At 32.4% G+C, this 144179-nt stretch overlaps 1 protein-coding gene across 1 annotated transcript; it reads left to right on the top strand.

Annotated features, from left to right (window-relative positions):
* Positions 1-47183: 47183 nt before the first annotated feature.
* On the top strand, positions 47184-108295 carry LOC129227058 (uncharacterized). The gene is made up of 3 exons (XM_054861701.1): positions 47184-48786; positions 96884-97057; positions 106243-108295. The coding sequence occupies exons 1-3, from the start codon at positions 48471-48473 to the stop codon at positions 106542-106544; spliced, it is 792 nt and encodes a 263-aa protein (XP_054717676.1). The 5' UTR covers positions 47184-48470; the 3' UTR covers positions 106545-108295.
* Positions 108296-144179: the final 35884 nt, after the last annotated feature.

Below are 144179 nucleotides of genomic sequence, written 5' to 3'. Positions count from 1 at the left end.
CGACTCGCAACTAAATACTTTAAAAAATCATTTTCGATTCAAGAGACTCCAATTGAAATTATAGATAACAAAACAAACTCGCTTGTCGCTTTTGATGATACGCGATTCGTAACTAAATGTTTAAAAAAATCATTTTCGATTCAAAAGACTCGAATTAAAATTATAGATAACAAAACAAACTCGCACGCTCACTTTTGATGAAACGCGACTCGCAACTAAATGCTTAAAAAAATCATTTTTGATTCAAAAGACTCGAATTAAAATAATAGATAACAAAACAAACTCGCACGCTCACTTTTAATGATACGCCATTCGCAACTAAATGCCGAAGAAATAGTTATAGTAATAGTTATAGCTGTTATAGTAAAATGAGAACGAAGACTAAAAAAATAATTTTGTTTTCAAATTTCAACTGTGCGGGGTATAATGGGGGGGGGGGGGAAGAGAAATCAATCAATAAGCCATCAACGTTTGAAAGACTCGAATTGAAATTATAGATGACAAAACAAACTTTCAGCGCTCGCTTTTGATGAAACGCGACTCGCAACTAAATGCTGAAGCCAAGTTTTAGCTTTCGTATAGCGTAAAATTGGCGTTGGACGACTGCCGAGTATTGCTTTCCAAAAAAGAATGTTCCTTTGATAAATTGTTTCAAATAGTTTTGATGCTGGAATATACGTTCTGAATAGTCATTTTTCTCCAGAATTGTGCTTTTGTCAGTTCGTTTTGAATGCTTTTTACGCTTTGTTTTTCCCAGTAACGATTACTAAGCAGAAAAATTAAAGCACAACTGCTCCGTAAATAATGATGTAAGTTATTTATGTGAAAGGCATCATAACAAAAGTAAAATCTTTGTCGGTCAAAATGTCTGATGATTTCATGGTTCGTATTAAGAGAGATTAATTTATCAACATTTTGAGCAATACCGAGAAAAAATGCATTTTCTATCAAACATTTTTTGCTGAACAACCTTTGATCATAACCCGTAAAAAATGGTGTTTCAGGAGAAAATTTATACGTTAAGTAAACATAAAGAGAGAGAGAGAGAGTGGTGAGATCGTATATATATATACGATCTCACCACTCTAGTCTCGATCGTATAAATATATAATATTGCGAAAATATTATTATATATATATATATATATATATATATATATATATAATATTTTCGCAATGAACTATTTTCTCGATCTTTATTGAGTAGAAAAAAAAAGAAACATTGAGTTGGAATTTCCATTTTACAGCATAGTTAAAAGTTTGCCCTCACAGTAAGCTAGTTAACTCTTCCAAACTAGTCGTTTCCTTACAGTTGTTGCTTATGAACGGTTTTCACTTTGCAAATGTTATTGAAAAAGAAAAGGGTGTCAGAAGCAAAAACAAGCAGTAAGTCTAATCTTCATTTATCTAAACTTCAATTTCTCTTCCTCTGTTTCAGTTATTTACCAGTTAATGCAAATGAGGAGCCCTATTAATGTTTGAAAAAATGAAATCCTGTAGTTAAGTTAAAGCATATACGTTCGAAAAGTCTATCGATAAATAAAAAATACAAAAAGACATTTATATTTCTTACTAGTGACTGTCAAGTGACGCGTGTTCAAAAATCACTCTTGAACAAAATAAATCTTTAAAATTCCCCTACAAAACATGGATAAATAAACAAAAAAGGAAAAATTTTGAATCCCCCCGATTTCCGGAAAAGCCTCAAAACAAAAGCCAGAATTTTATTTGTTCATATTCGAGAAAAAAATGGCAACAGATCTTTATTCTCAATGTTTTTCTTCACGTTACAAGTTCTAATAAAAGCACTAGCTTTGTCGTACTGCTTTGCACGGTCTACCTGGAAAATAAAAGTTATCTCAAGTGACGCGTGTTCAACAATCAGGCACAGCCATCTTAACACAAGGCCTGCGCGCTCATTCAACATGGCCGCCCGTGAAGGCGGTTTGTTTACATCTCATAATAGCTCTACCGTGAATAAAAATTTAGATTTTTTTATAATCCATTAAAAAAAAAACAGTTAATTTTTACATGAAATACTCCGATATATCTCTAAATTAAAAATTTATATCGTTCGAGTTTTAATATCGACACAAATAGTTCTTAAATAGTAAACTAAATTAAAATTCATGCATGACACAATTAAATATCATATTCGCAATAAATATATAGATAATGAATAAAAATGAAAATTTTAATGTGAAAAAAGAAAATGCACTTCAACTTCAAACAAGGGCGGATCCAGAAAATGTTCAAGGAGGGGGCGATTTTTTTTTTACTGTTCACTTTTTGGAACTTTAATCTCTTTAAACTTTCGAAGGAGTGTACTGAACCCCATCGCTTACCCTTACGTAAATAAAGGCGTCCTATAGTTGTGTTTCTTTCAAAACATATCCAGGGTGAGCCTTTGAACCTATCCCTAATTACCATCTAAGATCGTCTAAAATTGAGATTTTAGAATTTCAATTTCAAAAAAAATCCTATTGAAAGTTCTAGTCCCTATCCCCAGAGTAATAAGAGATGGGCTACGATTGCGTTTTCAAAACTTCGATTCCGGGGAATAGCTCCGTTTCTTCTAACACCATCGAAGATTATGTGAAATTGCGTTTTTAAAACTTTAATGTCGAAAATATAGTTTCTCGGCTCAAGGAGGGGGCGATCGCCCCCATCGCCCCTCCCTTGTATCCGCCCTTGACTTCAAATCATAATGCAAAAGAAAGTATGAAATAAATTTTGCTTACTGTAAATTATAAAATGATTAAGACAGACGGGGAAGATAAACAGGAAGTGCATATTTCTTATTCATAAACTAATAAATATTTTGCATTTTTCACACGAATGATTTACAGTAGTATTGATTTCCTTTGATAAAAATACAGACAAATAAAAAAAAAAATAAGATGGAATAAAATAAACCAATATTTAGCCATATTTCTAACTGTTACAAACAAAAGAAACAACATACATTTTTGACAAAAAAATCACTCCAATACCCAATAATAATTACAAAATATCTGAACAATTGAAACAAACTAAACAATTGGTATGAAAGGACAATACTGATGCATATATTTCAGAGTAAAAAATATAATTAGATTTATCATGAGTTATCTGTGAGTTTTTTTTTTTTTTTTTGGAGAAGTTATTCAACAGTATGTTATAAATCGTTTGCATAATATTTCTCAAAATCAAGAAAATGATGTGAGAGCTAAGCTTGTAATGGTCATGTACCACATTTCTAATGCATTGCTCGCTAATAGTTGTTAAAAGCTTTAATTCATTTTCATTTGCTATGAATTCCTCAAAAAAAAAAATAAATAAATAAAAAAATCCACAATATTTAAAAAATACATTTATACAAATAGAAGCTGGATTTAAAAGAAAAAGTTGGTGTTTTTCAAAAGTCACGTTTTCATGTATCTATTAAACTGCACTCTTCAGAGAATTCATATTAAAAAGCTCCTTGGAATTTTAGTTACAAAAAATAATCATTTAACAAAGTGAGGGCAAAAAGCTTCGTCATTAAAATCGAAAGTAATAAATGTGTATTACATGAAAAAAACATAAACAAAAATGTGTACCTTTCAATAATAGAGTACAGTACCTTACAGAAATAGAAACTGCTTTAAAAGTTAAAACAGTTGCTCTTTTTAATGAACCGCGATCTAATGTATATATTAAACAGCACTCTTCAGCCAATTCATGTTAAAAAGCTCCTTGAAACAATAGTTACAAAAAATAATCATAACACAAATTGAGGGCAAAAAAGCTTCGTCATTAAAATCCAAAGTGATAAAAATATGTAGCATGAAAAAACATACATAAAAATTCGTCCCTTACAAGTAAAAAATCCTTAAAATAATATTTAACAAGTACAGTAAAACTCCTCTAATACGGACACTAACAAGACAAAATTTTTTGTTCGCAATAGAGGGGTGTCCGCATGACAGAGGTTTAATACCTTTTAATTTTACCTTATAATCGAGGAATTAAATACTGTGCACATAGGAGGGGTATCCGTTAGGAGGAATTTTACTGTATTTATTTTTATTATCAATTCTGCTTAAAAACAACCATTGGTAACCACACTTACCTTCTTAACATTTTTTAATCCAACAATAGTAGCTTCAAACATATTTGGAGATGTTAAACATTTGATACGTTAAATTTTCACCACCAAAGTATCTCAACGGCTTATAATGTAAACTTGACGAAACGTAACGATTTAGCACAGTCAAATACAAAGAACAAAAGAGAAAACATCATTTCAAGTCTCCATAAAGACAGTTGATAACGTATTCACACATTTGGAATAAATATTACTTTGCTATTTGATACTAAAGTTGTGAGATGAAATACAATATTGCATCCGCAACGAGCAGCTACTACGGTCCACAACACTGTTTGAACTAAAGGGATTTTCCCGCTCAACGCCTGCTTGAGGTCACGTGACATCGATTGCACAATACAGCGCGTAGGCCTGATATATAGAAGGCTGTGAATCAGGCTTGAACAAAATCAGTTAAATTTTGCGACATATTGCGGAAAAATAACCAAAAAGGAAGCATTTAATTCCCCCGATTGCAGGAAAAGGTTTGAAACAAAAGCCAAAATTTTATTAATTCATGTTCGAGAAAAAAAATGGCAACAGATTTTTCTTCTGAATGATTTTCTTCACACTAAAAATTTTAATTAAAGCATTGTTATGGAAAGTTGAGATGAAGCATTGAATAATAATTTGAATAGAGGAAAACCTTCGAAAAATAGGGATTTTATGTCGAAATCTAAGTATCATATTTAATAGTTTTTAATTGATATTATCGCTAACTATTATCGGAGGATTATATTAAATAGCCACACCTAAAGGCCGGAAAATGACGAATCCAACGATACCTGGTTCGATGGTCAGTTAACTGGCGTTCGGGAGAAGTAACTTGGACATAGGTACATATACTACATAAGTACATACATAGTTACATACATACATACGCTTAGTTTTTAATTATATAAGATTATTCAACAACGACCGTGATCAACAATGAATTTCTAATTGAAGGCTTACCTACATATTGGCATGAAATTAGTTAACATTAGTTATAATTCACATTCTAATTGCCTTAGAACAATGGAACAAATTTTATTTGATGCAGAAAAGTCAAAGATATAGTCACTATGAGTATTTGTTCTAATTTTTGTAAGCCTTTTTTTGCCCTCATATTAGAAAAGTACCATTTTCGGGTCCTAAAAATAAAATTCGAACAGTTAGGTTCTTATTTGGCGTTCGAAAACACCCCTACGTTCCTTCTTGGGTGCCCAAGTATCTCTCTGCCAAATTTGGTCGAGTTCCGACGTAAACTGTGGATTTGTATAGGGAACGTACACACATGCATGCATACAGAGTAGAGCCGATTCCGCGTTTTACCGAGGCATGGTGCTACGGGTTTCTACTGAACCGCTATGCTTTACAGAACCTAAATAGTAAGGAAAAAGTAGTGTACCCTGCCCCGGATTCACGTACCCTCAGACCCCTGTTACGGGGGTGGGGGTACGCCTCAAAAGGGCTCACGTCTCAAGAAGAAAAAATTACAAAGTAAATTTTAAGAAAATGTATGCACTCAAGTTTTGACAGTTGGAAAACTTGACGTAACAAACTTAAAATACATTTTATTATGCCGACAAGCGAAACGTGGGGGTGAGAGGAGGGGGAGCGGTTAGGAGGAGGGAATGTAAAACAATGGGAGATTTGTTTTCTTGCAAACATAACTTATAAATAAAATGAGTTCCAAGCATCAAGATTGAAAAAACCCACACAACTATCCAAAAATGTTAAAACAAATAAGTCAAGATCTTTAAAAAAATAAAAATAACAAAAAAATAAAATATTTAAACAAATGAATTCAAAATTTGAGTAGAAATAATGAAGCAGTTAAAAACAAACAACAATCACTCGTTACAAAAATTCGTTTTTTCTTTTTTTTTGGGGGGGGGGAGGGGGGGCAGCAATCCACTGCGTGGTTAAGAGTCCTGCTGATTTTTTGCAGGAAGCCCAAAATTATAGATCCGGGCCTGATGTGTAGCGAATATATATAAATGCCGGAAGCAAGGAAAGGTACCAATATTTAAACAATGTATTCTATCTACAGCTTTATCTTCTTCAAGCACTCTCTAAAAGTTTATTAAAAGTCAAACACTTTAAGAATAAATTGAGTGTTTTCTCTACAAAGACTTCCCGTGCCAAATTTCTTGTTAAGAAACTTCGTAAATGACTCGAACATGTTTCGAATGACTAAGTTCGGTCCAATCAAGTGAAGAGTTTAGTTCGGAATGGCATCGTTCCGAATAATCGCAGCTGTTGCTGTCGAGAGCTAACGTCGGGGGATGCGGGGGAGGAGGGGGGCGAGGTGCGCAGAAATTAGTTGATTACTTCTCATGCAGGACAGCTGTCGGAAAATTGCCTCTGCAGGCTCATTAAAGAGCTCATATACCATCAGCGCAATCTTATCACAAAAATGTTTCAGCAATCACTTAGATGTGTTTCGCTAACAACACCAATCGCGATGTTATTAGCAGCTGGGGGGGGGGGGGGAGGGGTTCGATTTTTCGATTCGCTATACGTTTTGGCTATTAGCTTCACATTAGCAATTTTTTCGCATCAAATATAGACAATTCTTCCGTCGGCGTGATTTAATGTTCCTCAGCTCAAGTGTGACGTTTTTGCGCAACAATTTTATTCGAATCTTATTACTGTGTCCAAGGAAAAAGTCCCGGCTAGAGCTAAGCAAGCCACTTCTGTAAATAAATATCAAATTTAGCTTTATTTCCTCTCCCAGTCGGTTTAGACTAAAACTTTTTTTAAAGGGACATTTTCAACGCTCAAAATCACTTAAAACCTGTTTTCTATATTTTACTCTTATTTTAGTGCATTCAGTTTCTCATTCCCACACATGAACCTCATCTGTTTTAGAAAATTACATGTCAATATTTGCATTAGCTTTAAGGTATTCGGAGATACTTACGTTTTTTTTTATAGTTTCAATAGAATCATGTGGAAGTAAGAGAAAGTACGATGAATGATCGTGTTGTTAGTGACGACCTTTCAGAGAAAAAATGCATATCAATATTAGCACTAATATTTAGTTATTCGAAATGCAGTCGGACCCTGATTTAAGTAATTCATCGAGACCGAAACTTTTATGCGGCTATTCGTAACATCGGAGTGAGAAAAAAATGCACTTACCTTACCTAAAAGCCCAAATAAGCACCTGCATAAAAGTATCCATGATTAGGAAGTGTACACCTTTTAATTAGTATTCCGCGACTTATGACACGCTAGTTAATTTGAAATTTTAAAGTACTTAGTAGTAGATGTTTGACAATTTCCTTGATACTTGACTCCAAATAGTTCTCTTTCGGCTTTACTGCGTCGTTTACAGCCCGCTGCATGATACATGTTTTTACAGTTTACAGGCATTTGAAAAAGTAACAGTTTTAATGGAAACTTCATTATCGCCTTCTGTGTCAGAATCGGTATTCATTGGTTGCCCACTTTTCCGTTAAAAATGGCTGTTTCCAAGAAAAGCCTTTTCTCTGCTTCTGACAAGATGGATGTATCTTTTGGAAACCAAATCAATATTTCTTAACTCAAATTAAAAAAAAAAAGGCTGTTAAAATAATGTGTTAATTCGGGGTTAATTATTCGATAAATAGAGGGTTTTGCCTTCATTTTAGTTGGAGAAGAAGAAAAGTTCACCAAATCGCGAAATTCGTTTAAAAGAGCTTCGTTAAACCGGGGTCTGTCTGTAATTAAGTTCATTGAAGTTGCAAGCGCGTCCTGTGGAGGTTATATGCACAAATAGGTGAACAGTGAAATGTGACTTTCTGAAAGAAAATAGTATATCAATATTTGCATGATTCTCAAGTTATTTGATATAACTAAGTTCATTTAAGTTGCTACAAACCCGTTTTAGAATATTCGATATACTTACTCTTTTTTTAGAAATTTTAGTACAGTACTGCGGAAATAAGAGGAAGTACGGTGAATGATTGTGCTGTTAGTGAAACGTGACGACCTTCAAAGAAAAAATGCATCAATGCTATTACTAACAATTGGTTATTCGAGATAGTTAACATCATTTTAAGTTTTAAAAGAGTCCTGTGGAAGTTAGATGTATGAATATATTAATAGTAAAGCGTGACATCTAACAGAAAAAAGAAATATCAATATTTGTACCAACGTAAAATTATTCAAAATAATTAAGTTTATATAAGTTGCAGTATATTCCCGTGGAAGTAAGAGGAAGTATGATGTGCAAATGTGTTAACAGTGAAAAGTTATTTTCTGCACGAAAATGGCATATCAATATTTGCATTAACTTTAAACTATTCGAAATGATAAAGGTTAAGTTTCCAAAGAGTGGTGCGGAAGTTAGAGGAATTACGATGCACAATGTTTTCGTGAAAAGTGCCTACCTGCAGAAAAATTTTGTACCAATATTTGCATCAACTTTAAGTTATTCGAACTGATTAAGTTTATTTAAGTTGCAATAGATTCCCGTCAAAGATGAATAATGATGAGTAAATTTGCTACTAATGAAATGTTACTTCTTAAAACAAAATAGTATATCAATACTTGCAAGAACTTTAAGTCATCTATGATAAAGATTAAGTGTTGTGAAAGAGTACGATGTACAATGTGTTTTCCGTGAAACGCGATGTTTTGCAAGAAAAGGCCTATTCATATTTGCATCTTTAATTTAATCGATTTCATGAAGTTTGTTTAATCTGTAACAGAGTAGAAATTAGAGAAAGTACAATGCACAAATGTGCTGTTAGTGAAACGTAACTACATGCAGAAAAATGGTTTATCAATATTCGCATCAACGTTAAGTTATTCGAAATAATTAAGCTTATTTAAGTTGAAACATATTTCTGTGGAAGTATGATAAAGTATGATGTACAAATGTGTGAACATTGAAACGCAACTTTCTGCAAGAAAATGGCATTCCAATTTTCGCATTAACTTTTAGTTATTCGGGATGATAAAGTTTAGGCTTCCAAAGAGTCTCGTGAAATTTAGAGGAAGTACGGTGAATAATATGTTGTGCGTGAAACGTGATCTTTTGCATGGGAAAGCCTATCAATATTTTATTTATTCGAGATAATTAAGTTTATTTAATTTGTATTAGAGTGGAAGTAAGAGGAAGTGCGATGTACGAATGTGTTAATAGTGAAGCTTGACTCCCAGCAGAAAAATTTTACATCAATATTTGCATCAACTTTCAAAATAATTAAGTTTATTTAAGTTGCAATAGATTCCCGTGGAAGTAAGAGGAAGTACAATGTACAAATGTTACTTTCTGAAAGAAAATGACATATCAACATTTGCATCAACTTTAAGTTATTTGAGACGCTAAAGTTTCAGTTTCCAAAGAGTCTTTTGGAAGTTAGAGGAAGTACGATGCAAATAGTGTTGTTCGTTAAGCGTGACCTGTTGCAAGAAAAAGTCTATCAATAATTGCACTATTAAATTATCCGAGACAATTAAGTATAATTACTTTGTGATAGAGTAGGAGTTATAGGTACGATGTGCAAAAGCGTTATTCTTTGAAACTTGACCTCTTGGAGGAAAAAACCTATCAATATTTGCCTTATTAATCTATTCGATATAATTAAGTTTATTTAATTTGTGGAAGTTAGAGGAAGTACGATGTACAAATGTGTTGTTAGAGAAACGTGACTTCCTGCAAAACTTCTTTATCTCATAGTTGGGATATCATCAAGCCAGAAAGAGAGACGAGAGGTCCATTACCGAACTTTTCTCGTCTATCAAGGGCTGAATGATCTTTATTGCGCCGAATTCGTTTGCTTCCGAACTTTTTCAGAAAAATATGTTTCCTTCCCGTAATGAGGAGACGGTGGGACATAGAGTCGTTAGGATGCCTCCGAAGACATTGCTGAGCCTGATGTGTGTAACAGACCGAAAAAGAATGTCAGAGATGAAAGCATCCTTTCATCTAACAAAGCAAAAAATATATTTATTATGCTTGATAATTTGTTTTCAGAGTCACAAACTTTTAGAATTTCTCTTCTTGTTAGAATGAAATTGTTCGTTTCGTTTAAGGTCAAAAACAATTTTTTGAAAGTTTATTTTATGCGTTTAATATGAATTTATTCAACCACATAGGCTCGACTTTTCTCAAAAGAAAAAAAAAATGCAGTTAGAGTTTCGAACTAATTTGCTAAAATTAATTCATTTGTTACCTTCATTTTCTTGTCATTTTTGTCTTTTTACAATAAATATAGGGTTTGAAAACAACACAACTATTCGTAATGTACAGCAAAGAGGTGCAAAAAAGAAAGAAAAACTGGTACTGATGTGTATCAGAAAGCCACTAAATTTAAATAAATTGAAATCGTGAATTGCGAAAGTTCGGTTCAGGAATGACTATTGCAAACTGCTTAAGAGTGCACTGCTTGGGTGAATGCATTTCCACGTCTCCAGCGTTTTCATTGGACTAACTTGCAATATTTTAATAATAGCTTCTCTCTTTGGATAGCCAACGTAGATCAGCTGTTTTTGAGCTGTAGTGTGCGATAACTGTATAGGCACGAGCACCAGCAAGTTAAAACATATATTCGAGTACTATAATAGGGGAGACCGGGGCTAGTATGCGAAGGGGTAAGTGTGCGAATGTTAAAATATTTTCTCGCTTTTATTTTGATAGCTCTGAGTGAGCTGTCACGTAACCTCGTAGCTTTCTCACTACTGTCACTGTATTTTCAGTGAAATCTGCCAAACGGAACGTGTTGCACGAGAGAAAGTTGTTTTTTCGCAGTGTTAAGTAATTTTTTTCATCCTTTGTTATTTTATTATAAAACATGTAATAGTAGAGTAATTTACCAAAAACTTATTATTATTGAATAACCCATACTTATACGCAATAAATGACGTCCCATTCAAATTATTTTATGAAACCATTTTAAAACCAGTGTAACTTGATTGCAATACGGCGAGTTGGGGCTAAAAGGCGAACCTTTTTCGGGGTAAGTAATTCGCATACTTGTCCCAAGTTAAGTTTTTAGCGGTAAAACATTATATAAATGAAATTTAAATTATGTAAAGTGTCAATTAATGAAATAATAACATTAATTACATTATTCTTGAGCTTATCTTTCTTATATGCATACTTATACAATTGTCAACATACGTGCTCTTTTTTCCACAAATGAGAAAATACAATAGAAATTAAAAACTGCATGTATCGTCTATCCCTTAGTGAGTAGATGACTGCTGAAATGTTTCCAGATTTCTTAAAGGATTTTGCTAAAAACACTAGTTCAAAGAAAAACCTCTGGTTCTTATTAGGCATTTACGACTCCCACGTCAATAGAAGGGCTTGATTTTTCGTAAGGAAACTACTATAATACTTAAAGTATTAATAACACTGCTTTCCTTCTCACCACATTATATCCATAAGTGACTGAATCTTGATAAGAGTCTACATGTTCCATTAAAAAAGTATGTTTATTCCTCCTGTGATTCTTGGATGGTGATTAATCCAAGAAAGCCCATGACGATTTACGACGTACCAACGGTGGTAACAGTTGCTTTTCCACAAGAAGCAAGCCCCATAAACATGATGAATGGTTTTAAGGAAACTGGTGTGTTTCCCAGCCATTCAAACATTTTATAGGACTGTGACTTCATGCCAAGTCATCACTGATCGGCCATACTCCCTATCTCCTGGATCTATGAGTGAATCTGTTTGCCCCAGCAGGGCAATCACGTTGGAAGAAAGTAGTAAAACTGGATGCACCTGTCCTAGAGCAGATTCAGTTGCTACTTCATTCAATAATTCAGATTTAGAGTTTCTTACTGAAGATAGCGTTATGTGTCAGGTAAAACAACATACTTCAATGAGCATTACTCCAGATCATATACGACCTCATCCTAAAGCTGGAGAGGGTCAGATTAAAAAAGGAAGGAACGAAATGAGGTCTACAGCAATACTCTGTAATACTCCAGTCAAAAAGGCTCTTCAGGAAGAAAGAATCGCAGCAGAAAAACGCAAATCATCACAAAAAGTCCTCAAAACATGCAAGAAATTTCTGAATCCTAGAAAAAAGGAATGTAAACCCAAAAGAAACATAAAAAAGAAGAGCGGAGGCAAATTAAATAGTTCAGTTTAAATAACGTTTGCATTTTTCAGCATTTACTTCTAAAATCAAAGTTAAACATTTTATATGGTGTAACATACCTAATTTTAAAGCACTTACAATACTAATTTTGTTTTTTTTAATTTATTGGAAAGTTTTATTTGCTTATTTAAAGCATCATTGAGTCTTTGTGTGAAATTTTCTGTGTCTATTATTAGTTTTTCTCAATTCGCCAACTTACCCCATGACGAAGCAAGTGTACGAACTCTGCGAAGGTTCACAAAAAGTTATGTAAAAAATAGGCAGAGCATAATACTGTCAACACAAAAATAGACTATATTGCTGATACCATACAGATTATCAAAGCAATAACAGAAAAAAAACTACTTTATTTACAGCCCTTAAAAAAATAAAGTTTAAAAAGTTCGCCAACTATCCCCGGTCTCCTCCATTATTTAAACAAAGCTGTCGGAATACATTATTTAAATAAGTTACCGCCCTATAGCCAGGGCAAAGACCGAAATACATGAAATACACCGCTTGCTTAGTCATTCCAGCCGATGACTGCAGTTTCGTGCTTATTAGCACTCATCAGCCCGGCATAGGAAGTGACTGAGATGGAGGTGGAAAACCTCTTAAGGAAGCCAAGAGTGCCAAACAAACTGGTAGCTAAGACAGAATTAGCACTGACCAGACGAGTGACCGAAATAATGGTTGGTTCAACTCGAAGATTGAAAGCAAGGCATGGTATTTTCAGTTCGTTACCGCCCACCCGAGCAAGTTACCCGAGGACTGCATTCCTGGGCTGGAATGACTGAGCTGGTGGTGTATATCATCTATTTCTGCCGTAGCCCTGGCTGTAGTGCGGTAACTTATTGAAAATACCATGCATTGCCTTCAATCTTCGAGTTGAACCGAAGCATTGCTTCGGTCACCTGTCTGGTCAGTGCTAATTCTGCCTTAACTACCAGTTCGTTTGGCACTCTTGGCGTCCGTAAGAGGTTTTCCACATCTATCCCAGTCACTTCCTATGCCGGGCTGATGAGTGCTAATAAGCACGAAACTGCAGTCCTCGGCTGAAATGACTGAGCTGGCGGTGTATTTCATGTACATTATTTAACTTTGAAGAAAAAATGAATAATCTTAGTGTAGATTTTTTGTCCATCTTATTCTACAGTTTTAGCGTTATGTGTTTTCTAAAATAAGAACGATTTTTTGAAGGTTTAATAGTTCACTCTGTTATATTCCATGTCTTACGGATATCATCCATGGTTAACTGACCCATGTCCAGTATGAACATTGTCCATGTAACACTCCATGTCCAGCATGTGCCATAGTGCATAGTCTAGCATGCACACCATGTCTAGCACTACGTTTTACTTATTCATAAAACTAAATAGAGAATCAATAAAAATGTATGATTAGTTGGTAGTAATTATGAAAATCGATAAAAAAAATCCAAAGTGTCGGACACATTTTCTATTATTTTTAGGAGAATAACTTATAATCCAGTATGTTTTTGGATTTCATATGTTAGCAAAACATTACATTTAAATTTAACGTGTAACTGAATACAGGGAAACAAAAACAGATAAAAAGTGAAACGAAACTGTCCATGTAATCAATGCTACGAATAAATCTGAAAGAGATAATACTCGAGTGGAGTTCTTTAAATATTTATTTTGTGCGCTAATGTTTTAATTATTCAAAAGCAAATTTTTGAGAGAAAGACGGTCAGTAATGATAGTGGTTTAAAGAAAACTCTTTAACAGTAAGCTTAAGTTCAAGTTGTCTTCTCAAGGCTCATATGTTCAACTGTTTTAACACACTTTCCCTTTATTTAACAAAGATACGCAAATATCACGTTACTTGATTTAACTCGAAAGTATCACAATTAGTTCCTTGAATGATGAATCCAGAAAGTAAAGAGCAATTTTTAATTACGGAGGAAAATATTAATTACATAAAAGATTAAAACAAATATTTCGGTTCGAAGGCCATTTAAATAAATACATACAATAAGTTTAAATCATTAGCGAAAAGCTTAACTTAATGATGTTACGAATCCAATTAATTTTCATGATAAATAGTTATAAAATGAAACTATTTTCATCTGTGATACCATTTGTTTTTCGTGTTAATAAGAAATCAAGTCATATTACCTGAAAATTTCTATATTTAGTTTTGTTGTTCGTTTTAAATGATTATTTTACCAATTAGTCTGTATAGTTAGATATAAGAAGAACATTTACCTAAGTAGAAAACTAAAAAAAATGGGTGGGTGAGGTATAGGGCTTCTTATCAGTACGTTATTGCGTGGTTTCTTTACAACGCCATGCATGAAAGTGAAAGTGCTCTTTTTGGATTTGCAGCAGTGGTGCCTTACTTTTTACTTCCTTTTACAAAAAAGGAAGTATTGTATTGGCGAAAAAAAATTTCATTCAAAAATCGACCTTGATTTCCGTTTTGCTCACCCCCGAATGAATGTTGAGTTTTTCTTTCTACTCGACCACACGTGGATAAGTGCCTAAGAACGTATAGACACGCGAAATACTCATTTTTGACGATTCCCGAGTTAGTTACAACAAGTTTTCTCTTGACGTCTGTATGTACGTATGTATGTGCGTATGTGCGGATGTGCGTATGTACTTATGTATGTCACATAACTCAAGAACGGTATGTCCTAGAAAGTTGAAATTTGGTACGTAGATTCCTAGTGGGGTCTTATTGTGCACCTCCCCTTTTGTTTGCATTCGGGTGTTTTTAAGGGGGTCTTTTGCCCCTTTTGGGGGAAATCATTGTTAATTTTGATGTAAACTCAAGTGGTGTTACGATTCGGCGGACACTTGGCGATATATCGCCAGTCTTTTGGTCGCCAAGTTTTGTCGCCAACTTGGCGACACATTTGGCGATTTTTTTTACAATCACGTTTTAATTTGGCCACTGTTGGTGATATTTAGAGAGTAAACTATTGAATCACATTAAAATTACCAATAATGGGGAAATGACATTAAATTGGAGTAAAAGGAAGTCATGTTAGGCACACATCAGTTCGTTTCTTTCTGCGGACCACACTTCATATTAAAATCATCTTATCAATTCATTCAAAACACATAAAACTTCAAAAAAATTAATTATTTTATAATTAACATGGTAAAATAGGGAAAAGGAAAGAAAATTGTAAACTTACAATTGTTGTTAACAGTTACTTGCCGTGTATTTTATTTGATGTATGTGCTTTTCAGAAACCAACCTAAATATTTTGCTCCAAATTTGTGACATTGTCACTAATCGGGTTTTTCGATCTGTAACATCGAGCTAAATAACTAGCTACACGGATCAGCTTGGCGGGATGTAGGTTGGGCATCCCTGTTTTACAACAGTTTTAATATTGGACTGAATTCAACTAAATTATCATGAAAGGTTCTCAGGAAAATATGATATCATATCAATTGAAATTTTCCTGGAAGGTCAAAAAAAGTAGTTGATATATACGACATGAATTGTGATGTTAGACTCAGTTTTATACCACTTTGTCTTGTCAGTGATGAAATAGGGCATTTCGACTTTGGCTGAAAAGGTTGTTAAATATGTTAAAAAGCTGATCAATGAGGTATTTTAACAGTTACTTGGAAGTCGAACAACTCAACGTTGAAAAATGTGAATAATAATTAACAGGACAAAAAATTGTGTACCGCATTACAAATAAATTTCTGATAAAACTATGAACGAAAATTAGTAGGGTTGGAATAAAAGAAAACATGTAGTGAATAGAAATAAACTCCATCGCCGCACTTGTGCTGATTTTCGAGTTTAAACTGTTAGTGATTGAAAACTAGGTAACACATCGAAGAATTTCTGAGAGTTCTGCGGGTTTACGAGTAATCGTGTAGGTATCTTTATGTTTTTAAAGATGACAATGCGTCAAAAATTGTTTTTTAAAGTTAAGTAATCTTGCATTTTTCTCTCCAGCAGATCTACAAAAGCTAACCGGTTTTAACTAGTTTTATTTGTGACGTGAAAAAGTTACTAAAAACATTTAGCTATGAACTTCACCTTCGCAGCTATTTTTATCTGTAATTTTAGTGCTTCCATTTACCCCTTGAGTCCTGTACGCTGCGCTGAAGGGAAACAACTATGTGCTTCCTTCTTTCTATTTTGTGGGAGATTAAATTTTTATATAAATGAAGCTTTTGTATGTATTTTACATAAATTCAGTACATAATTTAAATTTTAAATATTTTCTCTCTTGAAATGATTACCGATTACATTTGGAGGATTCAGAGGATACCATACGATCTGCCGACCACCAACTGAGTATTGCTGGTGTAAAACTTCTTCAGTTTCTAAGGTGAATGAGTATTGCAATTATCTACCTGCGTCAACCTCATAGGGAAAAAAAATGTGTATTTCCACCTGCCCCTCAGTCTCTGGGACAAAAGGAAATATAGTGGGGCAAATGCAAACACGATTTCTGTCTTTAATAAACAGTCATAAAGTCAATTTTTCAGACCCAGTTACTTTCATAGAGTGTCATGGGCACAATGCCCAAAATTGAATCTCTCAACTCATCCAAAAGAAAGAGACGGATCTAAACTTAAAACATTGAAATTCTGTGACTCTTCACCCCAACTGACTTAATTTTTTTTAAGACTTAGAAAATGCACGATGATTATTCTGAATATTTGTACTGCATGCAATAACTAATAAAATGCCGCTAATAGTAAAAAACCCATCTTTTTCTTCCATTATACACTGATTTTAACTGGTGTTACCTTACGTTCAGCAAACTGCGAATATACGTCGATAATTGAGCGACTGACGCAGGAAAGACAGTAAGTCACAAAAACTAAATTTTGCAGGGGAGGAAAAAACGCCAGGTTAAGTATCGTAGACTACTTGTAATTGCCATTTTCCGTCGCTCGTAGAAACTTAACCATTTAGTCAATTGGTTTACTATGCATTCTATGCTACTGGCTTGTGAGTGCATTGTTTTTTCCGTGAAAAAACCCCGAAAAACTCGAAATTTGTGTGTTGTACCGTTTCCCAATGTCCACCCCTCAATTTCTGTCTGGTACACTAGTTTTTGTTCCAATTTTTTGTTTATATATGTGACGAAATTAATGAATGTTGTTAAATTTTGCGATATCACATCTGAAAGAGAAATAATGACTTACTAAGATCCCAAACATTTTTTTTCTAAACTTGATCTTTAAATAACAATTACAAACGAGAAAGTCATCCGCTAAGGTATGACGAGTGAAAAATTGCTTCTACATTCGAACGAAGCAGTTGCCTGTTTGGTGATATTTTGGTAGTTGAAATTTTAACTCGAACTCCAGTATTAACCGTAACGTGAAGTAGATAGCGTTCAATGTTGACGTCGTTTCCGTTTCTTTATTCTCCTAAAATTACAGTTTTGCCATTAAAACAGTTAAGTTACCAGATCCAGTTAAGCCTTGTGAAAATAAAGCATTTCCCTGCATGTCAAGCATTGCCAGAAAATATTATTAAACTAGCTTGCCGTGGCGCCAGTTTCATTGTTGATGATGTCAGCAGCGTTACTCGATCAGTGAATTTGCTATTATATATATGAGTGTAAGAATACTTCATGTTTATCGTGAAAAAAAAACTGGTGTACTATTGCAAAAATGATTATACTGGAGTAATGAGAATCTTTTATGTCTTACACTGAATTCTGCAGGGGAACCCCAAAAGGCGAACCTCAAAAACATGCATTATCATTTTATTTGTGCGCCTGAAAGCAATAAACTTGTCAATTCATACATTCAGCGCAACGGTTATAATTTAAATTTTTATTTAAAAAATGATTTCAAATTAAAGCAAAAGTAGATTAATCAAAAGCAATGATTCCATTTCAAAAAATCATTCCGTTTTAATGAAGTTTGGAAGAAAGTTATGCAAACTCAAGCATATTTAAATTATTTCAAGCTCAAGCGAAAAATTGCAGACATTTGAAATATGATTATAAAATATAAGAAATGTTTTGATGAATGTTTATCCTCCAGAGGGCTCTACCAATTCATTTTAATTCTTATTTTTTGATATTCATCACTGGATTTTTTTTTTTTTTGGAGTCGTCCAAAAGCTCCATCTTAGATCTTTTCACCCCTTGCTATGTTGGTTAACAGTAAGAAATCGGAGAAAAACTTCACTGAAATTACTTATATAAACAAAAATATCAAAACCTTTGTCAGAAAAATCCCCGATTTTAAATTGCCTCTTTACATATTTAATTAGTTTTATTTTAGATTGTTAAAATAAATTGGAAGAAACATTCGGAAAGTACTGTGTAGTTAACCAAAATTAAGAAGTAAAAATTGGAAAACTCATTGAAAATGAATTATTAGCCTTGTGTATAGCCATTCAGGATGATTTTGAGAAGCGTCTGAAGTAGGACAAAAACTAATTCATTTAGTTTATTTAGTGGAATTTCAAAAGAGAAAAATAAAATTTCTAATTATTTACAAAGTTCCCACTTTTACTACACCACACCGAAACTTCTATCATTTATGCTATTGGTTTGGATATTAAAAGGTAGGAAGAACGATTTCAACCACATCAAAAGTAATTTTCAATTAATAACTTCAGAGTTATCGAATGATGTAATTACCTGTGTAAAATACAGGATGTCCAAAAAGTCCTTGATACAATTTAAAAGTTCGTGGAAAAGCAACAAATTGTCGCATGAATATGCGGTTTGTGCCACAAAACTTTACAGGTTCAAGAACATTTCATGACATCGTAAAAAAAAGAAAAGAAAAAGTGTAGTTATAAGCAATCGCTGTATTGTCACATAGTGAGAAAAACAAACGTTATGTGAGGTGTATAATCCTTTTATTAAACAAGAATTCAATGAATTTTATTACCAGAGTTCAATGTGTGTACCGTTTGTGGACAAAAGATGAACTTTTGAACCGTTTAGATGTGCGATGCACACATTGAACTCCATTAATGAAAGGTGTTGCTTTCTGTTTAATAAAATTATCACCTCACATGACGTTTTTTTTTTCTTACTGTGACGATGCAGAGATTACTTATATAACTACACCTTTTTCTTTTATTACTTCCTTTTACAAAAAAGGAAGTATTGTATTCGCGAAAAAATTTTCACTCAAAAATCGACTTTAATTTCCATTTTACTCACCCCCGAATGAATGTTGAGTTTTTTTTTTTCGACTCGACCACACGTGGACAAGTGCCTAAGAACGTATAGACACGAGAAATATCCATTTTGACGATTCCCGAGTTAATAACAACGAGTTTTCTCGTGACGTCTGTATGTACGTATGTATGTATATCGTATGTATGTCGCATAACTCAAGAACGGTATGTCCTAGAAAGTTGAAATTTGTTACATAGACTCTTAGTGGAGTCTAGTTGTGCACCTCCTTTTTTGGTTGCATTTGGGTGTTTTTAAAGGGGTCTTTTGCCCCTTCTTGGGATGAAATCATAGTTAATTTCGATGTAAACTCAAGTGGTGTTACAATTTGGCGGACACTGTGCGATATATCGGCAGTCTTTTGGTAGCCAAGTTTTTTCACCAACAAGGCGATAAATTTGGCGATTTTTTTTTTAAATCTGACTTCAATTTGGCCATTGTTGGTTATATTTAGAGAGTAAACTATTGAATCACATTGAAATTGCCAGTAATGGGGAAATGACATTAAAGTGGAGTAAGACATACAAAATTCTTGAACCTGTGAAGCATAAGGGTTCTAACCGCCAAATTATTCATGCGTCAATTTGTCGTTTTCTATGAATTTTTGAAATTTTTCGGACACTCTGCATTTTTATTTTGTATTAAATAAAGAGTAGAAAAACTATTTCATACTTTTTCAAGTAGAATGCATCCCGGACCCTCCCAGTGCTTTGTTTCTTAACCTTAAATATACTAAAATCAAATGCACTAAAAATTTTAAGTGATATAAAGTTTACCCACATGGCTTACTCTAATTGATTTCGCTGCAAAACTCACAATGTTTTGCATTAAAAAATAGGTCGAAACCCAGTGTTTTATTATTTTTAAACTCAAATCTACTAAAATCCAATGCACTAAACACTATAAGTGACGTAAAGTTAGACCACATTGCTTACCTTAATTGATTTCACTGCAAAACTCACGATGTTTTGCATTGAAAATAGGTCAATTCTAGTAGCCTCAAAGAAAACAATCTATTTTCAAATTTTTAAGCGTTACCACGTTGCTTTCTCGCATTTATGTGCCAAGTGGCTCGAAACTACTCGTTGTGAGTGAATAACTACAACCACACTATTTATCTCCCAATTTTTAGAAGCATGAAATAATTCAAATGATAAATCAGCACTACGTTCACGCGATCAGCTCCGTTAGAGTGGGAAAAAATCGGTTTTAGGTGAGAATGGAATAAAGATTGATCGAAGTTGTAAGCGAAAATAATACCGATCATTTCTCATCCTCCGAGTGCAGCGAATTTCGAATGCATAAAGGTTTTCGTGTTCCGAATCACCAACGAAATACGGAATTGCTTTTCCCTAAAATCAATGGCAAAGTATCCCGTTTGCAGGTACAGAAAGTAACTCATAATGGAAAACAATTACACGGGAGAGCTTTTGGTACGCAATACAGGTTGACTTGTTACGAGACAACTTTGCATTTCGATGGATGTGAATCGCTTTATATTGGATTTTCTTCTAAGGACGTAAGTGAGTCAAAGGGGCCATAGTTAAGCTTTGTTTGTATTTCATAATTAGCAACCATACCCAGCGTTGCCAGGGTCAGTAATAATATTGAGGAACAATTTACTTTCCTTTATTTTTAGCTGTGCCCCCCCCCCCTGGTTTCACCCTCGTTAATGAAACAACAACGTACTAAAAAACTATTTTAAATACATAACGATATGTTATATATGTAGTAAAAAATTACACACCATTATTCACATCGATGTTTTCCGTTAAAAGAGAAAATCGAAAAAAAAAGTCATTAAAAATAATTGAAAACCCTTGATTTATAAATGAGTTGATTTTTAAATGAGCAATAAATGCTGAAAATATTCCCACCCGCAGCCGGGTTTGAACCCGCGACCCTAGGCTTGCTTACCCAGCACTTTATCGACTTAGCTATTCTTACGTCAAAAGTTCGAGCTATTGATGCATCAAAAAATGCATCATGATTGTTATTTATTTAATTTCAATTTATTGCTGCTCCACTCGGTCATGGTGTGATGTTACATAGCCTATAGTTTCTCTTTATAAATGGAGTATTCAACACAAAAGAATTTTTCAATTCAAACCAATAGTTCCTGAGATTAGCGCGTTGAAACAAACAAACTCTTCAGCTTTATATTATTAACAAACATTATCTTCTGAGGACGTAAGTGGGTCAAAGGCGCCATGTAAGCTTCATTTAGATTTTATAATTTTCTTGCTCGTATTATTTGGCTTACTTTTCTTTTGCGCGGAATTTCACACGTTTCTGTTGCACATATCAAGTTCAATTTTTTTTAAGATGAAATTGAACAATTTTTTAAATGTAACTTCAAAATATTAAGGTAAACACAACGGTAGTGGCCAGTGCTCCACTAGTAGCCACTTCAAGGTTTAAAATGTATTAGTAGTAGTCACAGTGAAGTATATTTTTTAAACTGTGTGTATAACTTGTCTACAATAATTATTGCTCCTCTTGAAACTCAATGAACGTATGTATTGTAGCCAAATACTTCCTTAATCGTCCCATTTTCTAAACATGCCAGAATTTCAATTTGCTCGATTTTTTTCCATTTTTTTACAGTCCTCAATTTTGATCTAGTATTGGCCACTCCTAAATCTGAAAATTTCAGTAGTGGCCATCTGATATTCTCCCATCAGAAGAATTTACATTACTTACTTTAAATTCAAATGACTGATGAATAAAATCGAATCAATTGGTTACATTAAGTACCAATACATTAATCACAATATTATTGTTCATTTCTTTCTTCAAGGTACATAACCTTGAAGTGGCAACTACTGAAGCACTAGCCACTTCTGGTGTGGTTACTTTAACTTTCAAGCTATCTTTTGGGAATAGTATTCCAAAGGTGGTCCATGTGTAAAATGTGAGAAACATTATCGGCTTACTATTTTTACTTCTAAAAGAGCACTAATACAGTAGTGTATTAAGAGAAATTAATTATTTTCAAGAAAATGGGGTCGTTTCTCAAATTTAAAAAAAAAACAATTCTGAAAGAACATGCTTAAAAATATAGGCTCTAACCATTTTTTAAATAATTTGTTTAAGTTTAATATTTTTAAAAAATTACTTAAATAGTTGCACTTTTATTGTTTAGATTTTTTGCCGATGACATCGCAAATGATGAATTGCCATTCTATGTTGCCATTCATAGAGCAAAATATTTAATTCGCATCTTTACTCACATGTATTGTCAACGATATGGTTGATAGCAAGGGCAGAGCGCAATTTTAATTCGCTTCTTGATATCATAACGTAGAAACGCGGTACAAAATGCGCCAAAGAGCATCATTTGTGACGTCATCAAGACCACGCCTTGTTTGCAAAATCGGACGTTTAAAAAAATTTATTTAAAATAACTGTTGGGAAAATGAAAGAATTTTTTGGGTCCATGATATTTTTTTGCTTATTCTATCAATTTCAGTGACTAGAAGTACTACTGTTCAGTAAGTTACCGTCCTATAGCCAGGGCTAAGGCAGAAATACATGAAATACACCGCCAGCTGAGTCAATTCCAGCCGAGGACTGCAGTTTCGTGCTTATTAGCACTCATCAGCCCGGCATACGAGTGACTGAGCCGGAGGTCGAAAACCTCCAAGAATTAGCACTGACCAGACGAGTGACCGAAGCAATGGTTCGGTTCAACTCGAACATTGAAGGCAAGGCAGGTATGTTCATACCTGCATACATACTGTTCATACCTGAACATGCCTTGCCTTCAATATTCGAGTTGAACCGAACCATTGCTTCGGTCACTCGTCTGGTCACTCGTCTGGCTAATTCTATATTAGCTACCAGTTTGTTTGGCATTCTTGGCTTCCTTAAGAGGTTTTCCATCTCCAGCTCAGTCACTCCTATGCCGGGCTGATGAGTGCTAATAAGCACGAAACTGCAGTCCTCGGCTGGAAATGACTGAGCTGGAGGTGTATTTCATGTAGAAGTACTACTTTTGACTGAAGGAAACAACCTCATTACGAGGAAGAAATACAATAAAGATTCTGTCGAACATCAATTGCCACGACTTTACTTGTTCTGCATGTTCAAATGGTTGCAAAACATAGTGTAATGTTAAAAAGTAATTTAAAATAGTGGAGCACCGAAAATCATCCTTATGTATTTGTTTACATTTATTTTTCTCTTAAGGTGACCCCCTTGTGAGAACATGTATATTATCATCATTTCATGGCATAAAAGTTTTAATCTCTAAAACATATTATAGAGTTAAAGCGAATTAAAGTGAATTCGGCTAAAGTATTGAAATATTTTTAATAAAAAAGCGACAATATTTCATTGGCAAAATATTTCAATTATCAGTTTTCCCCTAATATTTGTAAAATGAAACGTTTCCACTTTAACTTAAAATTACACGTTTACTGTAAAAAATCTTTACCAATAATAAAGCTGAAAGTCTCTCTGTCTGGATGACTGGATCTCTGTGACGCGCATAGCGCCTAGACCGTTCGGCCTATTTTCATGAAATTTGGCAAAAAGTTAGTTTGTAGCATGAGGGTGTGCACCTTGAAGCGATTTTTTGAAAATTCGATTTTGTTCTTTTTCTATTCCAATTTTAGGAACATTTTCTCGAGCAAAATTATCATAAGATGGACGAGTAAAGTACCAAGTTATCACAACGTGAAACCGTAACATGGGCAAGCCAATTGGAGAGAAATTCACCACACATCATTTGTAAATATACAGGCGAACCAAAAGACATTTTTCTACTACGAGCAAAGCCGTGCGGGTACCGCTAGTGAAAAATAAAACTACAATACAAGTTTAAAATAAAAGTTCAAATTAACTTCGAACTGTTTTCACAATGCTAAATTTGTATTAATTTTCAAAGTAAATTTCCAATCTGTTTGTCCTTTTTGCATTTTACAATGTATCCCAATTATTTGACATTTGAATAATCTAGTTTGTAAATACTTTTTATTGCCGTAGTAAGGAGACAATTTTGTACAACTGGTCTTATTTCATTATTTATTTTTAGAAATGCAAGCATCAAGTAATAACGACGAACTTCGTCGACCGACCTTGGTTAACGGGAAGCAGTATATGTAAAACGCTTTTCACTGCAACAGGAGGTATACTGCAGAGAAATCTGACTACAATACATAGTCGAGTGAAATCGACCATTATTTTAATTTTCGCACTTGAACCGAAATTTTAAACTATAGTCTACTTTAAAATAAGATGCTCTTGTCCATTCATTTTATCTGTCTTTACTTATTTTTAAATAAAGTGTAGGGGTTGGTGGCCCAAAACGGATAGGTTTTCGAAGAACGCTCGAAAATTGCAGTTTTGGAATTTTTATCGTAACAATTTGGGTTTTATTTCCTAGCAGGGTTCTTGAACTTCAAAATAAAAAGTGATTTTTGTATTATTTCAAACCCAATATTTATTGATTATCAAATTTTACAAACGAGTGAAAAACCCGCTTTGCCCTACCAGGTTGCCCAAAGCGGGTAAGCTTAACTAATTGTGATTTGGTACATTTGCAAATCAAATGTGAAGTTATAAATGATTAAAATAATGGTCTAGCTACCTGACATAAAAAAATTGTACTTATCCAACTTAAAGTCAGCATATTTGCTTATAAAACATAAAGAAATAACTGATTTAATTAATAGACTATTTAATTGCAACCCTTAAATATAACTTTTTAAAGTTATATTTCTCATACTTAAATAAAAAAATCTAAGTCAGGACACGAGTCAAGAAATTATAAATAAATATATGATTAAATCCTATACCTACTTTGCCCAACAGACGTGCCCCGAAGGCACGTTTTTTGTTTCAATAATTATAATTTAAAATCTAAAAAAGAAACACACAAGATGACTATCGTAGTTTGTCGGTACATGGTGTCAGAGTAACGTAATATTATTGACAATAAAAAAAAAGCTGCTCTTCGGCTAATCACAAGTTACAGAACTTCATTTTTAAAAGAAATGTATCATTTTAAGGCCTACCCACTTTTGGCGACCTACCCGCTTTGGGCCGCCCTCCCCTATGCCTGCTTTCTATGTTTAGTGTAAGGTGATGTTTCTTCAGCCATCATTTATGAAAGCTCATGAGAAATGCTTTGGAAAATATGTATGAACATCGAAGTAAATCCTTTAAAAATTAAATCTATGTTTTTAATCTGATATTCTGAACTATTTTTATGTAAGTTTTCTAATATAGACTTGAAGAATTTCGTGCAACGTTTTTAATTTCAAATTGCTATAAAGTCCTTAAAAATCATCAAGTGAAGGCTCCTCAGCCATCATTAATGAAAGTTCTTGAAAAATGTTTGGGAAAATATATATGAATCTCGATGTAATTCCTTCAAAAAATAAGTCTACGTTTTAAATCTGATATTCTGAACTATTTTCATGCAAGTTTTCTAATACAGACTTGAAGAATTTGGTGCGACGTATAAAATTTTAAATCGTTGTTAAGTCCTTAAAAACTGAAAAGTGAAATGCATTGTAACTTCTAAGTAATAAGAGCGCACGTGAATTATCTAATACTGACTTTCGGTGCCTTTAACACGCACAATGCATGTAAATTTTTTGATAACACTCTGAGTTAGATTCATTTAAATTCCCCATTTAGTTGCGTTAATGAGGACAACACTTCATCTCACTTAAAATGTTTGATACCCGCTTCCACGTTTTCGGAAAATTTCCAGATAAAACGAGCTGATGTGTGCCTCCCATGACTTCCTTTTACTCCAATTTAATGTCATTTTCCCATTATTGGTAATTTTAATGTGATTCAATAGTTTACTCCCTAAATATCACTGACGGTGGCCAAATGGAAACCAGATTCAAAGAAAAAAAAAAAAAACTCCGGCAAATTTGTCGCAAAGTTGGTGACAAAACTTTTCGACCAAAAGACTGGCGATATATCGTCAAGTGTCCGCCAAATCGTAACATCACTTGAGTTTACATCAAAATTAACAATGATTTCCCCCCCAAAAACGGACCAAAGACAACCTTAGAAACACCTGTATGCAACCAAAAGAAGAGGTGCACAACTAGACTTCACTAGGAGTCTATGTACCAAATTTCAACTTTCTAGGACATACCGTTCTTGAGTTATGCGACATACATCCGCATATCCGCACATACATACATACATATATAAATACAGATGTCACGAGAGAACTCGTTGTAACTAACTCGGGAATCGTCAAAATGGATATTTTGCGTGTCTATACATTCTTAGGCACTTATCCACGTGTGGTCGAGTCGAAAAAAAAAAAAAAAAACTCAACATTCATTCGGGGGGTGAGCAAAATCGATTTTTGAGTGAAAAGGTTTTCTCAAATACAATACTTCCTGTTTTATAAATGGAAGTAAAAAAAATGAATCTCCCACTATTGCGACAGCGAATAAAAACTTGGCAAAGCATCAGAATATCAACTTCTTCTGATTGAAAACAATATACAATTCATGCTGCAAGAAGCAAAGGGATGTAAGCAGATGATTTAAAGTTTTGAGTAAAACTTATTTAAAGTTTAGATCCTACGTCGACATTTATTGAAATATTTTCCTAAATTATATTGTTTAGCAACACCTACCAGGGCTACTAGTACCATCTCTTGCCTTATTACAGAGGAATGGTTCTCATATTATCTCTACTAGTTATCTCCAAAATTTTAACTTTGACACTTACTTCCCTTTGCTTCCCGCTGCCTCAATCTTTAGATAGCTTTATACCTTTAAATTCAATGAAAAAAATTGCGAGTTTTTTCTTTGCTCACTTCCGAGTTTTTACGTATAATTTATAAAAAATAGTGCGAATGATTAAAAGTGTAAAATATAAATACATTAAATTTTACTTTATTATTTAGTTAGAGTTCTAAGTCGTATAATTACGAATGAAATAATTTGTCATTTTCCCAAATGGCGCGAATTGATAATTACTGTAGTTAAAGCAATGCTTTATTTTATCGTGACGTAATTTTTATTTTGCTTCACGGGAAATAAAAAAAAATGTGTATACGCAATCAGTGCTACAGTACGTTGTTTCATGATTATGAATTCAGGAAAGAAAAGACCGATATACTTAAACAGAGAAACAGAATGTAATTACAATTTAATGCAATCGAAAATTTGAATAATTAACTGTAACAAAATGAAAAGGTTCACGCCTGAAAACGACAGAGAAGTACGCCATTTTAAAACAATTTAAAATATAAAACTTATGAAGCAATACATTACTTTTTGTTCGTTCAAGTAGTGGGAAAAGAAACGAAAAATAAACAGAAATTAGCGGAAAAAAAAACCCAAAGCAAATGACTCGTTTAATTAGGGCTATTCATTTATTTAAATCCTCATTACTCTGATTGATTGTCTACTTGTAGGAGAGTCTGCGCAACTATCGGAACAAGGAAAATAAAATCGATGTTACTTTAAGTGTGCATTAAAACCAACTGTTTGTTTTCGATTCTAATTGTTGTACACGTATGATTGGTTGTTTCTTTGAAACACTCGCAGAAAACCAATAATGAAGCACATATAAAAAACTGAAGAAACGCTAATTGTTCGAAAACCGAACTTTCCGCTTCAATTAAAGGAAACTTGTAGGCAATTAGTGAACTTTCTTTTCCTATACAAAAATATTATCATGAGACATTTTTAGAAAAACTTCAGATCTTTTCTTTTCTGCATATACTCTAATTAAGGCATTAAAGCTAAAAAGAAAACATTGTAGTACATTCAAATGAGTATTGTTTTCGATACTAAGTTCTGATTTTGAAACATGATTGCATCTTAAAATTGTTCAGTATTCACACTAACGGTCATATTCACCAGCCGATTTGACCCCAGGTCGAACACCCGAGCTGACGATTGAAACTTTCCTATTGGTTCAGGAAGGCTTTGACCGGCGTATTGACTGTCTGATAGATTATTAAATCGTCTGTTAAATACGATCGCAAATGGCTTAAAATTTAGGAACTCAAATAATCCAAAAAAATCTATTCTATAACGCCTTTTCTTTCTGTGTTTTCTGTTTTCTTGTTTTCATCTGTTTAAAATATGTCTTTGGGAATTTTAAGAAAAGTTACAAGTGTTCATTTACGATTAACAAAAATAATTGTCCGGTTTTTCGTTGAAAATACATGTAGAAAACTCCGGAACTAAACAAAACTAAACGATATTCCTCCCAAGCAAAGAAATAATGTTTAAAAGGAAGGGTATGAAATCAACTAAAACTTTAAAGGAACATTTTCTTAGAAAATATTTTTCAAAGAAGAACTAAGCTATGCACAAAATTGTGAACGTGCGCTTATTTTAAACAAAAGCAAACGAACTGAAACATTAACATAGTCTTTTCTTTTTCTTTAATATGTTGTTGGATATCTGTCCATCTAGGATTTAAAAATCGTAATGCATTTTCGAATTTTCTACAGATATATAAAATATCATGAAAAATATCGCATCATGATCATTTTTATCGTGTACTCCTTTCATGAAATTGAATCTAAATTTTTGTATTTAGAATAAAAATGGAGTGTCAGTTTACATTAGGATGACATTAAATCCTAGTAAGAATTTCAGAACGAGAATAAGATTTACATCGAACAGTTGATCCATTTTAACAAACGTGATTTAAAAAACATCGAATGCGCTTGGGGGGAAATTGGTTTTCAAAATTTTATACATTTTTACAGAATTCAATTACAGAAAGTTTTTTTTTCTCTTTAGTCACAAGTATTCAATTTCGAAACGTATTTTTGCAGCGTTGCGTGAAATAGGTTTTACCTGAATATAAAGGCAAGTAGTATAATAAAATGAGTCTCATTTTTTGACTCTTGATTCGTGCAGTCGACTTAAAAGTGCATAAAGGAGAAAATTTTTTGAAAGTCAGTAAAACTCTGAAGGTAATAGAAAGAAAATCCTTTTATTTTTTATATGCGAAATTTTATTGCGAAAGTCTACATGAAAATTTTATTGAAAAAAATAGGACTAAATTTTAACACATGTTATTCTTTTCATGTACCATCTCTATTCTTTTCGTAAAACAGCTGCTTGTGTATCGATTTGCGAAATAATGTTCTTCATAAGCATAGTTACATACTTCGTCATAAGGCTTCGCTTTTAATTCAACTCTACACTTAAAAAAAAAAAAAAAAATTGTGAAACCATATCCCCCCCCCCATAAAATCGGCGACAGCTTAGCTGCCTCCACTACTCTGAAGTTACTTAACTGATGTACAGTGGGTCCCAAAAGTGTTCGTAAACTTACGATTTTTTTCTTACGAAATACGCCCTTATCCATTTGTTAAAATTACTATTTTGGAATAGGTATTTAATTATAAGACCTATGGTCTATTTTCAGCAAAACTACATGAAAAATTTCAATAACATAATAAAACTTGATTTTTAAGAAATCAATGATCAAAAAGTGCCAGAGAAACTTTATCTCACAAAAGTCTTCGTATACGTTTAAAAAAAATATCTGTACATTAGTAAATGATATAACTTTTTACTAGTTATTATTTAGTAAAATATCATGCAGTATCAACAACAGCTTTTAAACGTCTAAGGATAGATTTCATTGTTTTTTCTTTCTTTTTTCGTGCAGTTTCTGAGTAACTGTTCAACCGCACTTCGAGTCTACTGTTTCTAGTTCAATTTTCGTTTCAATGCTGTATTTTCGTAATCTAGTCTCCAGAATTCTATAAATATGTTACATAAATTTAAATCTGGCGATTGAAGAGATATTTGTAAGCTTAAGGACAATTTTTGCGGCCCCAGGTGCAAACGTTGAAAACCACGTGCTTCTTATCGTTATCTTGATAATAAAATGAAGTTGTTTCCGATAACCAAATTTTGGGCTAATAGTTTAAAATTGTTTTTAAAAATATTTAAATGTACAGCATGTTTCATTATTTCATTAAAAAATTACAAACTAACAAGTCCTGATGCCGACATGCACCCTCATACAGGAGCACATTCACCGTCCTGATTAATTGATCAAAATAAGTTCTTAAAATCAAATTCCTCTTTTTTTCTTCTATTGACAATTATACAGCATTTTGACCAGAAATGTTGAATTTATTTTCATGTGTAAGTAAGACGTTATTCCAAAACGCAACAGCAAATAAAAGAAACTAACAAGATCAAATTTAGTTTATTGTGAATTTCAAACCAAAGAGCTTATAGTAAAAACAAATACAAGCCTTTCCTACACAAGAGAAAATCATGTTAATATTAGAAAAATATCGTCTCTTGAATAGAAATTAAAACTAACACACAATATCTAAAAAAAATTATAATAATAATACACACAATACAAAAGAAACACACAAAATGATTTTCCTAAAAATTACACGCAAGAGACCGAATCATTTGAAGATGAAGGACTTCTAGACATTTAGGGGAGGTGTATCGCGCATTGTTAACAGTACCAACAACCTGCGTGAATTCAGAAAGACTATTTTCAACTGTTGGAAAGTGGAGCACTAAATGAGTTCCAGGCTTATAATTAGACAATTAAATGGATGCATTATGTATTTTACTATTATTGATTTTTATTATGATATTTGTTCCTTCATTTAATAGTTGTAAACAATACGTTTTAATAAACAATACAATTTATGTAAAAAATTATGAAATGCGGCAACGAAACAGTTTGTTTCAAGCATTTTTGAGAAATTGCAAATACCGGTATTAATACCGGCACTCCGGTATCATGTTTTAAAAATACCGAATACCGGTATTGAATTTTTGGTCCGGTATTGCAATCCCTACACTTCACTATAGAATGGTATAAATTAACTAATTTAGAGACATTTCAAACCAATTTACCGGTACTGTGATAAAAAAAAGTCAATTTTCGAATAGTGTTTGTTGTTTTTTTTAGAATACCAGCCATTTAAAAATAATAAGCAAAATATTAGGGAATAAATAAAAATTTTTTAACCAAATGACTTTACGGTGTCAACAGAATGCAATAACAAAAAAAAAAAAAAAAAACAACATATAATAATTTTGATCATCAATTTATTAAAAAATATTTCAGTGTACGATGACTTTTATGGCGTATTATTTTTCTATTTCTTCGCTTTTTGACGAATTTCAAAAATAAAATCAGGCAATAGTTTGAAAAAAAAAACTAGGGTAACGGCACCAGTAACAGACATTCATAAGTTTAGATTTAAAACATAAGAACTTTAGGCGGGTAAAACTGATGTTGTGGCCCATGAATACGGTGCAACCATCTCGTGTAATCAGAGTGAATTTTATGAGCCAGTTGGTATTTATAAGGCACGCGTGGAAGGTTATGGACAGATACCACGAGTTCAGCTGGTGTGTTTCATGTTCATTTGAATTAAATAAGGCTTTAGTTCTAAAAACAAAGAACTTTCGCACATTTTGAAGATAAAAAAGGAATCTCCTCCAATACTCATCCTATCTGTTACTGGGGTAACATCAGATTATTCGGTGTCTGTTACTGGAAGAAGGACCTTTTTTCGAAATTGAGCAAATAAAAATAGAATTAACTGATTCAGAGGATCTAGAAGCAGCCAAACGTTAGATGAGATGTTGTTGCATGTGAGAAAAATGTTTAAAAGTTCTAACTACATTAAAAGGTTCAGAAAATATAGTTAACTTGAGAGCGATGTCTTAAGCATGTCTGTTACTGATGCCGTTACCCTACTGGGTTTTATTTAGAATCGCATAGGAATGGTGTGAAAAAAAATCGACTTCATATTCGAGTGCAGTTTCGAGTTATTTTGGTTTTACTACAAAATTTCAAACTGTACGAAGAATTTTGGGAGCCACCATATGTGCATAAACTATGTTAATAAAATGTTGAAAGGAAACAGAAAATAAACAGTTATAACTTCGCATTTTTCAATATTTTTCTGTTTTATTGTATTTTTTGGAGTTTTTTTCAGAGTATACCTTTTTGGTGATCCAAGTTCCCAATAAGGTCAAACCGTCTTTCTTTGGTGAAACTGCTCACAAATGTAATGAACAATTCAAATTTTTACAAGGAATTACTTATTGCCTATTTTTTCATGAGTCATCTTATCTTATCCATACTATTCCGAGGTGTACGAACACTTTTGGGAGCCACTGTAACTGGTGTAAAGTTCACATTGCTAGTAGATGGTTACACCATGGCACAACTATAGCATAACGTCTCAGTAATTTCTGCGTAAGGTTACACCAGAATTTTCTTTATGCGTACAGAGAAATTGCTTGAAAGGTTAATACACATTAGCAAAAACTAAGCTTTCATTTGACTCTCTTGAATGATTTATGCAGTTCACGTTTTTTAACAACCATTGTACACCAATTATTTATTTATTTTAATGTACAAACAAGACATTTTTTATTGCGCTAGGAGAGGAACTGACCAGAGTGGTGGCCGAACCCTTAACGCGAATATCAGACAAGTCACAGAGCATGCTCTTTTACCTCTCGGTCACCAAGGACGGGTTTCGTTTCGCTAGTGAGAGTTTACCTGCGCTGCAACGATTCTGATCTTTACGCATGAGTTTTGAATTCTACTGTAACCATATTACAAGGTTCCTCCAATAATTTGAGTTTTTAAAACAACGATGCTACACGCTTCAGAATTCGTGTAACATTACACCCATTAAAACTGGTAACCTTCACAATTTGTTTGCAGTGTGTTTTGTTTACTCACTTCAGAATTCGTGTAACATTACGCCCATTAATACTGGTAAACTTACACATTTTGTTTACAGTGAATGAACAACAAAGAGCAAAGATTTGAGATAATGGATATATTTATTTTGCACCTTAAAATTATTTCTGTATTTCTTTAGTAATTTTTGTTTCTACGCAATTATTTAAAATAATTGAAAGTATTTCTTAAAGTTTGAATCTAAGAAGTTCGTTTGGAATAAATTCATTTTGTATATTTTTCCTTTTCTTGCAACTGAAGTTTTTTGTCATCCATGCTCAAAAAACTTTTATCATTACTAATGGGGTCATTTTGAAATTTCGAACGTATTTTTTTCTGAAAGAGCATGATTAAAAACATAGGATTTAACCATTTTTTAAATAATTTGACAAAGTTAAGTATTTTTCTAAAATTATTTTAAACGATGCAGTTTCATTGTTTACGCTTCTACACTTGACATCACAAATGATGAAATGTTATTTCATTGATGCCATTAGCGAAGAGCACAATATTTAATTCGCTCCTTTACTCATATGTATGAGCAACAATATTGTTGATAGCAAGTGTAGAGCGCAATATTTAATTCGCTACTGAATTATCATAACCTGGAAACGCGGTAGATAGTAAGCGTGAACATTCAGCGCGCCAGTGGAGATACGCCTACGTAGAGCCGCTATGTAGATAGGCCGACGCATCAGCTTAAGTTCAGTCATTTTGGATCCGATTTTTCATTGTTACGGAGCTAGGGTTACGAAAACAAAATTTCGTGTTTCGCGAAATTTTGCGTAAATAATATTTATTCAATAAACAATTCACGTGCAGCTAACAATCGTTCGCAGCGAACAATCACCAAAAGCGATAGCAAGACAACCACTCAAGCACGCGCTCGATCCAAAATGGCTGATCTTAAGCTGATGCGCCGACTCGTATGTACTGGGGCCATACGCTTAAATACAACATTTTTGACGTCATAAGGACCACGCCTTATTTTCAAAACCGAACATTTTAAAAGTTTAATTAAAAATTAATCTTTCGGAAAACGAATGTTTTTCTCGCTCCATTGCATTTTTTTTTTTTTGCTTATTCTATGAACTTCAGTGACTAAATATGCATAAGTAGTACTTTTGACTAAAAGTAGTACTTTTGACTGATGAAAACAACACCATTGTGAAATGACATGGTTAGAAATCGATTGTTAGAAAAATTCACCCCATTTTTTTTAATAATATCAGTTTTTAAAAAATCTTCCACAGTGCAGTTTAATTAGACCTTTACCTAATGTGTTAAAAAATCGCACACGTGGGAAGAAAAATATCGTAATTTCAATTTGCGTGATTAGCATGCATAAGCAAAACATTCCTTTCTAATAAAGTATCTAAATTTAGAAACCCGTGTAGGGGAAAATTTGTGTGCGTCGCGTTCCAGACAACTATAAGAAAGAAAACCATTTCTTTTGATGATGCATTTTAATCATTAAAACGTAATTACTGCTTCATATCACGCTTCAAAAAGTGATTTAAGGAGGAAAGGACTTGGCGATAAAATGAATTTCTAAATCAAATAAAAATATGGAATGCGATGTATGCAAATTCATTCACACACATTTCGTGCCAGTTTATTGGTTGAAATTAAGATCTAAATATGTCGTTTTTTTTTTGCATCTAATTCCCTTTTTAAAAATTATATTTGCTTATACATGCATATAATTCGATGTTGTTGGGGTTAATCGAAAATGTATGTTAATTTTGTAAGTAACTAGTCAGGGTGCCATTTCGAAAAGCTTGTTCCGAGGCATGAATAAAATGTTTTGACTGTTTTTGATAGTTTATGTTATGTACATTTCAGATCCGATTGATGTCACTTTTCCAGGGTTGAGCATTTTGAGTAATTCAAGATGGCATCCAAGATGGCGCCCAAAACATTGAAAATTTTGTTATGAAGCAACATTAACTTTTAATATATTATTATACGATCGAACCCGCGATAGTAAACCGTCTGCGTACCCAGGGTTGTCCTAAAAAATTGATTGTGACTGGGCGAATATTCTTCGCCCCCCCCCCCCGCCAAACACTTTTTTATAGAGTAAGATGAACATTTAAAGGCCTTCTTTTAAAACCTCGAAAATCGCATTAAAAAAAAGGTTTAGGGTTTGTAATCGTGTGATAGAAAGGTACCGAACGGTATCATAACTTAATTTTTAAACATAGTTGAACAAGTAATCTTAAATGTATGTGTATCTTACGAAAGCAAATCTAATGTTAGAGCATTTAAAAATTATTTTTGATAAAATAATAATAATAATAATAATATTTTAGAAACTAAATTACAATGCATCAAAAATTTAGTTTACGGCCTCTTCTCATATTTTAGTGCCCGGGGGCATCGCCCCGCTCGCCCATCTCTTCCGACGGTCGTGTGTGCACTCAGCAGTAAGTCCACTAAAACAGATGGTTTACTATAACCAAATCAGTATTTCCTTGCATAGTTTCCGACTGACTGCTGCCATCTTCAATATATTTGATAATTCTAATCTTATTCTCAATGGAAAATGTTTTGCGTTTTACAGAAGTCAAAATTTATGCATATATTGTCTGAATTCAATTCTAAGATAATGAAGAGAGTTACTGTAAAAATGGGGAAATTCATAGATTGTTCTACTTTCCGATTTTCATGGGTTGATTTGAGGGAGCAAAAGGGTTTTGACAAATTGCCTTTACACAAAGAAGAAAGTAACAGAAGAATCAGTCATGATGTTTTAGATAGGGAGAAGTTAAGGAGAAAAATCTGGAATTGTGTACACAGCCTTTGAATCCATCAGAGCGTCCTCAATGATTGGTAAACATTGTATCTTGAAAAATTGTAACAGCTAAATCAGTTAATGTGGACAAAGCTTATGAGATGGCTGAGATAGCAGTACATAATTTTCAAGAAAGTCTCCCAAGTGGATTTCATGTCAGTCAAAAAAAAAAAAAAAAAAAAAAAAGGTTGTACGCATGGATGAGGATAAAGAGAGTGGCAAAATTCCAACACGTTGCAGATGGACGCTTCTCTTTTATATTCCAAAATCATTGCCCTCCAAGAAAACAGAGATATAAAAGTGACTGATGGCTTAAAATACGAACTCTCTTCTGTGCCTCCATCTATGTTTAAAGACGATGGAAACATGAGAGAAGTTGTTGGTATGTCTACTTTAATGAACATAATGAGTGTGTCGCAATCTAACAGAAGAAGTAAGCCACTGACACTAATAATCTTTGACGGTTGTGTTTTACTGTGGGTTGTGCATTGGCCTGTATGGTCAGTATGCCCTGGTCAATGTATGATTTCCTGAAAAATTTCCTTGAAAAAATCACTGACATGTTGAAAGAGGCTCATGTCCACCTGGTATTTGACAGATACTATGACTACAGCATCAAGAGTGCAACAAGAGCCAGTCGTGGGAAGAAAATATCAAGGAAGTTTGTACTAACTGAAACGACACCACTTCCCCCACAAAATATAACGCTATCCAATTACGACTCCAAGCGCAAATTGAGATACAACTTTTATGTAACTTCATTTCTACAAATGTTTGTAATGTCCCATTTGACAACCGTTTGGTTGTTACTGGACAAAATACTAAGCCATTTCAAGTACATAGGGGCAACTTAGTCAGAGAACTGATTTAAAAACAAAACACGAAGAAGCAGACATTATAATGATCCAGCAGCCAGCATCTGAAATTAAAATGAAAGAAAATTAAACTGTTCATGCTATATGCGACGACACTGGTGTATTCGTGTTACTGTTATATTTCTATCATCGACTAGGTATGAAAAATGAAGTCTGTATGGTATCGTTAAAACCAGTAAGGGCATCAGTAGACATCAAAGAAAGTTTCAAAATACAAGGATATAATTTTAAGGTTGCCGGCTGCTCATGCCCTGTCTGGATGTGATTCTGTTGCTCAATTCTATGGGATAGGAAAGAAAATAGTTCTGAAGTGTCTTCAGGCTGGTAAACAGTTACGAAAATTGGACCATAATTAAAGAATGCACAACATTTATTGCTTCTTGTTATGGTGTTGAAGGTGCTTCTGATATGACAGAAGTAAGAATTTCTCTTTGGGCAAAAAAAAAAAAAAAAAAAAAATGGTCAAGCACAACTAAGAGCTTCTTCATTTGCTTCATTACCACCCACTAGGGACTGCTTTGCCGAAAGTGTAAAACGGGCTCACTTTCAAACCATTTTGTGGTTATCTGCTAACAGTCCATTATTTCTTCATCCAGATCCAACATCATTTGGTTGGTAAAAAGATGAAATCAACAAAGTTTTTCCCCCATTACCATTCCACAAAATACTCCAGTTGCTCGAGACTAAACTATAGCATTGACGAAGTGTTTATGCCCATCTGAACAATCCTGCATAACTATGAGATGTAGCTGTAGGGCAAATAAAATTTCATGTAATATAATGTGTCAATGCTTACGTGAAGGGGAAAGGTGCTGCAATCCAAATACCAATATAGCTCGCATTATAAATGAAAATGACTCTGAAGAAGAATTTTAGCTTGATTTGTACTTTACAACTATGTAACCTTGAGCTCAGGTAACAATATCATATATATCTTTTTTATATCAACTTCAGTACTATCTTTTAACTTTAGAAACTAATCCTTAATGTTAACATTTGAAACATAGTTTCTTGATTTCTTATTCAAAGCATTACAATATATTTTTGTCAACTTGATTCAATAAAGCTTTAATTCAACACGCTTGCATGCATTTTTCCCCAAAAATGACGTTGTATTCTGATTCATCGACCTAAAAAACATATAAAAAGATGTATCACATGATAAAATCGCTCCAAAACTAAATTTTTACCTTTTTAAGCGCCATCTTGGACGCCATCTTGAATTACTCAAATTTCTCAAATCTGGCAGAGTGGCATCAACTGGATATAAAATCTACACAACATGAGCATTCAAAAACAGTGAAAAAATTTTATTCATACCTCAAAACAAGGTTACCTTATTTTTGAGCATTTGGCGCCCAGACTAAAATGCGAAACTAAAAAAATGGCAAAAGCGAATATTAAAACATATTTGTAACTCTTATCCATTGTACTATTTTAGTCGTGTTACTGATTTAAGCTAGGAAAACATTTGTGTTTATTTTGAAAACCTGATTAACTAACTAATTGTCTATATTTCAAACAAATATGCTTATGTACGGAAGAGAGGAACGAAGAAGAAAATGGCAAAAGTTAAAAATTTATTAAACATTGAACTATTAGTCATGGTACTATTTTGAGTTTATTTTGACAGCACAATTAACAAATTTTCTATACTTTAAACAAATATGCTTTTGTGGTAAGTATTAAAATCAAAAGTCCCAAATGATTTAAATGCAATTATATGTGATGTGATAATTACGTTTTCTCTTTTACTTATACAGGGTGTTTCGTTTTAACCTGCAAGACCTTTATTTTCGCAACCGTTAGTCCTAGATGTATACTTCCAGTTGCAAAAATGTTTAAAATCAGATGCAGAGTTAAGATATTGGAAGTTTGAAGTGAAAATAAAAATAAGTCAAAAAATACAACATTTAGCTTTTTATACGGGCCCCAGGTCCCCTAACTTATATTTAGGGAAATAATCTCCTTTGAGAAACAATTCCAACACAAAAAATTAAAATAGTACGACCAATATTCACCGAGATGTGAAACGCAGAGTTTTGTGATTTACACCACTTTTTACGCCTTTGTACGTCAATAACACCTTTTGGGGGAAAACATAGCGGTGAACAAGTGTTTAAAATTATATGTGTGCATGGAGCGCAGTTTTTCAAATTGTTCGAGTATTTGTGGTGTGTTTTTGCGTATCATGGCATAACATTTGCATTTATTTTTGAATAACAAAGAAAAATATAAATACCTTGTTTTTCTTACTTTGACGACCTGTCATTTTTCTAAAGTGCCATAAGTTCCAATCTCTTCTTCCGCATGGTCCCTTAAAACTTTAAACTTGAATATCTCCTTGAGTTTTCGTCGCACAAGTGTCAAGTTTTTTGTGTCAGCAATTTTCAAAGGAGATTATTTCTCTAAATACAAGTTAGGGGACCTAGGGTCCGTATGAAAAGTTAAATTTTTATTTTTTTAATCTTTTTTATTTTTGCTTCAAACTTTCAATATCTTAGCTCTGCATCTGATTTTGAACATTTTAGCAATTGGAAGTACACATCAAGGGATAACGATGGTGGAAATAAAAGTTTTGCAGGTTAAAACGGAACACCCTGCATATGTTTTATAAGCTGGGGTTTAAAATTTTGTCTTTGGTACTTTGACTGCCTTCGATTTCAGTAAAAGCTAGATCAAAAAATGAAATTATAACTGTTCTAATATGTTCACAGAGCTACAAAAGTTTGTCATAAGCATTTTTGTTTTATATCGTGCGAAACTACACATGTTGAAATTATCATGTTTGCATATTTTCTAGAACATCTTATTGTTTAACCCCATACTGATTGGTTTCCTATTTTTATAAACACAAAATTAATCAAATATTTACCACAATCAAAACCATTGATTTAACCAAATAAATAATTTACCTATAAATTATAGTTGCGTAGGTGCAGACATGTAACGCATTCACAGATAACTCTTTTTGGATTGAATTCTACACAAATGAAACATAAATTTGCTCCATTACACTCCATATTTCTTCTTTTGGGAGCTGTTTACTGCGTTTTTTAATCATTTGATTTGTTTTATTTTCAGAACTTTATGTTAGCAATTTTATTGCAGCTGTGCCTTTTAATCCAGAAATGTCTGCAGACTTTTAATGACATTACTTCCTCTGAGGTACTCAGTACTAAGCGTCACAAACTGGTAGGGAAAATACATTGAGATAGGCAGGCACAGTAAACCTTGACTTTCATGGAATGTTGCAGCACTGAGTTTATTTTTATTTAATTAAAAAAATCATTAAATGAAATAAATAAACAAAAAAAAATATAAATAAGTAAAATAAAATATGAATAAAATAAATATCAAAAAAATATTGCGAAATAAAAAAAAGAACAGTATATCATTTTATGTCTGATTGCTTCAGTAGCAGTAGAAAACTCGTAAATCAGCCGAAAACGTTATTTTCTATATACAGTTGAGCTCTGTTAATACGACCACGGTTAATACGAAATCACGGCTAAAACGAACACTTTGTTAAATTAGTTTGGTTTACTATTTAATTACATTAAAAATGTCACGGATATTACGTAGATCAAAATGAAAGTTTCGGTTAAGACGAACAATTCTATTCTGAAAGATCCTCTGCTATTCTGAAAGAGTTAAAACTCATTACACCTGTTTACTTTTGGACTGATCAGTCTGCTGGGGGATAAAACCGTCTATCATTTCATTTGGGTAGTCGCAACACCAATAAACTATAGGGGGCGCTGCAGCCACTGTCTAATCGTGGATAAAAAAGGTAAAACAAACGCATGCCGTAATTTATAACTTGCATTGACGTTTAGTGAATGACAGTAATTTTTCATCGTATTTGTGGGAAGCTTTCTTTTCTATTCTTCTGAAATTACATTGCACCACAAACTGTCTGAAGCCTGTAATTTACCCCAATGATAACACGTGGAATGGAATGTTTTACCTTTTTCTTTAGTATTATTAATCGCCGCAAGGTGGCGTATTCGAGCTCTGGAGTTGAGAATTGCCACCCGTTTTACTTAATAAAAATTACTATCCTACTATTTCCGACCCTTATCTTCTTGAATATCGATAAAGCACGTTATTTCATGCCGTAAACTGGCTTAGCTTTTTCTAGCTCGTGCAAGAAAAAATTTCGTAGTGTCTATTTTGCCTGGCAGTCCTACGTTTTTTATAAACTGAATGCTGCTTTATTTGGTAGCCCCTTATAAGCTAAAGATGGAAGAGCGTAAACAATTCGTGAAAAGACAGACATTGTAAATGAGTTGCAAAGCAATTCTGTTTTAAATTTACGTATGCATTTTTTTAATTAACCGACTTCAAAAAGGAGGCGGTTATCAGTTCATACCGTATGTATGTTTTTTTTTTTGTTTGTCCACTCATAGCGTCTCACCTAGTGAACCGATTTTGATAATTCTTTTTTTAATGGATAGAGGATGGCTCAACTTAGGTCCCATTACTTTGTTTGACCATATTTGTTCTTTAGATAAAAAGTTATGGGCAAAAAACAGTAAATTTCCCTATTAAATGATTAGAATCATATTGTAACGAAGTTCGCTATATCATTCGTAGATAACGGTGGCTCAGTGGTAGAGTTCTCGTCTCCCACACGAGCAACCCGGGTTCAAATCCCGACTAGGACAAAGTGAATATTACTAAAATTTCGTTTCTACTGTTTCCCGTATTTTCTCGAATGTTCTATTAATTTCTGTATCTTTTCAAGTCTGGAAAGTTCCAGCACTTTTTCAAGTTGTATATAAGGAGATGTAACGTTCATTCGTGGTTCTGAATAAAGATCTCGAGTTGAGACTAACGAGTATTCGCTTCATTTGGCTTTCACATTGTCTTCGCTATCTTCATCTACGCGACAATATGAAACTCATTGTTATAAAAGTTTGGTGCCATATAACTGTAACATTAATAGTAATTGTAATGATAATTTTGAATAAAGGCTTTTCTAAAGCAATACAGTGATATAGAGCCGCACTTCTTACTAGGTAACTTCTTACTTTTACTGAAATATCTACATTTACACTAAAAAGAATGAAATAAAAAAATTTTGAAAAAAAAATAGAACCGACTTCAAAATTGCTCTAAAAAGTGAAAAATAATTTTATTCTTTAAGCACCATCGATAATACTTTTAAACATAATTTTTGAAGTTGGTGCAAAAACAAAAAGTAAAATCCATTGTAACCATGCTTCGTTCATATTTTTATCAAAAAATCATCCAAACTTAGGAACGAAACATTTATATCGTTACTCAAATATGCTGTCATCAATGCGTAATGCATGTGGTAGTGAAGAAACTGGACGTGGTTAAACTTATACTTGTAGTTGAGTTATGGCTGTGAATAATTTTATCGATCGTTTTGCGCCAACTTCAAAAATTATGTTTAAAAGTATTATCGATGGTGCTTAAAGAATAAAATTATTTTTCACTTTTTAGAGCAATTTTGAAGTCGGTTCTATTTTTTTTTTCCCCCATATTACTTATTTATGGATGTTACGAATAACGGTTAATACGAACAAATTCGTGAATTTTTGGCAGTTCGTATTAACCGAGTTCAACTGTATAATCTAAAAATCAAGGAAGTAGTTATATTCCTCACATGACATTTTATTCCACGATTAGTTACCTATAAGTTTTCTCAAACGCACATTTTAAGATGTACATTACATATGTTCTACCATGTGTACGAAAATCATGTTTTAATTACAACTTGCTGTCAGTTATACTATTTTAGCGTATAAAGAAACAGTTATTACAAACGCAAAAATTGATATTTCATAGATAATTTCACGAGTTATTTTTTCATTTATCAAAAATTTAATACAGTAAAGTAACATCCCCTTTAAAGCTGGAAATAACCGAACTTTTTTCTGAAATTTCTTTTCAAAAATACTAATACATTGCTCTTCTGATCATTCAACGAGCATTTTTTTTCAAATGGTTAAACAAGGTTATCAAATTTTCTTCAATAAAGTAACAGGAAATGTTTCTGAAATTTCATTACAAAACATAATTTTTCTGAATATTTAAAGAGAAGCATATTTTAAATGGTTAAACATACAGAAGTTATCAAACTTCCTTAAGTAAATTAACAACCCTTTCTAACCTGGAAATAATCGGGAATTTTTCTAAAAGTTCTTTACAAAACAACACAAATGCATTTCTTTTCTGAGCATTCAAAGAGCAACTTATTTCCAACGGTTAAACTTACAGAATGTTATCAAACTTTCTTCTGCAATGCATCTAAACAATCATTCTGCAATAAAACAATCTGGAAAACAGACCAAGTGTGCAATCATAAAAGATAGCTAAAACTTGAGCGTTTTCATTGGATATTCCGGTTTCTGAGAAACGATCACGATTGCACATGTCTTGCTAGTTGCGGATGCGGTTGAAAACACTTTGCCGTGATCATTCTTTGGAACACAAATGGCTGAAAATGTTACGTTATGAAATGAAGGGGATAGAGAAATCAAGATCATCGTACCATATTTCAACAATCTGTATTACTATTTTCCTGTTTCCTAAAAGAAAAGTGATTGGTATTACGGTGTCTGGAGCCGGGAACAATAAAACTAATCAATCTAAAACGAAAGCATTCCATTCGGGTTGGCTTCTTGCTTGAGTTAAGTTTCAAATATTGGATCGGAATTTGTTTTACAAATTGGTGAATTTTTTAAGCAATTTATTTCATTTCACTAGGTAAAGTACGAAATTTCTCATTTATTATATACTGTTACGCGTTCGATGCAGCTTCAAACTTTCTTTCAATGATGACATAGTTCTTGAGAAAACACAGGAGATTTATTTATAGTTATGTACAGGTAATGTAGTTACAACTGCTAAATCAATCATCAGCAATTAAGCCAATATCAATTAAAAACCGTAAACTCAACGGTCACACACGTATTTACTTCAAAATACGCAGAAACACAGCGAAAGGCTAATACACACAGAGCCAAATACATGCTCTTAGTGCAACGGCTCAGACCAGTCCGACTTTTTATCACGCGCGGAGGCTATTTATAAATCCTAGAGAAGTTTCTACAAAATTCGAAATCCTTCTCGATGTTTTCTTTTTATTTCATTCACAAATCTTAGTGTGCAGAAATGGAGGGACCATATACTTCATTCGAATGTAAGGGGGTTGTATATTCATTACAAGAAACTATTTACAGGTTAAGTTACTACAATAATTTTTAGATGTAGAATAATGGAATGAACGCCAAATTTAACCAGATTACAACAAATTAATCATAAAAAAATAATTGCTATTTACAGAATTTGTAACAATACTTTAACTGAATTGTCTAGTTATTTCATGAAATATAGTGGACGCCGGTTAGTTGAGTCAGTGGTTAATTGAATCAACCGCTTTAATGAGTCTATTCAACAAAAACAGAGCAAAATCCAGCTTTATTGAACTAGCTGCTTTATTGAATCAACCGCTTTATTGAACCAGCCGCTTTAATGAGTCAAATCATCAAAAAGAACAAAATCCAGCTTCATTGAATTAGCCGCTTTTTGGAATCAAAACTGTTTAGAACAATCGTGATTCGTATAAGCGTATTCCACTGTACCTATAGTTATTCCATGAACAATACACTGTAACGGTTATACATACTGTTAAAAATTCTGCAAATAGTAATTATTTTGTGATTAATTTGTTGTAATCTGGCTAAATTAGGCGTTTGTTCCATTATTTTGCAACTAAAATTATCTTAGTAACGTAACCTGTAAATAGCTTTTTGTAATGTACCTACAACGCCCAAACATGCATCTGAAGTATACGCTCCCCATATTTTTCATTGATAAGATTTTTCATTGATAAGATTTGTGAATGAATAAAAAGAAAATACGAGAAGCATTTCGAATTTTGTGAAAACTTCTCTTTCGAGATTTATAAATAGCTACGGCCGACGGCGAGATTCAGTCTCGAGTTAGTTTTTGCTTGTGAATCGTGTCAGTGGTGCGCTGGAGAGCATTTATTAGCTCTGTTTTGTGAAGCCTTTGAGCTGTATTTTTGCGTATGTTTTGGATGTAAATACGTGTGTAACCGCTGGGTTTACGGTGTTAATTGATATTTTCTTAATTGCTGATGATTGATTTAGCAGCTGTAACTACGCTTCCTGAACATAGCTGTAAATAAATCTCCTGTGTTTTCTCAAGAACTGTGTCGTCATTTAAAGAAAGTTTGAAGTTGTATCACGAACACTCAACAATACATTTTGTAACTTCAATTTTATTAATATTTGATTCTCGTGTGTTGTAGAAAGTTGATAAATGAATATAAATTATTTAAAAAAAATAACGATACTTTCTGCCCTGTCGTCAAAGGCAACTAGTTTAAATAAGAGAGAAAAAAATCTAACATTTTTATTCATCTATTTTCAGTATATACTAGTACGCTATTTTTGAGCTTACACATTTTTTTTAGTTCTATTATCAACAATAGCATAAAACCTCAACATTAGTTGAAACAATATCTGTTGCTGGCTAGTTTAAGAAAGAGAGAAAAAAATCCAACATATTTTATTCATCTATTTTCAATATACTCGTATGCTACTTTTGAGTATCAGCTTACACTTTTGCTTAGTTCTATTATCAACAATAGCATAAAACTTCAACAATAGTTGATACAACATCTGTTTGCTTAACTTTGAAAAACAAGTGTAAACTAAAACAGAAATATATGATAGATAAATTAATGATAAGTATAATTATAGTGAAAGTGAATTTTTGTACGAAATGCTTAGTTCTTTTTTATGTTGTACAAAGGGAGCTTGTTATGTTTAATTTCATAACATAAAGCTCAGTTAAAGGATATTTTGAATTCTTAAAATAGATGTCAATTCAATACAGTTCATACTAATGAACTGTATGCGTACCTATTGTATCCTAAAATTCTTGTTAAAACTGCATAAAATACAAAAATAAAGATAATAGTTGAGATGCCTTGTAAGTTATTTCTGCATTAGTTTAGAAATCATAATATATGAGATATTTAGTAATTAATTATGGGGTGAGAGGTTAAAAGAAATTTAGGGTTAACCCTATCCATCGTTTATCTATTTGGGTCAGTCCTCATGGAGAAACATAATTCCTATTATATCCTAAAATTTTTGTAAAAACGGTAAAAAACACAATAATAAGGTTATTACTGCCGTGTGCAGGTAAAGGGCAGTAACTGCAAATTTTTCTTTTTTGCATTTTTGTCATCTATTGTACGTTAGCTTCATTGTACAAGATTTCTTATTCGGTTTCCGCTGACAAAAACGCACGAAAAGAAGTCTCATTCCAACATTCCCTATTGTCAGTATTGGATCCAACACACATTTCTTCAAATACCTCGAAAACCCATTTCTGCAGATACTGCCGTTTACCTGCTCACGGCAGAATAGTTTAGATGCCTTCTACGTTATTTGTGCCTTATTTAAGAAGCCATGATATATATGAACTATTCAGTAATTAACTTGGGGTTAACCCCATCTACCGATTTTCTACTTGCGTCAATCCTCACGGAGATAGAAAGCACTTTCCATTTAACCTCCTAATCTCTGGGGTAAAAGAAAACATTCTTTGATAAAAATAAGCCTGATTTCATTTGCTAACAAACATTCACCAAGTCAATTTTTGCATACCCAATTATTTAGAAAGGATGTAGTTCTAGACACAATGAACAAAATTTTATGTCTCAGTTCATCCGAAAGAAAGGGAAGGATCTATAGTTGAAACACTGAAATTCTGTGTCCCTTTAGTCTAATTTATCCCACCTTTTTACGGGTAATAAGGAATGTCACATCAGTTTAACTGAATGAAACTAAAAAATATTTTGAAATTTCACCAAATGTGACATATACTTGAGGATTTTTTAATGAAAGGGATTTTTTTTCTCTTCAGAATTCTCAGTAAACATTACGAAGCTAAAACTTAACACGCTCTTCAAAACTTATTTATTTATTTATTGAATAAACCCTCACGGAGAAAATGTTGTATTTTATGTATCTTCTTGCTTATTATTTGCGCAATAATATGAATTAGTTTTTTGTAACATAGTAATATCTGTTAAAAAGTTTACATTTAACTTCCCATTGTTCTGAAATAATTTAGCTGCCTAAATTCCTTATCTGAGTACAAATTCTAAGCAGGTATGAACCGTTTAATGGCTTTTGCTACTTGAATTCACTTTTCAGCAAACGCAACTCAAGGAACACTTCACTCCTTATCAGTTGCGGACATATATTCTCCCGTCATGTATTTAATCTTGGCTTTCAGCTAAAATCTATCACCCACCACCAAACAACTTGGCGGACGCTGCTACATTGGCGGCTTTTCTCCTCGCCAACTAAAAGTGTTCCGCAAAATCTAGCCGCGGACATTTGCGTTCGCTGCCTGACCTCGACATTCGCTCTTGAGAGTGAGAAGGAATGAGCACTGTCTCTGGCCCGGACGTAATAAATGAACGTGCTTTACCGTGACCGCATGGCGTGTGGTGAAGGTTACAGTTACTCTGATTGGTTGATATTGAAAATATTTTATCATCCCTGAGTTGAGATGATGTGAAAACATTCTGTGATGTTGAAATGCTTTGAAGAAATAGCAGTTTTAGGGATGTTCATGCAGAAAAAAGTATATCGAGCTTTGTGAATATAGAGTTTTACGTTTTCAATTGTTAATTCTAATTCGAGGTATCACAATTTCTCTAAAATTTAAACTAGTTTTTTATTCTTAGTCGAAACGAGCTATTCTTTAGATTCCGAAGTCTTTATGACTTTTCATCTCATCCTTTCCATGTTTTAAAAAGTATAATTTGAGCATATATTTTAGAAAGAAAGGAATGAAATAGTACTGATAAGTATCGGATACATTGTGACTTAAAATTTCTCTAATTCAAATTCTCAGAACTACAAATGCAATCCTAAAATAACACTGTTGATTGTATAAATATGAAAGTTTCTTGCTAAAGTATATGTTTAGCCATTCTTAAGAAAATATATTTGCCCTGCTCCTATCTGTTTATTGTCAAACAGTTTTACGCAGCTGTTATTTTGTTGACAGCTTGTCGAATAAAAGTCTAAAATGGGGTTTTCTTGTCAAAATGAGTAATACGGATATTGCTTGCCCTGAAAGTTCTCGGAAAATATTTCTTTCGATGATGCTTATAGAAAAGTCTATTTTTATGAATATTCACTCTCGAAACTTTTCATTTTTTCTAAGCTTGTGACATTTTGTCGTGTATTACGTGCATAAGCAGTTTTCAAATGGTTCTAGTGAAGGAGTTTAAATTAAAGAAAATTGCTTCCTTTTCGAAGAAGTATCAAGTGAAAGTTTTATTTTGTTTCATTTCTTTTCGTTAAAGACAGAAAGAATTCACAACAGAAAAAAGAATGTTGACATACTCATATGTTAAAGAAGTTTAGCGACAGAGGATTAAATTTTTGAGAACACTTTGGGTATTGTGAAATGGAGAAAATTCAAAGAATGATATTATCAGAAAGGTCAACCGAACTGCAAGTATAAGTGAAGAAATCTTCAAAATATCCACATCTTGGAACGTGCCGCCATCCCATGTACAGTGGTTCTCCTTCCCAACAGTAAACATTCCTCTCTCATCCTCGATCGCTCGGATTTTCGGATTGGGCAGACTGAAGCGCAAGACTGTTTCGTTGAGCAGCTTTCAACATTTTCAGCCTCAGCAGAAGAAAAGCAGTAACATGATCCTGGCACCATCCGACATCCACTTCCTGCAAGATGCCACCAGTGGCCTGGAGGACACCATGGCGGACCTCTGTAGCAAGTTCCTCCAGGGCCACGAGAGGATCCCCAAGGTGCAGGTGGCAGAAAAGAATGGATTCTGGTTCGCTCTCAACAACAGCTACTTGCACATAATCCGAGACTTAGAGAAACAGGGAAAATGTGCCAAGATCAGAGTTGAAGTTGTCCCACTCACCAAAGTCCCAAAGACGCTGCAGAAAGGTATGGTGGTGGGTAGTGACACATCCTCCATGGACAGCACAAAGGATCATGGTTGTGAGTACATTTCTAATTATTCAAGAACTAATATTTATGTTGCGAGATCTTTAATCCTTTATTTACTTCACTTATATACTTCACAGCTCATTACAGACTTCAGAGCCAAAGTTTCGCCCTTATTCCGGGCCCATCAGTCTGGAATATCCATAACAGAGCTGAAGGTTTGAAACCTCTTAAAAAGAGTTTAAAAAGGTTTATGAAGTTTCTTGGCTTTAGCGCTGCTATAGCTAATCCGGACTGACGAGGGGAAAAAATGGGGTAAAATTGCAATCGTTGGATACTGTAACTAGCTGTTCAGTATCAGCTTGCCGTTCTAAGGTGGCACTGGCTATGAAGTGACCACTTGCAGCTCAACTCCTTAATTTACTATTTATTACTCGTAATACTGTTATAAAGAAGCATTGATGTAAAGTACTTGATAATGTTTCGACGTGCTCATTTATTTTACTTGTTCTAAATAACCTTGAAGACGACTTGTAACGAAAAATATGATAAGGGATATTTTTTCTTAGAAATTTAGTATATAAAGACACTTACTAATGTTAACTTACATTAACTTATAACATTTTTGTAATTAAACAGCGGAAACATTTTTTTTTTATGATTCGAAAACATATTATGAATAATACAAACATCATTTGCTACACTTTAAAGAGGAAATTTTATTTGCTGTGTACTCCCAGATAAAGCAAATACTTTTCTATAAATATTTTGAATTTGAAAAACAGAAATTTCACGCACTAATTTGTAGTTAATGTCCAGTTCATTCTTTTCGCATTGCTTGAAAAACACAATAAAACGGGCTCCCTTCAATTGTAAATTAGTATAAACTACTTTCCAAAGTAGGATACGATTTGAAGCGTAATGCCAATTTATGTATCTTTCTGAATGAGCGACATCACCTCAAAGTATATTTAAGGTCTGTGCGAAAGAGCGAATTAAAACTAGAAACTGACACCATCGAATAAGAATCAAGCGAAATTATTGACGCAAAATGGATATAAGTTACTGAAAAAGGATGCTAGTGTAATCCGTAAATTGTAGTTTTTATTAAATTTGTCACGTAATAAGTTCTTTAAAATTGCTATTGTTGCTTTTGAAAGTGATAAATACCCGAAACTAGAAAAAAAGGAAAAATGACGATTTGGAGAAAACAATAACATTAAAAGTGCTAAGATGTTTTTGAGAACATTTCCTTAAATTGAACATGTTATTTGTAAAATTTAACAGGTTACATTACATGTGTTATAGAAAATTACTTTGATAAAATATTCAATTGCTGTACACTCTAAATATATGATATATACATAAAATTAGTTTAATTTATTAGTTGAGATATCAAATTATACTTAGTTAAAAATATTTGAAAGGTTAAAAAATGAAAACAAAGGTTTTGCAGAACAATCAAATTAATTTAATCATTGAGTAGGAAGACTGTTTTAGTGTCGAAGAATATGTTTTTAATACGAGTTTAAATTGAAGTCAAATAAAATTTATTTCAAAGCCAGGATATTCTGTATTTAAACGTGAAATATAATTAGAGAACTTTCAGGTTGGTTGATTGAAATATATGTGACATCAACTTGATTGTTTGATTAACTTGAGGATCAACCTTTTTTCTGAAAATTGCTAACTGTGTTATGCGGAATAGTTTCTATACTTTTATCGTGAAGAATATTTTGGTTTCAGATGATTTAAAATGAAAATAAATAGAACTAAAATGTGCGAGAGGAATTAATTAAATAAATGAAATTAATTTAAATGTGCAAACAAATAAATGAAAACAGATATTATATATCATTCAGCTTGTAACTATTAAATTTTTGACTTTTAGCTTTAATTCAAATGTAACAGTAAAACTTTGTAATATTTTGCGATATTGTGATATTTAACATACTGAAAATTTAACTTAGCAAAACGTTTTCTTAATGTTAATTCTCAAAAAGATTATATTTATAAAATAAAACAAAAATAAATTGTACTAGTAAATCAAAATAATACAATTTTCAACAGCAAACGCAGTCAATAATTTCATTTCCAAACACTGATAAATAACTTTTATTTTACAAATTAAAATTTTCCACATAAAATATACAGACTGTTTCGTATTGTTTTACCTTCTAAAATTGTTATGGTCTTAAAAGATTTGATTAGATATATTTGATTTTTACTGTATATAAATGGATATATATCTTTAGATGACTTCTTTTTTCTGGAAAATGTAACATGGATAAAAAAAAAGTTTCACTCGTCACAAATGCTCACATTCATTATTTGTTTAGCATATATTTTCACAGTAGATATAAGAATTGAGCTGTACTCTTATTTTATCTTCCTAACCCGGACTTATTGATGTGATAAAAATCACCATATTTATTAAAGAACTAGCGGTACCCACACGGTTTTGCCCATAATAGAAAATTAAAAGGTCATTTGGTTCGCCTGTATATTTACAAATAATGAATGATGAATTTCTCGACAATTTGCTATGTTAATTTTCCTCGCCCACGTTATGGTAATTTCCTCGCCCATGTTATGATAATTTGCTTGGTAAAATGTTCTTAAAATTTTAATAGAAAAGGATCAGAATCGAATTTTCGAAAAATTACTTCGAGGTGCTTACCGCTATGCTATGAACTAATTCTGCCAAATTTCATGAAAATCGGTCAAACGGTCTTGGCCCTATGCGCGTAACGGACATCCAGACATCCAGAGACACAGACTTGCAGCTTTGTTATTAGTAAAGATAGCAGGACTTCTGTTAATTCATGTTCAATAGAAAACACAAGATTAAGTCAATTATTTTTTTACATATTAAAATGCAAAATTTCAGGCACCAATTTTCTATGCATGCTTCATCTTTTGAGATAACTTCTCAATGCTTTTCAATCGCGAGTAAGTTTTAATGAGTTTTAGGAAATACGTATAGAAATATTTAGTTTTGTCAATCAATTCTTACTATTTTTACCGAACAACATATCGGTAGCGTTAATGTTACAAGAATTTCTTATTTAAGCACGGTAGATACATATTTTTATCTTTCAACTTTTCTATGTTGTCATTTAGTATATATAACAAACAAGTTGCTCACAAACATATACATATGCGTTGTGAGAGTTTTATTTAATTTCAAGATTTCTGTTTATTTATCAACAAATTAATGAAATATTTTGCAGATTACTAGGATTACCCTAACTAAGATTATCCTACGGATTTAGTTTCAGAACTTTATACACTACCATTCTTTATAGTTACAGATGTCTTCTTGTCGTACTATCCATAAAAGTACTCAGAGAAAACACATAATAACAATAATTAGCATAACACTACATTCTTTTCTTTTAACACAAAATTGGCAACACCTCAGTTCTTCGTACCGCACTCGTCAACCCCCCCCCCCCCCCCCGTGTAGGTGGTAATGAGCTGAACTCGATTAGCGCTATCATTTTCAAGCTTGTTGACCTGCTTTCGTAGACGCCAAATTAAGTCACAATTAAGTATACAATCTACAAAAGTTAAAAAAAAAATTAATTTGAATTTTGACATCTTGAATTCAAATTATCTTTTTCGCAATCACGAGTGTGTGTATGTAGGCGTGTGTGTTTGTGTGTGGGGGGTATGTGTGTTGTGTAGGGGTATGTGTATGTGTGTGTAGGCATATGTGTTTGTGTCTGTGTGAAGACATACGTGTGTGAGTAGTTGTGTGTATGAATGTATGTGTATGGGGGGGGGTATGTGTGTAGGCATATGTGTTTGTGTCTGTGTGCAGGCATGAATGTGTGGGTAGTTGTTTGTATGTGTATGTGTTTGTGTGTGCATGTGTAGGTGTCTGTATGTAATTGTGTGTATGTGTGTGTGTTGTTTGTGTGTATATGTGTGTGCGTGCGTAGTTGTGTATGTATGCGCGTTTATTTAGGACATGGATGCAACCTGGAAACGGCTTTCGCTATAGGAGCAGCATCGTGAGGAGCCGATCGACGGTGATGGTGCAGAGGGTGGCGGTGGGAAAATAAAATCAAAGGACATCAAAACAGTCAAGTGAGAACAATAAGCAATCGTGATTGCTCAAAAAAATGAAGATTTGAAGATTTATTTATTCTCATTTCAGTAACAGTCTAATATGCATGTGCATCGTCATAAAGTTATACGAGTTAGTTGTTGGTATAACTTCGTGACTATTGTCAACTTCATCATGAGAAAAATTTCTTAATTAATCACCTTTAATTATTATTAGTGATTGCAATTCCAGACCAAAAATACAAATCCGGCATTCGGTATTTGCTGAAACGTAAAATTGGAATATCGGTACTATTACCGGTATTGGAAAATTTTCTCCCGCAGTTGGAAATACTCAATTCAAAGGTTAGGTAAAAGGGCGGATCCTGTTTCTGAGTTTGGAGGGAATCAACATTAAAATATACGAACCCATAAATTGGAATGCTGATCCCCAAAAGCAATGACGCAGCCTCCAAAACACTAAGGAATATCCCTCAAAATGAGACCCCACTGCAGAGAATCGAAGACCTCTTACAACACTTTCTAAAAATTTCAATATACTTATATTGAATAACTCACCCCCACCACCTTCCTTTTAAAAAATACAGTTGACACAAAGGTTTAAAAAAATCAATACAAAACAACAAAAAAAAAAAAAAAACAATTGAAAATTGGAACAAAGTATAAATTTAGAATGAATACGTTTGATTTTTCGAAGAGCAAGTGCGATAGTCTGTGTGTATATATGAAAAAAAAAAGAAATATAGAGTCATCCATTTCATCCAGGGATGGAAATATCTTTTTATACACCTCCTCTGCTTGTATTAACTGTGCACTCTATTACATTGTGTTTGAGAAGCCAAATTTTAGCATCAAATGATTGATTTTATTATGCCTCATTAGGAAGACGATACACATCAAGATAAATAGTAAATTATTTTGTAAGACAATCTGGCAATGTTTAAATTGGAAAAAAATATTTAGTACTTGCCGCTAATACCGAAAACAATTTTAGTAAATACTGGTTTCTCATCCCTTTGACGGCATTCACGACACATACCATCAGAGATTCATTAGAACAAAGCTTCTAGTAGTTATTACTTCGAGAGATTCTATAGAATGGCAGTGCCTGATCTAGAAGGAACAAGCAGGAACCCTTGCCCCGGTCGGCAATTTCTGGGATAGGGGGGGGGAAGGTCTTTTTTTCTCTTAAAATTATAGCAAATATATTAAATGTGATGGATGTCTTTTTTGAATATCAAAAGAAATAAGCTATTATAATGGGGTTGTTTCCTTCAGTCAAAATTAGTACTTTTACTCACTAAAATTGATAGAATAAGCAAAAAAAGAAAAAAACATGGACCCAGAAAATTCTTTTATTTTCCCAACAGTTATTTTTTAATTCATTTTTTTTAATGTCCTATATTTCAAACAAGGCGTGGTCTAGATGACGTCACAAATGATGCTTTTTGGCGCATCTTTGTGCCGCGTTTCCACGTTATGATAATCAAGCAGCGAATTAAAATTGCGCTCTACGCTTGCTATCAACCATATCGCGTCCAATACACGTGAGTAAAGATGCGAATTGAATATTTTGCTCTGAGAATGTCAAGACAGAATGGTATTTCATCATTTGTGAAGTCATCGGCGAGAAATGTAAATAATGAAAAATCACCGATTTAAGTATCTTTTTAAAAATACTAAACTTAAACAAATTATTTAAAAATTGTTAGATCCTATGTTTTTAAGCATGTTCTTTCAGAAAAAAATACTTTTAAAATATTGGAAACGACCCCATTGTCGTGCGCAACAACGCAACGAAATAGAGGAAACACGAAACACATATCCTGCGCTAAACGCCACTTAATGTTCTAGGTTCTTTTATGATTTTAAACGTCGATCCAGCGTGTGACGTCGCAAAAATTTAATCTGAAACATACACCCTCCATTTATTTATTCTTATTCTGTTGAATATTCTATTGAAATGTTGTGGCAGCGACGAACCAAGCTTCGTTTCTCAGCGTGATGCGAGAGACTTTATTGCGGAATTTTTGATGTCTTCCGCTACCTTCTGTTTGTTGCGTGAGCGTCGCTCGTTTTATGAGGGCTGTTTAAAACCGATGCTGAATGGAAATGAGGCATTTTTGGCGCACGAACAATGGACGCATTGTTTCCCCACATTCCAGCTGTGTATAATCACGTGACGAGCCGATCAAAAAGAGGGCATTTCTTTTCGTTCAGGTAAAAAACTGAACGCATGTACACGATGATTCACCGCAAAAAAACTGCTCGTATAAATTTCTCATAACTTTCTTGCCTGGTAATGTTTTTTTGGTCAAACAGCGACGAAACAACTTGATCTATTTATGAATCATGGAGCTTACAAAACGCAGCATGCTATTTAACTCCTTTAGTAAATATTAGTTGTATGAAGTTTAAAGTTATTCTAAGAACGCACAAATAAGCTTTTCGCTAAGGGGAGTCAGTACCCCAAATACTTTCGAAAATTCGATTTTTTGCATATATTTTGAAACTCTATTTCAATACCTTTTTAATGATACAAACTTCTTGATCGTGCTCATATTAGAAGTTAAAATAAGCTTTGAAAACGTAAACATATTTTGATGAGGTATGATTTTCCCCTTTAAACTGCAAGAACTCGAAATAGTATTTTTGAAACTAAATGTTCCTTTTTCTCAGCAACGAAATTTTATTAGGCTTTAAAATTTTTAATACTAATTCCGTACATTTAATTGCATATATTGAAGTAAAATGCTCCTCATGTTCCAAAAATATTTTTATAGAGCTGATTTCGTGTTGCAAAATGGCATTTTTTGAAAAAAATAGTGATTTACACATCAGAATTAAAAAAAAAAAAAAAAAAAAAAAAAGCTTTTGTTCTGTAAAGTTTTACTTCAGTATGGAGAAAAGAGTCTACTTAAGGCACAGAAAAAATTTCATAATTATATCTTCAATAGATTTTCAGAAAAAGGTACATGAACCTGTGCAAATTAACCTTGACGATATAGGGGGTACCGACTCCCCTTAACTAGTAACCATTTTCATAAGATACAACTAATAATGTGAAAGCGTTATATATACGAAGAATTGTTTCTTTTTCATTCAGGTGAAACACTGAGCGCGTGCACAAGATGATTCACCGCGAAAAACTGCTCGCATAAATTCCTCATAACTTTCTTGCTGGGTAAAGTTTTTTTTTTCCAGTTAAACAGCGACGAAATAACTTAATCTATTTCTGAATTATGAACTGTACAAAACGCAAAACGGAGCCTGTTATTTTATTCCTTTAGTAAATACTAGCAGTACCCGCACAGCAATGTCCGTGCTAAAAAATTAATGGAAGTTCGTTAGATTCGGAGATTACCTCGAACATATAAACACACAAAAATCCGCCCTCTCTCTTTATAATATTAGTATAGATTAGTTGCATGTAGTTTAAAGTTCTTCTAAGAACGCACTATTAAGCTATTAGTTAACTAGTAACCATTTGTGTAAGACATAACTAATAATGTGAACGAGTTATATAAGTGGAGAACAATTTCTTTTTCGTTCAGGTGAAACACTGAGCGCATGTACATGATGATTCACCGCAAAAAACTACTCGCATTAAGTTCTCATAACTTTCTTGTCTGGTAATATTTGTTTGGTCAACCAGCGACGCAATAACTTGGTCTATTTATAAATCATGAACTGTAGAAAAAAAAAAAAAAAAAACGCAGCATGCTATTTAATTCCTTCAGTAAATACTAGTTGCACGCAATTTAGTTTTATAACTAGCAAGGAAGTTATTCCTGGTGTGGGCAGGTAAACGGCAGTCTCTTCAGAAATGAGTTTTCGAGACACGCGTCTTGAATGTAAAACTAAGAATAGTGAAATGTTGGAGTTAGACATTTGTTTCGCGCTTTTTTTCAGAAACCAAACAAGCAAGTTTGTGTACAATAATGCTAACGTACACTACATGACAAAAATGCAAATAAATGAAAAATGAAAAATTTGCAATGGGGTTATTTCCAAAATTTTAAAAGTATTTTTTCTGAAAGAGCATGCTTAAAATTATAGAATCTGACCATTTTTTAAATAAGTCGTTTAATTTTAGTATTTAAAAAAATACTTTAATCGGTGCATTTTCATTGTTTACGCTTCTGCCAATGACATCACAAATGATGAAATACCATTCACCGTTGCCATTCACAGAGCAAAACATTTAATTCGCATCTTTATTCACGAGTATTGGCAACGATATGGTTGATAGCAAGCGTAGAGCGTCATATTTAATTATTTTCTTGATTATCATAGAGTGGAAACGCGAAAGAAAGATGAGCTGAAGTGCATCATTTGTGACGTCATTAAGACCACGGCTTGTTTGAAAAAACGGACATTTTAAAAAATTAATTAAAAAATAACTGTTTGGAAAATGAAAGTATTTTCTGGGCCCATGTTATTATTATTATTATTTTTTTTGCTTATTCTATCAATTTCAGGGACTAAAAGTAGTACTTTTGACTGAAGGAAACAACTCCATTGCTACCCTTTATCTGCCCCAATGGCAGTATTCTAAATACGCACTTTTTGTTAACTAACTACCATTTGCGTTAAATATGGGTCATTCTCCAAAAAGCGTAACTTTTGAACGCAAATATTTTTCAATTTTGTTTTCTATTCTTTTTTTATTCTTACATGAAAGTGTTACCTATTAGAAGTAATCATAAACAATGGCCCAGCTAAGTTCCGATTATTTTACTCATAAAAAAAATAATAATAAAAAAATTAAAAAAAAGTAATAAAAAAACCTTTAATGTTTAAAAATCGATGCCAATCATCAAAGTAATAATTTTTTTAAGTGCAAAAAATGAGGTATTTTAATGATTAGTGGGAATCTAATATTAAGCTCTCTCAATTAAAGTATGGTTTAATTTTTTGTAATCCTTTTACTTCATATGTGTGTTAAAAATAGTATTTAGTAAATTTGCGAGTATACTGGCAATTTATAATTTTGATAGAATGCCTCTAATATTGATGTATTCCCCCTCCATCACTTATTTTCAACTCCGAAATAATGACATTGATAACATCTGTCACGGAGGTGAGAAATTTTCCACTAATATAGGCCTAATGCATACATTTTTCAGGGAAACATTTTTTTCCTTCGTTAATGCAATCTACACATGTTAAACATATGAAAACTTGTTCACTTCTTTTTTCACATGAATTGACATACCTGACATTCAAGTTCATGGAGGTGAGAATTCACAATAACCACAATTAGTTTTTCAAACAAAATCTATTTTCTTGTTTTTCGACAAAAATTTCACAACTTCTTTATGGCTGAAAATAAACAAGGGGGCTCCCTTTTATCATGGAAAATAAAATGTGATGTCATTACTGCCACGTGTTAATGAGAACTGGCGTTTTGGGTTTAGGTAATGGAGGTGAGAATTTATTGTGCCACATGTTAACATATCCTGCTAAAACGAACTAAAACACAATATTAAACATATACGTAAACAATTAGTATTTGAGACACTTGTTTAATTAAAAGTATTATTCCTTTCACAAGTTATTAAGCAACATAAACAGTCACATCGTGTGACATGCCACGGAGGTGAGAATTCACATGTTGTGAACCAAAAATATATTCAAATAAAAAGTATTATCAAAATATTGTTGGCAGGTTTAAATAGATATATTTTTTATGAAACTGAAAATTCATTTCATGATGCAAACATCGACCATCGGGGGGGGGGGGGGGGGGAGAATCAGGTTGCAATCTTCTTGCACAATGCAGTTTTCTGCTTTGAAAAAAGATGCATACTTTTAAAAAATATGCTTTTGTAAAATAAGAATTCCATTTGAAAATCAAAAATCGCAAGTGAAGAACTTGAAAGATTAAAATTATTGAATAAACAACAAATATGTAAAAAATGGAAAAGAATAAAGAAAAAAAAGAAAAGGAAAGGTGGATATAAAAAGTTGAAAAGCTACAAAATCATTAAATTTTCTTGTCTATTAAATCATTTCATTTGTATTACTTTCATACCTGGTGTAAGTGTGCGAAAACTGTGTCCGAAATATTATTTAGGGGAACTTTATTTCAGTAAAAAATCAGGAATTTCTTAGGAGCACATGTTATGAAGCGTTGTTGTTAAAAAATAAGTTTAAAAAAACTTCTATAGTATTTTTCAATGAAGTCTGTGCTTTTAAAGTTTTCGGCGTCTATTTGCGATGGACTTAAGCATTTACTTATAAGTAAGTACACGCTTAATGTGAAATACAGTGCTTGCTCAAATGTCAAAGATAATAATACTCCAATGGTGCGATAGTTAACAAGAATTTCCGCTCAAAACTAAACGAGCATATTTTCCTGAAATCCAATATCGTTTTTCTACTATCTAATCAATACTCTCTAAATTAACTAAGACTGCAAATTGTGTCAAACACACTTTTTCAACATTTTAAGCTGATTTCAAGAAACGAAATATGTCTTGCTCATCTGATAAATTGATGTAAAAAATAAAGAGTTCAACAAAGAAAGTCGAGCACACTTTACACAAAGCAATTACTATATTTTTTCTATTAAAAGTAATCTTTAATGGCTTTTAAAAAGAAAAAAAACAGATAAAAGTAATAAGTTCATTAAAATAAATACATTATATATATAGAAAATCGTTTGTTAAGCTCTTTCTTTCGGGTAAAGTAAGGCGCCTCGGATTTCATTTTTTCCCAGTTGCCAAAAAATAAACAAATTAATTAATGTACTTAAAAATAAAAAGTTTAAATTGTTCACTCAAAGAAATAGTTTTCAACAACAAGAGAAAAAAACAAAAAACTCCTGATGAAAGTTAAAACACACCGAATTTCACTTTATTTGCCTTTGCCAAAAATGGAATGCATAAATTAAAACGTTAAAGTGAGAATAAAAACAAGCTATATCAATTATTTCACAATAAAACCAGTGCTGCGGAGTCGATCTGATTTGGGGGTAAAGGAGTCGGGAGTCGAAAGTTTTAAATTCAAAAACCTAGAAATTAGATTTAAAACCAGACGCCTTTGAAGTCCTGGAGGTGAAGGCCGAAATTGGTCATTTTCCCTTAAAGTCTACAGACATCAACGTTGAAGACTTTAAAATTTCAAAAGTCGGAGTCAGACATTTTCCCTCGAATTCTAAGCTTCTGCCAAAGCTACTCAGTCAGAGTTGGATTAAGTTGGATTAGGGGAGTCGAGTCCGACTAATTTCGGGGCATTGGAGTCACAGTCGAAGTCGACGGCCCGAGTCGGAATCGGGAGCTGGTCATTATTTTCCCACTGACTCCAAAGCCCTATAGTAAAAACATTTGCGCTTTGAATTAATTGTAATTGAGTCAAATTTATTTCTCACTCGCGTCAATATTAAGTTTGCGGAAGAATTCATTTTGATTTTTATCGGGCTCGCTTTTCTTCTATTGCTTGAAACTGGAAAAGGGAAATAAATTCAGAATCTGGACAATAATTTCGATTTTTTGTTATCAATAAATATTTTTTCCGCATTGTCCTTAAAAATTTTGGATTATTCCAAAAATACCTTTAAAATAGCTAAATAAAAAATCTGTTCCATACAAGTTCCTCATAAAGAGCTATTTTTAACAAAATTTGCCTGAAGCAAATCCGGCTTTAAATGCGGGATTTATATCGACTTTTAGTTTCCCCGTAAGTGCTAATGTTAAAGGTTTTTGAACTGTTCAAAATTTAAAAAAAAAATTTCAAATCAAAAAGATCTTTTCTGTACACATTCTTCATCACGTGATTTTTCCAACATACTCTACTTGAAGCAAATAAGTTCGGAATATATAATTTTCTTAAATTTTCTCCGTAGGCATTAATGTCAAGTTTTTTGGAACTGTTTAAAATTCAACGAAAAATTGTTCAAAGCAAAAAGTGAACTTTGGAAATGATGTCTTTGATCTTTCTAACAAAACAAAGTTTGTTCGAATCGGGCTATTCACTCAAAAATTATCACCCCCCCCCCGTAATAACGGGGAACAGAGAGATCGACAAACACACAGTTTACCCATCTTAAAACGCTACTTTCCAATTTTTAATTTTTCCATATTAATTTAATTATTTTATTTATTTTGACTTTTCTTTTTATTTTTAACGATAGTTTTAAGATGCATTCAGCCTTCTTTCATGTTTTTTTTCTTTCTTTCTTTTACTTTTACAGAAAAGTAAGTTAAAAAAATTGCAACCAACAATAAATTTAAAAGCTGAATTTGATCATTTAATCTAAAATATTTTTGATAATCTACAGAAAGTACTTCATTAAAAAAATATTTTGTTTTTCACTTTGCCCCATAGAAAAAAAGTTTGCCAAAAATTAATAGAAACTTTTTAATGCAAGTTTTATTACAAAATACGTTATTTTTCTTGTGTACTGTATTTTTAAAACAAATTTATAATTTGTTTAGTTGAAAGAAGTATTTTATCTTAACTATTTTACTTTACCGCACAATCCCCATCAATCAATTTCACCGGCTTACGTACACTATATGACCAAAAGTATTGGGACACTTTCAAAGATTTACATTTTTAAGGATTTCTCAAGAAAACAGAGATTGATTGCTCTGTAACTTTTGTCACATAAAAGGTATGCTTCAGCTGTTATTTTTGAATAAAAATTATATCACTCTTGCGTTTTGGGGATCAGTAACAAAATGAGAAAAACAAAAATGTTTTTGATCATCATTCATAGTAAATAGCTGAGAATGAGCTGTAAATTTCAGAAATTAGTTAGCTTACTATTTTTAATTATTTTACACTCTTTCGAGAAAGTATTACTGTTATTCACAAAGGTATACGCATTTCTTTCAAATCCACGAGTTTTATTTGAAGATTTTTGGCTCATAACATAGAAAGTTTTCCATCAAAGCTTACCGAACTTTCAGAAAATTTGACAGCATACAAGAGAAGTATACAACTAAAATTTGAAGTTAAAATGTTCAAAATTTGATAAATATGGGCATTTGAAGCAGTTAAAGTTTCACTGCGCATGCGCGAAATATAGCTATTTAAAACTTTTATAATCTGAAGCCCCACTAGATTCCTCAACTCATAATAAAATTCCGGTTCAATATCTTAAAATTTCAGAAAGTTATCTGCGATCTAATGGGCCGAATTTGAATAACTGTTTAATAGCTGACGAATCGTGAGGGATCGCTCGCAAATAATCTGTTTTTATCATGCCACTGAACGATTGCAAGCAAATGTTGCAAACTTGCGAAAGTATGTAATATAATTCTACATAGTAAGCTATCTAATTTCTGAAATTCATAGGTTATTCTCAGCTATTTACGATGCATGATGATCAAAAAACATTTTTGTTTTCCTCATTTTGTTACTGATCCCTGAAACGCAAGGGTGATATAGCCTTTTATTAAAAAAATGACAAATAGAGCATAACTTTTATGTGACAGAAGTTACAAAGCAATTAATCTCTTATTTCTTAAAAATGTGAATTTTTTAAATTGTCCCAGTACTTTTGGTCATATAGTGTATCGAGCTTTATATAGTTTTAATAGAGTAACTTTAATTAGATCATTATTGTATTCAAAACAGCGGTTTTCAAGATTTTAAAACTTTCGACCCAGTTTTCAATCATATTTTTCATCGTGCCTCCCTTTTTGATTGCTGCATTGCGACTTTAACCAAAAATGTGTGCTTTAACTTTAGAAAGTTGGTTTTTTAAATCTAAATATTTATTTCTCGTTACTTTTATTATTATTTCGGTTCAGCAATATTTATTATTTACCTAAATAACTGAACGCATATGAGCCTTAATTATTACAAATGTTACTCAAAACTTAGTTATAATATTATGTTTCATGCTTATAATTATGTATCGTTCAAAACTGAGTATGTATTTTAGCTCAACTTCACAGCTTTGAGGTAAATGATGACTTGAATTTCATTAATGAAGCATCAGAATTCGATGAGTAAAACTAACTCTGTTATAATATAACATATTCTCAACAAATAATGACGATACACTCACAAAATGACATTGCTTAGTATTCATAAAGTAATTGTTGTAATAAAAATTCACTCGTTCAACCCTTCTCATAATGGGATTGTTTCCTTCAGTCAAAAGTAGTACTTTTAGTCATTGAAATCAATAGAATAAGGAAAAAAAAACATAGACCCAGAAAATTCTTTCAGTTTCCTAACAGTTATTTTTCAATTAATTTTTTAAACTGTCCGATTTTTCAAATGCTCTTTGACGCATCTTTGTACCGCGTTTCCACGTTACGATAATCAAGAAGTGAGTTAAAATTGCGCTCTATGCTTGCTATCAACCATATCGTTGCCAATACACGTGAGTAAAGATGCGAATTTAATATTTTGGACCGTGAAAATGGCAACACAGAATGGCATTTCATCATTTGTGATGTCATCGGCAAGAAATGTAAACAATAAAAGCTCACCGATTTAAGAAATTTTTAAAAATATTAAACATAAACAAATTATTTAAAAAATAGTTAGATCCTATGTTTTTAGCACGTTCTTTCAGAAAAAAATACTTTTAAAATTTTGGAAACGACCCCATTATATTACATAATCAGTGTAAAAAGCTTTTAATTCAATAATGTCAGAATCTATACATTGTTTTGCTTATCTGTCAGCAAATGATTTTTTTGCGTTATGCTCACTACCCACTATTACGGATATTCCCCCCCCCTCTCAGTAAGGGTGCGTCCCACCAAGTTGAGAACCACAATTTAATCTTTATTAGTCAACCTAGTATTTTTAATTTTGGAAGTGTAATAAAAATGGAGGACCAGAAACAAAGTGAAAGTAAATACAAGTACCGAATAAGCAAGACAAGTCTGTGATGGTTAGTAACACAAAGCAAAATTCGATGATAGCATAAAAGTGTGAAATAACGAGTTATGTTTTATTTTGTTGCATAAGTCATGTTTTTGGTGTGTAAAAATACAGCACTGCGTTAACCTTATAACTAAAATTTACTATATGCATACATAGCGAACCAATATAGGAGAAATTAACAAAATCAACAAATCTTATACATATCAACAACTGCAACTTTGCTTTTTATGAAACTTTAAAAATTAAAGTTACGAGAATGATGTTCTGACACATTACCAAAACTTTAAATGTAAACGTCTTACAATTTCATTTCAAACAGAAAAGATGCAAATTGAACCTTTCTTGGTTACTGACTTACAGAAATAACATCGTTATGACAGTTACAGTTAGAAATCAGATTAACTACTGCAGTTGCAGGTCCCCTTTAGATCTGCAACTGCAGATTGACGCGCATTAAGAGCTCCTTAACTGCATCCGATCTTTCTCGCTTTTTCTAACTGCAACTGCAACGATTGCGCGATGATTATCGAAGATTACTTTTATGACGTTCTTATTTCCTCGAATCCGGATTTGCCGCTCAGAAGGGGAATCACATAGGATATTACTTTGGCGATAGCGATTCTTGGCACATTTCTCAGCGCGGGCTGTTCCTTAATTTAAGATAACGGAGGGGAATTCGAAAATAACGGAAGTAATGGCGGGCTTTAATTTCCGATCACCATGCTCAACTTGTGCTCTCTCCTTTCTTTTTTTTTTTCGTTAAGCGAAATATAATTTAATTTAACAACCATTCGATGATGAATGAGATGTTCATAAGACTCATTCGGCTGAAACATTTCGCTATTTTATAATTAATTGAATGCTAGAATGTTTTTTTTAAAACTTAAAATTTTGTGAAGTATTGATTATGGTATACGTATGGAGTTTATATGTTTCAAGGTCGGATAGTCCACTGTATTTAACAAATACCATGAGCAAAATAAATAAACAAATATCTTAATCGATCGTATTATTTCTTTAGTCGTTGATGTATTGTATTGCAACTGTTTTGTTAACTGAATGACCTTTGGTAAGTTAGTTTTGGCAATACAAGAGCCGCGCGTGTTATGATGAAGCTTTTTAAAAAATGATGATGTAAAAGTTGCTTAGTTATGAGCGTATTTCAGTTTAAAGGTCTTTTCATTTTAATAAACTTCGTTTTTTCTCCTTCATCGGCCTCTGACTTCTTTCTTATAACAACGCAAACGATGCAAAAACGATCGTTGGTACTAAGTAAAATACTGACTACTTTAGACAAAAAAACTTCCTCATTTATACGCTCTATTAGAGAATATTCTAGTTTCTAAGTTTCTGGTTATGTAAAAGTATCCAGAAAATATTTCTCTAAAAGTATCAAGTCATATGTGTAGATAGAGATTATATTATATTATATTATATTATATATATATATGGAGAGAGAGAGAATGTCACAAATGTTACAAAATGATTTATTTTTTTGCCATATTGCTAAGTCAAGTGCAGAAATAATGCAAACTTAAAAAGACCAGCAGAAGAGATATGCACGTGTCGAATAAACATAACTAATTAAAACATAAATGCATTATTTTTCAAAATCTTTGTAACCGAAATAAAAAAAAACATTACTGACACTGAACTCTACTTAGTGCAGATAAAAAAAAAAACACCTTAGCGCTTAAGTGTTTAATTTAATTATGCAATTTAGTTTCTAAAGACGAATTCAGACAGTATATCTGCTTTCCAAACTTAGTAAGAATTATATATAAAGATAAACATGATTGACAAATTTTGAAGCAAGATTAAAAGTTCGTCGAAACAAAAAGTTAAGCTAGAAGTTTAAAATATATTAATTCAAAAATGGCATTATAGCAGACATTTGCATTTATTCATAGATAATGAGTTTGCGTCCCAACTTTTATTTACACTTCTGGTCATTTTTCATTTCATAAAATAAGTTGTAGCAATAGCGAACCTTAACTAGATAAGTTACTTATCATTACCTTAATTTCACAGAATTAAATGCATTAGTTATGTACTTGGAAGCTCGCCTGACGGAGTGAATACGAATTATCCATCCTATTATAATAACATATTTTCCTTACTATAATTGCGCATGTAAAGTATGAGAATTTACTTCATACTGACAAAGTAATTTTTCAAACTTTCTAAAAATGAAAAAACAAAAAAAAAAAAAAAAAAAAATAATAATAATAATAATAATAATAATAATTTGAATTCTGAAATTTTGAATTCAAATTATGTTTTTTCGCAATCACGAACTGAAACAGGACCTTAATCATTGGAGTTATTGTTTCTAGAAACGGCTCCTGCCCCCCCCAAGCCATCCTCTCCTCCTGGGCGGTTACGTGTGCATAGTTGTGTGTGTAAGTGTGTAGGCTTGTGTGTGTGCGTAGACCTGTGTGTATGCACGTAGGCGCGTGTGAGTGTATGTGTGGGAAGTGGTGTGTGTGTGAGCGTGCATGTGTGTAGGACATGGACGCCTCCGACCAGGAGAAGCGGATAGCTCAGGACCGGAGCAGCCGCGCCGCCTACAGAGGGCGGTGGACGGTGGTGCTGCAGAGCTTCTGGTCCAAGCTGAAAAGGGCACGAACCTCAAAAACGGTCAAATGAGAACAATAAGCAATCGTGATTGCTCAGAAAAAAAAAAAAAAAACGCGGAGTTATTGCAAATATCTGGTGGACATTTCATTTTATGTTTTTTTCTGAAGGTTTTTTAAAAGCATGAATTAAACTGCAAAAAAAAGCCTTTGTATATATTATTTTAGCATAAAGTTTTTTTAAGTGTTTTCACATGTTTTTCGCAATTTCGCATTCATTGCTGTTGACTTCGAATGAAATATAAATGTATCCAGTTGGTAGCTTACTATTCTAACATAAATGTTTTTATTATTGTCTAAATACTTTATAGGGGGAATGTGGGGCAAAGTGAAACAGTTAAGATGATTGAGCTTTTGCAGAATGAACAAATTAAAAATTTGTTTTGAAAATTACAATACGAAAAGAAAGAGCATTGTATTTTATAATAAAATTTTCATTGAAACATTATTTTATATTTTTGGCAGTAATTTGGAGCCTTTAAAAAAGTGGAAAAATTTAACCTTTTTTTTCTTGGGGCAAAGTGAAAAAATGAAAAGTTTTCTAATGAAATATTTTCTATTTGATTATAAAAAGGATTTTTTTTTCAAATGAAACTGTAAATAAAGTTTTAAATGAATAAAGGAAAAAATATACCAATAAACGAATAATTAAATTAATTAACTAATTAATATATGAAGAAAAGGAAAATAAGTGAATGAATGAATAAATATAAACAAATGAATTACTAAATGAAGGAATGCAAATGAATTTAGTTACAAATGAATGCATAAGTGTTTTAGTAAATGATTGAGTGAGCAAACGAAGTAAGCTGCTTCATTTTGCCTGATCCACTTTGCCCCGCACGTACTCGACCACGACAGCAAAATATTAAAAATACAAATAAGCTTAATATTAACTAAATAAATATTGCACCGAATATTACAAGGTCACAATTAATATTTAAAATGTTTATAGAAAGAACTTTATAATTTTATTTTATTAAAAATAATTTTTGACTTACAACAAATATTATAATAAGAGTATCAATTTTTAAAAATTGCTTGTATTATCTTATGCTGTAATTTACGGCGGTATTTTTTCCCGACCGGAATAGATTACACGTGCAACCACATTGTTAAAATATTACCAAATAGGCGGCGCTAAACTCAGAGTAAATATTTCATCTTTTCACTTTGCCCCGTTATTTCACTTTGGCCCACTTTCCCCTACTATTATGTTACTAATTTTGAAAGAAATCAAACCCAAGAACCTATCAGAGTTTCAATTTTTAATAAAAATATTAATTTCAAAAATTAATCCGGAACATAGCTTACGAAACTCCTAAATCATAAAATTTGGGGCGCAAAAGTTTTAAAACTTTGTTTGAAGCTAATAAAGCTGTAAAATCTTGTCAGAAATAAAACCTTACATTAGACTTGATATTTCATTTCGCACAATTAGAGAAACAGTTCAAAGCAGCCTTTATTGCTTTTCTGAAAATAAAATTTGGACACTTTTACAACTTATTCTTCTAGAAAGTCTCAGGAAGCAGCAATATCATTTACTCGCCCACTCATAGTACCGCAGCGAGAATTTTTTGAAATTTAATTTCTCACATAAAAAGGCCTTTATCTGCCAATTCCAGAACTCTCACACAAGGTGTAGAAAATAAATGACTTGAAAGCAAAAATATTTTATTCGACTGTACGAAAGTAAAATACTCATAAAAGTGTCAACTTTTCTTCCAAAAATAAAAAATCAGAAAAAAGTTTTCTTTAATATCTAACCGTAAAAGAGAGAAAAACTGTTCGAGGATATAGTCAATTGATTCAGTAAGAAGCAAAGGAACGTAAGCGAAAATTTTAATGTTTTAAGTAAAACGAAATGAAAGTTCAAACTCTGTTGGCATTTAGTGGGCATTTTTTTTTCTGCTTCACTTTTTATACCATGGCTTCTGAAAATCGTCGCTTTCCCAACTCAGATGAGAGTTTTTCAACCATGTGTACTAGTTATCACCAATTTTTAACTTTTGCACTTAGTCCCTTTACTTCTACATTTTTTAACCATTAAGGGTCAAGCTCATTTTAATTCTATTTTCATGCGTTAAAACTTAGAATGATAGCGCAGTTTCTCCTCATGCTACATTCAATCTTCTTTACCAGCAAGCTTATAAAATCCTTTGCTACTTTAGTTGTTGCTACAATTTTATTTTACAAACTCATAACAGAGTCTAAAAGGTTTTGAAACGTTTAAAAACACTTTTATTTATTAATTCTACGTTAAAACTTTTTGAAGGTTTTCAAATCAAGCCAAAGAAATTTATTCAGCGAACCGGTTCCATGACCGGACTTCGAAGATATTTTCCCCACCATAGTTTTCTCAGGGAAGAAATCACTTTTAGTGTCTTCTTTTGTCTCAAAACAGTTCAATGCAGAATCATCAAGGAGCTTGAATCAGTACATCATATTGTTAAACGTCCAAATAAGATTTATACTGTTCAATTGCTAATTATTGATATTTGCATTTTGTTTTTTTATGATTTGAATTTTACTGAACTAAATAGGAACATTGACTCGAAAGAGTACATTTTCAAGTACAATTCCTCATATTTAAAGTTTCATCATGAATCGTCGCAACAGTGACAACTATGAGAAGATTCAAAATGACGCAGTTTCTATCATTGAACCACTAGGCGTTTCTATGAATGAACCAGCTAACAAAGTGGTTTATTCATGGAATCTTACAATTATTATTAAAATTTCAGCTCAATTATCTTTAATAATTGATCAATCTTTTTAAATAAGTGAGATAATGATGAAAAAATATTTTTAAAATAAGTTTTGGAAACTCCAACCCTCAGTTACCATATTTTCAACTTAAAAACATGTGTAGTCGATTCAGTATTTGTTAAAGTAAATTTTAATACCGCTTCAAGTACGTTTGTTGTTAGAGAAAAATACCAAAATAAGTTAAAGAAAGCCAGTGGAAAACTGAGGGCATGCAACGTGCAATAGCAAAATCCTTTTCGTCAAGCAAAATCTTTGTGGATCAATTTTTTTTTGAATTTGGATGAAACGGGACTTCCATTTGTTCAAAAGAGGCCCCATGAAATTTTAGCTAAGAAGAGTAAGTCACATGATAGAAAATAGCAACTGGTGATCGAGGTGTGGTGAAAACAGCCGTGTTGTGTGAGCTCTGAGGAGTTTTTAAGTTTCTTCGTTGATAAAATATAATTAAAAAAAAAAACAATTTTCTTTTTGAAAAACTTACTACTATTCGCAGTGTTCATTTATCTCGTGTAATAACTATTTATATTATACATTTTGATTTTCTTATTTGAGAATGTGATCCATCGATGGGAACTCAATGGTCCATCTATAGCGACTGGTTCCCATGAATGGACCACATGCTAAAATGTTCCTTTTTTTCTTTTATCATTTATTGAATACAGTTAACGTAAAAGCGAATATTTTTATGAAAGGAGAAACATACTGAGCAATTATTCCTATCGTCAATATAAAGTTTGAGTCTGATTTACTTCCTAAAAAGGTCAAAAGTGTTTTGTGGTTCATTGACGGTAACCTTCCCCTATATCTGCAAAATTTGACACCTCTAAAAACTAATAGTCGCGTCCATTTCCCCCCGTAAACCGGATGTTTGCCCTTCCATACAATCCGTGGTCAGACAGGAGTCATTTTGCTTTCATTTTGCAATTACTTTCTATAGTCAATGTTGCCATCACGAGAGTAAAATTTGTTTATTTCTGACTATTGTTTCTTGGTGTTGCACTTTGTGTGAACAGCAGCGTATTTTTAAATATTACAAATCACTTCTAACTATAGATATTTCGATTCCTCAAAACCAGTAAAATTAAAATTTAAGAATAAAATATGCAAGTTACGCTCATGTGATGGTTCTCTAAGGAAAAAAGAAGCATTATTCGAATTGCTATTTTAAATTAAGTCGTGGAACTGACTCAATTACAGCTAGACATCCTATTTCCTCCCTTTCTTCTCTCTTCCTCTTAAATTAAAATTTTTAATTATGTTATTTTTTATTTACATTTCTTTCTTGCTGTGAGAACAAAAGAAAAACATCTGATTTATTTTCACTTTTCATTAGTGCGGACTTTTCGTTCGATGTTCTATCTAATAAATAATCAATGTGAATTTTGTGAAAACCAAACTTATTCTACCACGAATGAAAAACTGTGTTTTCTAAGTTATTTCCTATTTTACTGCACATGTAAAATTATTCGTCGTGTAAAATATAATTTTATAATGTTTTATGTTTTGTAACTATATTTTCATGCAGTGCAAACGAGCTGACTAACAAGTATCCAAAAATGTCACTCTCGGCATGTAACACCTTCTTCAGACGATCTGAAATTAATGTTTTTTTAGTTATAGATATCTTGCTAAGAAATAAAAAAGAATGCTGAAGTGATCAAAATAATTTTTCTTACAATTTTGGTTGGATATTTTCTAAAAATATCATTAAAATTTCAGTTGTAAAAATATGCTAAAATTTTGTTTGAATTTTAATTTTTTAAGAGGTTTTACATACAAGTTTACATTGATATCTGTTTAAAAATATTCCTACACACCACAAATATAAAAGTGTATAAAACAAAAAATGGGGCTCTGTTTCTATTTTTTTCAATGAACTACGTTTAATAACTTTTAACTATTACTTTATAATGCCTTTACTGCTTTTCTGCTTGAAAAAAAAAATACAATGCATTATCAACAACATCACATGTTACACATGTTTACATCCCATGTTTATGGATTTTGCTACACATTAAGCAAGAAATAACTGGTCCTTTTTTTTTGCTGTTATTTTTTAGTGGTTTGTGTAAAACACTTTTCATTCCTTTTTCGCTCTGAATATTTAGACTAAGTTAAAAAATGTTAAGGAGGGTTTGTTCATCCTATCGGTAATTGGAAATTGGTTTTAATCTTAATATATATATAAAATGCTAATGTGCGTACGTAAAGACAGGGTTTTCTCTATCACCACCAATTCCAATCAACTCCTGCTTGGGGTGGTAAGCACCCCTTGGTCTCCTGGTGGGAATAAGGGAGTTTGGTCGCGGTGGGTGGAAGTGGGTGGTTGTGGGTGGCAAAAATGTGAAAAAGTATATGTCTGTCCTTTTCTAACTTATGAGAACTACGAGAAAGTTCATAAAATTTTAGGAATAGTCTAGAAAACTCCAGAATGTGTGCAACTTTTACAATCGATCTAGATTGTTCTAGAAATTTCCAGAACGATCTAGAAAGTTCTAAAAGGTTCTAGAATAATCTAGAAAGTTCCAAACCGTCTGTGAACGTTATAATCGACTTAGAATGTTCTAGAAAGTTCTAGAAATATCCAAAATGATCTAGAACGTTCTAAAACGTGGACAACTGCTAAGATCTATTTGTAATCTTCTAGACTGTTCTGGTACTAGAAATTTCGATATTCGATGGTATATAAACCAAAAGTCAGTAACTTTTCGTCAGTTGAATCGTGCTTACAGTCGCGCAAAGATTAATTGAGTCAAGAGTGAACCGTGATCATATAAATTCAAGTGATTTTGACAAGTGAGAACGAACAAACTATTTGATTATTCCAGATTGTTCTGGTACTAGAAATTTCAATATTCGATGGTATATAAACCGAAAGTCAGTGACTTTTGGTAGCTTTTTCTTCGTGTACCAATCCAGATATGAGTTTTGAGTAATCATATTACACTGTTTATATTTACAATGCCAAGACGAAAGAATTTTCAAAACCTAAACTGGATTCAAAAAGTAGAAAAGTAGCACGTCAAACTGAAACAGGAGAACAAAGAGAACAACGTCTTTCGACTATTCGCAAAGGAGTAAAAAGAATTAGAGAAAATTTAACTGAAGAGAAAAGAGCACATACAAATGAAGAAACACGATCACGAGTGAGATCCCTAAGAAATCGTCAATCTGCCGATCAACGTGAACTGGAAAATAGAAGAAAAAACGAAAGAATGTCTGCTTTACGCCACCACTAGCTGCTACACATCAATTAGGCAGTTTAGAACTCCAGGCTTTCAGTTATGATTGCAAAAATCAGTACAGTGAACATCCAAACATTGTCATCGGAAAAATGAATACGATATGTGAGTATTGTCATGCGCAGAAATTTAAAGGCGAAACTGCTGGTATGTGCGGCTCGAGTGGTAAAGTCAATTTACCGGCATTAGATGCACCACCACCACAATTGCTCGAATATATGACTGGAAAAGCACCAGACTCTAATCATTTTCTACAAAATATATGTCGATACAACAGTTATTTTCAAATGACTTCATTTGGAGCTTCATCAAATGCCATGAAGAAAATTTCAGTCCGGTTTTTAAGATTCAAGGTCAAATTTATCGCCGAGTAGGCTCACTTCTGCCAATGTCCGATGAAACTTCAAAATTTCTTCAAATATATTTTATTGGAGATGAAAAACTTGAAACAGATCAACGTGTGTTGCTCTAATATTCTAAGGACTACAAAGAGATATTATTCAAAATTACAACGTTTACTTCATAATCATAATCAACTATTCAATGTGTTTAAGACTTCTTTAGACCAAATGGTAGCAGATAATTATAATATTGTCATTCGCGCAGAGAAAAAATCAGCCAGTCAGCATGAAAGAAGGTTCAATGCACCCCAAACAAGCGAAGTTGCTGTTGTGGTTGTTGATAATGAATATAGTAATCGTGATATTATTATTCATCGTCGAAGTAATACATTGCAACGTATTGCTGAAACACATCGCAGTTATACTGCTCTGCAGTATCCGCTAATTTTTTGGCAAGAGGGGTGAGGATGGTTATCACTTCGATATTCAACAAATCAATCCAGCTACAGATGTCGGAACTACCAAAAAAGTATCAGCTATGCAATTTTATGCGTATCGAATTATGATTAGAAATGGTGAATATAATCGTATTTTAAACTGTCGGCAATTATTTCAGCAATTTATTGTAGATATGTGTGCGGAAATTGAGAAGGAAAAATTAGAATTTATTCGCCATAATCAACGTAAGTTATGTTCAGATGAATACATTCATTTGAGAGATGCAATAATAAACGATGGTAACGCCGATAACATGGGAAAATTGGTCATCTTGCCATCGACATTCACTGGAAGTCCACGTCACATGCATGAATATGCTCAGGATGCGATAACCTGTCAGAAAACATGTCAGACCAGATTTATTTATAACATTTACCGGTAATTCTTCATGGACGGAAATCAAAGAAGAATTACAATATGGACAGACAGCCAGTGATCGGCATGATATTGTTGCCTGAGTTTTCCGTTGAAAACATTAAGTTTATTGACGCTATCGTGAAAAATCAAATATTTGGTGCTGTTATCTGCTGGATGTTTTTCAATAGAATGGCAGAAACGAGGACTGCCACATTCTGGTTCCAAAATAAAATTCAACTGAATCAAATAGATAATATCATTAAGGCTGAATTTCCAAATCCGAAGAAGATCCTGATCTCTATAGCATAATTGTATACGAGATTGTATTATGCTGTAGAGATCAGGATAAATATACCTACGTTAAAAAGAGAATTCTTAAATATTTTATGTACCATTAAACATGCAATGTATTTTAACCCGAGCAACGCTGGGTTTTGCACCTAGTTATTATAAAATAAAAGAAAGTGGTATTTTCTTTCTCGCGTAATTTCACTGATCCTTTATATTCCAGATTTTGTGTTTATTCATTTGAGTTTTCCCTCGAACACAGTACTACATTTCACAAAATCATTCCAATCTCAAAAGAAAAATAGGAAAATGCAATGAAATTTTGAAACAATGCATTGAATAAAAGTTTATTTAAAATGCTACACAGTTTGTGAGATTTTGATCATAGGCGACGGTAACAAACTTCTTGAGTACACTGCAAACATATTTTAACAGTGTTGCGTGATCCACATTGAATGTGAAGGAGATTTTGTTCTTTTTCAAGTAAAATTCTCAAAAATAACGCTGCATTTTTCACGGTATAAGAATGTTTAAATTTTCCAAGTTTTCACCCACTAGTCTTCAAAGTGGTTTTCCCCAGTGTTATAATGTTTTGCTACGTAAGTTTACTAATAACTTGGATTCATAAGTAGTTGACAATAATGATCTACTTATGTTTTTTTTTCTTTTCAATAGTTCGTGACCTTCAAGTCTGCTTTTATCCAAACAATTAAACCACAACTCTTTCTTACACTTAAAACTTTAAATTTAGTTTAAAGCACACACATGTAGAGTGCTGTACAAATTATTAGACTAAGAGTGTTTTAAAAGCAAATTCTTTTTTGGTTACATAACTATAGACACATTAACGAACAGTGAAAAATTATCTAATATTTAGTATGCATTCCCTTGTTCTTGATGAACATTTTAAGTCTTTTTGGCGTACTTTTCACAAGGTTTACACAACTTTTTAAAAAAGGAGGTAAAAAATTGTTTATACTCACTATTATATATACTCACATACACATACTCACTAATTACCTAAAACTCACTTTAAATATAACAGAACACACTAATAAAAAGAACTAGTGAACTGTTTAAGCTGATTGAGGTTATGTTCCTGGTAGGTAGATAAACAAAGAACATAAACAAAGAAGACAGTGCTGCCACCTGCAAACATTATATTATGCTAAAATAACGTAACAATCAGTGTACAGTATGTACTGTACTTTAACAGTAAAATAGTGTTTTAGTACAAATAGCGTACAAAAAAAAAAAAAAAAAAAAAACTCTTTAGTCTAATAATTTGGTCAGCACTGTATGTTAGTTTGTTAACTAGCAGTTGTTTCAGTATTTGATACGTTTTGCTGTACATAAACAAAAGTTAACTGTTTTCAATTTTTATTCGATTGAAGATAATAAATTGCATTATTTTTCTGAGCTTAAATATGCAGTAATGTTAAGAGTACGTTTTAAAATGCAGGTATAAGTTCGTAAGCTTAAGTCCCACCCCCCTAAAAAAATTGTTGCCGTAAACGCATCACGTTTTTTTCTTTCGTCCGCGTTAAATGTATCATCAAATGAAGCAGTGAGAAGCAAAGGAATGTAAGCGACAAAATTAAAAATTTGACGATAACCAGTACAAATGATAGGTGGACCTCTCCTCTGTCTTGGGGCAAGAGATAGTAATAATAGCCTTAGTAGGTGCTGTTGTACAGCATAATTTAGAACATTTTTTTAATGATAGCCTACCTTGAATCTGAACTTTAAACGCAATTTACTCGAAGCATTAAATAGTCGACTTACATCCCTTTGCTTCTCACTTCCTCATCTTGTCTTGAAGAATTATATTGAGAGTTGTTAGACGTGTTTGTATTTCGCTTATGAATATTACTTGAAAACTATTCATGAATATTAGTGAAAATACTTTCACGTTCTTCATGGCAAAGAAATGCACTCATCGGTCGTTGCCTTTTATGATAGATGCAATTTCTCGTGCCGAGAATTTTATTGCAAAGAATTCTTTCCAAAGTGATAAAATGCTTCTTTAATGCATGGACGATAAAGATATTCTGCACCGAGGATGATATATTCCGCTATTGTTTAATAACCTTCTAAACGTTGCCGTTCAGAAAGAGTTTGACAACGAAACTTATTGTGGAATTAAAATATATATTTATGGAGAATTTTGAATGGAAATCGGAATTTACGGGCTTAAGTATTCAAATGAGATTTTTAACTGAGAAGGGATTAAATTCAGGAATGTTTTTCGATGACCTGCGTCTCTCCAATTATTCAAGAAAATTTCTCCAGCGGTTTTATGAAGACGGGCAACTTAACGTAGAATGCAAATACAGCTATTCGTTGCAGTTAATTGTTGCATAAGTCTTAAATGCATTTAGCTATGATTCTTATTCAAATAACTGTATATTAGTGTTTGAAATTAAGAAAAATATTGGAGACGTTTGAGATGGATTGTAAACTGTTTTATTACTGAAATGGAAATAACGTTTTTATGTATTCATAAACCTCTTTTTTTACGAGACTGAATAGCTGATCTAAAATATTTTTAATTTAGAGACTTTCATAATGGGGTTTCAGTAAGCACAAATAAATAAAAAATAAATTACCAAAAAAAAAAAAATTCTGATGACCGTTTTCCTACCAGATTAAGCAATGAACAATGAAACTACTCAGAAACTTTTAAACTGTTTTCGGAGATTTTCTAGGCATTATAAATAAAATGGTTCTAAATTCGTTCTTTAGACAGTGCTATTTGAGAAAAAGGCGAAAAAAATCTGTGGCAAATCCGAATTGTTTTTGTAAAAACATAATCTACAAAAGGTTTTCGTAATATGACTTATTGATCAAATCTTTATAATTTTCAAAGAGCAGCAAAGTCATCTAATTGACATTTTAAATAAAAAATGAAGCACGCATGAGCGATGATATTGCAAATATCTCTCCAACTGATTGATTAAATCTGAAAACCAAAACTTGCTTTTTGCCTCAAAAGTTGCTTTTTGGAGATAGGGAGACGGGGGGGGGGGGGGGACAGTAGTGAAAACTAAATTGGCAGCGAGAGGCTTAGTTTTCTTACTGAAAAAATTCTATATACTCTATTTTATAGTTTTAGCATGAGTTATTTGTTTAGTGTTTTTTTACAGACATTATTGAGATATTTCCAATACTTTCACATTTATATGACTAATTCTTTACCGTTATTGTAGGCGGCATTCTTATTTATATTTTTGACAGAAAATTCTAACCTTGTTTTTAAACTAATCAAAACTGAAAAGAGCAGTTGTTTTTCAACGAATTTGCGGAGGAAAAGGAGACCATCATGTATCATACAGAGGGTCCACGTCTAATCTGAACAACCTCATTTTTTACCCATTAATCCTAGATGCATAACTCCGATTGCAAAAAAAAAAAAGTCAATATTAAAAGCAGAGTTAAGATTTTAAAAGGTAATGCGAAAAATATATTAAAAACTTATATGGAATGTGACTTACCATAGGTTTTCCTGAACAAAGAAATATTTAATAAATAGCAATAAATATATTTTTGTCAAAACACAAAATTTATTTTATTTCATTTCAAAGTCGATCCTTTCTTTCCCATATTTATCTAGTATTTCAACATGCAAAATTTGACGGGGACTCAAGAAGCACTTGACACCTGTTCATTAGATCAAAAATTGTGTAACTAAATATATTTTTGAATATGTTTGACTATTAGATCATACTGTTGCTAAAAAAACTTTTTCATATCTTTTACAATGTCACCCAGTTGTTCCAAAAACATTAGTCTAAAAGCTGAGCAACATTCATCTAACGCATTAACGCACCGGGAAAGGCATATTCTCTAAAATGAAAAGGCCAGCTGTATACTTTCAAACAAGGAATTTTAACGAAAACTCTTTAGTTCGTTTATTAAAAATCCCACTTCAAATGAGTTTCTAGAGTAAATGTGCTTTGCTTTAGTATAATCTGGCTTTCGTGATCATTAATGTATAAGTAGTTCAGTCATCAAATCATTCATTTCTAAACGTGTGAGTGATTTTGTGTTGTGAAAATTTTTCTGTAAAGAAAGTCCATCCTGCCTAATTTTATTAAGGGTCAAAATGAAAATGCTTTAATCATTTTCAGCTAATCTTGATTAAGGAAATGTTTTCCAGAGCATGGTCACTTATTTTACTTTTACTTTTTGGTATTTTATAGAATATTTTTCAATTAAACTAAGGTAAAATGAATGTGAAACATCAGCTAGGTTTCCTTTGGGTTAGCTACTCTTCTTACATTTTCCTCATCTGATAAACTTAGTAAATTCTGGTAATTTATCAAAACTTCGGTTATGGTAGTGTATGTTGCTTCGCTTGCTGAAACTAAACTTTCAATTTAGCATTAGGAAAGACTTTAAGCGTTGCGCACTGATTAATTACTATAAGTGAAAATTTCATACGTTCAAAAAAAAAAAAAAAAAAAAAATGTTATTGGGTGATAAAACTAAACCGAAACTGTAAAAATTAAAACAAATATAGGCAGTAACAAGGTAATAAATGACGTAAAACAGTGAATTGGGCAACGGGAAAATAATCGAAATTTCGGACGGTTGAAAATAGTTTAGTGCTTATCTTTCGGATAAGGTATAGTCAGCATCGCAGAAGGAGAAGATTTCCTTAGACTAGTGCTCTTTTTTTTTTAGTGGGACAAAAAATAGAATCATGGTTTGACGTGTAAAGAAGTAACACACATTTATATTTTGTTAAAAAATCTGTAGTAGCGATTTTCTTTCTCAAATTACCTATGGATATGTTTTCGCAGTTACTTTGTTTTTCTTTGATGTACATTTGTGAATCTGTTTTCATGACACCTGCCAAGCAAAAATAGTATGGAAAACAGCTCTTTTACAGCGCCCCGTACATTTAGTGAGAGTGGTGTTCTTTCCTTCAGTCAAAGGTGCTACTTTTAGTCGCTGAAATTTACAGAATAAGCAAAAAATAATAAATAAATAAATAAATTAATTAATTAATTAATTAACGAAAAATAAAATAAAAATAATAATAACAAGGAGCCAGAAAAAACTTTTATTTTCCAATTGTTATTTTGTATCCTATTTTTTTTATGTCCGATTTTGGAAATGAAGCGTGATCTTTATGACGTCGCAAGTGATGCACTTTAGCGCGCTACTCCATTGCCGCACTCAATGTTTAAGCTTTGCTGTCAACCGCTTCGCAAGGTTATGATAATTTGCGCTGCGCGTTAATGGCATCAGTAAATGGTATTTCATCACTTATGATGTCATGTGCAGAAGCGTAGAAAATGAATTTCAATCTGCGCACCACTTAAAATAATTATTGAAATGTAACTTTGTCGAATCTTTTAAAAAATGGTTAAATTCTATGTTTTTAAGCATGTTTTTTCAGAAGAAAAATACTTTTAAAATATCGGAATTGAATCCATTATGATTTAAAAAGGAAAGACAGTGTTATAACTGCGAAAATTCTTTTGCTCGGATTTCAAAAAACAAATCGACATTATTCATCTCAACTAGTTTTATAAGTTTTGTAAAAAGTGTCTTAAAAATTGTGCTACTAAGTGTTTTACAGAAAAGGTCAGTTCCCAAAAAATGCTCTCCAATGCGTTTCCCAAAAGTGCGGAAAAAGTGTGCTGGACCAAATGAGTGTTTCCAAAAATGTAATCTGAAGTGTTTAGAAATCTGTTTCAAGGAGTGCTTTAAATCATTCAAAAAAAAGGGCGATAAGTGTCCGTGTTCAAAAAGTGTTTAAAGTGTTTTTAAAACGTGTCTCAAGGTTTGCAGTGCAGATGTGAAGTTATAAAGCTTAATACAAATATTAAGTATGATTTTATTAATCAGTAGCTTTCTTTCTTGAAGTCATGTAAACAAAAATGTAGCCTTAAAGATTTTTTATGCGGTCAATAATGTAAAATTTTACACACACACACACACACACACATATATATATATATATATATATATATATATATATATATATATATATATATATATATATATATATATATATATATATATATATATAATAAAAACAACGCTTTCATTCAAACATTAATTGTTGTAAATTAACTTAGAATTCGCTAAGCATTTAGTTACCACCCATTAACTTTGTTTACAAAAAGTCTTTTGAAGTTAAAATTATCTTACAAACAGGAAAAGTTTGAAATTAAACGAAATATCGAATTCAGTGTTCAATATTGATTATTAAGGGGTGATTCTGCACTTTTCAGTGTCTGAAATATTATAGATTTCTCTGTGAACAGGAACTGAAGTTCTTTTATTAAATAATGCGGCACATGGAGTTTTGAATCGATTTCATAGATTTTTATAGGCTCGTTTACACCTGATTTCAATATTTCAGTGCAAGTTTTGAATCTATTTTTCAAAAGCATTTTTTTTTTCTGGAAAACAGATATTTGAAATCAATGAGTAAAGGAAACGCATTTGGCATTAACAATAAACTGATAACTGCTTTAAATGTTAAAAATTTTTAATCAATTTTCTAAACAGATGTTAATGAATTAATAATTATAAACTAAAAGTAAAAGGAAAACGCAGCCAAAAGTGACACAAAAACTACAAAGAAACATATTTATATCATAACTGTTGGAAGTTAATTGGTTCGTTTAAATAGAGTAAATAATTGAAAAATATGCAAAGAAATCTTCAAAACTGTTATTTATTACATTTGAATGCATTTGAAAGAAGGCCTAAGAGCTGAATTACCTGAATATGTTAGTATAAAAGTTATAAAGCCCAATATAAATAAAAGCCCATTATAGGTGTATTATTTTCATTTATGTTCTTTTGGAACATGACAAAACCTTTCGTTCAGAGTCTGAGTTAACGTTTAGTGTTATATGTAGTGCCTGTCCACATTTAACCTCAACAATCGATTTCCGCAACCTTTAGTCTTAGATGCCCACATGCAATCCCCCCCCCCCAATATGTATAATGATGATTCAATTCGACCACTAAAAAAGAAAAGAAAAAACATTTGTACGACCGATATTCACTGAGATACGGAACGTAGAATTTAGTGGCTTATGCTAGTTTCCACTCGTGGTCATTTACTTACTTTCATGAATCATAAAGCGGCTTGATAAAATTAGATTTGTTTTCCTGAGTGTACAAGATTTCGCACCTTGTTTTTACGTCCCATAGAAAGCACTTATATTAATTCTTTATCAATGAAATGAAAAGTTACTGTCTTTTTACCTCGACATTTGAGCAAGATTTGTTGCTCTTCTCATGCCACGATGTGTTCCTACCTCTTTTTTTTTGCATGGTCTTCAGTTTATGCGACAGATGTTTGAACTTGAAAACCTCCTTCAGTTGGGGTCATGAATGTCTTAAAACTTTGTGTTAGTGTTCCTTTTTTATGGAGATGATTTCCCCAAATATTACTGAAGGGACCTGGAGACGATACAAAAAAGTTGGGTTTCCTTTTTTCCGCTACTTCTACTTTTCATGTCGTAACTCTTATTTCCTTTTTGAATTTGGTATTACGCATCTGAAACTAACGGTTGCGAAAATATAGGTCCTTCAGGTTAACTGAACACGCTGAGTGTTCCAGTTATAAAATTCTTCTCTTCCTAAGAAAAAGGTTTTTATAGCGTTTCACGAATAATTATTAGAAAAGTAGTTGCATTGGCTTTTAATTTATAGATTTTTTTTTCAAGCGTACGCTGTTACAAATGCTGCGTCATCGTAAAAAATGTATCGTATAAATTTGCGTAAACAGATTGTCACAATAATTAAATCATTCTAGAATTTTCATCTCTGGCTTGACGTCAATAAATAGAGGAAATTAATTTCTGCTATGCATTTAAAAACTCAAACAAATGCAACGTATCACTTCTTAGATCAGTCTCGGCCCAATTACCTCAGATAGTAAAATTGAAATTTCATGAGGCAAAATATTTACTACGCTTGGTTTTTTTTACATATTTAAATACAACTTTTATCGAGCTATCTTCAAATAAAAGGGAAATTTAATTAAAAGTAATAATTGGTAGTAGGTTTCTATACGAATATACTATTTGGTTTGTGATTTCAGAAATAATAAGCTCAAAAACGGGGGAGCGAGTTTCAGTAAGAAAACAGCAGGTACTCATCAAATTAGGCATAAATTTCTGAAGTATGGGAACGTTTGACAAAATGAAATGATGAAATTTTTACTCCGCTTTTAGCGCCACCTATCTGATAATAGTTTAACTATGTAGTAACGCATGTAGTCTATTCCAGTCAGGAAAAAGTTTCCTCTAAAAATTAAAGAATTTGACAATAAAAGCAATTTTTAAAAATTGATACTCATAATGTAATATGTTTTGTGAGTCAAAAACTATTATTTTTATTATTAAATGATAAAGTTCTTGTTATTAACATTTTAAATATTAATTGAGATTTATTTATATTTGGTGCAGTATTTATTTTTTTAATATTAGGCATATTTGTGTTGAAAATAATTTGTACAGTTATTCAAGTGTATGCGGGGCAAAGTGGATGGAGCTAAGTGAAATAGCACATTTCGTTTACTTATTCAATACTTTATCAAATCACTTGCGTACTTATTGAGCAATCACGAATTGCTTATTGTTTTCATTTGACGGTTGAATGACGCCCGTCCTTTTCATTTTTCTCCAGTCTTCCTCTGCAGCACCTGTGTTAATCGAACCCTCCCGATGCAGCTCCTCCGTCGAGCACTGTCTCCCGGTTGCGTCCATATCCATCTATACACACGCGGGACACACACACACACGCTCGCACACATACATACACACACAAACACACGCGAACATACACACACACACACAAAAAAGCGCGCGTACACACACGCTCACACACACACACGACTACACGAACACACACACGCCTACACAAACACACACCACACGCTACACAAACACACACCACACGCCTACATACACACACATGTTCGTGATTGTGCAAAACATAATTTGAATTCAAGATGTCAAAATTCAAATTATTATTAGAATCATTTTTATTACTTATTTCATTTACATTTATTTAATAATTCCCTTACTTATTCATTCATTCACTAATTAATTCACAATTTTATTCACTCATTTATTTTTTCTCGTATATTCATTAATTAATTTATTTTTCATTTGTTTATTTTTTCCTTTTCTTTTTATTTATTCCTTTAGTCTTTTATTTACTCATTCATTTGATCAAAAATATCTGTAATAATCAAACAAAAAATATTTCGTTCGAAAAAAAAATCATTTTTCACTTAGTCCCATGGAAAAAAGAAATGAAAAATTTCTACCCTTTTTTGGAGGTACAAAGTTATTGCCAAAAATAAAAAACAATGTTTCAGTGCGAGCTTTATTATAAAATATATTGTTCCTTTTTTATCAACCATAAATTTTAGAACAAAATTCCAATTTGTTCATAAAAAAGTAAGTGATCTTAACAATTTCACTTTGCCCCATACTCACCTACTTTAGAAGAAACTTGAACGATGATTTATACGGAAATTTTTTGGTTTCTACGAGGTTTTTTCGTTAGTTCTAGTGAGTATTTTCCAGTTAAAATGTCTGTAAAGTATCGTAGAGTTTTTTAAGTATAAAATTAAATCTCCTTTCTAAATGAAGTATGAATATTTGCACTGTGGTGTCTTTTTTTTTCTCTTTCGTTCCTACTTCTTCTTCTTCTTTTTTTTTTTGGATTTTCTATTGGCAAGGAAATGTTATCACGTTTTAAATTTGATTTAAGGAATAACTTCATTTTAATGAGATTACTTAACAAACTGGTACGCCATTTTTAATTTAATATTTTTAAGATTGTCTCAGAAAATAACATACTAACGGGTAAAATTTAATGAGATTTTTCGTAGCTGAGGAAATGCCATTATTAAGTGTTGAACAGCAAAAACAAGTCTTATGAGAACTAAATGTTTTTCTTGGAGAAAAATTTTTTTTAAAGGAAACTATTTATTTATTTATTTTTGAGAATCTTTATTTTTAGCAATAATTTAATTAACATTTGTAAGAAAAATGTTTTAAAACTCAAGGGAAAAGAGAAAGACGCTTAGCGAAAACTGTCTTTTAATACATTTTGCAGAACTTCCTTCATTTTCGCCTCTCATAAAGATTTCATTAAAAGTTTAAACAACAATTCAGCTCAAAATGATGTGAAAAAAAAGAGAACCCATAAAAAACAGCTCATGTTCTGAATAAATTATCAGTCGAACATATGCTACTTCGCGCTCAACCATTAGCGCAGTACTCGATAACTGGAAAAGTGATTTTTGATCTTCTGCTTGGAAGAACGTTAACGTAAAAATTCAACAAATCTGTGTTTTATGACCTGCTCGGAACTATATCTGAACTCCGGTGAATTAAATAAATAAATAAAAAAAAACTTTCGCAAAGCGTTTTTTAGCTGTGCATCGGTGCTTAATAGGCAGCTTTGCTGTGAACAAATTGAATATTGACGTAATAGATTAAATGCGTGCATATTGCATGTTAAGGAAATACGCTTTCTGTTGTATCGAGTTAATATTTTCTGTTGTGTTTTAAGTGAATTTTTTTTTATGTAAGGGTAAACGTTTTCTGTTATAAAAATTTGCGGAGTGGGTGCGTAAGGGTGGATTACGATGGAAACAGAGCATGACGCTCCGTCTAAAACAAAACGAGCTTACTTTTCCGTGTACTAATATCGCCTTTCTAGCATTTTATCAATAGTCTCTAAATTAGCTAATACTGCAAATTATGTAAAACATTTTAAGCTGATTTCTAGAAACAAAAAATGTCTTGCATACATAATAAAATAGATATGTAAGAGCAACCATTATAGTAGTAGCTCCTTTTAAACAATGTAGCGAATGTATATTTTTTTCCATTAAAAATATTTAATCGCTTTCAGAAAGAAAATAAAAGAAGTAAGAACATTAAGTTCATTTAAATAAATACGTAATATCAAACAAAAATCGTTTGTTAAGCTCTTTCTTCCGAGTAAAAATAAAGTGCCTCGGATTTTTAAATCGCAGTCTATTAATTATCATTGAGACCTTTCTTTAATAAGGTTTAAAAACAACAATCAAACAAATTTGAAAAAAGTATACTAAGAAAAATTAGATAAAAATATCAGAATTTGGCAGTGGAATTCCGAGATGTACATATTAAAATACTCGTACCGATTAAGATTCTGCAAAATTGAACTTTTAGCAGCAGTGGCAGACATTTCTTATAGAATTTCAAATAAAAAACAGTAATTAAACATTAATACATTAATTTCAATTCGTTACTCAAAAAAAAAAAAAAGAAAGAAAGAAAGAAATCAAGTCACATTTTTTTTCAATCAAGATTAAGGTAGGAATTTTTCAAAGAAGCAAAAGTAAAACAAAAGCAAAAACAATTATAATAATAACACGCGCGCATTTTACTTTTGCTCCTACTGGATAGTACTTAAATACAAATTAAGTAAAATAGAATGATATTTGAAACACTCTCTAGATAGCCATAGGTAAAACTAGCAATCCATCAATCTACCAATCAGAAAGAAAACTGATTTGAGGAAAACCAAGTCGCAGCTAAGTGAAATCGAATAGCAATCTGATTTGCTCAAAAAAAATAATTAAATAAATAAATAAATAAATAAAATAAAATAAATAAATAAAATAAATAAATAAAATAAATGAATAATACCAGAGGTACTCCACAAGTAATTCAAAATATTTCCCACCAGTTTTTATGATTACAGTGAGACGTTTAAACCTTAGCGTCAATCATTAACAAACAGACATTTTTATCACTTTTATTAATATCCATTTTGCTGTACCAGTACTTTTGAAAAGAACATCTGCTTCAAAAAAACATCATTCTCCTTTTTTCCTAATTCTTTGTAAAATTATATTAAAACGCTAGTTTATACAAACCAGTGATCATCATTTTCCTTTTTCTCCACCAAAATTGAGTTCGTTAACTCTCTGTAAGCGACAAATGAAATGACATACTCTCATTAAGGAACGAAAATCTTATCATTTGGGAGACAGACACTTCCCCGCTCCATTTTGTTACATTAAATTAAACGAGTTGCATATCCCTTCTGCAAATTGTCTCGTTTAAGTAGTTTTCTCGCGCTAAAAAGAGATTATAAAAGCGAATTGTGAGCATTGATACCTAAGGCATATTTCTTCCGCTTGTTGGAGAAATTTATTTACTCATCGTTAAGTTGTAGTTTTCCCCTAAAGAGAAAACTTTAGATTGCAAGCGGAACAAATCATTTCTTGGCAGGTAATACAGAAATCTTTTGTATTGTTGGCGATAGTGTAAAAACTGCAACCGTAGCTTTCAAAAGTATGTATCCAAGCAACAGTTAACGGAATGAGTTCGTCTGTTCAAAAGATTTAGCACCTTTGAATCTTTGAAAATATACTTTTTACAAAGGGTAAAAAAAAATATCTAAAAAAAAGTTGTCACGGTAAATTGTAACATTTTATTGTTGTCAATATGGTTTTTTAAAGTTGTTTCTTCCTGTGTTATCTAATTCAAACCTTTCCCATAGCCCGTGGTCTGATTTCCTCCCTTAATATATATTTTAATAAGATGAATCGTGCCATATGTTTCTTTTTCCTTTTGTAATATTTTTAACAAATGTGGCTCTTTAAGTAATTTCTTACAGTTTTTTTTTCCATTTAAGGTATTTTACTTTGCCTATGTTTTATTCAATTTTACTTTCAAATTTTTACTTAATATATAATACAAAAGAAATAAATTGAACACAGGCTGGTAAATGCCTAAAATGAAAAACACCAGGAAATAACTTAAAAACATTAAATTAATGTCTAAGGCTCAAAAAAAAAAAATGCAATAATTCCTCCTGAACACAATATATTGTATACACCAGTTTACAAAATATCGAAGATGTTGGAAAAAGAAAATGTGATGTAAACCACATTACCGACCCCGTTACACCCTGTAGCAGCGTATCTCAACCTTTTTATTATATTATTCCAGTTTTACATACTTAATTTCCAAAATGAAAGCCAATTTTCGGCCTTTCTTCTCATCCTCTTCAGTAAACATCGGTGGAAGAAACAAATACGCGTATTAGGTTTCACTAAGCCGTTTCTCCCTTTTTTTGAAGAATGTTGTTATTAGGCATGTTTACAGTGGGCCGTTACCAGGCATTTCAACTTGGATGTATACAACCTTTTAACCAAGAGTCTTTTTACTATAAGTATTTTTGTATATTTACTTTTCTGTTAATATTTTTATTTTATACGAGGATATATATGTAACAGTATTCTCTCTCATTAATTCCTAGTTACTTGGCCCCAATATAGCACTTTGAACCTATTAACTTTTTCAAGCCTTTTCCCCCTTATATATATGTTTTTTTATGTATATGTGTATATATAAGTATGTATGTATGTGTGTGTGTGTATGTATGTATGTAAATATATGTATGTATATATATGTATATATATATATATATATATATATATATATATATATATATATATATATATATATATGTATGTATGTGTGTGTATAGGTATGTGCGTATATGCGATATGTATATGTATTTCAAGTTTTCCCTTCAGTTTCTTTCCCTCCCCCTCAACCACCATGGTACCCTTCACCGGTTAAGCTAGAAATGGCAGGTACGAAGGTATCATTGGTTTAAAATAAAATAAAAAAATAAAAAATCTCAACCTTTTAGAACCAGCTGATCGACGGAAGCTTTTGAAATAAAATTGGAGACTGGTGACTTTTTTTTCATCTATTTTCTTATCTCTTTCTCACTCTCTCTTTTTCCTTCCTCTTTTTTTTTTTTTGGCAAAAAAAAGCCTTTTGCATTGTTGAAAACATGTGAATGTTTTTACGGATTGGTGAGATTTCGTCCCCTATTTTCTTTCTAAACAGATAAACGCTTAATTTTTTCTAATGTACAACCTTTTAAGCAATTTCTCTGGAAGCAGACAGAAAATTCTGGTGTAACGTCACGCAGAAATTCGTGAAACGCTACGCTATAGTTTACAATAGTGTAATCTTCCACTAGCGACGCGTAACTTTGGCTATATCAGTTCAGTTACTTCAGAGTAGTGGAGGCAGCTATGTTGCCACCGATTTTATGAAGTAATTGTTTCTTTTTCCAAAGAAGCAGCAAAAATCTTTCATTGAAAAGGAAAGAGTATTCATTTGTTTTCTTTTTACTTCCTTTTACAAAAAAGGAAGTATTGTATTCGCGAAAACATTTTCACTCAAAAGTCAACCTTATTTTCCATTTTGTTCACCCCCCAATGAATGTTGAGTTTTTTTTTTTTTCGACTCGACCACACGTGGATAAGTGCCTAAGAACGTATAGACACGCGAAATATCTATTCTGATGACTCCCGAGTTAGTTACAATGAGTTTTCTCGTGATGTCTGTATGTACGTATGTATGTGCGTATTTGCGGATGTGCGTATGTATGTCGCATAACTCAAGAACGGTATATCCTAGAAGGTTGAAATTTGGTACGTCGTGGGACTCCTAGTGGGGTCTAGTTGTGCACCTCCTCTTTTGGTTGCATTCGGGTATTTCTAAAGGAATCTTTTGCCCCTTTCTGGGGGGAAATCATTGTTAATTTCGATGTAAGCTCAAGTGGTGTTACAATTTGGCAGACACTTGCCAATATATCGCCAGTCTTTTGGTCGCCAAGTTTTGTCGCCAATTTGGCCACAAATTTGGCGATTTTTTTAAAAAAAGTCTGGTTTTAATTCGGCCACTGTTGGTAATATTTAGAGAGCAAACAATTGAATCATATTAAAATTACCAATAATGGGAAAATGACACTAAATTGGAGTAAAAGGAAGTCATGTGAAGCACACATCAGCTCGTTTGCTTATAATTTTTTTGGCTAATTTAGATCTTTATTTGTAATAAAGATGAAAGTCTGGATATCTGTCTGAATCTCTGTGAAGCGCATAGCGCCTATACCGTTCTGCCAATCTTCATGAAATTTTTCACTAAACTAGTTGATAGCATGAAGGTGTGCACCTCGAAGCGATTATTCGAAAATTCGATTTCTTTTTCCATTCCAATTTTAAGCCACCATTGGTGGGTTTAATTTTTCTGGAGTAATACCGAGCGAATTACCATAACATGGACGAGCAAATGAACATAGCATATTGGAGAGAAAATCATCAATTTTTTATTTGTAAATATACAGGCAAAGCAAATGACCTTTTGTTTTTTAACTACGGACAAAATCGTGCGGGTACCACGAGTAAAAAAAAAAGATAAAAGTAAACTTTTTCGGATGGGAACATTTTGTTATTCCATAGAAAATGAATAACTAGAAACAAACCGCCACAAACTATGAGATAGAAGGCACGAGAGCTTTTATTTCACTAGATGAGGGACTGTGAAATGAGAACTGTCACTTGCAGTCAATTCCCACCAATCAAAAGGCATAATGGCCCGCACAAATAGTGCTCCCATTTGAAACGAACCGCATTTTAAATCGACCGTCACTGATTTCGAAAGAGTACCAGTTCCAATTCATTTCATTTTCCTCCTCCATTGGCGCTTCGTATTTTCAATGAAGAGATTGTTTAATGCTTTTCATTAGCATTAAATTTCAAAGTTTTAAGGAACCAGGAAAGATTCTCATTCGGTCCATTTAAGCGCAGAAGGGGACAATGATGTCCATTGAATATATTTCAACTAAATAGTTATAATATTTCCCGCTAGAGCTGCTGAAAGGTTATTTTTCTCCTTAGAGTCTCATTGATCAGTTAATATTTAATATATGTATTACTAGGCAACTCACTAAAACGTCTTTTCCTGAGATTTTTTTTTTCAAACCCTAAAGGTTAAGTGTATTTTTTGTTCAATTTTATTCATTTGATTATGATTTCTTTTTATTTGCATTGCAAAAATAAACTACTTATTTTAGTAACCATCCTTTTTTTTTAAATCTTAGCACGTGATGAGTTCAAGGATCAAGTACAAGTCATTTTAACAATTTGCTATGGGTAATCTTCAATATTTGAAATTTAATATAGCTTTCATCTGTAATGTGTATATATATATATATATATATATATATATATATATATATATATATATATATATATATATATATATATATATATATATAGTGGTTAACTTAAGTTGAGATATATTACCGAACGGAAGTAAGGGTTAAAATATTAATTAAAATTTTATTTTATTTAATACCATTCATTTATTTTTTTACTTGTGCCACTTCATTGCACTCCGATCATTGATAAAGTATGTTTTTTTCGCGATATCGACTGCGATTCAGATGAAATTTTCAAATAAAAAAAGAACCGACTTCAAAAAACAAAGAGGAACTAAAAAGTAAAAAATAATTGGTCATACTTACATTTGATTTCCTACCCAAGCGTATAAATCAAATTTATTTTACAATTTCATTACAAAAATCAACGGAATTAAACACCCAATTATAAAATAAACACTGATTTTAATTACTATGCGATGAATTATTTTAATACCTAACTAATTATATACAATCTCTTAATTTTTAATAACCATTTGAAGTCGGGGCCTCCTATAAACTACTTTTTGAAGTCTGTTCTTTTTTCATTTGAAAATAATTTATTTTTTGCTTTTTAGTGGTGTAAATATAAAATAAGGATGTAGGGTAGAGTATGTGTTACATTAGTTATGTACATCTCGAGGGAGAAAGTGTCAAGCACATTTGTCTGAAAATAGCTAAGATGAGCAAAACAGAGAAAGAAATGGAGCAAGAGGGGAAATATTAATGGGGGTGAGGTACTCTCTCAAAGCAAGAGCCCCCCTCAAAAGGAAAACTACCCCTCAAAATCCTCCCGTCCTTAAGGGGGATTAATATTAATGTTCTATATGGTACTTTCTTTAAAATTGAGTTAAAAAAGTACCTTTGTTTTATGGCACTTTCTTAAACAATGGATTTTATATTTAATCGTTTAATATTGAAATTAAATGAAGTCTTTATTGACTAACTAAAATTATTAGCAAACATTTTTTGATAGTAAATTAATTAATTCAATTATTTTTATAGCAAAATACACTTAATTTACTGATCTGCTGCAAGAGTAATAAATACAGTAGCAAGACTATAATTAAAATTAACAGGCGGAGCCGTAAAAATCAAACATCCCGATGCGTAAGAATTAAATAAATTCCTCCGTTGAAAAAGTACATCGTTCACGCCAAACCCACGTGACCTGTTACGTATTGCACATCTGACGGAAGCTGGTCTACGTAGCCACAACGTATGAAATTAAAGGTTTCTTAGATTTCTCCGGGACCCCTCATCAGATCCACACAAAATTAACATGGGAATATCTGGAAAGTATACCTTTCCAAACAAAAAAAGAATTTTTCAAATCAGTCCAGTATTCTTGGAGCAATATGAAAACATACACAAAAGCCGCAAGTCGAAATCATAACCTCTTTTTTTAAAGTCGGTTAACCAATCAAACTTTAGCTTAAATTTGCTTTGGACACAGTTCTTTTTATATTCTGTGTAAACTTTTTATAACTGTTTAAGCTCTTTATAACTGTTTAAGCTTTTTATAACTGCGTTAGCTCTCGATTAAAAATTGAGCAACAAAATATTTTCCCATTTACAATACAATGCTAAGAATGACCCTTGTGCAATCAAAGTCAAGTGCTTTTTGACTTTTGAGCTATAATCAACACACTGCCAATATGCTTAATGTTGAACATTAAAGAAGCAACAGCTCCTGTCTATATTAAGAGAATAATATAAGTGGTTCAACGAAGGAGTCGGCTCAATGGTAGCAACCTTAGTCTGTATTGATTTTTTAGATAGTTTACAAGGTTTTTTTTATTTATTATATTATCCCGTTATCGTTGTTTGTCCCAATATTCAGAGGAAGAAATTCTTCTTTTCGATATGATAGATTAAGTTTACTTCCTTTTGCAAAAAAGGAAGTATTGTTTTCGCAAAAAAATTTTTACTCAAAAATCGACCATAATTTTCATTTTGCTCACCCCCGAATGAATGTTGAGTTTTTTTTCGACTCGATCACACGTGGATAAGTGCCTAAGAACGTGTAGACACGCGAAGTATCCATTTTGACGATTCCCGAGTTAGTTACAACGAGTTTTCTCGTGACATCTGTATGTACATATGTGCGGATGTGCGTATGTATGTCGCATAACTCAAGAACGGTATGTCCTAGAAAGTTGAAATTTGGTACGTAGATTCCTAGTGGGGTCTAGTTGCGCACCTCCACTTTTGGTTGCATTTGGGTGTTTGTTTTGCCCCTTTTTGGGTTGAAATCATTGTTAATTTCGATGTAAACTCAATTGGTGTTACAATTTAGCCGACACTTGGCGATATATATCGCCAGTATTTTTGTCGCCAAGTTTTGTCGCCAACTTGGCGATAAATTTGGCAATTTTTATTTTTTTTTTTAAATCTGGTTTTAATTTGGCCATTGTTGTTGACATTTAGAAAGTAAACTATTGAATCACATGAAAATTACCAATAATGAGAAAATGACATTAAATTGGAGTAAAAGGAAGTCATGTGAGGCACACATCAGCTCGATTTACTTTCATCATAATTGAAATTTGGAAATTTTCGTTGACTTGAATTCTATTTTCTCAGAACTCCTTTTTTATTATTTTGTCTCTGTTGACCTCAGAAAACTGTTACATGGTCTCAAATATAAACCGCAGCAGAAATGTAGAAACACCCTTTTCTTGCTAGTGTTCCGAAATTTGAAAACGTTTCACGAAGTGACAAAGTCTCACCATCTTTCATCGGCTTTCTGAAAATGGGAAAAAAAGTTCTTGACAAATAGCTTTTGGAACTGCAAGAATCCGGACCATTTCTCAAGCATCTGCTCTTGAAAGCCGAATACGTGTGTACTTTTTCATTCTATATTCAAGTTTCAAAATTTGAAAGATACCCGCTTTGTGCATTCCAGTGTGTTTTCAATTTCACATATTTTGAGGTCATGAAACTCTCACTTCACGATGTTTGAAAAGAAAAAATATGGATTCCTGTTACGTGTTCAAAAAAGGCAGTCTTTATTAAAAAAGTGGAAAATAGCCCGTTAAAGTATGACGGGTGAAAATTGCTTTTACATTTGAACGAAGTCATTGCCTGTTTGGTGATAGTTTGACAGTTGAAATTGTAACAATAACTCCAGTAGATTAACCCTAAACTCCAGTAGGTAGCGTTCATTGTTGACCATTTTTTCGTTTCTTCATTGCCCTGAAATGACACAGTCGTACCAGTAAAACCGTTGAGTTACTGGATCGAGTTCAGCCTTGTCACAATAAAGCCTTTGTCACAATGAAGCATGTTAAACATTACCAAAATACACTATCAAATTATCATACAGTGGCGCGAGTTTCATTTTTGAAACTCGCGCGTTACTCGATCATCGGCTATTATATATATGAGGATGCAGTATAGAGCTTCATAAAAAAAATAAAATTAAATGTTATAAGGCTTCCTGGCAGAAACGAAACCACGATTATTAACTACAGTTGGATAATTACACCACAGATGAAGGGGATGACAAGGCTTTTCGTCAAAAGCAACACCACGATTATTTTCTATAGTTTGAAAATTGCACCACAGACGAAGAGGAGAGGCGATGGGAGCGATCACCTCCTCCTTAAGTTGAGATGAAAGAACTCTCCCACGACATATTTTCGATACTGAAGTTGAAAACAAATTTAGACTACCTTAAACAGTTTTACGAAGAAGCGACCCTCTTGACTTATAAATTCAATTGTAGCACATATATTAACACTTTAGTGATAGGGATCGGAACTTTGTATAGGAAGTTTTCCAAAGTTCCAAAAACACAATTTCAGACGATGTAAGATGATATAAATAGGGTTCAGGGGTTTTCCCAGAAAAGTTTTGAAAATTTAAGTCCTATAAAAAAATAAATAAAAAAAAACAGTTGTAGGACACCTTTGATAGCCTTAAGGTAAGGGGGGATGGGGTTTAAAACATTCCTCCAGAATTTTGTAGAATAGGGAGCTCCCCCCCCCAAAAAAAAATAGAAACTGAAATGAGTCAATCTTTCATGCTGTAGGGGGGGGGGCGGAGGTTTGTGAATTTATAAAAGATTCAGGGTCTGAAATCAAACGTTCAATCCTTGAATATTTTCTGGATCCGTCTTTGGTGATAAGGCTTTCCGGCTAAAACGACACCACGATTATAACCTATAGTTGGATAATGAGATAAGTTTTAAATTAAACCAGCCAAACTCATGCAGAGCATCTGCCCTCTATTGTCTCTTCTTCGAAGTCAAAAACTATAACTTGTAACAGAATAGACAAATATTTTTCACAGTGTCAGAAGTTTGGCGAGTTTTCAGAGAAATTCCAATTTCTGTCATCGGTTTTTCTTTTAGGTCTGCATTCCTCTGGCTGAACAAAGGCTTCACTCGCATGGCGAGCTATTTTCCAAGCATTAGTAATTAAACTGAAAAACAGGCGAGAAGGAAATTTCGTGTTGGCGAATCTGGAAGAACACCATATTTCTAACTTTATTGAAAAGTTATGGGAAGCTACGGAAAAAAAGGTAGTAAAATAATCAAAATAAATCAAACACTTTAAAAATTTTCAACTTCGGTTTGTTTACATTTAACTGTTCCTATTCAACAATAAATAATAAACTCAAATTCTGTGCTACACTTGTTGACTTTTTACTAAAGTAGATGTTATTCTGTGTGATTTCAATGTCCAGTTAGTTTGCCCCCATTTAATATCTTCAATAACGTATCCTTACTTTCATTATTTTATCTAGCTTTCGCATGACAAACTTTAATGCTGAAGAATCTGAGCGGTACACCGAAGAACTAAATTTGAACTTCTTAAGTGATCAATTGAAAGGAAAATGAAAAGGTGTGCTAAATCACAAACAGCTTGAGTTTCAAAGATTGAGACTCAAGTTCCATGTAATGCTTCGCTGTGAAAGGAAAAAAAAAATTCTCTATTCAAAAGAAAGAGACCTGCAGCTGATGTACTAAAACACAGTTTTACGCAATTAAAACATGTTTGAGTAGGTACATTTGTTGTTGCAATTCAATACATTTTTTACATCATTCTACATCTTAACGCGTAACTCTGCAGTCAACACAAATGCAGAGATTCATTTCATGTCAGTACAAAAAAATGAATAAATAATCATATTGATAAAAAAACATATTTAAGCTGACCAAGTTTTTTTTTTTACTTTGGCACAGGTTTACTATTGTTATAGATCAGAAAATTTTCTAATTTTCAAGCAAAATACGTATCCCGTTTTAGATTTACACAAGTGTAAATGGTTAAAAAATAGTGTTGAAAACAGGAATGAGAGTTCTTGAATTATTTTGTAAGTTTTCCAATCTGAGTCATAGGCGGGGGATTGATATCATGCTATAGACTGTTTTGTTTTTTCGAATGATTTACAGAAAAATATTTAATGAAATTCTAGAAATTTAATTAAAAACTTTATTATTTATTGTGGTCTTGAAAATTTATTATTTTTTCAAGACCACATAGAAACAATTTTTTGAGTTTTAGTATTTTAATGCATAATAAATAAATATAAATGATTTGTATAAATAGTATTAGAGATTATGCTTGATTCATAGTTAAAAGATAATGGCACGATAGATTTAGAGATTCTTTATGTTATCGTTTGAGAAGATTGAAGTCTAATTTTAATACTACTTAAAAAGTTGTTTTAAAATGTCATGAGTTATTTTCAAAAGTCGTAAATTATTTCGGAAAAACATTTCGCTTCTCCATCTATATAAAAAGCAAATAATTAGTCATTGAGAAAAACTTTGATGTCATTTGGTTTCTAAGGTTTATAAGATTTATAAGATTTTAAATTCGACTAAAGCTTCTGAAAATTCTTTCATTGATTATTTGCCAATTTAAATGAACTATAAGTTTCTAAAAGAGAGATTAATTTTCCATTTACTCAGATTATAATGTTTTGCTAATTTTTGACTCACTACTTTCTAAATGAGAGTGCATTGATTCTGCACCATTGATATTCATCTTTCCGATACTGTTACAAGTTTTTGAAATGTCTGAGAATTAAAATAATAATATAAAAAAACCCTCTAAATATTCAATACAAAAAAAAAACATATAGACGAGTTTAACAATAATTGCTTTCAAGATATTATAGTTTATTAATTATTTTTGAAACATATATTTACATATTTCTCTCCAACACTAGTGTAGAAATCATCCTCACATAAATAATATCCGATGATCGAGTAACCCGCGAGTTTCAACAATGAAACTCGCGCCACGGCATGAAAATTTGATAATGTGTTTTGGTAATGTTTAACATGCAAGGGAAGGCTTTATTGTGGCAAGGCTGAACTCTATCCGGTAACTAAACTGTTTTACTGTAATACTGTCATTGCAGGAAAATGAAGAAACGAAAATGCCGTAAATGTAGAAGAGTAGAAGCAATTTATACACGCTATACCTTGACGGGCGACTTTCTTTTTATTTAATATAGTGGTACCCGCACGGCTTTGCCCGTAATAAAAAAATTAAAAAGTCTTTTGTTTCGCCTGTATATTTACAAATAATGTGTGGCGAATTTTCTCGCCAATTGGTTTGTACACATGTTACGGTTCTACGTTATGATAATTTCGTATCTCGCCAATTGGCCTGTGCCCATGTTACGGTTCCACGTTATGATAATTTCGTAATTTACTCGTCCATCTTATGATATATTTGTTCTTAAAATTGGAATAGAAAAAAAAACCACATTGAATTTTCGAAAAATCGCTTCGAGGAGCACACCCCCATGCTACAAACTAACTTTTTGCCAAATTTCATGAAAATCGGTCGAACAGTCTAGGCGCTATGCGCGTCACAGATATCCAGACATCCTCCGGACAGATAGACTTTCAGCTTTATTATTAGTAAAGAAAAGAAGAAAAATTTGGATTGTTTCGTGATTGTTTATTGAAACTATACGGTAAAAGTTATTATAATTATTCAGCAAATGCCTAATGTATTACTTAAAAAAATTAAATTTTGATCATTTTTCTTTTTTTCTCTTTTAGGTTATCGTATAACAGGCCACAGTAATTGTCGAATTCCGCCCTCTTCTTTGAACACTAATTCGCATTTAGAAAACTTAGAAGAAACGGATGACACTTCATCTTATTCCAGTAGCGAATACTCCGACTACGAAGTTGATGATGACGATTATGAAGATGTTTCTGACAGCGAATATGGTAAGATTGTTTGAGTATGGGTAGATGAATTCATTTTTCGCTCTTTAGTTTGTATTTCATAGTTTATTATGGTACTATTGGTACCCGCACGGCTTTGCCCGTAGTAGAAAAATGAAAAGGTCATTTGGTTTGCCTGTATATTTACAATGAATGATGAATTTCTGACCAATTTGCTGTGTTCAATTGCTTGCTCATGTTACGATTCCACGTTGTGACAATTTGGTAATTTACTCGTCCACGGTATGATAATTTGCTCGGTAAAATGTTCTTGAAATCGGAATAGAAAAGAACAAAATCGAATTTTTGAAAATCCTTTTTAGGTGTTCACTCTTATGCTACTAAATAATTCTGTGTTGAATTTCATGAAAATCGGCCGAACGGTCTAGCGCTATGGGCGTAACAGACATACAGAGATCCAGAGACACAGACATCCAGAAATCCAGACATATAGAGACACTGACTTTCAGCTTTATTATATTATTAGCAAAGAAGAACACTAATAAGAAAGCAGTGATCATTCATCAGCAGACATTTTTTTCTCAAATTTCGAATTTAAAAGTATCAAGCAATGTTTTTCTTTCACTATAAAAAAACTCGAGAAAATTTTGAGGTAAATATTACTAAAATGTAAACATATACTGTACAGAAAAAATTTACCGTAAACTTGACAGGAAAAAATGAGTGATTGCAGTGCTAATCGATACACCTAGTGACTTTTGAAGCAAGCATACAATTTGGGATTCCTGCTCTCCTATTGAGACATAGTTGGAAAAGGGGATAGAGAACAAATGATAGTAGGTTCAATTTACTTTTGCTCTCCTCTCGGTATTTTTCTCTTAGCTCAACTAGCCACAGCGCTCTGTTTTTTTCTGCCGTTAAATTTTAGCGTGAAATTTCAAGAAAATGTTTAACTGTGTTCTTACTTTCTTTTCTAATTGTGAATCCAAGAAGAAACCGATTTCAATAATCATGAAAGACGGGAATATATTTCATGCATGGTGTTGTGAACTGAAGTTCTCTGCGAGCACAAAGCTTAAACCGAGAGTTTTCTTGAAAGCAGCATTGGTTGTTCTAATCGTTCTGGGAAGTCGGAAGTATTTTAAGGAATCTGGTGTTAAAACATTGAAGTCTTACGCACTAAAGATAGTGTTGAAAAATAATGCAAGTATGCAATATACTTTATTCAACTTACAAAAATTTTATCTAGGATTTTAGTCCAGAATTCTCATCAATTGAGGGTACAAATTGGTGTATATGGAAGATCTAAACTACTTTCAAGTTGTATTTTTTGATGTCTGATTTCCAAACTGGAAAATCTACCGTTGGTAATCTACTGGTTATGGAATTCAGTGGAAATCTATTAAAAAAAGTGATGACCACCGGAATCTGAACTATGAGTTTCAAAATGCTACAGAAGAAGTATTACTAAGTTATTTACTTAATTTCACTTCCCTCTCAATCAAACAAAGATCCTTAAGAATTCACGCACATCCCTTTCTAATAGATAAGCTTCATTTACGACATACAAGCATAAAAGACAAGCATAATGCTCTCCTTAATGATCATAAATATTTAAATTTAACATGTACGTCCTGTTGTTAAAGGTACTACATTCATTTATATTAAGGTTCTTTCATGAAACAAGTTTCGTTAAAACTCAACATTAAAAAATTATTGAGTTATAAAGAGTATTGAACAAAATGAAATTCCTTTTATTATAAACTAGCGGTACCTACACGGCTTTGCCCGCAGTAGAAAATTAAAAGGTCATTTGGTTCGCCTGTATATTTACAAATAATGGATTATAAATTTCTCGCCAATTTGCTGTATTCATTTGCGCGCCCATGTTACGGTTTCACGTTATGATAATTTGTTAATTTACTCGTCCACGTTATGATAATTTGCTCGGTAAAATGTTCTTAAAATTGGAATATAAAGAGAAAATCGAATTTTCGAAAAATCGCTTCGAGATTCGCACCCCTATGCTACGAACTAATTTTGTGCCAAATTTCATGAAAATCGGCAGAACGGTCTAGGCGCTATGCGCGTAACAGACATCCAAACAGAGATCCAGAGAGACAGAGATTCAGACTTTCAGCATTATTATTAGTAAAGAATATCCTACATGCAGTGTGACTTCAGAAAAAAAAACTTCCTTCGTGCTTGTATTTGTGTTTTACAATTTAATTAATCAATGCAGAAATCATTTTGTGTTTATTTTGTTAGCATATAACAAAACACTAATATTCATGTTTAAAATGCAGAAATTACGTAAGAATAGTGAAATAAATCTTAAAGCACAGAAAACTTTATTAAAAACACAAAAATCCCCGGGTGAGAATCTACAGGGCTCCGTTATGGACGCCAAATCTATGATACCACTAAAATATTGCGCTAGACATTCCATAGCACATACATCATAGGGAGCCTTTTGGAATGGTTCCAATACATAATCTCAAGACCGGATAAAGTCGTCGAAAAGTAAGAAAAGCTTGAAATTAAGAGCATCCTATATATTTCATTGGAAATACCGGACATTGAATATTATCTCACGTATTCCTTGGAAGATTCAGTCAATAATTTCGGATCTGGCGTCGTACAAGATTTAATATAAACATATATATATATATATATATATATGTGTGTGTGTGTGTGTGTGAGACTCCTAAAATCCTTATTAAAACTTATGTATCTTTCTTCATCAGATCAATACAGCTCCCATATTATCGTATGTCCGCCAAACTAATGTGCTTAAGTAGTTTTAGCTTTCTGCCCTTTTATGAGGGGCTTTTTTTTTTTTTTTTTTTCACTTTTTGAACATTTTATTTTTTCCTTCTTTAAAAAAAAAGTTTTTTTTTCTTTTTCTTCACAAAAAAAAGAAAAAAACTTTGATATTTTGGTTGATTTTAACCTTGCCGTACAAAGGTTTAGGAACGGAATTTTTTACATTTTTACTTTCCAAACTAGTAACATATTCTTATGCACGTAGTGTTCTGACAATTGAGGAATTTACTTTCAAAACGGATTATTTCCACCTTTGGAAAAAAAAAATCATTTTTTTTCATTTTCTGAATCTCTAATATAAGTCCTATTCACCCATGAATTTCTTTCTTCTTGATGTGGTTTACATCTATTGTTAAAAAATGCGTAAACATTGGTTTTACCACCTAAACGGTGTATACCCATATTTTTATTTCTCGCTAGGTGGAACCTATCCCTTATTTGCCGGAACCCACGCGTTCACTTGTATATCAAAAGGGCACACATCAAAATTTGAATATACCACTTCTAACTCAAAAGTAGTTCACAAGTAAAATAGTGGAACGAAGCATTGGCAGAGCATTTCCAATCAGGCGTGATATCCGTCCGTATTAAGAGATCGCAGCACCTTGTGTAAGTCTGTTATCAGTTAGGCAATCGCGACCTCAAATTGTGATTACAGAATTAAAACTAAATAAATAATATTGCTATTAAATTGCGATTAATTAATGATTAAATTGTAAATAATTGAAAATTGTGAATAATTCTGATAAAAACTGTGATCTATTAATACCCACAACGTTGTTATTTGAATAGGCTTGGGTAGTTTTACTGTTCATACTTAATTGGATCAAAGGTCCTTTTTTTTGAAATGTTCAATGAAAGAGTAAAGTAAAAAAGGAATAAAGTAGAGTAAAATAGAAAAATATATATATATTTAAAAACGCTGAATATTTTGTTTCAATCTAATAAAGTTTATTTCTGAAGAAAATGCGTGTTTTTCCAAAAATGATGATATCCACTGTTTTAACACCAAAAAGGAATGCATCCAAAATAAATTTGGCAATTTAGGTCTGATAAAGTTGAGGAAAAATTACTAGATTTATGCCAATAGTCACTTGTTATTCTACCAAAACATTGTGACAAATTCGAAATTCTAACAGTTAGTGTTAGTGCGTAAAGCTTTTTTTCTTTATGCCAAAAAAGTATGAAACTGGATTTAATCCGTTTTGAAAGTAAACTCTTCATTTATGAATAGCTTGGAGCAGAATAGCTGTTTATGGACCCTTCACGAAGAAGCCTGAACCAAACAACCAACCAGCCAACCAAGTGCGCTAAATACCTCTATCGACCGAGAATGAGTTATTAGATATTCCATCAGCATCTGCAATTTATTGACAGCACATTCGCTCGCGGCAAATCAACTTCATTGAGGCTCGCTCTGACGGCAATGGATGGCTGATGAAATGCTGACGCGGATTCAGTATTCCGTCGGCAAATCTCGGGGCCTATGAGCTGTCAGAAGCATGGGTGCATTCGATTGATTATGATATCGCTTGTGCGCAGAAGGATCATTAATAAAAATTTGTAAAGTTGAGTTGTTCGAGAAGTTCCTATTTTGCTAATTATATTCGATAAGAAAATTTCTTTTGGCTATTTGCTAGTTAGAGTTAAATAAGTAACTTTGTGACTAAAAAGTAAAATAAGATATTACAACGTTTCAATTGCACAAAACTGCAGATTACTGCTGACAAGTATTTAGGGTTTCCAAAGAACCCCCTTTTTAATACACAAATCTGCAGTTTTGTGCAATTAAAACATTGTTACATTTTATTTTATCTGTTTGTGCCTAAACTCAATATCATTGAAACAAAAGACAATTAAGGTGCGTTTTCGGAATATTCCTATGATACAATATATTTAGGAAAATTCAATAACATAATTAATTTTTAAAAAAGAGTAAAAGGCACATTTCTTCAAATTTTGTTCATAAAAATTAATGAAAAAAAAATCTTTAATTTTATATGTACAGTTTCGTCATAATAAAAACATATTAGGAGATTAAAAAAATATTACATCGCTAAAATGCAAAAACTTTCAGACTCAGAGAACTGCTGACAGGTATTTTGAAGTTAGAAAGAACAGTTTTTTCAATACAAAACAGATGAGACTATGGAGGAAAATATATCCGTGTAGGAATACATACTATACATATTTCTACAATATAAAGCTTGTATTTGTATGACTTTGTCTTTTGCCAGGGCAGTTTTTCGTGCTATTTTGCGATTCCGACGAAGCATGTTTTTATTAATAATTTCTAAAGTGGTGGGGTAAAGAGCTACTGAAGCAATAACTGTCTGATACTCCGCATAAAACATGTTTGGGAAAGCAAGAAAAATTAGGCCGTCATGGGACTTCCAGCAAAACTTAAAACTACTAGTGAAAACTTAAAACTATTAACAATTTTGGTGTGGTTGTGCGCACGTGTGTCTGTGTGTTTGATTTTCATTTAAAATCAATTATAGTCAAAAAAAATTATAATTTGTAAATTCAAAATATCAGATACAGTCTAATTTTTACGTTTATCAGCAATTTGAGTGTGCATTTTGGTATGGTGTATTTCATTTCTTTTATGACGTAAATATTGATGCAAATATAGGAAATATTTAAAAATAAATTCTTAGTTTGTGTTATTCAGTTTTCCATGCATAAAAATAATAATCAATACACTTACTGAACTTTCCACGTAATGAAATTAGCTGTATTCGGAGAGTACTTCTTTAGCCGACATACCAAAAAGAGAAGACATGCCGTGAGACTGACCAGCATGCCGGAAAATTCAAATTTTGAGGCATGCCAGAGAATTCGGGGCTCATTTAGAAAAAAATTAAAATAATCAGATTTAAATAAAAAAAAATTTCAACTTTTTTTCTATTTTTCCAAAAATATCATGATTTTTTTTTTATGCCCTGATCATTATTATCTATTCCAAAACTGATATTATAGGTTTATGGTAACTAAAAAATGAAATAAAATACTTTGATTCAAATCTATTTAAATATCTTGTAAAGACTGCATCAATTGTAGTTTTATATCTCTTCGTGCTAAGATTGCAGTCATTGGACATCTTTAAATTAAATTCTCCATTTAAAAATTCAGTTAATAGCAGATTTTTATCATCTACAAAGTTAATGTTGAAATCCCTACTCAAAATCCATTGACAAATCATTAAAATTCTTCCCGATTTTATTTTGAAGTAATGCAAAATCGTCTTTAGGAAAAATAAAAAAATTTTCATTCAAAAATTCTTGTATTGCATTTATAGACTTAGCTGGTGAAATGTAAACAGCATTCAGAGTGGCGATGACAAACACATATCTCACTAATATCAGAAACATTTTTTTATTCATCTCAAAAAATACCCAACACACCCAAAGAAGTTTTTGCTTCAAAAATCTTATGTAAGCTTAAAAATGTTTACTTCTGAAGAAAAATATAATGCTGCGGGTGAGGATCGAACTCACGTTTACTCAAGAAACTGATTACCGAGACTCGTAATTCTAACGAAAACAACTCACATAAAAGAGCAGAGAGAAGCAGCGCAGGCACTGTATTACAAATGTTGGTGAGGTGGCGGTGTCGTGAAATGGATGGTTTTTCCCCCACCTCAAAAATGCACAAAGCGCCTAAAGAAGTTTACACTTCAACAAAGTTCACGTTCTGTTTGTAGCTGTTAAATTATCGATATAAACGTTTGAAATTTGAAGCCTTGAAAAGGTCTCTTAAATTCATCCTCACTGTCCGTATCCAATTGACAACATGCGGATGAAGTAATGATACTAAAACTATCTTCACTTGAAGAAATAAATAAATACCTTTGTGCCAAGGAATAACAGGAAATATCCTAGCGTTGTTTAGTAATCATTCTATTTGTGCTAGAAAGACGGAAACGGTCATTTTGACCGCAAACGATTTTCAAATGCTCATATTTGCTGCGTTTAATTTTCAAACTCTTTTTCCTTCATTGACTTTTCCTAACTATTTATTAAGACCTTACAACAGTAATTTTTTTTCTTTAGGATTATTATTATAGTCGCTATAAATGTTTATACCTAGAATGACTACGGTCATTTTGACCGCTAAGTGAACCTTTATGCATCCGTTTTCTTCTTTTTTCTCTTATCAGTTAACTATTGTTACTCGTAGTTGTGAGGGTGAGTAATGTTCTTTTGAGCTTGAGTAGCACCTGCTGGTCAGGTTTAATTCTTTGGACTGTTAGGAAAATGCGAAACACCTGTTGGTTGCATGGTTTCAGTTTTCTGCTATCTGCACAGGGGGCAAAGTTGATAAAGGCAAATTTCAAAAGCATGTGACTGGGCACATAATATTACTTTGGGTCTAAAAAGAAGTAAATATAAACAGGTAAATTCCGAAAATGTTTGCTGGAACTCGTTTGTGCACCAAAACATGTGCTTCGGTAGAAGCATTGACGTTTATTTTCTTCCATGATAATGAAGTGCTCAGTCACATAATTATCTTTATGATGTCGAGAAGAACCGTTGACAAGCAAAACTTATATTAACATTAATTCCTGAAACTGTTGCAGATTTATCTAAAACAGATTATGGTTCGAATGAACAGTCTGACTTATCTGAAGAGAAATATATTCATAGGGATGAGAATAGTTTGCTTTCATGAGATTATTGTGAATATTTTTCGGAGCTTAGATTTGCAGAAAAGGATTGTTCTTCCGAGTTAGAATCAGAAGAAACCTCGCTAATAAAAACTGATGCTTAAAATATAAAAAGCAGTGAAATAAATAGGGAAAAGGGTCCGACTCCGAAAAAAAAGGGGAAATTTTCAAAAACAGAACTCCTATTTCTCCAATTTCCTCCAAGTCACCTCCACTGATCAGTTTTGCTGCATATAAACGAGTATCTACCTCAAGAAAAAAATTAAAATAGTGTGAAATTAAACTATGCGGAAATAAATCTACGAGCATTTGTTCTGATTGCCAAAAAAAAAAAAAAAAAATGTTAATGGCTAATATACAGGTGACGTGATAAGTATTTCGAAATGCTGTTAAAGATAGTAATGTACGGTATCTTGCGATATTTAGATATTTTTAAAACCAAACACATGCATGGTTGATTATAGTACTTGTTAGTTATTACATGATAAGAAAATTTCCTCTTTTTTGTACAAATTTGCTCTTTTTCAATACCAATTGTGTAAAGCATGTGTATGTCACTTGATCGAACATAAAAGTTTAAAAAAATCTATCTGAGACTTATTTGGAGACTATATTACGAATGAATTGTTAAATTAAACTCTGACATGTTGAAACAAATCTTTTCTAGGGTAAAAAATACCGAAAGGAGGAAATTTCCAATCTTTTAAGTATAGCGGTCAAAGTGACCGCTGCTAGTCTTTCTAGGTATACGCAAAACGCCGTCTTTCTAGTGTTAAACAGCGCTGGATACTTCCTGTTCTTCTCTTCACTTTCTTCCCGAGGCTGAAGTTTTGATTTTTCTCTCAGCATATTTCTGTAAGAAGTTTTCTTTTTAGTAGTTTTGAAAACTTTTTCTCTCTCTCAGGTTTTGTTGTGTTTTGTTTTGCGGTTAAATGCAGTTATTTATATCTATGCATTTGCAAGTTGAGATGTCACACAGTAGTTTTCTAACATGAGGAAAAGCTTTCTAATTTTTTCTTGGTAATTTTCGAACAGGATTTCAAAAGATTTTTACATTGCAAGCGGTAGATTTTTAGCATCTATTTTACTCGTTTATGTTGTACAGAAGGAACGAAAGCAATTAAACAAATTTTTTCAATTTTTTTTCACAACAACTGTTGCTATTTCCTTGTAAGATTGTTCTTTTTAGTATAAAAAAACTACTATAAGAAATTATGTACATGATGATGATTATTATTACCAATGTTATTATTAATGATGCTTATTTATAGTTATTTTTATTATTAGTAGTAGCAGTAGTTAGAGTAGTAGTAAAAGTAATAGTTAGTAGTAGTAATAGTTAGTAGTACTAGTTAATAGTACTAACATTAGTAGTAGTAATAGGAGTAGTTTGTTGTAGTAATAGTAGTAGTAAGTAGTAGTAGTTTATTGTAGTAATAGTAGTAGTTTGTTGTACTTATATTAGTAGTTAGTAGCAGTAATAGTAGTTGTTAGTACTAGTAATAGTAGTAATTTGTTGTAGTAATAGTAGTTAGTAGTAGTAATAATAGTAGTTTGTTGTAGCAATAGTAGTAGTAATAATAGTAGTTAGTAGTAGTAGTTGTATATGTTGTTGTTGTAGCAATAGTAGAAGTTAGTAGTAGCAGTTGAAAATGTTGTTGTTGTTATGGCAGTGATATCAGCACCATTGACTGAACGCTATAGAATAATAAACTTGTTTTCTACCCATTAGACGATGACCTAACTTGCAACGTATGCGACCGAAGCTTCGGCTCGACGCGCCTGCTGTCCCAGCACCAACAGCGTCGGCGGCACTTTGGCTGTTCCATTTGCAACTCGTGCTTCCCGAGCCTGCCCGCTTTGGAGCGGCACAAAGAGTCCCTCGACCACTGGTCGGAAGATGACGGAAACACCTACGAGAGCGAAGACACCTCGCGCGGAGAGAGCGACCGCGACGACCCGTGCGCGAAGAAGCCTGCGACGCGGACGCAGCCCGCCGACAAGAGGCCCGAGGAAATGGAAAGGCTGTTGTAGATGCTTCTGCATATCTGACGAGGGGCGAGGTCGGGAGACTTCGCTCGGCTTTCTCTCTCATGACTTAAAACCTTAGATCATTGAGACATAGATACGGCAAGTGGGAATGGTTGTTGACGCAGGAATCTTCGCGGGGAAAGTGAGGGGAGACCACGTGACTGCGACCTTCCACGGAAGACGTTTCGCCAGAGCTACAATTCTCGTAAAGATTTGAATAGATATCGAATTTAATTTTTTACCTTCTGCCTGAAGTGTTTTGACACATTTTTTCTGTCACGCGCAAGCGCATAGTTAACTGATTCATGGATAAGTGTTTTTTTTTTTCAATTTCTACAGTACGTTGTTGAGTTTCGCCGATTTAGAAATGGATCTAAAAATTGCATTCATTGAGAAATAGAGTTAGTATTTCACGCCAAAATTGAAGGACTTAACCACGTGGTACACGGCGGCGAAATTATTTGATGTTTTACCCTGCATATAAGACCTGTAGCCCTTATTCCTGCTTCAGCGCATACAATTGCGAATGAATGGGACGGCTCGTCTATCTCTCAATGGTCTAAGCTTAAAACCAACGAAAGGCTTTTCCTGCTTCGATTTTGTTCGGGGGTGCGTTTTTTCCCCCTGCAATTGAGGAACGGAAGTCGTTTTATGTTATCTGCTTGGCCAAGGTGGAGTATCGTAGCGTTTTACGTAATTCAATATTGCTTCGAGAATTTCAAATACTGTCATGTGAATGAATCCTAAAGTACTGTCACATAGTGTTCCATAATTTTCCAAAATTGTCATTAGAATCTCAAATATTGTTAAATATTGTACATGAATTTCAAACATTGTTAAATATTTTTTAATGAATTTCAGATATTGTCAAGTGTTGTTCCATGCGTTTCAAAAATTGTTAAATTAATTTTAATTTTGCCAAATATTTTTACATGAATTTCAGATATTGCCAAACATTGTTAAATGGGTTTCAAAAGCTGTCAAATATTGTTACATGAATAAAAAATAATATAAATCATTTACATATATAGTTCATTTTACGAGAAAAGATAGAGGAAGTAAATAAAGCAGTGCCATTTGGCGATACCGTTGTCCGCTAGGGAATAGAAGACAAGAAAGTCCCTTTGACCTTTTGAGTAAGTCTTATTGGCGGCGTGAAATGTTTTTTGACTATGATTACTTTCAGAAATCATATTAAAAATCAATGTTTAAAGTATATGGTATCGTGAGAAAAAAGAAAAGGTGAAAAATCTTTCTTAGCAAATTTCATGTGTATGTAACATTTGGCCGAAGCTTCAGAAATTAGGTGCTGTCAAGCAATACACCAAATTAGGGTAAAGGGAAGGTAAATTTGTAAACTTGCCGGCTTGTACAACTGTACCTTCTCTTTATCCATAAATAAACATTACGATACAGCGCCGTATTTGAGCAGGAAGTATAAAACGACTTTTGTGAGAAACTTTACAATTTATGTACATATTGAGTCTTTCAGCGAGCATTTGGATGATTAAAAGGCCATCGATAAAAATTATAAAATGCCTTTTTTTGAGCAGCTGCTGGAAACAAAAAATGTTTTCTGTTAAAATTTTTATAATGTTTTACTATGTTTTTTTAAATGTTTTTTCTTTTTAATGTTTTTTCTCAAATAATTTTATTTGGGTGAATTTAATTTCAGAACACAATGATATTTTGGACAAAATAGAAAGTTATTTTGAAGTTAACATAAGAATGAAGTATTTTGTCTCTTTGATTTAGATTTCCAGTATTTTAAAATTTATAAAAATTAAAGTCAAAAAATAAAAAAAATTTGTTTTTTTTTTTCCTAGTCTTTCCTGCTTTATAAGATTTCTTTGCTTACTTTAAATGAATCGTATTTATTTAATCGGACATTTTATGCTGTAGTTTGCTCCTTAATTTTATAATATACAGCTTAATAGAAGAAGTAACAATATTTATTTGGCACCAAGGCATCTAAGTTGCAACAAACTGCTTTTCGTAAAGTGATACTGAACACGGAAAGAACTTTTGATATATTCACTATTAGTGAAACTTACCGAGTCTATCCTGAAACGAAAGGTTTGAACGTACAGTAGAAGGAAGAAAACAAAACAATTCATTTTCTGAAGGAATACATAGATGTAACTACATTTTCTGAGTATGCATATTATAGCGAATTATGCTAAAGGAGGTAATTGTTTTTCGCTCTTACTTATATAAGAAAAAAATTGCAAGCAAATGAAAACAATACAAAATCAAATGTATAAATAAAAGTAATACTTCCCCTGATTTAATTTATTAGGTGAGCCTTACTGAGTAGTATTCAATAAACTGAAATGATTAGCTATTTTGCACATGAACAAAATAGCTAATCATTTAGACAAACAATAAAAATTGGAGTAGTTCTAGAAATGCAAAACATTATCTCATGCTAAAATGATATTTGGGACAACACTTTTTTATATCGCTGCATTTTTCTCTCCTTGAACCTAAATATAATTTTATTTTTGACATTTTTCTAAATATTTTTATAAATAAAATTTTTCAATAAATAAACACGTTTGATCTTAGGAGCTTTCCTATCACTTTCAGAAAAATGCACTTTTGTTTTTCCTTTCAGCAATTTAGAATGTGTAGAAGAAAATAAAAAAAGTAGGTATAAGAGTCAAAACTAGATAACGTTTCAAATTAAAAATAATTACTACGTATGCGAACTAAACTACTACTCGAAATGTATACTAAAGCGGTTTATTTCAATTCATGTAAACCGCGATAAAAAAAAGAGAAGTAAATATATTGTATCTATCTACTCAAAGTGTATCAGGAACTTAAAACGAATTCATCGAACATCGGCTTTGGAAAGATTTTAAGTGAAGTAAATTTTGAACAACAACACAAACAAAGAAAGCAACAAATAATTCAATATAAATGTAAAAACATATTAAAAGATATAACTCCCCAATGAAATGAAGTATCGAACTTATTGTATATTTTTAACTGTAAGAAGTTGTAGAACAATTGTAGAGAAAATGATTAAAAGTTTTGAATAAATATCGAAATTAACAATTTAAATTTTAGTTTTCGCAGTTCCAAATATGAAACAAGTAGCTCGAACTGTAAATTTATTTTGATTGGAAACGGAGAAAAAAAAATCATTGGAAAAATAATCAATATCAAAAATAAATTCCTAAAGCATCTAATTTTTAAATTTTTCTGCGATGAATCTTCAGAAAAAATATTTTTAGCAATTAAGTTCGACACCTCCGTTTGCTTGTCAATGCGTATTTATTAATCGATGTTGCTAAAATTAAACCTAATTGAAAAATCATATCTTAGTCAAAATGTAATATTTCATGTTTTCGTTCAGTAATGAGTTTTAAATCAGAACATTATCTTTATAACATTTGTGAAAAAAAAACCATTTTCAGCCATTTTCTCCAAATTTGAAAATACTTTCAGAAAAGAAATTTTATGTTTTTCTTTTTTAACAAAGCGTAATTCTTATCCCAGCACTTTTTAAAACAATTTTAATCCTAAAAAAGTGCCAAATATTATATTCTTGATCAACAACGTCAACTTAGATTTTTTTCTTCTTGGTCTATTTTTTCAGGTACGTATCAGCATTCCATAAACATGTTTTCTGGTGATATTTTTACAGTATGCAAAAATTAGGGAAATATTGGCAAATCAAAATGAATTTTTAACATGTAAATGCATTAGTGTTCCGTTTTTTTTCTTGTTCTTTCTCGTGTTTTTGGCTTTTTCTTCTTTAGTTTAGAAAAAGTTTAAATTACATTTTTAACAACACTTTTACTAGTGAAAATCGTAAAATAAATATACCCTATTGTTGAATAACTATTTTTTTTCTGTGTGTGTGTGTTCTACCGATATCGAAGGAAAAAATCGAGACAGTGTGGATAAAATACAAAATTTTATTCAATTTAAACAGCTTATTTTAACATTTTAAATATTATTGAGCAAAATGTTTATCTTATTTTTGTTTTGATTGATTTGAAATGCCAATTTTGATCAAATCAAAAAGTAAGATATACCATTCAGGTGTTAAAGTACAAGGTGAATACGTTTTATTGTTGCTTCAAAAAGGATTTTTTAAATATAACTTGGAAGATATTTTCACGTGTCTACAATATGGTTTTTTAAAACTACATTGGAACAAATTTGAAGTTTCGTAAAATGTTTTTGCTAGCTACGTGCGAAACGTTTTATGGATAGAGGGTTTCATTTATTTTTGTTTTAAGCGAGAGGAAAAGGAAATTAAAAAAAAAAAACAACTTTCTTAACAAAATAAATAAATAAATAAGCTACAATTCGGGTTGCAAAATTACGCAAATGTGAATCTCAACTTAATTTCTTTTATATTCCATTTTTACTTATGATTTAACCAAACACTAATGCATAACATGTAGTCAGTTTATTTTATTCTATCTATTAATAGTTTATATCATCGTTATTACGATTTTTGTGATGTGAATAAATGATTGAAAAATGAATTCATGCCTAAGCGACTTTTTAAAGATTATAAGGAAATTAAGAATGCGCAACGACGTTAGCTGCGCAATAAAACTGCATCAAACTGATTTTTTTCGAGTCTTAGCGATCAAGAAATGCCAAACCATTCTTCTTTTGTAGTAGAAAAAGGCTATAAAATAAAATATATATATATATCTATATGTTTTTATGTGTGTTTTTCTCTTATTAAATCTTTTTCTGAGTTCTTACGTTTTCAACAGGAAGAAAAAGAAAACTATTTTGAAAATGCAGTTGGTTTCTGGGAATTACATTAAAATTATTGTTTACATTTTAAGACTCCAAGTTAAGCTCAACTTAAGCTTCTTGTTTTTTCAAAGCTTGTCCTTTTTCGCTTCTCTTTCGAACATTGTTTTTCCTTCATCAAGACCAGATGATGAAAGATCGAATTAGAGAAAACGGGGGATGATTCAAACTTTTTTTCGAATAGATGCTAACATAAGACTATTAAAGTAATTTTCATCCAACTTTTTATTCATTTTATATACATTGTAATCATATAGATAGCGCATGAAACAAAGTCCTTTAATTTTGTTTGATTATTTTCTTTCAGTGATACCATCTAAGGAGCATATTTTGTTATATCGACTTGATCACCATGGGGTTAAGTAAGGGTAGTTCAAACAAAAATATGCAAATATTATTTTTCAAATAATAATACCGAAAAATAATTGTATCTCGATTATATTTCAATAGACAAATGCGCAAAAATGTGTACTTTTTTAAATTTTATTTAATAGAAGCTCTAATGTGAATAGTTTATCAAACGGTAATCATCAATATAACAGAAAAGCACTAGAAAATCCTTGTGAAACCTGCAATCAACTAATATAATTAAAACACTCGCCAAATTTGGTCCCAAAATACTTCACTCAAAATGATGCTGATATCTCGTCAACTTCTTGACAAGCCCGTACTGCCGTGGGCAGGTTAACCGCAGTATCTTCGAAAATGACTTTTTGAGATACTTGAAGAAATACGCTTTTAATTAAACCCAGGACGAGGAAAATGCTGGTATTTGACTTTCTTTTCGTGCCTTATTTTTAAAGGAAACGTAATAAGCAAGTTTCTCCAATAAAGCTAAATTAAAAAAGATGACAAAAACTCTTAAAAATTAAAACCGAAAAATTTGCAGATGCTAGTGCTTGCCTGCCCAGGTCAGCGTAGACGGTGCATGCTGCTGAGCAAGGAAAACTAAATACAGCTTCAAAAACTAAGAAAAATTTGAATGAAAACTAAAGCAACAAACGTCAAATTTAACAAGATTACAACAAACTACAGCCAAACCCGCACAGAACATTTGCTCCCTAGAGTCTTCTTTTCAGATTTAGAATATATACAGTTGGCTCTCTGTTTAACGACTTTCAAGGGACCAAAAAAAAAATCGTCCTTAAGTAGAATGCGTCCTTAAATAGAATACTTTTAACACTATTGTGGACCATCTGGGACCGGGAAAAGTCGTCGTTAAATAGAGAAAGTCGTTAAGTAGAGCGTCGTTAAACAGAGAGCCAACTATATCTTATATTTGAACAATCAAATATCTTACACAATAAAAGGAAATATGAAACGCTTTCTTAGCACAAATGTTAGACGCTTTATTCGGTGAGTTTTCGACGTATGCGGTAACATAGCAACACCGCCGACTGAACGCAGTCGGATGCTAAAAAGCTAGCTACTCTCTGGTCAAAATCTAGGTGAGAAAATAAGTAAATCCAGCATGTTTAATAAGCGTTAAAACATTTCAACGGATTTTAGCTAGGTGATTAAGTTGTTTTGTGAATTGAGATTTATTGTGCAGGAGCAAAAAGACTAGATTTTTTTTTTGCATATTTGAAAAGAAGGTTATGTTGTGCAGTTATTTAAACCCTATAAATATACAGGTAGGATGCCTAACAAGCGGATTTGTGGCGCAATTTAATACTAGCTTGGTACTACCTTAAACATTTTGTGTGACCAAAAACTGCCACATTAATTTCGGGGAATCTAACTAAATGACCCTGGATTTGGCATCACATTTTTGTCCACCAGCTTGTCTTCAACTTGGTGACACATCGCTAAGTTCGCTCTAAATTTGTCAAGAAAAAAAAAAAAAAAAAGAATTGGCTGCCAAAAGCTTGCCGTCATATCTCCAAGTTGGGGAAACAAATCGGACAACCAAAAGCTTGGCAATGTATCGCCAAGTAGTCATCAATGAATGACATTACTTTTGTGTGCAATGGGGTTAAACAGGATCATGGGTATTGGGTATTCTAGCTAAATAGAGCACTCGGAATCGAAAGGCACCTGTTTTGGAGCCAGACGGCAACAAATACCTCGGAGTACACATAACGGTGAATAATTTAATTGTAACTCAACTGTTGCTAAGTTTTCTCTTCAGAAAGAATGCATTTTATCTGAATGGATACTTAGGATATGGATATTGATTGAATCTACTGGTCAGAGAAGTCTGACTGCGGAGAGGGAGGGAGGTTCCTGGTTCAAATCCCCGCTCGGACATGGATGTACTTTCTTTCTCCTGCCCTTGTCCTTCCTTCGTATTAATGCGTTGTTGCGTTGTGTTGCCTACCCAATAAATGGGTCCATATGGCATGTGTGTATTGTTGAAGTTCCAACTTCACTCCAAATTACGGTACAGTTGGAAAAGTGAAACAGCGCACCCACAATTGTCAGCTTGTATGGCACAAAACAAACCATTCCTTACTAGTTTTGATGATAAACAGGTGCTTAATGTGCTATAGTTTGTGATAGTACATGGTTTATTTGCTTACTTCAAAACAATTTTAAGCAATTAGCTACACTGACTTATACCTTGGGTAGATAAACGGCATTATATGCTGAAATGAGTTTTCGAGACATTTTAATCGCTTTGGATTCAATACTAACAATAGGGAAACTTTTTTTTTCTCGCTTTTTTATAGTGGAAACTAAATAAGCATTCTTGCACAATTAAACAGATATACCATAGATGACAAATAAGAAATAAAAAAAAAAAATGAAAAATTTGCAGTTACTGTCCTTTACTTGCATATAGTAATAGTGTTAATGAAATGCCATGCAGTTCGAAATATTGTGCAACTGTAAAAAAAAATAATAATAAATTGCACATAACCATTTTTCATGCTCATTGAAATTCAATGAGATTTTATACAGCACACGAGTGCATAAAACTTTGAAAAAGTGTACTGCTACTTTTTCATAACCCAGAGAAAGATTTAAAAATTAACAAAAGTAATTTATCTGCTTTGAATGAAAAATAAAACATTAAGAAAAAACAACTCTCTTTCCCTTTTATCTCCGATAACTGGGAGAGAAGAAAAAGAAAACCATCGCGGTTCACCCCAAAAATGTTCTTATTGAACCACAGCCCTTTCTCTATTTGAGGTGCTCTTTGTCAACTGCGATATCTCGTTAACCAAGAGAATGGCTTTGACGCGCACTCTCCAGAAACGTAATGGGATTTATTTTTCATTCGTTCACCGCCAGAATATTTCCATGGCCGGAGGAAAACTATTCTTTTTCCTAATTTTACGCTACAAATCTATGCTATTGCATTCATCATTTTCGAGAAAGGGGCCCGCCTTTTCGATAAAATATGGATGTCGATTTATTCAAAATGTCTCGTTTTGTAAATACGTTTTTACGCATCGGGTAACCACGTTTTTTTCTCGCGAAACTAACTACACTAAAAGCATTATTTCGTGAGAAAAAAAGATGAACAACACATTCGTTACATTACGCAGTTTTTATCAAATAAACGACTTTCTTACAGTAAAAAACGGTTCAAAAGCTTTTGTTCGGGCAAAACCATTTTTTTTTTCTTGCATAGAAATATGAAGATGTATGAATACATAATGTTTTCTTATTGATGGCATTTTTATTTCGATTCACTCTATTTTTCTTGTAAAAGCAGCTAAAAATGTCAACTAAAAAGTTTTCCCCTTCTCTTACTTCTAGTTATATTGTTTTTGTGAAAACTTGCGATGCATGATTTTAAAGCTTTTGCTTTTTCGCGTTGGAGAAAGTGTTGTACCATGATACACACGTTTTAAAAAACAGTTTTTGGCATTCCAATTGTCTATTATAATTAATATTTCCTGACAGCAGTATCTTCTAATAGTCTTGCTTTACCATCCTGTTTTTTTTTTTTTTGAGCAATCACGATTGCTTATTGTTCTCACTTGACGGTTTTGAATTCCTATCATTTTATTTTCCCACCAGCACCCTCTACCAGCACCCTCTACCAGCACCTTCGTCGCGTCTACCGGCCTCACGATGCTGCTCCTATTGCGAAAACCGTCTCCAGGTTGCGTCCATATCCTACACACACACACATACACACACACACACGCCTACACACACATACACACACACGCCTACACACACATACACACTCATGCCTGCACACAAACACATATGCTTACGTACACACACACGAACGCCTACACACACAGCACTGCATACATAACACGCACACACATGCATACATACACACACATACAAGCACGCACACACATGCATACATACACACACATACAAGCACGCACACACATGCATACATACACACACATACAAGCACCCACACACATGCGCCTACACAAACACACACCACGCGCATTCATACACACACACACGCTCGTGATTGCGAAAAACATAATTTGAATTCAAGATACCAAAAATTCAAATTATAATTATTTTTTTGTTTTGTTTTTCAAGTTGAAATCTAAAATTTTGCAAACAAGACAATCGAGTTTATGTGACTATGTAAAATTGCCATAAAAGGTACACCACAACGTTGTGCGTTGGGTCGCTGATTAAAATTGCTTTCGTTGCAGTGGTGAGACGAAGCTATCAAAAAACAAATTTTTTTCGTCAACTTAATTATTATAACAATCACGTGGAATGCTTTAAAACAAATTATGATATACTGTCATTTTATAGAATTGAAGGGCTCGGGAAAATAATATGATATGCCACATGATGTGAATTTTTTCAGTCGGTCAACTTCCAACTTATAAAACATATTTGTAGAATTTTTCAAAGGTATCATACATTATATATTCTGCAATACTAAAACCAGATATTTCCCCCCTAAATAACATAATCCTTTGTCATATTTATTTCAATTTTAGTTTTGAGAAACAAAAATTTTGATCGAAAAGTCACTTCTTTTGACTTGTCATATTTCTGCCCCGAGCCCTTCAATTCTCCTTTTAATGGATATTCTGCAAAGGTCATAAAACTTTCCAAATCTTCTCTAAACTGCTTACAATTGGACCCAACTCACTCTACTTTTTAACTTCATTATGAAATCTTTGGAAATGATTATGGCGAATTTTTTGACCCTGTAAAATTTCATTAACGTAAATGCTCCCTCAGAAGAATGGTGCCTATTTTTTTTTCTTGTTTTTTATGAAGTACTTGATAAATCCACAGCAAATGTAAAAATACCGAACTGTTAAGTAATCATCAATCAATTTTGCCCTTCTTTAAATAAGTAAACGTACCTAATTATATTTCTATGCAGATACTGAACACTAGGAATTAGTAGACAAGTTGGCAGTTTCCTCTTAGAAATAGTTCTAATATTTCTTTGACACAATGTTTTGTCTTACTTCATTACAGCAGAGATAATAACGGCACAGTTTAGTGAATACCGATGCTGTATTCCAACTGCTTGAGTACAATTTGTTGTGTTTTCTGTTGGCTCAAAATACATTACCTTTTGCTGGCTCAAGTTGCACCTCAAAGTATAACAGAACAAAATGAGGTTTTAGACTTGAGTTATCCAAAATATTCAAATGTTCTCTAAAATACATTGGTTCAATTCCACAGGTAACTGACTGACATTTTCTAAGCAAAACAATACGTATTTTGGAACATTCAAAGCAAAATATATGTTAGGCGAACTATTTTTCCCCTGAAATGTTGTATGTTTTTAGGCTGGGTTCAATGGTATAGGTAAATTCTCAAAATACATTTTAGACGATTAAAAAAAAATGTTAAAGCATGGTAAATGACTGATATTTGTTTCTAAAATGTCATTCAGTTACAATGATTTTAATAAATATTTAAAAATCATCTAAAATATAATTCGGAAATTCAATTATACCATTAAATTGAACTTAACAAATTCAATATTGAAATTAAAATACTGAAAATTTAATGAAATATGAACGTTTAAAGCAATTGGAGCGAAAGAAAGCACTTTATAACTTCAAATTTCATTATGTTTTTCTTGTATGCTGTCAAATATACTGAAAATTTAGGAATGTTGGACGGAAAACTCCGCGTGTTATGGACCGAAAACCTTCAAATAAAATTTGTATTTTTGAAAGAAACGCTTATATCTTTGTGTGTATAAAAGATACTTTTACGTAAGTCTAAAAATAAATTCTACATAGTTCGATAACTTATTTCTGAAATTTATAGCTTATTCCCAGCTATTTACAATGAAGGATGAACAAAAACGTATTTTTGTTTTCTCAATTTGTTGCTGGTCCCCTAAATGAATATTAGGGTATTTTTTATGAGAAAATGACAGCTGGAGTATACCTTTTATGTGCAAAAAGTTACAGAGGAATTGGTATCTTATTTCTCGAGAAATCCGTGAAAATTTGAATTTTCGAAAGTGTCTCAATATTTTTGATCATATAGTGTACATGACAAACATGCAAAGCAACAAGAAAAAGTCCATGCATTAATTATTTAACCTTTTTCAGAAGTTAAAAAGAAAACAAAACTGCTCAAATTTATTCTTCTAATTATGGGTAAAACCAAAAAGAGACAGCCGCTTCAGTCCTAATAATTATCCTTTCTACACTGCGTGTCCAAAAAAAAGTCGCATGCCTTAATATTTGGTTGGACCATCTTTTGCGCTTATTACAGCTTTCATACGCCGTGGCATTGCTTCAGTGAGTTTTTGTAGAGTATCCGATTTTACTTTTGCCCACAGTTCCATCAAAAGGTCTCCTAAATGTCCGATAGATGAAGGAAGTGTGGTGTGTGATCTTAAATCCTTTTCGAGTACGTCCCACAAATTCTCGATTGGATTGAGTTTTGGACTTTGTGGGTGCCAAATCATGTGTTGAAATGATGCATCGTGCTCATCGAACCAAGATTTAACAATTGTAGCCCGGTGTACTCTGGCGTTATCGTCTTGGAATACGCCACTACCGTCAGGAAAATAAAAGTTCATAGATGGCACAACGTGATCATCCAAGATGTTAGGGTACTGTGCAGACTTCATTTGGTTGGTGTACAATGCAGCCGAGCCTAGTCCAGATGAACACAAACAACCCCAGATCATTACACTGCCTCCGAAAGAGTGCACAATGGGAACGAGACATGAAGGGTCCATTGCTTCGTGTGGCTCTCTTCGAACCCTGACGCGTCCGTCATTTTGAAAGAGCGTAAATCTTGACTCATCGGACCACATGACCTTTCCTTTAAACTAGACGTTAAATCCCGGTTATCACAAATTTGCCATTTCAACTGCGCTTGCTCGCATTCTTAGCTTTTTGGGCTTTCTGTTTTAAAATTTCGTGTTGCTTGTTTATATTTAGGCTGAGTTAGAGTCTCAACAAATTAATGAATGCGATTAGAATACTTTTACAGCGATTTTGTGACATATTATATGAATAATTGTTAATCTTTATAATGTAAAGAGAAAAATGACACTTCAATATTTATAGATATCTGTCCTTTGCGGATATTTTATGTTAGGCGTAAACAGCTTAGTATTATACATTTTCATTTAGGATGAGGTTCCGGCTTTGTATTTAAAAATTTGGCCCTGAAAATGACCTTTGTTTGATAGAAAATCAGACTGAAAATCCATTAATAATTAAGACGCAAACTCAATCTTTACCGAGACCTAAAAATTAAATCAGAGAAAGTTTTGTGATTTCTAATTTTTATCTGTTGCTATCTCATGGTTGGCAACGGGTAACGTGTAAACAAATGTCGTGTTTTCAGCGCCGCTGAAAAAATAGTTGAAATACGAAATATATATAAAGAATTCAAGAAAAATTCTTCTGGAGAGTAACTGGAATACATTACCAATGAGGTAAGCTAACAATCCAAGTATGTAATGAGTATATCAGCTTAAATTTGAAGGAAATGAAAAATCCGTAGGCCTAACGCTTGTATTTTTTTCAACGTTATGTGTCGGTTCTTCTTAAAGTGAGTGGCGCCATCTTCTGAGTGTTGAGATTAACAAGAATTCATTAAAAAATTAAATACGTAAGATGTCTGACAAGTGTGAAATTTGTGTTTCTGAGATTTTTGATAAAAGTGAGGTGTTTTGTTGCAGTAAATGTAAAAATTTATTTCACCCGAAATGTATAAATATTAGGGAAGAAAATTACAGAAAAATGTCTAGGGACAGAAAATCGAAATGGAAATGTGAAGATTGTAGCGACAGTGTAAAGGCAGCTAGTGCTGACACAAATGCTGAAACTCCTTTAACTATAGAAATGATTAGAGATGAAATCAAGAGTTGTTTCCGTAGTTTCGAAGGACAATTTTTACGAGAACTGAAACCTATTAAAGAAGAAATTGGTGAACTAAAAAAATCCCTGGATTTCTGCAATAAATCGTCTGAAGAAATGAACAGTAAACTTATCGGTATAGTCGATGAAATAAAACAAGTTAGAGAAGAAAATAGAAAATTGGTGCTGGAAAATAGAACATTGAACGATAAGATAGAAAGCATCGAACGGGAATTAGATGCAATCGAACTTCGATCGAAAGAAAACAACATTGAAATTAACAACTATCCTGAGGAAAAAGGAGAGAATCTGAATGATATAATTGGAAAGATGGCTACTGAGTTGCATCTAGAAGAAAAAGGTGAAATAATTAACATGCACCGAGTTCCAACGCAAAGTAAAAATAGAATAAAACCAATTATAGTGAGATTTAAGGATATTCTCACACGTAATACATGGCTCAGAGCTACCAAAGATAATAAAAATTTAACCACGACCATGATTAACAATAAATTTGAAGAACAAAAGATTTTTATCAATGAACATGTTACAAGAAAGGTTAAGGAATTACATTTTATAGCCAGAAAATTCAAGAGTGAAAATGATTATAAATTTGTTTGGATGAAAGGAGGAAAGGTCTTTCTTCGAAAAAGTGAGAATGATAGAGTAATACAGGTAAGGAGGAAAGAGGACTTGGATAAATTGAGAAATAATTCAAACCAGTTTTTGTGCGATGGAAGACCACGATATTAAGAGAGGTGAACGGGTGTTCATGGATTATGATTCAATTGAAAAAATCACTGAACTAAATAACGTGGACGAAGCAGAGACATTTCTTATAAAAGACAATACAGCGGTATTAAACATTTATCATCTGAACATAAGGAGCATAAGGCAAAATTTAGATGAACTCTTGATAACAATTGAAAATATGGATATAGATATTTTGTTATTAAGTGAAATATGGATTAAGGAATGTGAAATTGATAATTATAATCTTAAGGGGTATAACAAACTTTATAATACAAGAGAAAGAAATAGATCAGGGGGAGTCATAGCTTATATTAAAGAGAAATACTACTTTTCTGATCAGAGTATTTTAATGAATACTGCTGAGGCATTATACTTGTATAATAAGGAACTTGATTTTTTTATAGTTTTTATTTACAGGGCTATTGAATGTAGTATAAATGATTATATATTAGAACTTGAACAAAAGGTTAAAGGATTTGTATGTAAAAACATTTTGTATATTGGTGACATAAACATTGATACTTTACAGAATAACACGACAACAAATGATTATATTAATACTATGTACACTATGGGTTTCAAGCAATATGTTGATATACCAACTAGGTGTAATGACCTAAGCTCATCCTGTATTGATCATGTCTTTTATAAATGTAATTACAGAATAGATAGAGCAGTAACAGCTGCAGTACATAAAACAACAATAACCGATCACTATGCATTACTAGTAAAAATTGATAACAAAAAATTATTAGAAAAACATTTGAAACGTAATCGGAGTAGCGAGCAAATAATTAAAACATGCATCGATTATAGAACTTTTGAACAGGATATTAAAGAAATTAATTTCTCTAGCTTAATAGATGAAAACATGGAAATAAATGAGATTTATAACACTTTTATCAGTAAAATTAAGGAACTCATGGAAAAAAACAAGAAGATAAAAAAAGCTAATAAATTAAAAAAACAATGGATTACACAAGAGTTGGTAAATATGATCAATAAAAAAGAAAAATTATATAATAAAACAAAACAATTTCCTTATAATAAGGAATATAAAAATAATTATAAAGAATACAATAAACAATTAAAAAAGTTGATTAAAAAAGAAAAAGAGGATTTTTTTCATAAAAAATTTGTCCATGCTGGAAAAGACGGAAGAAAACAATGGAAGATTATTAAAGATATTACAGGGATTAAGAATAAGAATTTCATCGATGTAGATAATAGCAATGAACTAGTTGAAAAATTTAATGACTTTTTTATAAATTGTTGTGTGGAAATAAACGGCGATAAAGCATCAAACTATGATAATAACATAACACACCAAACAAATTCTATGTATATTTACCCAATGGAAATAAGTAAGGTTAAAAATATTATTGATAATATGCAAAATGACAAAACACCGGGACATGACGGAATTACAAGTAATGCACTTAAGATAATTGCTAAGTATCATATAGAAATTGTGACAAAAATCATCAATATTAGTCTACAAAGGGGGGAATTCATAGAAGATCTAAAAAAAGCAATAATTACACCGATACACAAATCAGGTGCTAAAGATGACTGTAATAATTTCAGAACTATCTCAGTTCTAAAAATATTCTCTAAATTATTGGAAAAATGTTATAGCTCTCAGTTGATGAATTTCTTAGAAAAATATGATTTTTTCCATAACGCACAATACGGATTTAGGCAAAACAGAAATACTGAAAAAGCTGTATTAAAATTAGCAGGTGAAATTTATGCGAACATTAACGAAAACTATGAAACTTCAGCAGTATTCTTGGATTTACGTAAAGCATTTGACAGTGTAAGCATAAAGATTTTGATAAAAAAGTTATACAATGTTGGAATAAGAGGAATACCTTACAAATGGATATTATCCTATCTCACGGACAGAAAACAAGCAACAAAACTAAATAACTGTATAAGCAAATATAAAACAACAAAAACCGGAGTCCCTCAGGGATCAATTTTAGGTCCATTACTTTTTTTAATATATATTAATGACATGTCATACATTAAATTATACGGTACAATTACTCTATATGCAGATGATACAGCATTAACATATTCTGCAAAGAGCATTAATGATATAAAAAACCAAATGGAACTTGATTTAACTGCTATAAATAAATGGTTAACTGACAATATGTTATCTCTTAATATAAATAAAACAAAATACATAAAGTTTGATTTAAAAAAGAATGGAATTAATAAAATTGATTTACGCATAAAATATCACGAACCAACATGTGACAGCACAAATAACTGTAACTGCCCTACCATAGAAAGAGTCGAAAATATAAATTATTTAGGTATAACTTTTAGTGAAAGTTTAAAATGGAAATGCCATACTGATAAACTTGTGAATAAGTTAAGAGGTAGAATACATTGGCTCTATCTATTGAGAAATATAGTTGGGAAAAAGTTTCTTAGATGTTTATTTTACGCTTGGATTAACTCAATAATTACGTATGGTATTTGTGCATGGGGAGGCGATTATGAAACAAATCTTACCAATTTAAATAGAACTTATGCAAAAATTTTGAAAATAATTTATGGAGCTAAACAAGAACTTAATAAAAACGATACTATTTTACAAAAGTCAGAGAAAATCTATAATATCAGAGAAATATATGCACAGAGAATATTGTATTTTTTGCATAACAACAATAACTGGTTTGAAATTAATGAAAAACAATATAATACTCGAATTTCAGGTAAACAATATAAAGTTATAAAACCAAATAAAACGATTATTAAAAAACAATTCTTTTACTTGGCACCGCGGCTGTTTAATGAACTAACGGAAGATGTTAGGAATGAGAAGAACTTTAAAAAATATAAAAAAGGGGTCAATGAATATATACAAAATAATGACATTGTATCAACAATTAACTTTTAGCTGATAAAATATACTGACTTGCCAACCGGGGGGGATTTTGTATTGTAATTTTTATACTATTGAATGTTTCAATGCGAGTTATTGTGTTTTTTTTTTCTCTGGAGTCAAACAGTCCAATAATTGTTCTGTGTAAAATTTTTACTACTTGTGTAAAATTAATTTGTAAATATTTCTGTTAATGCATATTTGTGTTTGTACTCCATACTAAATCAATTAAAAAACACTGCGGACAGTGCCTTTGGCGCTCTTTAGTGTTAAATTTAATACTAACTCGTGTTGAACTATAGTCAAGATTTTCTTAATGTTTTGTTATGAAGTTTGTAATTTATGTTTTATAATTTGTACTTTCCTTTTTTTAATTTTGCTTACTGTTATGTATGTGTATTTTGTTTGATAATAAATTTTATCTATCTATCTATCATATTTATTAACAAATTTAAAATGTTTGTAACTAATTTTAGCAAGATTTTTGAAATCAGCAAAGTCCGCGCGCAAGCGCAGTTGAAATGGCAAATTTGTGATAACCGGGATTTAACGTCGAGTTTCCTTTAATCATTAACAGTACAATTTTCATGATCTTTTGCAAATTGCAGTCTCTTTCTTCGATTAATGACACTCACAAGTGGCTTCCTTATTGCAACACAGCTTCTTGTTCTTAGTCCCGATTTTTGAAGTTCTCGTCGCATTGTGCGCTTGGAAATAGTTTTACCTTCCTCGTTGAAGAGTGCTGTGTGTTAAATGGTCGATTTCTTGCGATTTTTCTTCACTAATCGTTTCAGAGAACGCCGGTCACGCTCGTCCGGAATGGATTAACGACCACAAAGATGTCTCGAACAAGTAGCTTCTCCGCCATCTTTCCACCTTTTAGTAATACGTTGAACAGTTCGCAATTCTATACCACTAATTTAAACTATGTCTTTGCATTTTGACCCACTTTGGTACAGGCCAACAATTTGCCCCCTTTTGAACTCTGTTTCATCACTTCCTCAAACACAACTACTGATTCCAGCCATACTTACTTCGAACTAAACAGTCTTCTAGTGCAACGCCCGCATTTTAAGCTTGCATCGAGCAAAGATTTATGCAAATATGTGTAATACTCATCGAATCACCTTCTTCCAAAATTGGAACGTTTAAAATTCAACCGCGACTTTTTTTTTTTGGACACTTAGTGTATAATCTTTGGTTTTTTATTCATTATTAATAATTTAAAAAAAAAACAAAGCTGGTTTTGAGGTGTTTAAGGCTTTTGCAACACTTGATTTTAAAATTAAAAAAAAATCTTTACTATGTTTTTATGAGCATCAAAATTTAAATTGTACTTATATCATAAACTTCATCTCAAAATAAACTAATCTCTGAGAAATATCACTTGAAGTACATAAAACATTTCTAAATTTTAAGAAGCAAAATTTGCTCTTTATTTCCTTTAAAAATAATAATAATAATTAAAGAAAATAGAAAAGAGTGGTTTTTTTTTTTTCAAATTTAATTAGTTGTTTTGCATAAAATACAAAACACTTTTCTAGAAATGCTCTCACTGCTGGTTGTTTCTTCTAAAGCTTTAACTTTAGTATTTGCACTGTCTTATGTACATATTACATATTAAGTGAAACTTAAGAAACATTCAAACTAAGTTGTTCTGTTTCAATTTTGCTGAGATTCCAGCCACTGAACGTATTGAGAAAGATAGATTCATGCGCTGTTTTTTTTTTTTTTTTTCAAAGGAGAAATAAAGAATGCGAAATGTTGACGGATATTTCCTCTGATCTCGTAAGTGTTTTTGTTTTCGAACTTTTAGGCAAGATGCCAGGTACTGTTCTAATGCAGTAGTATCAGTAAACGAATTGCTTTTGGCATGATCTATCAATAAACCAGCTGCAAGAAACCCGAGCACTAAAGGTCCCAATTCATGAAATGTTGCCAGAGAAAGATCCTTAAGCAAAGATTACCCCTCCTACATATTTATTTAATATTTTTCACAATTTATTTTTTATGAATTATTCATAAATGAGATTCTCTAAATAGAAAAATATACAACTTTAAAAAAAGTTCAACAAAATGCGAAAAGTAATGAATATATTGAAGCAGAAGAATGAGCAATTACACAAACACGATCAATAACTGTTTCTGAAAAAATATTAATCTGTTTCATTTAAAAATGTAGTTGAAAAAGGGTTCAGAAAAAAAAAGAGAAGGGATTACATCAACATTTCTGAGATTAGACAGAACTAGAAAGAAAGAGAAGCTCAAAATTACATCTCACACAAAGATTATTTTAAGAACTTATATTCAGTACAATATAAAAAAAATAATTAAAAAAAAATACATTATGTGCAAAAAAAAAAGTACAAGATCTTGTTATGATTTAAATTAGTTAACGTACTATCCGTATAACGTAGTTAACGCAGATCTTGTTATGATTTAAATAAGTTAACGCAGTTAACGTTTTTGTAGTAATAAGTTTGATTTATTATTTAGAACAGTAAAACATATTACGAAATATGTTTTACTGTTCAAGACTCGAGCAGCAAAATGTTTGTTAACAATAAAAGTAGATTAAATTGCAGAAACTGAAGTGATATTAATCAACGAAGACTAAATTTCAGAATTCAATACCAAAAATATCTTGCCGTTCGAGTCCCTCAAATTGCAACTATTTTAAGGGAGTCTTCTAGTGTAGAGGCTTAAATTTAAGATGATTTTACAGGCGTAATGAAAAAAAAAACAGCAGCTAATTTCACTATCCATTTTTATCAGTTTTTTATTAATATTTTAAAAGTATAAAAATGCATAATATTTGAAAAAAAATTAAAAATTGTAGTTGGAGGAGCTGATAAGTGGGTACTCTAAAAAAAGAGGGGGGGGGGGTCTCTTAGTTGACGTGATTCCAAAACTCCAGGTGATCTGAAACATCAAGTCAAGGTTAATTCTTATTCTACAAGGATGTAAAATTGTCTGGACGTAGCCGGTTTGAAAAAAAAAAAATTCACAAAAATGGCGTCCCTTTGAAAAAAAAAGTTCATTTTTTTGGATCCTTTTTTAAATTTTGGCACTTTATAAAAAATAATGAAAATCAAAAATTTCAAAAAACCCTACGTGGGGACAATTTTGATAGTACTAAGAAAGTCTGTACCAAATTTCAAGTAAATCGGTGTTTTAGAACTTGAGATATCTTGTTAACCGTATCGAAAAATCTAGTTTCGAGAAAAACGCATTAAAGTTTGCAGTCTCTTTTTAGCATAAGAGTTTATTTCAACAAAATTAACTGTAACTCCAAAAATAATTAATTTTTTTTTAATTTCTAGACTAGAATACCTCCTAAAGACTTGATTTACTTTATTGATAAAATACGCATGTAACAACAAAGAATAATTACATAAAAATTCTTTATCAAAAATATACATTTTGCAATTCCTTCTCATTGAACAAAATCTATTGTCTGGTAGAGAAGAGACTACTTCAGCTGTTAAATTAAACAATTTTTTTGTCAAATTAACAAATGATTCCAATTTTATCAGAAAATACAATGTTTGAACTAAGTGGGAAAAGGAAGTAATTTATTATGATCACATGTAAGAAAACATGCACGTTGATTTTTTTCTGCTGTTTGCTGCTGATCTGAAGATAGGATCTTTTGTTTTGAGGCTTTTCCTGTTATCAGGGGATTTTAAAATTTTTAATTGTTGGTTATTTTTCTGCAGTCTGTAGGGAACTTTTACAGATTTTTTTTTTTGTTCAAGCCTAATTGTTGAACACTCGTCAATTGTTTTAACTTTTATTTTCAAGGTAGACCGTTCAAAGCCGGGTGACTCAGGTAGTTCCAAATAAAAGACAAAGCCTCTCATGCAATGTAGGATTGACTGGGGTAGTTGTGACAGTAATATTATGAAAAAGCAACTAGTAGTATAAATTTTGTCCTTTTAAGTGTACTATTAAATCTTCGAATTAATCATATAATTAATGGTATATATATATATCTAATTAATGAAAAAAACATAGTTTTTTCCCTAGTTTTTTTCCTAGTATCTCAGTTTGACAACTTATTGGATAAATATATATTATTTGAGTGTGTTTTAGTTATATAGCAATAAATGCATAAAGCTACTTCTCTTTTGGAGTGACCAATCTCTCTCTGTCAGGATCTCTGTGACGCGCATAGCGTCTCTACCGTTCGGCCGATTTTCATAAAATTTCTTACAAAATTAGTTTGTAGCATAAGGGTGTTCACCTCGAAAATATTTTTTAAAAATTCGATTTTGTTCTTTTTACATTCCAATTTTAAGAAACCTTTACCGAGCAAATTATCACAACGTATACGAATAAATTACGAAATTATCATAACGTGGAGCCATAATATGGGCAAGCAAATGAATTTAGCAAATTGGCGAGAAATTCATACATAATTTAAGATAGACATAAATATCAAACTTAATGGTTGATTTACTTGAAATAAATTATCTGTATATACAATAGGATGGAATGAAAAAAAAAACGAAATTGAGAAATATGTTAAGCCTGTATGTGGAAAAGTTGCCTCTTACCAAGCCTATTTGCCATGTAAAGTTTCAGCTAAATCAAACAATATCTTTCGCTGCCCATTTGAGGTTCAAATTTAAGTATTTAGCCTCATTTTCCCCCAAACTCGTGAAAATGAGCTGATAAAATATCGTTATCTTCCACTTGAATCTACGAATGGTTGAGATTAAACTCTGTAGAATTAAATACTTAATGTACAGTTTGTTAAATGAATAGGTAATTACGAAATGGCCTTTAAATGTGCATCAAGAGCGTACATCTCATAGGCTGTCTCAGCTCTGCTCTGTCCTTTCTTTGCGTTCACCGCTATCAATTGGGTTCTTTATTCTAATTTGCTGTTTTTCTTATTTAAAATGCTCTATTTAGTTTGAATTATTTCAAACTATTAACTTATAACTTCAAATGTAAATGAAGATGCTGTTTTTACATATAAACACTTAAAAAAAAGCAATTACAAGTCGACATTTTGTCTCATTCACCAAAGTAAATGAAATAAGCGTCTATTTTTTTTAAGTACAGCTGAATTCCATTGTAATTTAGTGAAGTAATCTTGAATTTTTAAACATAGTTATCGAGTTTAGCCATTTTTCCCTTTTAAAGCTCTTGAGGGCTCAGTTCTCTCACGTGTTTTCTATTGTTGGCCAGAATCGACCAATATAATGTTTTCTTGACATGACTATACGTTATTCTATAAAACTGTAAAAGTATTCACTTCCAATAATTCGTGATGATTTAGGTTTAATATAATTGAGTATACTCTAATAATATATTCTGCTGAAACTTTCACGTTCTCTGATGGGCATTTTCTTGGAATATATAACCGAAAAGATCGATTAGCTGTAGTTAACCTTCTGCAATGACTGTATTCTTTCTTAACGAGCTGATTGAAATATTTCCATTCAAAATTACATTCCATATATCGTAGACCTACCATTGATCTATACAAAGTTTACTACAGCCATCTTTTCACATTACTTTAGTTTGTCTCCGATTTCAAAACAATCTCTCTTTGTTCCAGCTGTTTTTCCACCCTAATGTTATAGTATCTGGCGTTATGGTAATTCATTTGCATGTAACTAACAAATAAACCACTGCAATGAACGTCAAATGTAAATCTCAATTTTCCTTATAACTTCATTTTCAAAAACATGTATTAATCACTGTTTGCCCTTAACCCACAGCGCGTAACTTAGAAATATCAATATTTTTCTTTCAAAATGCGGATATGCCTACCAGACACATCAGGGTCAAGTACATCATACTTTGATCCAGGTTATAAGAGTGAAACAACTTGGTCTTGTGCTGAATTTTTAGCTTTATTTTTTCAGATCTTAATTTGAATCAAAATATTTCCTCTTCGACCGTCGAAGTACATCATATTCTGCTGAAGAGTGTTATTCTTCATTTGTCTTTTCGAGTCAATGGTTTTTCTTCTTCTTTACCTTCTGATTTTGCTACGATTGACTACCTTGGCTTGATCTTCTTCGGTAATTATTCCCATATCTTTTAAAAGCAGCATTTACAACAATTGTGGCTGATCTATCGGACAGGGGCAGATACAGACTACCACATTAAAGAGAGGGAATCATGCTGAAAATTGAACCCCTTGCCCCCTCCACACACACACACGAACGAAACTACGGTCTTGGATACGAACAAATTCTGAAACTGCTTGGGTGTCAATAAAAAGCATCAAATAGGCCAGGAATGAGGCACTTTGTAGGGCACAAACGATAGTAATTAATCTCATAAGCAATAAAAAGAAGAAATATTTTAGATATTTAATTTTAAAAAATGATAAATAGAAAAAAATACTGAAATCGTTCTTTTTCTTTCAAGTTGTTTACATGTAAAAACTATGTCTTCATTTACATTTGAAGCAATAATTCAGAGTAAAGAAATAATACAGTCATTGCAGAAGGTTAACGACAGCTAATAGAATTTTATGTTTATATACACTACTGGCCATTAAAGTTTCTACACCAAGAAGTCGACATGGTACAGACATGAAATTTAAACGACAGGAAGAAGATGATGTGATATGCAAATGATTAGCTTTTCAGCGCATTCAGACAGCGCAGGCGCTCGCAGCGACACCTAAAATGTGCTTAAATGAGGAAATTGTACAGCCAATTTTCCACGTGCAAATTCAGTTTGAACGTTGTTGCGTGGTGGAAAATTGTTGTGATGCCTCGTGTAAGAAGGAAAAATGCGTACCAGCACATTTTTGCCTTCGATAAAGGTCGAATTGTAGCCTACCGGGATTGCGGTTTATCCTATCGCAGTATTGCAGATCGCCGTCGGTCGAGATACAATGACAGTTAGCAGAATATAGATTCAATGGGTTCAGGATGGTAATACAGATCGCCGTGCTGGTTCCCAACGGCCAGTAATTACTAGCAGCCGAGTGGATAGGGATGTTATCCGCATAACCTTAATGGATCGTACAGCCACGTCACGAGCCCTGAGTCAAGAAATGGGGTCATTTGCAAGACAACAAGTGTCTGCACGAACAGTTCGGCGACGTTTACAGCAGCATGGACTGTCAGCTTGGAGTCTATGGCTGCGGCTACCATTGACGCTGCATCACAGACAGGAACGCCTTCGATGGTGTGATCAGCGACGAACCTGGGTGTACTAATGGGAAGACATCATTTTTTCTGCTGAATCTAGGTTCTGTTTACAACATCATGATGGTCGCATCCCTGTTTGGCCAAATCGTGGTGAACGCACACTGGCAACGTGCATTCTCCATCGTCATACTGGCCCATCCCCTGGCGTGATGGCATGAGGTGCCATTAGATACACATCTCGGTCACCTCCTGTTCACATTGACGGCACTATGAACAGTCGGCGTTACATTTCTAACGTGCTACGACCCGTGGCTTTACCCTTTATTCGAGCCCTGCGAAACTTTATGTTTCAGCAGGATAATGCCCTACCGCATCTGGCTGATATTGTGCATACTTTCCTTGATACGGAAAATGTTCGACTGATACCCTGGTCAGCACGTTCTCCAGATCTCTCACCAATGGAAAACTCCTGGTCAATGGTTGCTGAATTACTGGCTCGTCAGCTAACGCCAGCCACAACGGTCGATGAACTGTGGCATTGTTTTGAAGCTGCATAGGTGTCTGTACCTGTACATGCCATCCAATTTCTGTATGACTCAATGCCCAGGCGTATAAGCACTGTTATTGCTGCCAGAGGTGGTAGTTCTAGGTACTAACTTCTCGGAATCTATTCACCCAAATTTCTTGAAATTTTAATCATTTGTTATTTCTAACATAATATATGTGTCTAATTAATATCATTTTGTTATATGCATTTCTTCCTGGTGTAGCAATTTTAATGGCCAGTAATGTATTTCAAGAAAATGCCCATCGGAGATATTGAAAGTTACAACAGAATATGTTATTAGAGTATACTTTATTATATTAAACCTAATTCATCGTGTATTATAGGAAGTGAATACTTTTACAGTGTAATAGAATAACGTCAAAAACATTATATTGATCGATTCTGGCCAACAGTAGAAAACGCGTGAGAGATCTGAGCACTCAAGAGCTTTAAAAGGGAAAAATGGTTAAACTCGATAACTATGTTTAAGACTTCAAGATTACTTCAATAAATTTCAATGGAATTCAGTGCACTTATAAAAATTGATGCTTATCTCATTTACTTTGGTGAAGAAAAATCTTGACTTGAAATTGTGTGCTTTTTTTTTGAAGTGTTTATATATAAAAACAGCCTTTTCATTTACATTTGAAATTAGGACTTAATAGTTTGAAATAATTCAAAGTTAATAGAACATTTTAAATGAGAAAAACAGCTAGCTAGAACAAAGAACTCAGTTGATAGCGTTGAACGCAAAGAAAGGACAGAGTAGAGCTGAGACAGCATATGCGATGTGCGCTCTTGATGCAAATTTGAAGGCCATTTCGCAATTACCTAATCATTCAACAAACTGTTCCATTAAGTATTTAATCCCCCAGAGTTTGATTTCAACAATTCGTAGATTCAAATGGGAGATAATTATATTTTATCAGCTCATTTTCGCGAGTTTGGTGGAAAATCAGGCTAATTACTTAAAATTGAACCTCAAATGGGCAGTTAAAGATATTGTTTGATAAATAAGCTTAGTAAGAGGCAACTTTTCCACATGTAGGCTAAACATATTTCTCAATGTAGTATTTTTCACTCCACCCAAATATACAACCCCAAATTTAAAAAAAATAGAATACTTTTCTTGTTTGGAGAAAAAGCTTAATCTAACAAAATATAAGAGCAGAGAAGATATTTAAATGAACGTGCCGCCTTTCTTAGACTTTTAAGTGCATATAACATTTCATATAAACTTAATTAAAAATTATCTTAGACAGAATAATCTAAAAGTTAAAAGTGATGATACTTTACATTGAGTCAAAAAAATTGAATATTAAAATTAAAATGGGAAAAAAACATTTTCAAACGAAAAAATATCAATATTTTGTCGCGTCATATTTTTCAACAATCACATCTTTAATCCTTCCAGATATAAATTCCACCAGCTGTTTACATTCAAGGCAACAGATACTGTTTCCATAGCCTCTTCAATGCGGCAATGAGTTAAATTTTGGTAGCGGGTCCTAGGTCTTCGAACCTTTTTCTTTAGATTTGACGATGCTACAAATTTTGAGATTTGTATTGAGATTGGTAGAGTTTCTAAGCTAGTTTAATGCCGAAATCCTTTTTTCTGCTGAAAATCTACGAGTCGATTTAGAGATGTAACACGAAGCAGAATCTTGCTGAAAGATAAACGTGTCTCTACTGTGCCTCAGAAAAGAGTATCATGCAGTAATTCAGTATATCTTGATAAACAGCGGAATTCACACAATGTTTTAAGATACAAACAATTACCTAGTTCCAGCAACTTTCACTCTCATGCATCCCCACACCATAAAGGATATCTCGATTTAAAAGAGAACGTCTTACAAAAGATTTTCTATTGCTTCGCTTCTCTAATGACAAAACTGAACACTTCTTTTTTCCACAGATATTACAAATAAATATTGATCACTGAATAAAATACCTTTCAGTCTTGTTGCACCCAAATGAGCTTCTCTTTGCTCCAGGAGAGTTGGTCACTTATCTGTTTCTTGTTCATCTTTGGTTTTATTTCGAAGACCTGCAATTACAACTGCAGTTTATGCAATCGTCCAAGTGTAGTTGACTTGGACACGATAACTACAGATTCTTTCCAACACGTATGTATGCAAGAGGCAGTTTTAAAACGATTATTTTGGACGATTCATTTTAATTTGAGTTCATCTTTATCAGTTGTTGCAAGCTTCTACCTCATTTATTTCGGTTAATTTTAATTGGTCGGTCCATCGATATTCTTTAGAAATCGTCGAGAACGTAGCTAGTAAATAGTGATTTTAATCCAAGATTGACTGTCATTTTTTCTAACTTTAAACTTGATACAATAAGCACCTTCCTTGTTTACGATTTTATCGCGTTAAAAACCCATTTTCGTAAAATTTTCCGCAACACCAAGTTTTATACTTGTCGCAACCTACGCAGTTAACAGGTATGCAAATACTTTCGCTATGTTTGAAATTCGCATTAAATGAATTGATTATTCTAACTTTTTGACTCATATAAATAAAAATCCACGTAATTTTCAAATGTGTAAACGACCCTTAAATTGTTAAAATAATACTTTTAAAGTTGTTGAAATTGTTTAACCCATTTATAAATAACAAGTTTAATTTTGTTTAATTAGCATACATACATTTTACCCAACTCACTGACAACTCCAAGACACAAAAATAGTCAAATTTTAAATTTTTTTATTAAAAAAACTTTTCCTTTTTTCTGCTTAAAAAGACGTTTGAATCTAGTTTATAGCTTAACTAAAACGAAAAATCTAATTATTTTGTTGCACGCATTTAACTAATATCATACGTAACTTTAAACGCGTTTTTCTCGATGACGTTATTTTTCTCGAATTTTTTCATTTATAAGTGCTCTTATAAGCCAAGAACTGATACAGATAAAGTAATAAAATTTGCATCATATATTTTTTAAACAGTTTATTTTAATTTCTATTCGGCAAATTTGAAAAAAAAAAAAAAACTTTTGCTGCAAAAAAAAAAAAAAAAATATGATTAAAAAAAGTATCTTCGAATTTTTCTACAAATATTTTCTATTTTTTTTATTGAATTAATATTTTTTAAATCGTCGAATAAAAATTAACATTCAAAGATAGCTCATTTGAAAATTAAATACGTAATTCCAGTTTCCAAAAAAATTGAAACTGCTTACTTACCGTACACATTTAGAAAAGAAAATTCCAACCTTTTAAATAAATCTAAATCATGATAAATTCAAATGCTCCTTATTTATTTTTTGTACCTCAAATTTATTCAAATGCAGTCAAAGATGCACTGAGCCTTTTTTTAAGGGGGGGATTCTCAATTTGTCGAATAAAATTTTGAATTTTACCGAATGTGAAAAAAAGTAAGAAAAGAAAAGCACGTGCATACATACATACCAGCATTCAATGTGAAAATACATAAATACATTACGCTAAAAAACTGCAATGTTGCAATACTGTCAAAATAATTTCCGAATTATAGGTCAAAATTTGCCGAGTAAGAAAACATTTTGGTAGGTTATGGTGACCTGCAATTGGGGAGCCCGAAACAGAAAAGCAAAACAGAATATTTTGCTTCCGACTCCCTGTGTCAGACTTTATCTACAGGACTTTCGCGTTCATCTTCTCGGACATGAACTTTAAATTATCACTACATGTTGTAAATATAGTAGAACCAATAAGGGACTTAGGTAAACAGAATTTAAAAAAAAAGTATGAATTAAACAGAATAATCTAAAAATTCAGCCAAGGTGCATAAACATCAAGCCCGTGTTAAAAGTGAAAATTATGTTTTGAATTCAAGAGAATGAAATATAAAACTGAATAAGAGAAAATTGCAAAAAACAGTACAAAAATACCTTATTGTGCTAACTCGCCTTTGATGCCAGTTCATGCACCTAAATGGTGACCGGATTAAGCGAAATCCGGTTGGATGCGGGTTTACTCTATTATTAGTTACTCATTTTCTAAATGAATAATAAGAAAATGAGTTCAGGTTTATCATTACATTCTTCCAGACGCATAAAAGGGGGGAGGGGGATGGGATTGAAAGGTTTATGCAAAAAATTGCACACACATATTATATATGTATAACTTTAATTCAGTTGCTTTTTTCCATTTTGAGCAAGACAACAAATTATTGTTTTCACACGATTTTGAGGAAATGTGAAAACTTGATTTAAATGTCCCAAAACTACTGCTTCTAAATTTCATTCAATTCGAAGAATTTATGTCTTATTAGGAGCAAAGCCTTTCAGTAAAAATGGAACATACTATTATTTCTAAATTTGCAGTTACTTAGTCCGCCAGTTCTGCCTTGTTCAACAGACGATATAAATCCAGGATTTCTTGTCCAATTTTACATGTTTTAATGTGGGACGAGATTATCACGTACGAAGAAACCATTTTTGGCCGAATGGTATTTTTAAATACGTGTAAAAAACTGGAACAGTTGAAAGGCTCAATCGTATTTTCAATTATGTTCTACTTTCTCAGAAAATAAACACGATGGTACATAATCGCAACAAAAGCTAGTTCCATAAAGAAGTGCGATGAATAACGTGTACATTCAATTTAAAAAAAAAACAAATGCGATCAAAAAACAACGGACTACTGTCAGTAGAGAAATATCCACTTACCTTGTGCTGTTGAAAGCTCAGCAAACTTAACATTTACAATACATGAGAATGGAAGAACACCCAGGGCGAAGTATGAAAAGAACACCTCTGGCTTAGAAGACACAGCTTTTACCACAGCGTCACCGAAGCCCTACTTTCATTTTCTTTCACACACACAGATTGAGGTTTCTGCTATTCCACTAGGGAAGCTTATACCTCTATTAATCCACAATGTTTCCAGTATTTTGTTTACCAGGACAGTACACAGACAACACAATAGATGGTGGTGCCATCTATGAACAGTTCGAGAGACAATTTAGAACCAGGCCAGGAGCCGAATAACTTCCTAGTCTGGCACCCCCAGAGGTATCGTTTCACTTGGAGGATATTGTGACCACGAGCATATTTAACGTCGCCAAGTCAGCATTAATGACGACGGTGGGTCTTCGACCAGTTAGGATCGAACCCGAGACCCTCCGGTCCCGAGTCCAATGCCTTACCGATCAGGCTACCACGGCCCCCACCGAAGCCCTACGTATAATAAACACACACCAAAACACGAATTCTATAAGCATTTCCATCTGTTGCCAGATTCACTAACCATAACTGTAGTAAAAACAGTATTGCCAAAATGTTAAACGAGTTTCATTTCGATTCTGAGTCACAACTGACTACAACTGTATTTATGTCGAGGACTGCATACTAAGTACCTTGCCTCCATTATTTTTTATACCGATAGATGGCAGCACCATCACCGTATCAAACAGTTAATGAGAATTTAGAACTAGACCAGGAGCTAATAGCTACCTAGTGCTAGCACCCCCAGAGGTATCGTTTCACTTGGAGGACATTGAGACTACGAGCATATTTAACGTCGCCCAGTCCCCTTTAATGACGACGGTGGATCTTCGACCATCGAGGTTCGAACTCAGGACCCTCCGGCCCCGAATCCGACACTCTATCGATCGGGCTACCATGGCCCAAATGAGTTTCAACAAAGCGTTTAAGTCGACAAACACAGCTACCATTATATTGAATGGATGAAAATATGTTTTAAAGTTAATTTCTGTCAACGGTCATAACAATTATGTCGTATTCTTCTTGAAACGTTTCGTCCTTGCACTTTTGAGTCAAAGACCAGATCTTGACAGTCAAGTCTCATTCAGTCATCTACAGAATCATTTCAGCTCGAAAACTAAACGATTTCAGACAATCACAGGAAATTTTTGTCAGATTCTGCATCCATGTACAAGTGCAGCTGCGATCGTAACCGAATCACGATAACACAGAACCGAGTAAAAGTTTCATTTCAATCACAAATTTACTGATTTCACAATCTGAAATTTTTGTTCCTGCTCAGAGCAGTTCAAATTCATCTTGTGTTTGAAATCTGTTACCATATTCGAATGCTCAGCTGAAATTTTGCGATTTTCGTATTGACTACGCAATTTTGACTCTGAGGAAGAATAGTTTCAAATAATTTCTGACATCACCCCCGACGCCCCCCTTTTCCTATCACGCAGTGACAAACCAGATGGGAATCTCTCAGTCGAACAGCCACTTTCTGAAAAAATAAGTAGGGTCTGGTGGGGGAAAATGGTCAATGGGGTAAAGTGGTCATACGTCAAATGGCTATAGCTTGGAAATAAATGTTCGAATGAAAGTGAAAATTTTATTTTAGAGTAGGGCAGTTAGAAATTACATTTTGAATACAAAATTTTACAACTGACCAAATTTTATTTTGTAAAAAAAAAAATTTTTTTCGTGTTTATATGAAAATTTTAAAAATTTAAACACCACTTTTAACTTCCTTAGGAAAGTTTGTTTGTTATAATTATGAACAGATTGACTGCACTGGAAGCTTCCTACATGTCTCAAAAACTCTTACTCATTAGCAGTTAGCTGAATCTATTTTAGATAATTTTTTAGAGCAATTTCAGTAAGATGAGGTAAAGTGGTCATAATGTTAGGCTTAACGAATATTGTTCTTCTAATGTCACTTAATTTTTAAGAATAAGGCAGATATAAATGAAATATTAATTTCACTTAATATGCATTATTTTTGCAGTAAACGGGGTTAAATATACGAGTATATGCGAATGCATATGCATGTAGTCGTGTACACACATACTATATAGACGTATTCACATAAATGCACCAATAAATATGGGTATCTGCAAAGTATTTTTATCTATACAGATATACATTCGACTATACACGTATATACTCCCGTATACTCGTATATATACGAACACTTACAGACTCAGATAGACACGTATATACGCTTACGTAATCGAATAGACACATACAAGCATATGATATACAAGTACACTGCATGAGTTTAAACTCTTGGGGAAAATATTAAAAGGTGTTAGAGGGGAGGATAAGAAGCAAGAAGCATGATGAGCATATGGTCACAAAAACAATGCCGACGCGCTACATGCACTCAAAGCCAGAAACTGATAGATGTAAAACAGGTCACAAACACAATGCTGATGCGCTACATGCAAAACAAGTCACAAATTTATTACACAAAAATAATTTCACACAACATTTTAGGTTTAAAAAAGTTTTAAAGCGATTGATGAAATTTGCGGTCTGCAGCTGTAATACGTGCTTCGCAATCAGAAATACCTTTCTTTTGCAATAACGAGTCTTTTGAAAAACTTTCATCAGTCGTTGTGCCTTTGTTGCGATGCGTGTATTAGAGCTACTACAGGCCGTAACTTTTAACAACTGATCTAAACATTTCTTAGAAACTAAAGTGTCGGGTAAAATTGTCTTTGTGCAACAAATTTGTGACCTGTTTTGCATCCATCAGTTTCTGGCTTTGTGTGCATGTAGCGCATCAGCGACCATAAGTTTCTCAAGATTCTTTGCTTCTTATCCTCCCCTCTCACACCCCTTAGATTTTTTCCCAAGAATTAGGATATATATATATATATATATATATATATATATATATATATATATATATATATATATATATATATATATATATATATATATATATATTTATTTATTTATATACGAATTAACTCGTTTGTACAAGAGATACAAGTGCATACACGCATATTCATTTATACGCGTATATACTTGTATATACGCATATTACGCATATATACTCGTACATACGCATGACGCGTATACACTCCTCCGAGCAATCACGTATACATGCTTATATACTCGTGTATACACGTATATCTTGAGTAGGCTCGTGCATACATGTATCTGATGTGTACATGTATCTATTTACATATGAACGTGTTTACTCATGTTTACACTACAAGTATGTACTCGTGTATACAGACATATACTTGTGCATATACTTGTAACCATAAAAATAACCGAAATATACAAATATTAGGGTTATTTGTAATGGTTTTGCATCTATTTTTAACTATGACCACTTTACCCCATGCTATGACCACTTTCCCCCACCCCATAGGGTAAAGTGGTCATAAATACATATGGAAAAGAAAGTGTTATAAAACTATTAAATCAATATTTTTTTCCCCAAAATTCAATGCACCGTGTTCTTTAGTAATGCAATGTGAAATAACAACAAAAAAAGCTAAAGTGTTTAAAGAATTTATTGTACATATTTTCCACCTAAGTTGAAAACCTACGATTTTATGACCACTTTACCCCACCAGACCATACGTAATGTTACTAAAAAAAAGCCTAACTAGCACACTCGCTTTAAATTTAAAATGATACCCAATTGACTATTTGCATTTTGATATCAAAACTACTTGGGGTTGACCAGCAAACGGAATGAATGTGAAAGCAAAAATTCCCGCATGCTCAATTGATTTCTGTAAGACATCTAAAGCATTAAGAAGAGATAAAATAAAGGGAGTGAAGACTTTCATTCGTAAAGCAAAGATCTCAAATCACGGGATAGATTTTAAAGCAAAGCATTGGAAGGAATCAGGTTTCTTTCGCTAGTTTCACGAAAAGGTAGCAACTATTCGTTGTTTTTGAGTCATGTGTCTTGGGGTCTGTGCCTCAGCTTGTGCAAAGCAAATGATTGGACTTAAACTATTTACTAATTGATTCGACTTTTTTCTAATTCCTGCTCTAAGATCTAAAGCGGTGGCTCCAAAAGTGGGGGCGATTTGACTTTTCAAGGGAGTAATAGACTCTTGAGGGGCGATTGGGGAGCGCTGAGTATTTAAGTCAGAATAACAAAAATAGAGCCTCAGTGAATATCAAAGCTGAAAAAGTATACGAAACCGATTGTTAGGAGTTTAAACAAGGAATCACAAGTTAAAAAATAATACTAATAAAAAATAATGATAAATACATAAATAAAGTTTAAGAGCTTCCTTCTCGCACTCTTCTTTGAACTTTGAGAAATTTAATCATCCCCTAGTTTATGATGTTTTAAAATTTCTCTTTTCTTTTTTTTTCTTTTTTTACAAATATTAAAGAGTTGTTGCTTTTAATTCCCCCAAAACTTCGATTTAAATTAGAAGTATCTTTCGGAACTAAATGGAATTACTTTCCCGTGTACCAACATCGACTTCGTTGTATTTAATCAATACTCTCTAAATTAGCTGACACTAAGAATTATGTCAAACGTAACTTTTTAACAATTTAAGCTGATTTCTACTAAGAAAATTATTCTGCCGTAAAATTTACAGTTGAATAGAATTTAACGGTAAAATGTCAGAATTTTTCGTAATTTCGACAGTTTTCTCTGTTTTTAGATTTTAAGAGGCTATCCAAATGGTCAAAGAGAGAAAAACGAATGTATGAAAAATTTTGAGCAAATGTGGACTAATATGTCACAATTGATGAGGAAGAAGAAATTAAATGATTGGGCATTCTGTCATCTTGTATTTAAAAGTGCAAAAAAAATGTGGAGTTGATGTATTTGGTTTTTAAATCTTCATTGCAGTTATAATATTTTGTATAAGTTCCTTGTAGAACCAACAGATTATTTTATCACATTGTAGGATCAATAGATGGGACAAAGCTAAGCTGACAGCGTCAAATTGCTGGGATTAAGATCTGAGCAGCCTTCCAACATTACAAGAAATGACATTTAAGAAATTTTATTATTTTTGAAATCTACTTGCAAGATGCAATGACTAACAAGTATCCGCTTCAAAAAAATCCACACAAAAATTCATCAGTTTAGTGGATTTTGCTTTAAATGTTCGTTTTTGCAATTATTAAATACTTTAAAGTTTAAACAAACGTTTTTGAAAAACAATTTCATACATTTGAGTTTTTTAGAAATGTTTTGAAAGAAATTGACGGCACTGTTCATGATGAAGCAGCATGAACTACAGCAGAGTTGAAAACAGAGAGGTTTAAGTTAATCGTAAAGTATTTAAAGTAATTTGAACAAAATTTAAATCTATATACTTTGTTTAAGCCGGGATGCCCCCCTCTAATAGCAAGGGTGCACCCCTCTAAATATCGCGAAGATCTCCAAAAGCAGGCGCCCCCACCCAAAAAAAAAAAGAAAAAATACTCCTCAAAACAAGCCCCCCCCCCTCCTAAAATTTTCAATGGCGCAGTCTGCGCCCCTGGTTTAAGCAGCCCTGGTGGGCACCGCTGGTTTAAGCAAATATAAAAGCAGGAAGCTAAGCTCATTTTTCGGGGAAAAAGAAACTTATTTATGAATTTCAAAGTTTCGAATGAAATTTTCACTAGAAGCCTATTTCTTTTATGAACACATAACGAATTTTTTATTTGAAAGAACCATTTTCAGACAAAAAAAATCCCGTGTTCGAAGATGTATAAATCTTTGCAATTCCTTCTTCAAAGAAAAGAAAAGCCATTGTCAAGAAGCAAAGGAAAATATAAAAATTCTGAGTGTATTTACATCTGCTGCATATGAACGATTACAAGCCATAAAAATTTTCGAGTGCGTAAAAGTTTCCTCTTTGTGTATTCGATTCCGAAACTTGTATATATTTTTCCATCTTATTTGAAAATGTACAGAAGCATCCATTACTTTTTATAGGAAGGAAAATATTTTATCTTTGAGAAAATTGTACACCAGTGAATAGAATCACTTTTGACATATTAGAGTATTATTCTATCTGATGCTTATTGAAAAAGAAAACTTGCAGCTTTGAAGAAACTTTTCTCTGTTACCTACATTTTATTATTTATTTATTTCGAATTCTTGTTCGAAATTCAAAGAATAATTGAATTCCTAAAACAAACACGCGTATATAAGTAAGCATACACAATAAAATTGTCGGATTCTAAGACTGTGTGAAAGTCCTAATATATCACAACAAAGCTAAATCAGCAAATCAAAAACTCTGGATTTGATGGCCATAGTTTTGCTTAAACATGCCCCATTCTTTTGGTGTGTTATTTCTGATCCCCCTTGGAGCACCCAAGGTGATGAATAATGAATTCGTTAGTCCATTTTTTGAGGCTAATATGAGCGACTTTCGTTTGTCTGAGCCCCATTTAGGTGGAAATCCGACTTTTGCTCAGACACATAAGACAGATAGCACAAATTTAGGTGGAAAAATCCGACTTTTGCTCAGACACATAAAACAGATAGCACAAATTTAAGTGGAAGTCCGACTTTTGCTGAGACGCATAGGACAGGTAGCACACATCAGATTTATTACAATAAAAGAAAATCAAAAGAGCACACAGGGCAATGTGGGGGAATCGAACCCGCGCCTATCTGCTTGCAAGCAGTTGCTAAGCAATACCACTCGACCACTGAGGCACCACTCTTCTGACGTTCAGAATTAAATGTCGTAGTTGAAATGAAAGTGGCGTAAGTCATTCTAGCGTAGTTTCAAGTTTTGGGGGTTTGGTAAAAATATTTGCAAAAGAATCAGAAAGACATAAATTTTATTTGCGAGAGATATATTTATATTTTAAAATACAGTTAACACCCGGTTATCCACGTGCGAATTTTCCGCCGGGTGGAATATCTGTGAGTCAATTGACAATCAGGGGCATTTATTTTTGCTGCGAAAAGAAAATCCCCAAAGCAGATTTTTTGTCGAAAAATTGTAAATTTAAACTCAGTTATTTTTGTTTTACTTATTTTGTGTGCTTACTTCTTGATACATACTTGGTTTTTTTTTTATTGTTGTTAAGTTCTGTTGTGCAAAAATACAAAACATTATGATGTAGTGATAAATTTTCATTGTTTGTAAAAAGTATTAAGCTTCAATGTAGCTTTTTTTTGAGGAAGGACAATATTTACCTTATTTTAGCTTATTTTGCGGTTTGGCAAGGATTTTTATTGTTTGCGGCACTTTTGCCACCTAACTCCGTGAATAATCGGGAGATTAATGTCGTACATTTTTTAGCGCGCAACAAGTTTTATGAAAATATACTTGTAACTTAATTTAAAATGCCTTTCAATGACTTGCACTGCTGTCATTTTTAAATTTTCGACGTGTCTATTGAAAGAAAATGAAGTACAGTACAGTCTCGTTTACCCAGTCTAATTGGGACCAATGACAGTTCTGACGATGTAAAACTCGACAGTAATTGGAAAATTGAAGCAAATCCTTAAATAAACACGGAAACTAAAAAGTTACTTGTAACTTGTTTTAGAATGCTTTTAAATGACTTGCACTGCTGTCATTTTAAAATTTACGATATGTCTCCTGAAAGGAAGCCAAGTACAGTACAGTCTCGTTTACTCGGACTAACTGGGACCAATGACAGTGCTTACGAATGAAAATCTGGATAGTAATGGGAAAATTAAAGCAATCCCTTAAATAAACATGAAAACTGAAAAGTTACTTGTTTTAATTTGCCTTTAAAAGACTGTACTACTGCCATTTTAAAATTTATTGAAAAATTGTCAAGTGCATTACAACCTCCTTTATCCGGAGTAACTTGGATCAATGGAGATCCGGATTATCGAAAAATTGAATAATACGGATATCATGGACACAAGCAAAGTAAATCCTTAAATAAGCAGACTTACAGTTCATTTTCACTAATAACTCTGTTTTGTAACGAAATTACATTGAATAGTTTACAAGACATTAATAAATATATAAATAATTTATCACATAATTTTATGTGAAAGAATTGAGCCATTGCTTTTTTGTTAAAACACGTGTGTTGTTTGAATAAATCAAAACCATACAAATGCTTAACTATTGCAGCTCAGCTGATGTGGTAGGGGAGACCGGGGCTAGTATGCGAAGGGGTAATTGTGCTAATATTAAATAATTTTCTCGTTTTTGGTTTGACAGCTCTGAGTGAGCTGTCACGTAATCACGTAGATGCATCGCTACTGTCAGTGTATTTTCAGTGAAATCTGTCAAACCAAAAGTGTTTCACGAGAGAAAGTTGTTTTTTCGCAGTGTTGAGTAATTTTTTTCATCCTTAGTTATTTTCTTAAAAAACATATAATAGTAAATTAATTTACCGAAACTTATTAATATTGAATAGCCCATGCTTCTACGCAACAAATGACGTCTTATTCGGATTATTTTATGAAACCATTTTTAAACCAGTGTACCTTGATTTCAATATGGCGAGTTGTGGCTAGTAGGCAAACCTTTTTTGGAGTAAGTGTACGAATTCGCATATTTGACCCAAGTTAAGTTTTTAGATACAAAACATTGAACAATTGAAATTTAAATTCTTTTAATTGTCAGTTTAGTGAAATAATTA

This window comes from Uloborus diversus, chromosome 7, assembly GCF_026930045.1.
Source record: "Uloborus diversus isolate 005 chromosome 7, Udiv.v.3.1, whole genome shotgun sequence".
Lineage (NCBI taxonomy): Eukaryota > Metazoa > Arthropoda > Arachnida > Araneae > Uloboridae > Uloborus > Uloborus diversus.
This window is presented reverse-complemented; position numbering and strand designations above follow the sequence as displayed.

What these genes read in the sequence shown, in the direction of transcription:
- LOC129227058 (XM_054861701.1), top strand. Translation starts at nt 48,471, where the DNA reads ATGATCCTGGCACCATCCGACATCCACTTCCTGCAAGATGCCACCAGT. An exon ending in CAGCACAAAGGATCATGGTT is followed by an intron (nt 48,787 to 96,883) that starts GTGAGTACATTT and finishes TTTCTCTTTTAG; the next exon opens with GTTATCGTATAACAGGCCAC. An exon ending in TGTTTCTGACAGCGAATATG is followed by an intron (nt 97,058 to 106,242) that starts GTAAGATTGTTT and finishes TCTACCCATTAG; the next exon opens with ACGATGACCTAACTTGCAAC.